Source organism: Melanerpes formicivorus, unplaced genomic scaffold (assembly GCF_026170545.1).
Source record: "Melanerpes formicivorus ecotype bairdi unplaced genomic scaffold, bMelFor1.0.p_v2 SCAF_18, whole genome shotgun sequence".
NCBI classification, from domain to species: domain Eukaryota; kingdom Metazoa; phylum Chordata; class Aves; order Piciformes; family Picidae; genus Melanerpes; species Melanerpes formicivorus.
This window is the reverse complement of record NW_027142370.1, coordinates 10,128,591-10,270,374: the sequence shown is the minus strand read 5'-3', so window position 1 is coordinate 10,270,374 and position 141,784 is coordinate 10,128,591. Positions and strand designations below refer to the sequence as shown.

Genomic DNA, 141,784 nt, shown 5'->3' with positions numbered 1-141,784 from the left:
TTGGAACTGGCTGCCCAGGGAGGTGGTGGAGTCACTCTCCCTGGAGGTGTTCAAAAGATGTATGGACATGGCAATTCAGGACACAGTTTGCTGGGCATGCTGGTGCCAGGTCAACTGTTCCACTTGATCTTGGGGATCTTTTCCAACTGAAATAATTTGGAATGATTAAAAATTATGGGGGGAAAAAAAAAACCTCCAAACATTCAGGCTTTTCAGTGTAGTGACTGTGAGGCCCAAACAGGATCCTTGTCAGCCAGACAGGTTCTACCATCTGCACCTGGCTCGCTCTCCCAAAAGAACAGGGTGTGAACTTTGCTATTTCCACGCTGCATGGCAAGAAATAACGTGTCTGGAGGAGTCCTAATCCTGGGCATTACCTCTCCTGCAGCCCTCAGAGATGTTCTGATATACACACCCTGCCTTCCCTCGCCTGGGTGGGTAAGGAGGAAGAAACAGTCCTGCTGCCTGTGTGTTGGTACACGTCCTTCTGAGCAATCCCACTTTGCAGAGGGATCGTGTGTGGCTGAAGTGCAGCTGCTGTGAGGTGACCCATGAGCTTTGCAGTGCCTCCTGCCCCTAAAAAGCCCCAGGGAGGTGGTCTCAGTGCCTCCTCATTCTGCAGAAGAGCACTACAGGAAAGCTTCAGAGCCCCGGGCAGGAAGCAATAATCTGTCTGATTTTTTTTATCCTAGAGGAAGTGTTGGGTTTGATGGTTTGGATTTGGTGATCTTTGAGGTCATTTCCAATGTTACTGGTTGTATGAGACGCAGAAAACTGGACCAGGCTGATGTCAGGGTAGTGGAAGAAATGGTAGCTTCTGGTGATAACCAGAACAAGAGGACACAGTCTCAAGCTGTGCCAGGGGAAGTTTAGGCTGGAGGTGAGGAGAAAGTTCTTCCCAGAGAGAGTTGTTAGCCATTGGAATGTGCTGTCCAGGGAGGTGGTGGAGTCACCATCAGTGGAGGTGTTCAAGAAGGGATTGGACATGGCCCTTAGTGCCATGGTTTAGTAGTCGGGAGGCATTGGGTGACAGGTTGGACTTGATGATCTCTGACACTTGATGATCAGGGACACCTCCAGCCAGCCCAGCTTGCTCCTCACCCAGCCTGGCCACGAGCACATCCAGGGAGGGGGCATCCATTAGTTCCCTGGGCAGTCTGTTCCAGTGTCTCACCACCCTCACTGGAAAGAGTTTGTTCCTGATCTCCAGTGTAAATCTGCCCTCTTCCAGCTATTACTCTGGCTGAGTATTTCCTTGAAGCAGGGCCTGATGGATGTCCTCTTTCTTAGACGAACCTGATGGAATCCCAGATCGCTGCACACAGCCAGGTGCTGCAAACAGCACCAGTGCTCAGCAGGAACACAAACAGCTTGCAAATGCAATGTGACTGAGAGGAGATCTTCTCAATACTGAGCAAGAGCTAAAGGGTGCAAGTCATGAGCATAGATCCAGGCTCTTTTTCAGTGGTGCCCAATGAGAGGGGCAATGGGCACAGACTGGAACCCAGCAGGTTTCATTTGAACTCAAGGAGAAAATTCTCCCCATTGAGGGTGCTGGAGCTCGGGACCAGGCTGCTCAGAGAGGTCATGGAGTCTCTTTCTCTGGGGACTGTCAAAATTCACCTGCATGTGATCCAGGAGAACCTGTGTTAGCAGCAGGGTCAGACTGGATGATCTTGAAGATCCCTTCCTACCCCCACTATGGTTCTAGGATGCAATTAACTGTGATAGCTACTTGAGGGGAGCTAAAGTACCACCCCCTCCCCAGATAGCTCATGAGGGTGCAGGGGAGATGCTGAAACCACCTCAAGCCAAGCTGGCTTGGAAAGCAGACAGAGGAGTCCACATGAACCTGCTCCCATGTGTGTAGACATGCCCTGAGCCAGGCTGGGTGAAGTGTAGAAGCTCAATTAAAAGCGATGTTAATGAATTCCATAGGCCAACCTTTTGCTCGCTGTTGGCACGGACGTGTGTTGGACATGAAGGATGTTTTCCCCACTTCCTCAACAGACAAAATAACACAGCCTGTATCTTTGAAGTTGGAGATGACAAAATCCTCTCAGATTGCTTCTATTTCAAACCACTTTTCCTTGTGTTTTCAGCTCCTGCTGGGTGCTCGTCTGGTTCCCATCCCCACAGTGCTGGGCACCCTGTGGTCTTTGGTGCACAGCTCTGACAGCAGCCCTGAGAGAAGGGAAGGTGGTGTTTGAATCCCTGGGTGGGTGGGGGATGGAGGCCCCAGAGAAAAAAGGGAGCTTTCCCTCATCTCTCTGCTTCCTCATGCAGTGGCAGCCTGAACCAGTTCCTCCAATGAGTCACAAAGTGTCTCAAGCCTGCCTCAGAACTTCCTTTTGGGTCTTCTGCATGCAGAAAATTTGGTGCCTTTGCTTTTCTAACTCTGTAACGAGCCCTGCACTGAGCTGGCAGCACGAGGTCAGTGTGGACAGGTTCCTCTGCTGCAGGGCTGCTAGCAGCTGTGCATTGGCCAAGGCATGGTCCCGTGCCCTGGTCTGTGACTCTCTACACATCTTTGGTGTTACCAAGTGCCTCGGCACAGATCTGACCTGCATTAACTCAGTGTTACCCAAGCTGATGTCCTGGCACCATCCAGGGGATGTGAGCATGGGGCTGTTCCCAAAACCTTCTGCTCTTGGCATGGGGAGGGCATGCAGTCAGCCAGGCTCTCCTGTGTGCCCAAGGCTGGGGAGCAGCCCCTCACCCCATTTTGTTTGGCCTTTTAGGCATCATGTGGCTTCATCTGCAAAATATGCCCAGGGACTTCCTGGGGAGATGGGGACACTGCTTGACCTCATGCTCAGATGGGACAGGATGGGGGGAGGAACACCACACAGTGGGAAAACATCTGAATTAGGAGCCCCTTTGGGGGTGAGTGACTTCATCCTGGTGACCTGCGAGCAGCAGAGCAGGCTGAATTAGTGCAGTGAAGCATCAAGTAAGCAGATTGTCCTAACGCTGCAGAAATCTTCCTGTGCTGTTTCTCTGCCCTGGCTGCTGGGGATGCTGAGTTATCCTGCATCCTGGGCAGGACTGTGCCTCTGCTCCTCTGATTATGGGGCTTTGACTTGGGCAATGCCTTGGAGCTGGCACAGCTTTTGGGGCAGCAGGAAGAGCTGCTGATGTGGGACAGTAGAGGCTCAGACATGTGAGGACCATGCAGTAGAACACAGCTGTCCATCTCGTTCCAGGCAACGGGAACAGGTCACCAGGGCTTTGCAGGTGCAGAGGGGAGGTGTATTTTCAGGGCACTTCTGGATTCCCAAGCTAGGCACTTTGAAGCAGCTGAGGTTTCTGAGCTGTTCTCATGGCTCCTCCACTTGCCTAAGGACAGGGAACGGGGCCGGGCTTCCAACGATGAGTTGAATCCTGCCCTCTTTGTAGTCACTGGCAGAGACTCCTAGTGCCAGCTATGAGCTCTGTGTGTCTGAAGGAGCTACAGCAGAGCAGAGCACCTTGTCTCTGGCTGGCCAGGCTGAAGAGCCTGGGATTGCTTGGTTTGGGTAGTTCTATGGGGCACACCAGCTATGCTGGTCAGGCTGAGGTGCAGAGGGCTTCACAGACCTGTGCCCAGAGGCTCCTTAAGGCACCCTGTTAGTATTTACTCTAACTGTTGTGGTTTGGATGCAACCTGGACACCAACCCATCTCCTCCCTCCCTTGAGAGCCCATATGTAACTGATGTCAGCTGCCATGAGTCCCAAGGTGTAGGGCACAGTTTCAAGCTCCTGACCTCCAGGCAGGCTTTGCAGTGACAGGCTCACAGGATGTTAGGGGTTGGAAGGGACCTCTGGAGGTCACCCAGTCAGATTCCCCTGCTAGAGCAGGATCACATAACCATAGAATCTAGTGAAGGTCACACAGGAATGCATCCAGATGGCTCTTGGAAGTCTCCAGAGAAGAAGACACCACAAGCTCTCTGGGCAGCCTGCTCCAGGGCTCTGTGACCCTTACAGTAAAGAACCTCCTCATGTTGAGGTGGAACCTCCTGTGCTGTAGCTTACATCCATTGCCCCTTGTCCTATCACAGGGCACAGCTGAGAAGAGCCTAATCTTTATTAGGTCCCTTCCAACCCAAAGCATTCCAGGATTCTATGAATCATCTGCTCCCAGGACTGCTGTTGCTCTCTGTACTCTACTCCTCCCCTTTCCAGGACACATTTGCTGCCATCAAAATCCTGCAGCTGACGTGGTTCCTACCACCCCTTCGTTGCAGTCTGTCCCTTGTAAGCAACCAGTGAACCCCCTCTGGGGTTAGGAATTGTTGTGCTCACTTCCTGCTTGCTTTTGGTTTTTTTTTGGGATCTTTTATTGCATGGCAAGAAAGATTTAGTGGTCAGCAGACATTTACTATGCTTGCTCTCCAGGTTCCTGGGCTAGGGTCAAACACTCCAGCTGAAGCCTGTTGATGTTGGATGATTGCTGGAACTTTATGGTGTGGTTAGTGCTCTCATCTGGCCAAAGTCATGGGTCATGGTGTGAACAATCTTTGTGCAGGGCAACAGCATCCACAGGGTGCACTGGGCACTCTACAGATGGGATTCATGAACTTCAGGAAGGGGGAAGGCTGAGGAAACACTGCCTGGTGCCCGGATTGCCCATGTCTGGTTGGTTGGAGCTTGTCTTTAAGGTCCCTTCCAACCCAAACTATTCTGTGGTTCATCTCACCTTATTTCAGCAGCAGAGAAGGTTCCCTGCCTTAGCACTCTGTTGTCCAGGAATCTTTCTTCCCTCAGTGAGAAGAGAAAGACCTCTCTGGAGAGACCTTTGCACCTTCAGTGGCTGTGTTTGCCTTCTGGGGATGCCCATCTCTGGTCACTGACCACAAGAGAAGCTTGATGGGACCTGTGTCACCCTCCCCACTTCAGAGAAGTGTCTGCTTCTGCCTATGGATGTTGCTTCTGCATGGAGTCACTGTCCCTGGAGGTGTTCAAGAGGGGATTGGATGTGGGACTTGGTGCCATGGTTTAGTAGTCATGAGGTGTTGGGTGACAGGTTGGACTTGATGGTCTCTGAGGTCTCTTCCAACCTTACTGATTCTATGACTCAAGGTGTCTGCTCTGACTGCAAGCTCAAAGCTTGGACAGGGTCTGGTGCCCAAGAGGGGTTAATCACTTCTGTCAGATGAAGAACTGGGGAAAGCAGGAATGCTGAGCTTCCCTGCCTCCTCCCCATGCCCAGGCCAGTAATTAAAGTATTCATCTGGGATATGGGAGAGTCCCAGGAGTGATTTTTCCTCTGCTTGATGGGACTTGAACTTACTTTCCCCAAAGAAATGTCCAAACACAGCTCTCAAAGCCTCTCCCAGGCTCCAACGCTTTTCAAGATGTTCCTATTTGTATAAAACAAATTAAATTTGCCACTGGAACCATCCAGATCCCTCCTCTTCACAGCTGAAGGCCCTAATAGCAGAGTGTAATGACTCAGGAAACCTGCCCACACAATTTGTGGCTTCTGTTTGAAGGTCTGAGATCTCAAAGCCTGCCTCCATCAAGAAACCCTCTCTGGCTGGCTTTAGCAACCCCACTGAGGTCTTTCAGGTGTGTGTGAAGTGGAGGTGGTCCTCCTCAAATGTAAGCCTTGTGGACAGTAGGTTATATCCTAGAGAGAGGTCTTTATTTCCAAGGTAGTTATCTTGGCAGTGGGACCACCAGACAGCTCTCTGTAGTGGACAGCATCTGTGTCAGGAGAAAGCCTTATAAGCAAGGGCTGATGTGGTGGGAAGGCTTCTCCTCAGCTCAAGCTAAGGGAAAAATTACCTGCCTCAGGGGGCTCTGGAGGTCAAAAGGACCCCACTAGGGAGGTAGAGATCTGTTCAGTTTTGATTCCATTTGGATTTTCAATTGAGGTTGGGTATGAGGAAAACTTTCTTTGCTGCAAGAGTGGTCAGGGATTGGAAGAGGCTGCCCAGGGAGGTGGTGGAGTCCCCATCCCCAGAGGGGTGCAAGAAATGTGTGGCCATGGCACCTGGGGGTTTAATGGCCATGGTGGTGTTGGGTTGATGGTTGGACTGGATGATCTTAGAGACCATCTCCAACCCAAACAATTCTATGAGTGTGACTTTTCAGTGATTCTCAAGCTTGCATTTAGCATGGGTGTGAGTTTTCCAGACCTCCTTCACCACAGGCTGGCTGCTAAGGACCACTTGGTTGGCCATGAAGCTGTTGACTCTTCTGCAAGTCCAGTACTTCATCCTAATGAGACTCCCCTGTCAGCAGAGAGATACAGAACCAGGCCCAGGAGTTTTGGTGCTGTCAGGCCCTTTGAGCAGGGGTTCATTCAAAGGGCTGCTTTGGTCTGACCGCATTTTCCTAAGCATGAGATCAAAACTGCCCTCACTTTGCACTGAAAAGATTTTATTGCCTGGCTAGGGGGGAGGGAGCTCCATTCTAAACACACACAGTCTGCATGGCCTCAGACAGTGGACCCTTTTTTATTACATTCTTTCTCCTTTCCCCCTTCTTTTCCCTTTCTTCTTTCTCCTTTCCCCCTTCTTTTCCCTTTCTTCTTTCTCCTTTCCCCCCTCTTTTCCTTTCTCCCTTTCTCCTTTCCCCCCTCTTTTCCTTTCTTCTTTCTCCTTTCCCCCCTCTTTTCCTTTCTTCCTTTCTCCTTTCCCCCCCCTTTTCCTTTCTTCCTTTCTCCTTCCCCCCCTCTTTTCCTTTCTTCTTTCTCCTTCCCCCCCTCTTTTCCTTTCTCCCTTTCTCCTTTCCCCCCTCTTTTCCTTTCTCCCTTTCTCCTTTCCCCCCTCTTTTCCTTTCTCCCTTTCTCCTTTCCCCCCTCTTTTCCTTTCTCCCTTTCTCCTTTCCCCCCCTCTTTTCCTTTCTCCCTTTCTCCTTTCCCCCCTTCTTTTCCTTTCTCCCTTTCTCCTTTCCCCCCTTCTTTTCCTTTCTCCCTTTCTCCTTTCCCCCCTTCTTTTCCTTTCTCCCTTTCTCCTTTCCCCCCTTCTTTTCCTTTCTCCCTTTCTCCTTTCCCCCCTTCTTTTCCTTTCTCCCTTTCTCCTTTCCCCCCTTCTTTTCCTTTCTCCCTTTCTCCTTTCCCCCCTTCTTTTCCTTTCTCCCTTTCTCCTTTCCCCCCTTCTTTTCCTTTCTCCCTTTCTCCTTTCCCCCCTTCTTTTCCTTTCTCCCTTTCTCCTTCCCCCCTTCTTTTCCTTTCTCCCTTTCTCCTTTCCCCCCTTCTTTTCCTTTCTCCCTTTCTCCTTTCCCCCCTTCTTTTCCTTTCTCCCTTTCTCCTTTCCTTCTCTTCCTTCCCCCCCATTTTTCCTATTTTCCACACACACACTACATGAGCTTGTACTTTATTTTTCATTGCTTTAAATGTCTTATTTATTTACCTTTACACCCCCCTTGTGTGTGTGTGTGTGTGTGTTTCTATGTTTCCCTCTTTTCCAGGCACACAGATTGATCTCCTTTTGTGTTTCAAGCACCCCTTGTGTGTCAGTTTCTGTGCCTCTCTGCACAGATGTCCATGCACACACATGCAGGGCTCTGTGTGTCTCTGTTATGTTTGGCCTTTCTCCACAGCTGCCCTGAGCTTAGGAGCTAAGCAGCTGCAGGCTGGGCTGGTACTGGGCTTGCAGGACCACCTGGGAACGGGGGTGCTGGCTGGTACCAGCCAAGGAGTCCGTGGTTAAACACGTGGTGAAGCTCTAGACCACAAAAATTGCATGAGTGGAAAGACTTTGTTTGGCACCATTGTTGCTGTTGAGCTGGTGGATGGGATAGAATATGTATATTAAAAAGAAAGAGCCCTCCTCCTCAGCTCTGGGGTGTGGTGCTTTAGATGTCTGAGGAGCAGAGCCTCCCTACCCTGCGGAGCTTACACTCCAAGACCTTGAACCTGAAAAAAAAAACACCAAACAAATCTGCTTAATAGTCCACATGTGAGAACTTGCAGAGCTCTGTGCAGATCTGGAGCCCAGTGAGGAGCTCTGTGGAGGGAGCCAGGAGCAAAGCCCACGCTGGGCATCAGAGGAAGGCTTCAGTGTGGGCTGGTGTCACCTTGGGCTGTCCCCACTGTGTTTTGCTTTTCTGGCTTGAGTGTGGTGATGATATCAACAGGTTGCCCAGGGGGATGGTGGAGGCCCTGTCCCTGGAGACATTCAGGTCAGGTTTGATGCATCCCTGAGCAACCTGGTCTAGTTGGGGATGTCTCTGCTTACCGCAGGGGATTTGGACTAATGAGCTTTAAAGGTCTTTCCCAACCCAACAAATTCTGTGATTCTATATCACCTGTGGGGAGGAAAGAGATGGCCTTGGAGCTCCTCTTCTTGTAAGGACTGAAGCTGCTTTTATTCTTCTATGCTTGTGTCTAAAGAGCAGCTGTCAGCTGCTGTCTTGCCCCCTCGCAGGCACCAGGGCAGAAAGGGTGAGAGCATCATCCCAGGAGGTTTGGCAGAGGTTCAGGGGAAGGGATTTGCTTTGCTTTACATCACTCCTGGAGCTCCTTTTCTTGTCCTTCCCTAAGGACAGAGGTGTGCACACACTTAAAGAAGTCCAGAGGACTTCTGCCACTGGTTTAGCAGTAGTGACTCAGCACTAGTGGTGGGATTGTGAGCTCAAGGTGAGTGGTTGGATGAGATCATCTCAAAGGACTCTTCCAACCTCAACAGTTCTGTGATTCTATTTTATGACTACAATGGTTGTGGGACAACCTGTGAAGGTGTTTGTCCAGACCAGGCTTTGGGATGCTGCTCAGCACCCTGTCACTTTTGTGGTCTCTAGGGGGACTGTTTTTTTGGGATGCTTGGTGGAGCCAGGATGCATCTGCTGTATCCTTGGCAAAATCTTTTGCTCAGCCTGCTGCCCGCGCTCTGACAGTGGTGGTTTCATGCTGTAGAGCTCACAGCCAGTTATTTGTAGCTGGATGTGGAGCAGGGGCTGTCCCTGGTGCTGTGTCTGGTGGGGTTCCACCCCCAGTGCCTTGCCTACAAAGGCCCCCGGACAAAAGCAGAGATATGAATAAGGGCCAAGGATCATTACCTTGGGCAACAAAAGCCATCCCAGAGAACAAAAATAGCACAGAAAGAGCTCACAAAAGGCAGAAAATCCTTCCTTCCTGCCGGCTCCTCTCCAGGCCTTGCCTCCAGCGCAGGGGAGTGCAAGGGCAGGCGCTACCCTGGGCCGAGGAGCCGCAACAAAGAGCCATCAGCACATCCCCAGCCCCTGGGCTACCTTCGCAGCCCCACCGTGCCCTTCCCTGAAAGCCAGCCCTTTGTGCGGGGACACAATGGCGGAGAACCCCACGGTGACACTGAATGAGTTACAAAGCCAACATCTGTGTGACACTTTCTTTGCCGGCTGATGGAGAAGAGGCAATAAATCGCTGATAGGTTGACTCGGGGGAGCAGTCACCCATGGCAGGGCCGGGGCAGGCGGGGCCGGAGTCGCCTATTTACGGCTGCCGCATGTGTCCCCAGCTCCCCGCCCGCGCCTGGAAACGGGGTGTGCGAGGGGGTCAAACGCCCCAGCCCCCCTCTGACCAGGAGCTGCTGGAAGTCAGCAGAGAATTAGGGACAGGCAGCAGCCACCGAGCCCTTTAGATCATCTTCTTGTTGCTGCCTGCCCTTTGTCGAGCTCGACGTGATGTGACCCGGTGATTGTTGGGCTGTCTCAGCCCCGCAGCCACAGCCTCGATGCCTCCTTTTGGAGTCTTGGATTTTCCTTTCTTCTTTCTTTTTTGTTTTTCTTCTGTAGATGTTTTTTATTTCTCTCTCTCCCTCCCCCCCCCCTCCCCCCCCTTTTTTTTTCTTTTTCACCTTTTTCCTCCTTTTTTTCCCTTCAAAAAGTTGGTCTAGTGGAGGATACCCCTGCCCATGGCAGGGGGTTGGAACTAGGTAATCACAGAATCATTCTAGGATTCTGTGCTTCTGTGACTATAACTGGCCAGAGCAGATGTTTGAGCACCCCTCTGCTTGCTCCCTTGGACACAGAGCAATAGGGAATGGATCTTTTCTGCTTAAAAGCCAGCTGCTTGTGGCCTTACAACTGGCAATTTCTGCTCTTAGTGCAGCCTTGCCCTTTTTCTAATGCAGGCTGTGTGGTGTCACCCGGTGACTCCTGCAGCAAGGATGTCCAATCATCAACCCAGCGCCATCATGGCCATTAAACCATGTCCCACACTGCCATGTCCACAGGTTTCTTGCACCTCTCCAGGGATGGTGACTCCACCACCTCCCTGAGCAGCCTGTTCCAATCCTGACCACTCTTGCAGGAAAGAAATTTGTCCTAATCTCCAACCTCCCCTGGCACAGCTTCAGGCCATTTCCTCTTCTTATATCACTTGATACAAGGGAGAAGAAACCAACCCCCACCTCACTGCAACCTCCTCTCAGGGAGTTGTAGAGAGCAATGAGGTTTCCCCTCAGCCTCCTTTTCTCCAGACTAAACCACCCCAATTCCCTCAGCTGCTCCTCACCAGCCCTGTTCTCCAGATCCTTCCCCAGCCTCATTGCTGCGCTCTGGATACACTCCAGCAGTTTGTCTTTGGGCTTGGGTTGTGTTTTCTTTCCTCACCTAGCATCCGTCTACTCATTATCAAAGATGAGCTTCCTCCTATAGATAATTCCTGGCATTTCCCTTTAGCAGTTTCCTGAGGATCTCTTAAGAACACAGAAGTGCTGATTAACGATCTTGTCACTGATTAATCACCAGAGCTCTAAGAGGCCACCTCGGCAGCACGATCCTGGGTACGCTTGAACATTCCTCCTGCTGCCTTCTGCATCATCCTCTTGGGACTGCTTCCCATCTGACCTGGGAAGAGTTACAACCCTCAGCTCTTGTTTTCACCAAAGACCAAGCTCCCACTTAATGGCTCAACCTGTATAAACTTGTGGGTGAGCTGGAGCGAGCTCCCCCTCTGGATTCAAACGTCAGGGTTTAGTGATGTGCAAAATGGGTTTTGGCAAAGCCCCTCTCCAGTCAACAGGCTGTCTCAAGTTAATTATTATAATTTGACCTAAAACTCTTCCATGTTCTGCAAACTCTGGAAGATTGAAGGGAAATCCTTTGAGTTCTTAATCCCTTAGCATGCCATTGAAAAGCAACTGAAAGCTGAGGCATTGATCTGCCTTTTGATCTTTTTGCTTGGAGACTGCAGTAAACCTGCTGATCCATGATGCCCTCAGTTTGTCAGCAACAACACAGGGGTGTTTGTTTGTTGTTGCATGGATCCTCAGCTCAGGAGGAGGCTCTGGGCAGACCTTAGAGCAGCCTTCCAGTGCCTGAAGGAGGCTACAGGAGAGCTGGAGAAGGACCTTATACACGGGCTTGGAGTGACAGCATGAGGGGCAATGGATTGAAGGCTGGAGAGGACAGGTTTAAAATGGAGATCAGGAAGAAATTCTTTCCAGTGAGGGTGGTGAGACACTGGAGCAGGTTGCCCAGGGAGGTTATGGATGCTCCCTCCCTGGAGGTGTTCAAGGCCAGTTTGGATGAGGCCTTGAGCAAGCATGGCACTTAGGCTGGAGCTGGATGATCTTGAAGGTCCCTTCCAACCCAAACGATTCTATGACATTTAGGTTGAAAGTTGCTGCTTCCAGAGTTGTTTTGAATTGCTTTGATTGGAAAAGATCTCTAAGATCATTGACTCCCACCCAACACCACCGTGCCTGCTAAACCATGGCCCAAAGTGCCATGTCCACACATTGCCTGAACACCTCTAGGGATGGGGACTCCATCACCTCCCTGGGCAGCCTGTTCCAGTTCTTGACCACTCTTGCAGCGAAGCCATTTTCCAAACACCTGACCTAAACCTCTCCTGGTGCAACTTGAGGCCATTTCCTCTTGTCCTGTTGCTTGATACCCAGCTGAGGCTGTCTTGTGTTTCCCAGAGGGCTGGTTTTTAAGTTGTTCTGGTCTCCCCTCTCTAAAGGGCTGGGGGCTGCAGCCAGGAAGCTAAAGGAAGCTATTCCTCCTCTGCTTTCACTTTTGGCTTTCACTTAGCACTCACTGACTGCAGAGAGGTCTTGACTCCTGTGCTGGAGGCTTCTCCTTTAGGGTTTTCCTCTGGATGATGGTTCAGGTAGGCTCATGGGAGCAATGTTTTCAAGTCCCCTCAGCCTAAGGAAGGAACTGAATCCAAGCTTGCAGTTTCTTGGCCAGGTTCCATGGCTGCCATGGTGTTGAGAGCTTCCACCTTCCCCTGGGGATGTGTATTCGGTGAAGGTGCCAGTGGCTGCTGTGTGTGATGCCAGCATGCTGTGTTCAGTTGGCCCTGACATTACCTGATGGTGGAAGTTCCTCTTCAGGGGACTTGTGTATCCCAAGTGGATTTGGGCAGGAAATTGGTTGTTCTTGTTTTCTCCAAGGAAGAAGTAGCTCTGGCCGCGCACTGCAGCAGAACTTTGATCATCCGCTGAAATCTGATGAAAATGGAGTTGATTTCAGCAAAGAGGAGATTAAAAAGGTGATGGACCTTCAGAGCTGTTAATCCAATATTGTGGCAACACAATTACAGCTGCCCCAGCACGGGGTTGGCACAGTGGGATCCGGATACCCATGGCACAGAGCAGTGAGGGGAGGTTCAGGAGACCTGGCAGGGCAGGGAGGGCTGCAAGGCTTTCACTTGGGGACCCATGAGCTAATGTGCAGACCTGGAGGAACAGAGTGGAGTGACAGCTGTGGTGATGGTAATTAGTGCTGATGGTAATAGTTAGAGGACCATCAAGATTAATATTCTCATGGAACTGTAGAATTGTTTTGGCTGGAAAAGACCTTTAAGATCCAGTCCAACCACTCTCTAACAAGCCTGGTGCTAAACCATGTCCCTCAGCACCACCTCTCTGTCTCTTTGAAACCCCTCCAGGGATGGTGATTCCCCCCCTCCCCATCTTCCATGAAGATTCCTAGGGTGTGTGTTTTCCTGTGTGTGCAGGACCCAGAATGCCAGCTCAGATGCCAAGGCAGCAGGGGTTGGCACAAGAGAAGAGCTTGAGTTGCTGGGAGGTGCCCCTTTCCTCTCTGGCTCAGTCCATGTGGCCCTGGCTCCTGTAGCAGTCCCACTGCTGCTGAGCACAGTTTAGCTCCCACAGTAACAGCAGTCTCAGGAATCCTGATGCAGAAGAGGCTCCATGTGGCCTCCAGCAGGGTCCTCAGGCTTTGCTTGGAGCAGGAGGGAAATGCTGGCAGTTGCAGAGTGCTTTTCTGAGCCCTTGGCTTTCAACCCTTCCCCTCAGAGGACAGTTGCATTCTCTCCCTCACCCAAAGTCCTGCAGCACTCAGCTGCCCCAGAGCAGGCTCCAAGCCCTTCTCCTCACTCGTTCAGCTGCTCTCCTGCAGGGCTTGTCCGGACTTGGCGCGGAGGTGCTGCCACGCTCGCACTGACACATTTCCACATGAGAGATGACATATTTTCAGCTGAGCAGCTTTCTCTTTGCCCTGCTAGCACCTGCTGAAAGGCAGCTCCTTCTGCCCACACTGGGATCTCAGATCCTGCTCCTTCCAACCTTTCAGCTGAGGTGCTTCAGACAGGCTCTTTCTGCTGCCCATCGAGAGAGGCAGGGCACAGGGCTGTCTGCCTCCCCACCTGTGAACGTGGGGCTGGTGACAGAGCCTGGCTGGTTTGGATGGTGCAGGAGCAGGACCAGAATGTCCTTTTTGCTTTCACTCAGCACTCAGGCTGGACTGGGAGGGGAAAGCTTCACACACCAGGCTGTTAGCCACCAACTCCAACCTCCTGCAGCTCAACTCCTCAGCTGAGCTTCCAAATGAGAACAGTTTTGTCCCAACAGCTACCATTCCTCTTCCACCCTTTTCTGATGATGTCTTCAGCTCTGACTCATTTCTCCTTGCCCATCTAAGAGTATCAAAACTTAATCAGAAATATGATTAATTCCTTATTTTCAAAGGATCTGGCATCAGGTATCTCTGGCAAGAGGAGCTGCCTCCCAAGCCAGGTGGATTGAGCTTCTTCCTCCCCCTTCGTGAGTCAGGTCAGGTCAGGATTACCTGAGGTCTCATCCCCAAAATCCTCCAACCTCATCCACACGTGGAACTGCTTGTGTAAGTCAGGGCAGAGCTGTGGGAGTGGTGATTGCTGGGCTGGGCTTGCAGGTTTCAAGCATCTTTGTTGTTTTTTTTCAGTAGTTACTCTTCACTGCTGGCTCTTCACTGGGAGTGAAGCAGCAGAATGGTTCTGCCAATGAAAGCGACAAATGGAGGGCAGGGACTTGCTGGAGAGGGTACAGCAAAGGGTTACAGGGATGAGGGGACTGCAGTATCTCTGTGATGAAGAAAGGCTGAGAGAATTGGGGCTTTTTAGTCTGCAGATGAGCAGCCTAAGGGGGATCTCATCAGTGCTGATCAGTAGTGAAAAGGGTGTGTGCCAGGAGGATGGGACCAGGCTGCTTTCCGTGGTGCCCAGTGACAGGGCACAAACTTGAACATAAAGGAGTTCCATCTAAACATGAGGAGGAACTTCTCTAATTGAAGGGTGAGAGAGCAGTGGAGCAGGCTGCCCAGAGAGGTGGTGGAGTCTCCATCTCTGGAGACATTCCAAATGCTCCTGGTTGTGTTCATGCTTGACCTTCGCTTGGTAGCGCTGCCTGGGCAGGGGGATTGGACTCGATGGTCTCCTGAGCTCCCTTCCAACCCTTACCATGCTGTGACAGTGTGGTTGAGGATGGTGAGCTGTATCTCCTCCAGCTGCTGCATTTGGCTGCTTGGTCACAGAAGTGTCTTTGCCTGGTCTCACCTCATTTCAGATGTGGGTATAACTGGTAGTTTTTGAGGTGAAGCAGAGAAGCAATCACACTGCTTGGAAGCAAAAGGCTCTGCTTGTTTGCCCTTCACAGAGGGATTCCTGTTTTGCAGCTCTGATGTGTGTATTTCATGGTGCTGTAGACAGCTTCTGTCAATTAACCTGACTTATGGCTCCAGCAGCATTCATCTACCACAAACCTGCTGCACATTAACTCCTGGGCCTCAGCCCCTGCCAGGGGCAAAGTCATTGCAAAGCAAATAGAAATGGTTTTGAAACTTGGAGCTGGAAAGACATTGCTCTTGTGGGGCTGCTGCTTCTGCTGCTGGGGGGGGATGTCTTGGTACAGCTCATGACTATGTTGAGGACACTTTGCATATCAGATTGAGGCTGCAGGCTCCTCCTGGGCCTGTGGGGCTTCTTGCCTCCTGTTCTGTTCCCAGCTAGAGAGGCAAAACCCTTGCCCCTGGCACAGCCATAGTGGCACAAGATGGCAAACCTGGTTTATCCATTCATATGGAGAGCAGCTGAAGGGCAAGGAGAGTCCCTCCTACCACAACCTAGGGCTCCCTCCTAGGAGAAGCCAAAAGACTATCTAAGAACAGCCCAGGAGCTCACCTGGGATAACCCCCCTAGCTCACTTCTTCCTCCCACCTCTAGCCCAGGCTATGTGGTCTCACAGCCCCATCCCTGAGCTGCTCACTCCTAGCTCAGCACTGAGCTGCCCTTTCTTTAAGAGGTAGAAGAGTCTGGTGGTCAAGAGTGTTGAATTGTCTCATGGGAGACTGACAGGGAACAGAGCAAGAGTGTGTGCCCAGGAGATGGGGTGGGGGCTGGGTGTGATGCCCCAGGGTTTCACAGATCATGAGTCAAACTGGCTTTGTCTCCTGGCTTTGCAACCTGGGAACTCAGCTTTCTTGAGAACTCTGTGCAGACCTCTGAGTAACGTTTGTTATGGGGGAAAAGACTTGCAGGTGTAAACAAGAGTTAATCTTGGAGAGCAAAGGGAAGTGATTGCCTGCAGGGGCTGTATCCATGCAGATAACCAACCAAGTCTTGTCCTTTGATGGAAGGAATGCAGGGTTTGCTGATTTTTTCTAGGCAGAGAGAGTTCACAGAGGTTTGTTGAGGACTTTCTTTCCTTTTGGGCCCACAGGTGGGATCCTGGTCTGCAGCAGCACATCCTGTGTGTAGGCGCAACCAGCACCAGAACAAGAGGACACAGTCTCAAGCTGTGCCAGGGGAAGTTTAGGCTCCAGGTGAGGAGAAAGTTCTTCCCAGAGAGAGTTGTTAGCCATTGGAATGTGCTGCCCAGGGAGGTGGTGGAGTCACCATCCCTGGAGGTGTTCAAGAGGGGATTGGATGTGGCACTTGGTGCCATGGTTTAGTCATGAGGTCTGTGGTGACAGGTTGGACTTGATGATCTTTGAGGTCTCTTCCAGCCTTGGTGATTCTGTGTTTAGGCAGTGTGCTCAAACACTGCAGTGCACAGCATGGATTCAGGATGGGGGTCCTGAAAGAGAGCTCAGCTGAACCCCCAGCTCCACTCTTCCACAGGCTCTTTTAGAATCTTTGGTCCTTTATAATCACAAAATGGATTTGGTTGGAGAAGACCTTTTAAGATCATCAAGTCCAACTATTCTCTAACTCCAGCAAGGCTGGTGCTAAACCATGGCCCTCAGCACCACAGCTCTGCCTCTTTGAAACACCTCCAGGGTTGGGGTTCAGCCACCTCCCTGGGCAGCCTGTTCCAGCCTTTGAGAAACCTTCCAGTGAATAAGTTTTTTTCCTAATAAACAGCCTGCCCTGGTGCAATCTGAACCCATTTCTTCTCATCCTAAATAGCTTTATGCTATCCAGTGGAGCCCATGTTTTAATCAGCTGCCTTTACAATGAAGGCAGCAGAGAGCAGTAACCCAGATGTAGCTATGCAGTGTGCAGATCTTCTGCTGAGGGGCCCCAGAGGAGCACCTGGGCTGGCAGATAAGGTTGAAATGCTGGTTAGAAGCCACTCCTGACCATGAGGGGAAAGGTAACCTCTGTTATACAGGCTTCACATGAAGTCTGTTGGCCCAGGCTCTTTGCACTACCAGCTCCCTTGGCTTTTGCTCAAGCCAGGGCAAAACTTTCTGACATGTTGCCTTTCATGTCTGCTCCCATGGTAGAGTTCTCCTAGGCAGCTGGGTGGGAGTCAGGCACCTGGAGTAGAACTGCAGAATGGTGGGGGTTGGAAGGCATGCCTGGAGACCAGGGCAGCACTGAAAAGCAGCCCTGCCAGCTGCTCTGTTCCACCATGGCAAGGCAAAGCAAACCAGAAAAACTGGCTGAGCTGCTGCACAAAGAGTTCCCATGGGCTCAGGAAGCCTCTGGTGGGACAGAGGCAGTGCAGGACAGTTCCAGCTGCCCTCCCCTGCACTGGATTCCAGCTGGAGAATGTGCCAGTGGTGCCCATATCCTGAGGCACAATAACTGAGCTTGTGTAGATGTAGTTCAGATGGTGCCAGCAGCTTTCAGAGAGCCCTGATGCTGGCCTGTGTGTTGGCAGAGTTGGCTTTGCAGCTCTGCAGGTGCTCTGCAGCTTGCTGGGTGAAGCCCAATTGCTTGTGATGTTCAGCAGCTAAGGAGCACAGGCATCAGCTCCAGATCATGGAATTGTAGAATCAGTAAGGTTGGAAAAGACCTCAGAGATCCAGCATCCAGCACTCTGCTGCTGCTGCTGCGTTGCCAGCTTGTGCTGGTCACAGCTGAAGAACAGTTTCATGCAATAACGCTCTGCTGTGAGCTTTTAAGCCTCTCTGTATGTCCCCTATGGCTTGGATGTTGAGCTGGAGCATCTGCACCTTATCAGTGACCTGCTTGCACAGAGTGTCTGTGATCCTCCACAGGAGGGAGGAGGGCTGCAAGTCAGAATAGTTTTTACAGGAGTAATGTAAGACAGCATTTGGAACTGGAACCTCCATGATTTCAGCCTTGAGAAAGCAGGAGCAGAGTGGGAGGAGAGCAGTTTGATGGAAACTGGGGTTGGACTCAATGATCTTTGGAGGTCCCTTCCTAACATCCTGTGAAACGGGGCTGCCTCCAGGTCTGGAGAGGTCCACAGAGAAGAGATCTGTGCTTGTGAGTGTGGCTGTGGTGAAAGCTGCTGGAGCCCTGGAGCAGGCTGCCCAGAGAGGTTGTGGAGTCTCCTCTGGAGACTTTCAAGACCCCTCTGGATGTGTTCCTGTATGACCTGCCTGAGGTGACCCTGCTCTGGCAGGGGGCTTGGACTGCATGACATCCTGAGGTCCCTTCCAACCCCTACCACTCTGTGATTCTACAAAGTGCATGGACACTGACTGCTCTGGTGACCAAAAGGCCTTTTGTAGCAGAAATCCCTTTCTAGTTAGCTGGGAGCTTGGTGTGTTCTGCGTGGCCCACAGTCTCAAGCTGCACCAGGGGAAGTTTAGGCTGGAAGTGAGGAGAAAGTTCTTCCCAGAGAGAGTTGTTAGCCACTGGAATGTGCTGCCCAGGGAGGTGGTGGAGTCACTATCCCTGGAAGTGATCAAGAGGGGATTGGACGTGGCACTTGGTGCCATGGTTTAGTAGCCATGAGGTGCTGGGTGACAGGTTGGACTTGGTGATCTTTGAGGTCTTTTCCAACCTTATTGATTCTATGATTCTATGAAACCAACCCTATAGAGCCCTCCAGACAGGCTCAAGCTCCCAGCAATGCCCAATGCCGTATTTCAAACTGTACTGGGAGCATGCAGACCTCCTGTTGCTGCCAGTGGCATGATGCTGTAGACAGGGTTCATGTCAGATGCCGTTATGTAGCAAGGCCCTTGCTGCAAGAAGCTCCTACATGGGTGGGTGCTGACCCACCCCCATACATGCAGCCTCAGAAAGGCTTTGATTTCTTCAGTGGCCACCAAACCTGGCTGCTTTGCTATGGCTTGTCTGTTGTGGGAGAGTGCCTGGTGTTGGGAAGCTCATTATCTGGCATGCCTTAACTAGCACCAGGCTCAGCCTTGCTCTGCCCAGCTGTCCTGGCTGCTGCCAAAAGCACAGCAAGATTGAATGTGGTGGTGGTGGTGTTGATCTAATCAGGCTAACGAATACATTTGCTAAGGTGAACTTTTCCACCAGAGGCTTCATCTGCAGCTCCAGACAAGTAAAATGTACACAACTGATTCATCTGGAGAAGAGGAGGCTCAGGGGAGACCTTATTGCTCTCTACAACTACCTGAAGGGAGGTTGTAGACAGGAGGGGGTTGGTCTCTTCTCCCAGGCAACCAGCGCCAGAACAAGAGGACACAGTCTCAAGCTGCACCAGGGGAAGTTTAGGCTGGAGGTGAGGAGAAAGTTCTTCACTGAGAGAGTTGTTAGCCATTGGAATGTGCTGCCCAGGGAGGTGGTGGAGTCACCATCCCTGGAGGTGCTCAAGAGAGGATTGGACGTGGCACTTGGTGCCATGGTTTAGTTAGTCATGAGGTGTTGGGTGACAGGTTGGACTTGAAGATCTTTGAGGTCTTTTCCAACCTTACTGATTCTATGATTCTGAGCTGGTGTCTGTGCTCCTTAGAGCTGCAGTTGTCAGCCTTTCTCACTGAGAAAGGAGGGCATTCACCCATTTAGCGCAACAGCCTCAGCAGTGGGAGCAGCAGAGGAACTGAGGCAACAACTTGCTGCTCCCTCAGTTCTTCCCCCAACATTAGGGCAGGTAGGATGCAGGCTATAAAAATGATGAGGGGGTTGGAGCACCTCTGCTACAAGGACAGGCTGAGGGAGCTGGGGGTATTCAGCCTGGAGAGAAGGAGGCTCCAGGGAGACCTTAGAGCAGCCTTCCAGTATCTGAATGGGGCTACAGTTGCCATGGTTTAGTTGATTAGGTGGTGTTGGATTGGTTGATGGGTTGGATGCAATGATCTTGAAGGTCTCTTCCAACCTGGTTTATTCTATGTGTGTAATTCTATGTATTCTACAGGAAGGATGGAGAGAAACTGTTTGCAAAGGCCTGCAGGGACAGGACAAGGGGCAATGGCTTCAAACTACAGAAGAGCAGATTTAGATGGGATGTGAGGAACAGCTTCTTCACTGTGAGGTTGATGGAACACTGGGACAGGTTGCCCAGGGAGGTGGTTGAGGCCCCTTCCTTGGAGATATTCAAGGTCAGGCTTGACAAGGCTCTGAGCAACCTGATCTAGTGGAGGATGTCCCTGCTGAGTGCAGGGGGGTTGGACTGGGTGACCTTTGGGGGTCCCTTCCAGTCTGGATCATTCTATGATTCTATGATGGTTAAGATGATGAAGGCCATCTTCACCACACAGTGATCACCCAAAGACCCCCACCCAAAGACCTCCCCATCTTCGGGCATAAAGTGAGGTGCTGAGAAGTGTGTGCTCAGCCTCTCATTCCTTGCTTCTGCTGGCCTAACCTAGTGCAGTGCAGACACCTCTAAGGGACTTGATAAATCTTCCAGCTCGAGTCAGGAGAGTGGGATTTGACCATTGTTTTGCCAAACTCTTTCTCTAACCAAGGCAAACATGGTTGGACTTGATGATCTCAAAGGTCTTTTCCAGCCTAAGCAATGCTGTGATTCTTCAGACACAAGCATCCCCACATGCATCTTCAGTCTGTATTGGGGCAGAAGTTATCATCTGGTCATTCTAGCTCATGATTGAAATTCCAGCATTACCACTCTGGTACCAGGGAAGCCAGAGAGCATCCTGCATGACACAGAGTCATTCAGGTTGGAAAAGACCTCCAGGATCATTGAGTCCAACCATCAACCTAAGGCTACCATGGCCATTAAACCACGTCCTGAAGTGCCATGTCCACAGGTTTCTTGAACCCCTCCATGGATGGTGACTCCACCACCTCCCTGGGCAGCCTGTTCCAACGCCTGACCACTCAGGAGGGAAATTTGTCCTCATCTCCAACTGAAACCTCCAAACCGTTTTGTGTCACAGATGAGTGAAGTGATTGATGAAGGTTATTAAACGTGGCAGAGACAGAGCTGGAATTGGGTTCAAACAGCTTGGTAACAGTTGTTCAGACTTAACTTTCTCCTGCAAGCCACAATCAGCACATCACTTCCTATGGGAACCACTTCTGAGGGTCCCTGGAGAAGAGCGTGGCTGATAAGACACGTGGCTCTGAGGGTGGTTTCATTTCCTACATCTGGAGCTGTTTCAGGGCAGTCCTGGTGGCCCCAAAAGCTTTTCATGAGATGGTCTGGAATCTGAGGGAGAAAAGTCCTTTCTCAGCTTCTGGCAGCCACCCAGAGCATTTTAGGAGCTGAAGATGACGAAATAGTGAGTGAAGCAGTCCAGCAAGATCTGAGGTACCAACAGCACTTATGCATGGATGTGCTAATTGGTAGGAGACTGGAGGCCAGCCTCACTACAGATGCACTGCACAATTACCAGAGATTAAATCAAGGTGGCTCAAATGAAGCTGCAGCAGTGAAAGGCAGAAGCATGCTGCTGCAGCTTGAGCAGGGTCTGAAGAAACTTTGCCCAGCAAACCTGCCTGGCCACTCAGCATCCAACTCTTGAATACCCACCTGGCTTGAAGGTGGCTCCTACAAATGGCCCCTTTGGCTTAGCACTTGGAGCAGCTGCAAAGGACTAAGTTTGCAGAGCTGTATGCAGGGGAGCCTGAAGTTCAGAGATGAGCTTTCTGGGTCCATGCTCTTTGCTTGATGTTCTTTGGTGCTGTCTACAGCCTGGTTTTCCATCCCAGCTCCTGCCAGAGCAGCTGGTTGGAGGACAGGGCTTGGGTGCCATGTATTTGTGCACTGCACAGTGCCACAAGTTCTGAGTGTGGTGACACTTAAGTACAATAGTCAAAATAAACCCAAGAAGCTCAGGAAAGACCTTCTGCCCACTGCTGATCTGGCAGAGACTGCTGTTTGCTTGCTGATGAGAAAAGCACACAGAGACTGCCCACTCGAAATGGAGCTCCAAAGAAGTGTGCAGGGTCACCTGAGAGAGGTTCTAGCAACAAATCCAGGACAACTAGCCATCAAATATTACAATACTACTCACATGCTTTCATCTTTTAGGACAGGAGGAAACAGCCACAGGTTCCACCAGGGGAGATTTAGGTTGGACATTAGAAGAAAGCTCTTCCCTGAAAGGGTTCTCAAAGGCTGGAGCAGGCTGCCCAGGGAGGTGGTTGAATCCCCATCCCTGGAGGTGTTTCAAAGAGGCAGAGCTGTGGTGCTGAGGGCCATGGTTTAGCACCAGCCCTGGCAGAATTAGAGAATGGTTGGACTGGGTGGTCTTAAAGGGCTTTTCCAATCGAAATGGTTCTGTGAGTCTATGATTCTCTGAGTCTGGATGGCTGAAGATCAAGTGTGAAGTTGGACAGAGCCTCGAGCAAGTCGGTCTAGTGGAAGGTGTCCTTGCCCGTGGCAGGGGCGTTTCAAATCGATCTTGAAGGTCCCTCCCTACCCAACCCAACCCATTCTAGGATATTAAAGGGTGTTTAGATTTTTACAGCGGAGAAGAAAAGCTGTAAACGGCCCTCAGAAAGTCCTCTCCGAATTAAACACTAAGCCATTAACAAGAAAAGGTTGCCTGCAGCAGAGGGGAGGGGGTGGCTGGTTTGCTCCTCTTCATCCTGCAGTCAGAGCCATTTCTGAGGCACCCATTCGCCCTCCCGTTAGAGAGGGTTTTTAGCATGTCAAGCATGCAGATTGCTGCTGGCAAAAAGCAGCCAGGGCTGCAGAAAGAGACATTTCTGAGGAATGTGTGGGGTGCTTGGGCGGAGCACAAAGGAGCAGATGTTCCCACAGAACAACAGCGTTTATGGGCACGCCGCAGAGGTAAAGCCCTGGCTCCAGGGCAGCTGGATGCGTTTGGTGCACTCCAGCCTAAGAGTCGCAGATGAAGTAGAACTGCAGGGAGAGAGGGAAAAAAAAAAACCCAACCAAAAGCACCACTACCAACTTCTGGGACGTGCCCAGACCTTTGAAATGCTGCTTCTGGGGGGGGTGGGGGGTTCCTGCCTGAGGGAGCCGATTGGGATGGTCGGATGTGGGGTCGTTGGGGTAGGCTGTGTCCAGTTTGTATCCGAACCAGCAGTGGGTGGCTTCCCGAAGCAAACACCGAGCCATGGGAGCTCGAATGGCAGGCAGAGAAATGCCTGCAAGAAAACAAAAGGCAAGAAGCATCAAACTTGGGCCAGCTAAATCCACCTTTAGTTGGCTGTACTAAAATACCCTTTTTTGGGGGGCTTGTAATTCTGATAGGTTTTGAGGGAGTGGTAAAAAAAAAGAGGAGGGAAATACCTCTGCCACCTCACCCAGGTAAGGTTGAGAAGCCTAGAAGCTAATCTTCCATTCCATAATGCCAGTGTGGTCTCCATGCCCGGGCTCCTAGGGCTCCTGCTGCATGCCCCATCAGATAGTTAACGTAGTTATTGCTCTAATTTGCACCACACTGGGAGCCTCTCAGCCCCTCCTGGACATGCTCACCTCAGCTCCAGTGTCTGTGAGCTGTGGTGATGAGCTGTAGAAACTCAGCCCTGAAGTTTGGCAGCTTTGGCACCATCCTTAACGATGGCACAGGGATCTGACAGCCTCCTCTTGTCACTGGACCCTGTTTACCCCTGTGGAGTTGGGAGATGTGACTCCAACTCACCCTCTCCCTTCACCTTCTATTGCTTCTTCTCTACTACATCTGCAAAGGTCTTCTGTGCTTCAGCACCTTTAAGATATGAAAATAGGGTGATGGTTTGTGATTTATTTCATAGGATCACAGCATGGGGGTTGGAACAGGCCTCTGGAGATCATCTAGTCCACCCCCCCTGCTAACACAGGTTCTCCTGGATGAGGTTGCACAGGAACACAGCCAGGTGGGTTTTGAAAGTCATAGAATCTCTGAATTGTTTTGGTTTGAAAAGACCTCTTAAGATCACTGAGTCCAACCATCAACCTAAGACCATCATGGAATGAAGCTGGAGGTGGGGAGATTCAGGCTGGAGGTGAGCAGGAAGTTCTTCCCCATGAGAGTGGTGAAGCCCTGGAATGGGTTGTCCAGGGAGGTGGTTGAGGCCCTGTCCCTGGAGGTGTTTAAGCCCAGGCTGGATGAGGCTCTGGGCAGCCTGCTCTAGTGTGGGGTGTCCCTGCCCATGGCAGGGGGGTTGGAACTAGATGATCCTTGTGGTCCCTTCCAACCCTGACTGATTCTATGATACTATGATCATGGCCACTACAGTATGTCCCAAAGTGCCATGGCCACACATTTCTTCAACCCCTCCAGGAATGGTAACTCCACCACCTCCCTGGGCATCCTATTGCAATGCTTCCAGAGAAGGAGGCCAAAGTCTCAAGAGAAGGAGAATGGAATGGAATGGAATGGAATTAACCAGGTCGGAAAAGACCTTTGAGATCAAGTCCAACCTATCACCCAACACCATCTAATCAACTAAACCATGGCACCAAGCACTCCATCCAGTCTCTTCCTAAACACCTCCAGTGATGGTGACTCCACCACCTCCCTGGGCAGCACATTCCAAGGGCCAATCTCTCTTTCTGGGAAGAACTTCTTCCTAACATCCAGCCTGAACCTTTCCTGGCACACTTTAAGACTGTGTCCTCTGAGGGATGCTTCACAGCCTCTCTGGGCAGCCTGTTCCAGTGCTCCAGTGTTCTCAAAGAGTTCTGCTCTTCTCACTCTCTGCACATGAGTTGTTCCACTTGAAATCTACTTCACTGGTGCCTTAGCTTCAAGTGAGATGCACGGTATAGGTTACACTCCTTGAGTGTTAGTGAGAGCTTGGTGGTATCTGGTTTCCTCTGTCCTGATTGCATCCTGCTCATACATGCACTCTGCAGAGGAACCTGCCAGAGGTACAGCCAGGCTGAGCTGAGATGTTTCACCCCATCTGATACTTCATGGGAGCCAATGGCTCCTCCAAGGCTGGGGTGAAGTGTTAGGTTTCAGTCCCTGTAATTAGCAGCTGTTTGGAATGAGATTTCCACCCCTTTTTGGGAGCCAAAAGAGACACTCAGACATCCAGGAAAGAAAAACAAACACAGGTCAGGTCAGCATTGGATTGGAATTGTAGGGAAAGTTCAAAAGGCACAGAGATCTGCCCCTTTGCAGCCACAGCCTCTCATTTCTCAAAGGGAGGAAAAAGCTCCACCAGAAGCTCCACAGGGCTGTGCTTATCTTGGCACAGCTGAGTCCTGAGGGATGATGTGGGTTTTATCTGCAGCCTCATTTTCAGGTGCTCCTGAGCTTGCAGGAAGGGGCAGTTGGCTTGATGTGTCACCTCTGAGGTGCATCCTAGATCAAGAGCCACAGAACAGCTGATTACTGAGTAATCAAAAACAAGGTACTGCAGTGCAGTACCCCCTAGGAGACGATGAGCAGTATCCCCCCTAGGAGATGGTGAGCAGGAAAGGCTGGTCCTGTGATAGTCCCTCTGTAGGGTTGCAGAGGCAGTGAGAGGCACTCAGCTCCATGGTGCCCATCTGCAGAGCTGGCAGGAGATGACATCATCAGAGACAGTTGGAGACCTAGTTGAATGCTGGCATCTAGTACATGAAGTGGGCTAGAGGAAGCAGGAGAGGGAGTTTTTACAAGGGCTTGCAGTGGCAGGACAAGAGGGAATGGATTGAAGCTGGAAGAGAGGAGATTTAGATTGGAGATGAAGAAGAAATTCTTTCCAGTGAGGGTGGGCAGACACTGGAACAGGTTACCCAGGGAGATCATGGATGACCTGGAGGTGTTCAAGGCCAGGCTGGGTGAAGCCTTAAGCAGCCTGGGCTAGTGGGAGGAGTCTCTGCCCATGGTAGGAGAGTTGGAACTAGATCTCTAAGTTCCCTCCCAACCCAAACCATTCAATTGATCCAGATTGAACCCTTCTGTTGTCGGCTAAGTGACAGTCTTATCTTAGGCATAGCTCTGCTGCTGAGGGTGTGGAATGAGCCCTGCACCCAGGCACAGCTCATGCAGACCTGGCTATCAAGGGCAAAGCATGGGGCCATAGGGGTGGTGAGGTCCCAGAGGAAAGTGCTGCTTTTGGGTTTTCCCTTTGCAGGATCACCACGGGTTGACTCATCCCTCAACAACTCCAGCTGTGGTATATCTTACAGATGGGCAAACTCACCATTGCTGACACTTCACAGAATCCTGGAGTTGTTTTGATTGGAAAAGACCTTTCAGATCAAGTGCAACCCTTTTCTAGCTCTACCTCTACCAAGGCTGGGGCTAAACCATGGCCCTCAGCACCACATCTGTGGCTCTTGAAACACCTCCAGGGATGGGGATTCAACCACCTCCCTGGGCAGCCTGTTCCAGTCTTTGAGAACCCTTTCAGGGAAGAAGATTCTTCTAATATCCAACCCAAACCTGCCCTGGTGCAACTCAATGCTGGGAGGTAACATCAAAGCTGAGCAATCAGCCCTAACACTGCACTGCTTGACTGCTTCATGTCTCAATGTTAATGTTGCATAAACAGCTACTTTTCTGCCCTCTTCTACCTGCTCACACATGCACAGACTCCTTCCTTCTCCAGCCCCTCCCACACAAGCAAACCTCCCCTGGCTTTGGTGGAGCTGTTGCCCAGCAATTAACATGATGGCCTGTTGCATGCTTGCTTGAGAGTGACTTCCGTGATGAAGATTCAGAGAATGCTTTGGGTTGGAAGAGACCTTCAAGATCATCCAGTTCCAACCCCCTGCCATGGGCAGGGACATCCTCCTCTGGACCAGGCTGCTCAAGCTCTCATGCAACCTGGCTGTGAACGCTTCCAGGGAAGGGACATCCACACCACCTCCCTGGGCAACCTGTTCCAGTGTCTCACCAGCCTCCCTGGAAAGAATTTCTTCCTGCTCTCCAGTTTGAATCTGCCCTCTTTCAGCTCAAAGCCATTGCTCCTTGTCCTGTCACTACAAGCCCATGTAAAAAGTTCCTCACCATCTTTCTTGTAACCCCCTTCAGGTACTGGAAGGCTGTTCTATGGTCTCCCTGGAACCTTCTCTTCCCCAGGCTGAAGATCCCCAACTCTTTCAGCCTGTCCCCACAGGGCAGGTTCTCCAGCCTGATCACCTTTGTGGCCTCCTCTGGACCCACTGCAGCAGCTCCATGTCTGTTTTGTGCTGGGGGCACCTTTTGGAGAGCTGCCCACTTCCTTTGGGCTCTTATGTTCTTCCCAGTTCATAACATCTCCATGATGCACCAGTGTGGGCAAGGCAAGAAGGAGCTGGTAGCACCTAGGTGAGGATTGTGGTGCCTTCAGAAAAATTAACAACCTTTCAGTCAGGCAACCAGCATTAGTTTGGATCCTGTCACCTCAGAACCACCCCTTCTCCCAGTAACTCCTTGCCCTTTCCCTACCTTGTAAAAATGTCTTCAGTCCTGTGTTTAAGGCCAAGACTGATGGAGAAGTCATGACTCTCTCTGCACCACACAGCCTTGTAAAGCTGTGATGAGCACAGTGCTCACCTTTCTGGTCTCTGAACACCCAGTGACTGCCTGGCTTCTGCAAACCTAATTCCTGAGGATGTCACCAGAATCACTCTTGGAGCGAAAGCTGAGTGTGGGGATCCGGAGGACTGGGCTTTGGCCCCCAAAGGCTCCTGCTGGCTCAAGCTTCTTACAGAATCACAGGATGTTAGGAGTTGGAAGGGACCTCTGGAGATGGTTGAGTCCAACCCCCTTGCCAAGGCAGGGTCACCTAGAGAAAGTCACACAGGAACACTCCAAGGTGGGTTTGGAATCACTCCAGAGGTGGGGACTCCACAGCCTGTCTGAGGGTGGTGATGCAGCCCCAGAGGTGAGTGTGCTGGCATGTAGCTAAATGCTCTCTACTCTCTACAACTACCTGAAGGGAGGCTGTAGACAGGCAGAGGTTGGTCTCTTCTCCCAGGCAGCCAGTACTAGAACAAGAGGACACAGTCTCAGGCTGTGCCAGGGGAGGTTTAGGTTGGATGTTAGGAGGAAGTTCTATACAGAGAGAGTGATTGCCCATTGGAATGGGCTGCCCGGGGAGGTGGTGGAGTCACCATCACTGGAGGTGTTCAGGAGGAGACTTGATGGGGTGCTTGGTGCCATGGGTTAGTTGATTAGGTGGGTTGGATTGGTTGATGAGTTGGATGTGATGATCTTGAAGGTCTCTTCCAACCTGGTTTACTCTATGTATTCTATGCCACTCATAACAGCAGGGCAGGGGTGTTACCAGCTTTGGGGCTGAGTGGTGGTCATCTGTGGTGTCGTCTTGTTCTGCCCAGTGGTGCTTTTAGATTGGCTTTGGTTTTCTACTTTGTTCTGGTTTTCTGGCTGGATCCATAGGCAGTGCACCCCAGTGCCATGGGGATACCTAGGGCTGCTGCTGCTAAACTTCTGGCTTTCATGGCTCAAGTTGCATGTCCAATGCCTACCTGAAGGGAGGTTGTAGCCAGGAGGGGGTTGGTCTCTTCTCCCAGGCAATCAGCATCAGAACAAGAGGACACAGTCTCAAGCTGCACCAGGGGAAGTTTAAGCTCCAGGTGAGGAGAAAGTTCTTCCCAGAGAGAGTTGTTAGCCATTGGAATGTGCTGCCCAGGGAGGTGGTGGAGTCACCATCCCTGGAGGTGTTCAAGAGGGGATTGGATGTGGCACTTGGTGCCGTGGTTCAGTTAGTCATGAAGTGCTGGGTGACAGGTTGGACTTGATGATCTTTGAGGTCTTTCCCAACCTTGTTGATTCTATGATTCCATCTGTATGCAGCCCTTGGTTGCAAGAGGCTCCTGACCTGCCCCCTTCTCTCTGCTCTCCCTTTCTATCTGGGATCCTTTTTCCTTGATGGCAAAGACACTTCTGCCTGCACTGGTGAGGAACCTGGAGCAAGCCACAGCTGGTGGGTGAGGCATGTAGAGTTTGGGCTTTATGGATTAATTCCTGAGCCAATCCCACTTGCAGGTTTGCTAAGATCTCTTTCTTCTGCTTTCCTTCCCTGTCCCCTGCTCCTGCATGTTGCCAGACCCTCCCCAAAAGGGCCTGGGACAGGTGCAGTGGTTGTGGTCTGGTCTTTGGTGGGCACCAGCCAGGAGGGCTGGTCACTCAGGGGTGCGTGTGGGCACAGGTGTCCCTGCAGGGCAGAGTGCTGATTCTATCACCATGCACTAGGACTCTGATTTCTTTCCTGGGTTTAGATAATGATCTTGCTGGGGCAGGGCACGATGCTGCTTCTGCTCGACACGATGTCTACACCCGAGATGCTGCTCGTGAAAAACAATGTGGTGGTGATGCAACTAAATCAGAGGCATGAGAAAGTGAAACCATGCTTAGAGCTAGCATGGCTGAGAAGTTGGAGGAAGAAGAGGGGACAGGCAGGAGTGGCAAATCCCTTCCCTGTCTCTTGGTGAGCCCATGGGCCTGGGCTGTGAAGCCCTGGAAAGCACTTCATGGAACAGGCTGCCCAAGGAGGTGGTGGAGTCACTGTCCCTAGAGGTGTTCAAAAAAAAGTGTGGCCATGGCACTTTGGGACAGGGTTTAGTGGCCATGGTGGTGTTGGGTTGATGGTTGGATTGATGATCTTAGAGTTTGTTTCCAGCCCAAACAATTCTATGTGTCTATGATTCCTGGTGTCTTCTCTGGCCATTCCCTCATGTCCTCCCATTGCTGGTATCTCTCTGGTGTTGAGCAGATCCATCACTCACCTTTTATATTCCTTTTTCAAGTCAACATGACCCATCTCTCCTTATTCCCTTTTTGCAGTAGCCTCTGGGAGGGATGAATTGGCTTGGAGGACTCCAGCAGCAGGAGCCATCTCCTTCCAGAGTTTTAGGTGGCACCGGCTGCCAGGAAACTTTGCTGGTTTAGTTGTAGCTGCCATCCCTTACTGACACCTGCAGGGCTTCAGACTTGTCTTCCTTCAGCCAAATCCTCCCTGTCTCACCACGCAGCCATGACCAATGGGAACACATGGAGCAAAATAAATCAGCAGCTTCAATAATTTGTTTGAAGGTTGCCAGGGAACAGGTCACGGGGGCCAGCGCGAGGTCCTGTTTGTGTAGTCACCCACAGAGGAAAAAGGACATTTGTTCTGCTTTGAGAAATAACTCTTTCATCTGGAAAGGGCACAGGGGGTGGGTGGAAGGCTGTGGCTACCAAAGGGGGGGAAGATCAGCGGTGGGATGTTTGCTCAGGGGTGCAACCCAACTCAGGAGCTTCCTCGAGGTGGTTTTGTGCATTGTTCGCTGAGCATCGCAGGATGCAGCCAGAGCTTCATCCTCAGCTGAGAGCTGGCTGCATGGCAGGCCAATTCCAGCCAAACATCATCCCCTCCTCCCCAGGCCACAGGCAAACACTGCTGCGGGTGAAGGTCAGCAGGGGAAGAACGACATCATGAAACCCAAGAGGGAAAGCAAACATCACAGCAGCTCCATGCATGGGTCAGCCATTGCAGGAGAGTCTTGCCTCTTTGAGACTTTGACTCCTGTGATCTCTGATCTCTCTGTGCTTGGAGAGTTTTATTTTGGGCAGCTATAAAGCATGAGTGTGCTACACCCTGCAGAAGGACCCCTCCTGCTGATGCTTCCCAAGTCCTCATGGGAAATGGTGCACAACATCCTCAGCACCCTGCCATAGGATTATGGAATCACGAAATTGCTTTGGTTGGAAAGGACCTTTCAGATCATCCAGTGCCACCACCCTCTAACTCTGCCAAGGCTGGTGCTAAACTGCAGCCCTCAGCACCACATTGCTGCCTCTTTGAAACACCTCCAGGGAGGGACATTCATCTCCCTGGGCAGCCTGTTCCAGTCTTTGAGAACCATTTCAGTCAAGAAGTTTCTTCTAATGTCCAACCTAAACCTCCCCTGGTGCAACTTGAGGCCATTTCCTCTTCTCCTAGCACTCGTTACTAGGGAGAAGAGACCTACCTCACTCCAACCTTCTTTCAGGGAGTTGTAGAAGCAACAAGTTCTCCCCTCAACCTCCTTCTCTGGAGGTTGAGCAACACCAGCTCCCTCAGCTCCCTTGTTCAACCCCCCCAAAGACAAAGCCAGACTTAGTCTCCCCATGTTCCTTTAGAGTCAGGCAGAATGAGGTCACACACCCCTCTCACCAAGCGTGGGGTGTCCTCTGGCTGCCCTCTATTTTCCCCTTCCTAGTGATGGGCTCCTTTGATAGACCTTGCAACTCCACCAGCATCCAGAGGGAGTCATGACAATGTCATGGGCATCAACCACCACCAGGATGGTGGTCTGGAAGGAATCCCTAACATAGGTTCAATGAGCAAGGTTTAATCAGCATAAGGACACCAAACTGCTGGAGCATGTCCAGAAGCAATGAAGTTGATCTGAAGGCTGGAGCACCTGTGGGGACAGGCTGAGAGAATTGGGGCTGTTGAGCCTGGAGAAGAGGTGGCTTCAGGGAGACCTTAGAGCAGCCTTCCAGTACCTGAAGGGAGCTACAGGAGAGCTGGGGAGGGACATTCTACAAGGGCTTGGAGTGTTAGGACAAGGGGGAATGGCTTTGAGCTGGAAGAAGTGATTTAGAGTAGAGATTAGGAAGAAATTCTTTACAGCGTGGCTGTTGAGACATTGGAACAGGTTGCCCAGCATGGTTGTGGCTGCCCCCTCCCTGCAGATGTTCAAAGCCAGGTTGGATGAGGCCTTGAGCAAGCTGGTCCAATGGAAATGCCCCTGATGGAGGGGGGGTGGAACTGGGTGATATTGAAGGTCCTTTCCAACCCAAACCATCCTAGGATTGTATGGTTCCAATTCCTGCTCCTGTGCTCTGGCGCTTACTTGTGCGTGAGGGCAGGGGAGTTCAGTACCTCCAGAGCTGCATGGCCACAAGAGCTTGTGTGGATATAAGTATCCCCACCAGCAAAGAAATGACAATACTGCCTTTAAACCAAAGTTGTTATAAATTTATTACATGTATAAAACCTGTGCTGGCCAGGACTTGCAAAGCAGGACCGTAAACGAGGAGTAAACCCTCCTGGCACCACACACCCCAGAGCCTCCTCCAAGACTTGGCTTTGCAAAGGATCCCCCTGTTCACAAGTGGGCAGAACCACCCCCCTCCCCCCCAAAAAAAAAATGTAACAGTTTGTTTGTTTCTGATTCTTTTCCCTCCTGTAAAGCAGAACAGATTTCTTTAGCCTTCATCACACCTTTAACAGCTGCAGGCCGTACAGGATTCAAATAAAGCAACCAAGACAACCCCTCCCCCCAAAAAAATCACACTTTGCAAACCTGTGGGGTGGACCAGTATAAAATGTACCAAAATTGGCATTTTTAATAATTTTTGTTGGGTTGTTTTTTCTTTCCTTTTGTGTTTTTTAAGCTTTTAAAGATAAGAGTCCAGGCTATAAAACTATATAAGCATTGCATAAGAAATGTTAGAAGTCAACAAGTCTACACCAGATACAGCTTGTAAAAACTCAATAAATTATATATATATATATATATATATTTATAATATCTAGGAACATTTGAAATCATGCCCAGGGGTTTGGGGTTGTTTTTTTTGGACATTTCATTTTTTGCCTCTTCTCAGCACAGGCAAAGCTCAAGGCTTTGAGTACTTGGAATGGACACAATTAGCAGACACCTTGTAAGAAAATACCCTTCCCTCCCCCCAAATTAATTCATTCTTTCTTTATAATTCCAGCAACAACTAAACATCTATAGAAATCTACCTCTTCAAGACTTTCATTGGAGTAATCTCAAAGCTATAAATTACTTCTTTGTTTAAGATAAGGATTTTGGTGCCTCTAAGAGAAAGGAATGAAACAAAAATCTGGGAATGAGATGCTGTCATCCTGTTCCTCTAGAAAGGTTATAGAATATGCAGCAAGAAAGGGGGAAAAAAAACCCAAGTCAACCAACTAACAATCAAAAATATCTGTAGAGAAGGGGAAGGAAGATATTCAGGATGCAGTTTGCCTTTCTTCTTCGTGGTAATAGGTATAAAAAAGTTTGGGAAAAAAAGGACAAACAAAAAAGGAAATCCAAACAAACAAATGACAGCACCAAAAAAGAGAGGAGAAAGGCTAAAAACAGCAGCAAAACCCCCCAAACAGTGAAACTAAACTCCAAATAACCCCCCCAAAAATCCAAATGAACAAAAAGTGAACAAAAAACTCAGAGGAAACAAAAACCAGTAAAGGAAAATAAAAGGGGGAGGGGGAAGGGAAAAAAGGAGGGGAAAAAAGGAAAAAGGGGGGAAAAAAGGAAAAAGGGGGGGAAAAGGGAAAAAAAGGGGGGAAAAAGGAAAAAAATTTAAAAAAGGGGGAAAAGCAAAAATAAAAGGAAAAATAGGGAAAAAGGGAGAAAGAAAAAGGGGAAAAAATCAAAAAAAGGGAAAAAAGGGGGAAGAAAAAGGGAAAAGAGGGGGAAAGAAAAGGAAAAGAGGGGGAAAGGAAAAGGGAAAAATAAGGGGAAAGAAAAAGGGAAAAAAATAAGGGGAAAGAAAAAGGGGGAAAGAAAAAGGGGAAAAAGGAGGGAAAGAAATAGGGGAAAAAGGGGGGAAGAAAAAGGGGGGAAAGAAAAAGGGGGAAAGAAAAAGGGGAAAAAGGGGGAAAGAAAAAGGGGAAAAAGGAGGGAAAGAAATAGGGGAAAAAGGGGGAAAGAAAAAGGGGGAAAGAAAAAGGGGGAAAGAAAAAGGGGAAAAAGGGGGAAAGAAAAAGGGGGAAAAATAAGGGGAAAGAAGGGGAAAAAAAGGGGGGGAAATAAAAAGGAAAAAAGAGGGAAAGAAAAAGGGGAAAAAAATGGGGGGTGGGGGGCAAGAAAAGGAGGGGAGGAGGGGGGAAAAAAAAGGGGAAAAAAAAGGGGGAAAAACCCACCCCCAAAATCCAAGCCCAGCCCACATCTCCCCCTTGGACCCTGTTAAAATTCCCTATTTCCCTCCTGTGCTTTTCAAGAGCTACCTGGCACAGAGGAAAACAAAGCAGCATCACAAACACAGAAGATCCACCACCAGCAGCATGTCCCAACCTTAGATGCAACAGAAACCTGTGGTCACTGCACCCACTCTACAAACACTGCCACCCCCCTCTTTGCTGTTTGGCTCACGTGGCGTTGCTGAAGGCCAAAAATCCCAGAGGAATGGCAAAAAGGAATGAAGGGAAAAAAAAGGTGGGGGGGTGGGGAAGGAGGAGGGAAAATAATAAACTGAAATCACCCCCACCTCATCCAAAGCCAACCCTTGGCTTTGCTGCATGCCTTGTTATGAACCTGACCACAAAGACGACCTTCATTTGAAAACAGCAGAAAATAAACACCCCAGCAAAAACTAAACACCCCCACCTCCCCCACCCCTCCACTCCCCCTTCTTTAATGCACAGTGGTTAAACTGGGGGGAAGAATTCTTGGCCCAGGTTGATCTAAAATAGATGGAAAAATAAGAAGAGGTTAAACTGGGGGGGAAGAATTCTTGGCCCTGGTTGATCTAAAATAGATGGAAAAATAAGAAGAGGTTAAACTGGGGGGGAAGAATTCTTGGCCCAGGTTGATCTAAAATAGATGGAAAAATAAGAAGAGGTTAAACTGGGGGGGAAGAATTCTTGGCCCAGGTTGATCTAAAATAGATGGAAAAATAAGAAGAGGTTAAACTGGGGGGGGGAGGGGGGAAGAATTCTTGGCCCTGGCTGATCTAAACTGTATGGAAAACCAAGAAAATCAATCTTTTGGTATTTTTTTGGGGTTGGTTTAACCACTGGTGATGTAAGTGAAAGAAAAACAACCACCCCAACCCCCTTCCCATCCTCCCCACCCCCAAAAATAAACCTACCTATGCTGATTGCAATCCAGGATAAACTAATATTTTCTTTAATGAATACATATATATATATATATTTATAACATTAGATGTGATTTGTTAAAAGCCCTGTACAACCTATACATTCTCTCAATATTTCCCAGCGATGCAACAACAACAACAACAACAAAACAACCCCTTGATTAATAGATATATTTTTTTTTTGCCTCCATTTTAATAAGTTAAAGGAAAAAAAAAAAACCCAACAAACAACCACCCCTCCCCCCCCAAAAAAAAAACAACCCCAAACAACCCCAAAACCAAACTCCAATAACAACAAAAATCAACCAAACCCAACCCACCCCCTCCCACCTTAAAAAACAACCAACCCCCAACTCGGTGAGATCTGAAGTTTACAGTAAAGTCTACTCTCGAGCCGCCATCCAAGGAGATGTGTTAAAAAGGGTCTATAAATAACTTTACAAATATACAGGTTAAAAGGTGTACAATTTTTAAAACAAAACTGTCAAAAGTTAAAGGAAACAGAAAGAAAAAAAAAAAAACAAACCAATAAAAGATAGAAAATAAAAAGCAAAAGGAACCAAACCAACTCTTCTCTGTCGCCCAGATCAGTATATCCTAGATCGCGATGCTCCTGTGGTTGAGACTCTTTCTCTCTCGGCTTTAGTTTGCATTACTATGATACATTCTTTTTTTTTTTTCTCCTGCTCTTTTTTTTCCTCCTGTTTTTAATAGATTTATTTATATATATATATATATATACACAGGATATATTTATAGATATGTACACAGAATCTCTCTGGAATAAACCTTTTTGATATAAGTTAAAGGCTCTTGCCTACAGGTACCCGTAACGTCTCCCCGCCGAGTCACTCCGCGCGTTAAGGTGGGAGCCAAACCTCTGGGGTTTGAGGGGTGGGCTGGAGTGGGGGTTGGCTCCTCTCCTGCTCACCCTTTGGGCAAATAAAAACATCCTGACTCCCCAAAAAAGGTGAGATTTTTTTTGGGGGGAGTGGTGTGTGTGTTTAATCCCCAAAAGTGAGTTTATGGGGGGAGTGGGGGCGTCTGTTAGTCCCCAAAAGTGAGATTTTGGAGAGTTTAAGCCCCAAAAGTAAGACTTTGGGGGGGTGTTGTGTTTAATCTCTAAAAGTAAGATTTTTGGGGGGTTTAATCCCTAAAAGTAAGATTTTTGGGGGATTTTAATCCCTAAAAGCTTTTGGGGGGTTTTAATCCCTAAAAGTAAAACTTTTGGGGATTTTAATCCCTAAAAGCTTTTGGGGTTTTTTCATCCCTAAAAGTAAGCTTTTGGGGGGTTTTAATCCCTAAATGTAAGCTTTTGGGAGGGTTTTCATCCCTGAAAGTAAGCTTTTGGGGGGTTTTAATCCCTAAAAGTAAGATGTTGGGGGTTTTCCTCCCCAAAAGTGAGATGTAGGTTTTTTTTAACCCCTAAAAGGTAAGATTTTGGGGTTTCCTCCCGCCAGAAGTGAGATTTTAGGTTTCTTTCTTCCCCCAAAGTGAGATTTTTCAGGTGTTTTTCTCCCCCCCCCCCAAAAAAGCAAGATTCAGGGTTCCTTTTACCACCCCCACCCTGCCCCCGAGATGACTCTTCCCAAAAGTCAGGATGTGGTTTGCGTGGGCAGCCAGGAGCCAAGTCCCCCGCTGCTCTCAGGTGGGTAATGTTCTCCTCTCCAGGGCAGGATGCAGGTCCCCAGGGTCTGGTCCCACGTTGGCATAGCCCCATCACACCCAGCCCAGGGCGAGGGGCTGGTGGCCACCTAGCCTGGCCAAAACCGCTGCGATCTCAGGTGACTGAACTGTCTCTTCTTGTTATATATATATATATATTTATTTCTTCCTTTCTCCATGCCAATTTGCCTTTGACTTAATGATTTCTCTTCTTCTTTTCCTTCTTCCAAAAAAAAAAAAAGGATTCCTTCTCTGCAGCTGGGTAGCAGGATCCTGAAGCTATAAAAACGACGACGACAACAAAAATATAGAGATTTCTTCTTTATAAATATATGAATCCCTGCAGGCAACGTGGCTTTTCAGCTCCACCAAAAAGGTTCATGTACAGATTGCATAAGCAAAGAATTTCCACATTCTTTACACTTTTCTTTTCTTCTTCTTGTTTTTTTTTTGTGTGTGTGTGTGTTTTTTTTGTTTGTTTGTTTTCTTTCTCTTCTTCCTATGGCAGGCACAGAACGGTGACTCTGGCACTCGAAACGCAAAGAGCGGAGGGCTGGGAAGGGTCAACCCCTTCCCAGGTTCAACATTCTGCTTAGTTACAAACAAAACAAAAGCCCTCAAATAATAATAATAAAAAGAATCTTCCCCCCCCCCCCCCAGTTAAAAAAATACCCTGAAAAATAAACAGGAGCAAAAAAAAAAAACCAACAACCAACAAGAAAAAAACACCCCCAAAAAATTAGACTCCTCTATGATAAATCATCTTGGCAAGAGATTAGTTCCTTCAGGCCAAAACAGTGCTTCTTGACTCCTCATACAGCAAAACGACAGGAAAAAGAAAACCCAAAACAAGAGGGGAGGGGGGGACCCAAAGAAAAAGGCAAAAATGGCAAAAGTCAACCCCCAAAAAGTTCATTATTCTTGTCTGTTTGTTTGTTTTCTTGTTTCTGTTGTGTGTTTCTAACCCTGAACAGCTCGACAACAGCACAAATCTCTGGGCGCACCGCGCAGTTCAACCGGAAGATCCTTCGCTAGGGCTTCACCCCCCGGGGCGCCTCGCGTCCGCGCCTCGGTGGGCAGGCTGCCCGCCCGCCCGCCCCTCCGTCCGTCCGTCTGTCCGTCTGTCTGTCCAGGGGAGGTCCTCACGTCCGGATGACGCCGTTGCAAGGTGGGTGCTTGGGCAGGCAGGGCTCGTCGGGCAGCAGGTCGTGTGCGAAGACCGAGTCGTCCCCCGAGGAGCAGGTGCTGTGGGTGTCCTGGCCGGCTGGGGAGTACTGCTCGAAGGGCACCGAGAGGTCCAGGTACTCCTGCCAGGGCAACAGAGACATCAGTGTTTGGGTGCCACTGTGGGAGTGTGAGGCTATGCCGTTAAATTTCTTCCCCCCACCTCCAGATCTTGAGCAGAAAATTAGTAAAATCTAAATAGCTCACTCCTGGGTGTGAAAAGGGAAAGCAAAGACCATGCTAAATGATCCCATTGGAGAGACATCTACCACAAGATTGGTTGTACCTATGAGGAGAGGATGAGGGAGCTGGGGTTGCTTAGCCTGGAGAAGGCTCAGAGGAGACCTTATTGCTGTATACAACTATTTGAAGGGAGGTTGTAGCCAGGTGGGGGCTGGTGTCTTCTCCCAGGCAACCAGCATCAGAACAAGAGGACACATTCTCAAGCTGCACCAGGGGAGGTTTAGGCTGGAGGTGAGGAGAAAGTTCTTCACAGAAAAAGTGATTGGCCATTGGAATGTGCTGCCCAGCGAGGAGGTGGAGTCACCATCCCTGGAGGTGTTTAAAAATGGATTGGATGGGGCACTTGGTGCCACGGTTTAGTAGTCATGAGGCGTTGAGTGAGAGGTTGGACTTGATGATCTCTGAGGTCTTTTCCAACCTTATTGATTCTAAGAAAACAGTTTGCTCTTCTCTTAGAATCGTAGAAGTGTTAGGGTTGGAAGGGACCTCAAGGATCATCTAATTCCAACCCCCCTGCCATGGGCAGAGGCACCTTACACTAGATGAGGTTGCTCAGAGCCACATCCAGCCTGGCCTTAAAAACCTGCAGGGATGGGGCTTCTACCTTCTTTTTGCTTCCTCTTTGGGGGAGAGATACTAACTTCCTTCTGCTTGACCTTGGCTGCATTGTATTAACCTCCCTCTGCTTCTGTCTTTTCCCCCATTTGTACAGTGGGGTAAAAGGAGGCAGGGAAGCAGAAGCAAGTAGCTTCCCCTGGTCTTTGGATCGGGGGGAGGGTCCTTGTGCTGTTTATTACACCTGTAAATATTGTAAATCCTGTACACTTTGTACAGATTCACTGCGTTCCGTTGTAGAGCATAGTTTTGCCTGTAAATACAGCTTCCATTTGCTTCCAGCTGGGCTGGGCTGGCAAAGTTAAAGCTGGGGGGGAAATTTCAACCCACCACAGCCCCCCCTCAGGGACTGAGCAACCCTCTCCTCCCTGCACCCATCCCAGCCCATACTCACGTCGGTGGATGTCACGGTGAGCACCCTGTCCAGGTCCTCTACCAGCTGCTTGAAGGTGGGGCGCTGCGAGGGGACGGCGTGCCAGCACTCCCGCATGATCATGTACCTGCATGAGGGGGCACCGTCAGACGGGGCTGGGGCTCATCACTGCCCACCCACCCCCAAACCACCCAGGAGAAGAGCCAGGCTGGCCTTGATGCGTGGCCAGCTGTGTGGAGGAGGAAGAGGAGGGGTTTGCAGGGGGTTTTGAGGAGCCCATGCTCCTCATACTGGTCATACTCTCCTATGAGGAGAGGCTGAGGGAGCTGGGGCTGCTTAGCCTGGAGAAGAGGAGACTCAGGGGAGACCTTATTGCTCTCTACAACTACCTGAAGGGGGGTTGTAGATGGGCAGAGGTTGGTCTCTTTTCCCAGGCAGCCAGCACCAGAACAAGAGGACACAGTCTCAGGCTGCGCCAGGGGAGGTTCTGGCTGGAGGTCAGGAGGAAGTTTCACACAGAGAGAGTGATTGCCCATTGGAATGGACTGCCCGGGGAGGTGGTGGAATCGCCATCACTGGAGGTGTTCAGGAGGAGACTTGACAGGGTGCTTGTTTGCATGGTTTAGTTGATTAGGTGGTGTTGGATGACAGGTTGGATGCAATGATCTTGAAGGTCTCTTCCAACCTGGTTTATTCTATTCTATTCTATCTCATTCATGCCTGTGTTCCCAAAGCAGGAGGAGAACCAGTCCCAAAGGTGACCCACCGGCGCTACACCTCCAGCCACCAAATGACAGCAGGCACCTTCTGGCACTCAGCAGTCATGGGCTGAGTTGAAATGAGTTCACAGAATCACAGAACTTCAGGGGCTGGAAGGGACCATGAAAGCTCATTCAGCCCAACACCCCTCTGCCAGAGCAGGATCACCTACACCAGATCACACAGGAGCGCATCCAGGTAGGTTTTGAATGTCTCCAGAGAAGGAGACTCCACAACCCCCCTGGGCAGCCTGTTCCAGTGCTCCATCACCCTCACAGTGGAAAAATTGGGGTGGGCGAATCCACCTGGTGTTGGCTTCCTAGCAGGCATGCCCCAACAACCCAAACCATGGCTTGGGGGTGGTATTTGGCCAGAGAGGAAAGTGGGGAGCAGGCTGAGGAGCTGACCCCCACCACACACTCACAGATCATGGGTGCAGTTCGCAGGTTTGTCCATCCGATGGCCTTCCTTCAAGAGCTTGAAGAGTTCCTCAACGGGAATTCCCGGGTATGGAGACCCTCCCAAAGTGAAGATCTCCCAGAGTAGCACTCCAAAAGACCAGCTGGAAACCAAAGAAAAGATCTTTAAAATTCAATGAGGTTTGGTTTGGGTTTTGTACCTTTTTTTCCCTTTCCAAGTCCCCCCCCCACCCCCATATCCCCTTGGACCCTGGCTTGGCTTTCTTTCTGTGCAGCCATGCATAGCTAACAAAGTCATCAATAGCATGACTAATTGCCTAGGCCATTTTTACTAGTTACTTGGAGATCTCTGCTGATCCAACTCAATAGCAAAGAAATCCCAGGCACCAAGTCTGAAATTGAAATGAGCATTTAATCAGATAGGTGACAGCCCATCTATCACCCCCAGCTCTTTGTTAGGTCTATCCACCAGCTCCACTGAATGGAACAAATCAAATTATTCATGCACAGCTTCACTGAATTGCAGGCTTGGAACCACAGGCCACTAATTGTGCAAGCTGATACCAAAACTTGCTTGTTACAACACTCATCTCACTGGCCAAGCTGGGAGGAGGGGGGGAAAAAAAAAGGACCCCAACAACAACAATAACAAAAAGCAGCAGTGGAGCACTAATGTTACAGGCTCCAGCCCCGCAGCTGTGCTCTGCTTAAAAGTCCTCTTCTTCAAAAATATCTTTTTGCCCTCTTTTTTTTTTCTGTTTGAAAACAGGGATTATCTGTCTCTGCTCCTCTTCCATGCATGCCTGCTCTTCCCTCTTCCAGCTCTCACTCTCCCTTCTAGCTCCGGGTTCTCCCTCATGCCCGCTGCAGCAATACTTAAGCGTGGAAATGATGATTTCAGAGCGGTGAAAGCCAAAGCATGCCACCAAAAATACAGAAATAGACAAAATTCCTTTGCCCAACTGGCAAGCTGTGAGGAGCAGGCTGCTGAGCTGCTTTCAAAATGCCATTATCAACCCCAAAAAAACGAAAGAAAAATAAAAGGCAGGGTTTATGCTGAGCTACTGAGATGGGATGCGGCCTGACTCTGCTCTGCTCTCTGTTTACCACACAGAGGCACCAGAATGGACAGGACTAAGAAAAAGCAAAGCAAATAAATGAAGTGGCAAAATCAATCTGAGAAAATATTTGTGGGATATTCTCTGATCAACTCAACTAACACATAGAATCAGAGAATCAATAAGCTTGGAAAAGACCTCAAAGATCTTCAAGTCCAACCTATCACCCAACACCTCATGACTAATAAACCATGGCACCAAGTGCCACGTTCAATCCCCTCTTGAACACCTCCAGGGATGGGGACTCCACCTCCTCCCTGGGCAGCACATTCCAAGGGCTAACAACTCTCTCTGGGAAGAACTTTCTCCTCACCTCCAGCCTAAACTTCCTCTGGTGCAGCTTGAGACTGTGGGCCACACAGAACATGCCAAGCTCCTACCCAGCTGAGGTGTAACTGTCTGGGGCAGAGTGTGGAGGAAGCTGAGGGTCATTTATCTCTATTCTTTTTTTTTGCATGGTGGTTTTTGGTGGGGTTTTTTTGGGTGGGACACTGCAGGATGAAATCACCTCCTCTATCAACTGGACAAGAAATCAGATTCCAAAAATTTTTCACTAGCCCACTAGAAATCCAGGCAAGTTGTGGATGCCCTCTCCCTACAAGTGTTAAAAGCCAAGCTGGATGGGGCCTTGAGCAACCTGGTCAGTAGGAGGTGTGGCTGCCCATTGGCAGGGGAGTTGGAGCTAGATGATCTTGAAGGTTCCTTCCAACCCAAGCCATCCCAGGAGTCTATGATTTTGTGGTGTTTGGATGAAAGCAATGAGATAACGGCAAAACAAAGCCACGTGTGCAAAGCTGCAGCTTGGAACTGGTGAACTAAATGATCTTGAAGGTCCCTTCCAACCCAGCCCACTCTAGGATTCTATGATCCTCAGATGAAAGCAAGAAGATAACAGTAAAACAAAAACCAGATGTGCTAAGCTGCAGCTTGGAACCGATTCCTTTGCCTTTGCAACCCCAGGAGCTCCAGATGTTTTGTCTTTGGGATGCTACAACAGGCATGGATTTGACTCTCATTTTATTGCTGTTCAAAGAGTGGGTATTGGGATTTGCTTACACATCGCTCTGGTGAGTGTAGACCCGGTCAAACAAGGCTTCTGGAGCCATCCATTTCACAGGCAGCCGACCCTGTAATTAGGAAGACAATGGGAACATCCCATCAGCATATTCCCCCAGCCACCACGGCACCATCTGAATCTTCTTTTCTAATCCAGTTTTCATTACCAACCACATCTGCCTTCCCGGTCACTGCCCAAAGCAGCAGTGGCCACACATAAACAGATTAGAGGATTTGATCCCTGGATCTTCACTGACAGGCCTGGAGTGAAGGCTTCTCTGCAGAGGGTTCTGTTTCATTGCCAAGGCAGCTTTAACCTCTCAGAGCATCTAAATCTCTGCATGGGAACAGCATCCCCTGCTCAGAAATGCAGCAAACAACACTTCCCAGCTCTTAGGTTGGAAGAAGAAGTTTGATTCCTAGATCCAAACCTGGTTTAGATTTGAAGGGACAGATTTGTTGTGGTAGGGTGGGAGGGAACGAATTGAAGCTGGAAGAGAGGAGATTTAGACTGGAGATCAAGAAGAAATTTACAGTGAGAGTGGTGAGACATTGGAGCACACCTCACAACCAACTGTGAGCAGCCACAGTATCCCTCAGGAAGACAAGGGGTAGTGGGTGGACTTCTGGGACCAGCCTGTCTCCAGTGCCTCATGAGGTGAGACCACCAGATTTCTTCCTCCTAAGCCCTTCTAGAAAGGGAGCTGTGGCACAGGGGCCACTTGCTGCAGGGATGACTGAGTTCCCTGGCAGGAGGAGACCTGCAGCCCTTGGCAGCTCCATACTCACATTGGTGGTTTTCTTGTAGTAGTCGATGTTGTGAACGTCCCTGGCGAGGCCAAAATCAGCGATTTTCATCACGTTGTCCTCAGTGACCAGCACGTTCCTGGCTGCCAAGTCACGGTGGATGCACTGTGGAAGGTGAGGAAGGCAAGAAACAAGAGCTGGTTAGCTGCTCACGCCCAGGACGAGCAGAACTGGGTGGTTTATGAGCTGCCCTTGCACTGACTCCCAAGCTCATAAAGCTCCTCACGTTCTGTGTCACTGCCCCATCACGCGGGCAGCACCCCATCCCTGACACAGCCACAGGTTCTTTTCTCCCCTAGAGGGATGGCACAGATCAGAAAGCCAACCCTCCTCTTCTGTCAGTGCCTGCTGGGTGTGAAGCTGTCTCTCTGCCCTGTTTCTCCAAGAAGAGGAGTGTGGGATGATGATCAGAAGATGACGATCAGAGGGCTGGAGCATGTCCCCTATGGGGACAGGCTGAGAGAGCTGGGGCTGTTCAGTCTGGAGACTTTTGAGCAGCCTTCCAGTGCCTGAAGGGGGCTGCAGGAGAGCTGGACTTTTTACAAAGGCTTACAGTGATAGGATGAGAGGGAATGGATTGAAGCCTGAGGAGAGGAGATTTAGACTGGAATTGGAAGACATTCTTTCCAGTGTGGGTGGGGAGACACTGGTACTGCTGGTGTTGGGTTGATGGTTGGACTTGATGATCTTAAAGGTCTTCTCCAACCAAAACAATTTTGTGATTCTTTAACTTCTTCATGTAGCTGAAGCCTCCTGCAAAGAACCCAGGATACTTTGCACTGAAAACTCTGCTCTCCAGAAAGCTTCTGCCTGAAACACTTTGCTTGAAGTTGCCCTGCACACACCCAGCACTTCAACGCCTTGGCACACAGGGGGCTAATCATTCTACCAGATGAGCTTTCTCAACTCACTTTCTGAGATGCCAGGTACTCCATGCCACGGGCCACCTGGTAGGCACAGGAAACCAGGTCTTTAAATGTCAGCTGCTCCTCGGGCAGCTTGCAGGTGTCAAAGGAGTAGTCCATGCCAGGTGGGCGACGTGCCCTGAGGTATTCCCGCAAGTTCCCCTTGGATGCGTATTCCACCAACACGTAGAGCGGTCCTGCAAGGAAGAGAACATCAGCATCCAGTGGGGGAACAGCTGCCCACTCAAATCTCACCTGTGAGACCTTCTGGGCAGCCAGTGAGCCGAGCCCACAGAAGGACCAGTCAAACCTGCACCTCCCAAAGCTCTGGGAGCACCAGGCTGCTTTGCTACCTACCGTCCTGCGTGCAGGCACCGAGCAGGTTGATGATGTTTTTATGCTTCCCAATCATTTTCATCATCTCCATCTCAGAGACCAGGTCAGAAAGGTCCTTGTCTGTGGCATCATCTGCAGAAAGGAAGAAAGGAAAGCAAAAAACCCAGTGTCAGGAAGAAAATGAAGTGTTTGGCTGCGTAGCCATGTGGGGCTTTGATGGGGAAACTGCTCAAAATCTGGCAGGATTTTGGAGTTTATTCTACTTTGGGAAGAAGAATCAAAATAAACCCAAGCCTATTACCACCAAAGAACACAAAAACCCCCAAAACTGAACACATTAAATAAATGGAGAGAAATATTCATATTGGAAACCAAGAAACCTTTTCATCTTCTCTTTCACCCTGAAGTATGAATTAAAGAAAGTCAGCTTTGACACCAGGGATCATTTGGGTTTTCTGACTGTTTCCCTCCCTTGTCCCCAGGGTCAAAGACTTAAGGAGTTAAGGCCAGAGCTGGAGAGGGGCTACAGGAAGGAATCCATTTGTTTTGCATGGAAAGCTACAATTTTTCTACAAAACTAGAACTATTTTTTCTCCCAAAGTAGAAAAAAATTGAGGGAAAACCTCCCCAGATGAATGCTTTGGTTTGGAGAGATGGAAACGGTCCTGCTTCCAAAACCAACTTCACAGTGGGCTGAAGGAAAAGGAACTGAAGTGAATCCTTTGCTGATAAGAAATGTCAGTTTTCTTTTTTAAAGGTGTCACCCCCCCCCCCCAGGTAACCTAACCCCAGGCTGCTCAAGGCTGCAGCATCTGCCCTGCTTGCTCCAGCTGAACTCCCCGGGGGGATTTTTGTCTGTGGAAGGATGAGAAATGAAGACTCATCCAGAGGTGCCCGTTGCTGGCCTCCCTTTAATGTCTCAGGAGTTTGGGATCAAGTTTCTTCAATGAAGAAACTCCTCGAGAAGGTGCCTGGGAACTGAGTTTCTTCAGGAGTGAGCAGATATGGGAGTGAGGAGATTTGGGAGGAGTAAGGAGTGAGCAGATTTGGGAGGAGTAAGGAGTGAGCTGATTCACGGAGCTGGCTCAAAGTGAAGGGGGTTCCCCTTCTTCTCAGGGATGTTATTACTCCTTGGCAGGGAACCTGGTTAATTCCCAGGCCCTCTTCCTGCTGGGATCTGCACTTTCAGGTGCTCTCCAAGGAGCCAGCCCTCAGCCCCAGGCTCTGTGTGCCAAGGGGCAGGAAGGCTGCTCTCGCTTTCTTCTTTTCTGTTTGTCTGAAAGACTTTCAAGAGAGGGAGGTGGAGGACACCCCAGAGCAGTACCTTGTTCTGCCTTCCCTGCACTACTCATACCTTTTAACATCTTGACAGCCACCGTGATGGCCTTGTTTGGCTTGTCCTTATCAATCCCAATGGCTTCTGCCATCACCACTTGGCCAAAACAGCCCTCGCCGAGCGGCTTCCCCAGGGTCAGGCTGGAGGGAGGGAAGAAGGAGGTGTGTTAGTGGGCACCGGGGGTAGCAACAGCACCAGCGGGCAGGGGGACCCTAAGCCGTTGGCTGACTGACCGAGAGCGTGCCAGTTCCCACTTGGGGTCTGGGGGTAGCTCCAGCTCGGAGACGTTGGCCAGCATGGGCCCATCGCTGGAGGAGAGCCTGGTGATCCGCACCAGGGGCGTGTTGGAATTCATGGAAGAGTTGGACTCCAGCGACACCTGCTTGGGTAGAGCAAACGGAGTGTTATTGCCAACTGTATTCCTCAGGAAGGTGGTGCCTGAGGTGGAGCACTGCAAGGGTTTGGACTATTCTGTGCCTGCTGACAACCTTCTGGCAATTTCTGCATGGGAAATCACGGAATCCCAGAATGGTTTGGGTTGGGAGGGACCTTGAAGATCATCCAGTTCCAACCCCCTTGCTGTGAGCAGGGACACCTCGCACTAGACCAGGCTGCTTAAGGCCTCATCCAACCTGGCCTTGAACACCTCCAGGGAGGGGGCATCCACAACCTCCCTGCACAACCTGTTCCAGTGTCTCCCCACCCTCACTGTCAAGAAATTATTTCTAACGCCTCGTCTAAATCCCTCTTCACCCTCCACCTCTCCCTCCATCCTTGCAAAACTGCGCTCATCTAGGCTCATAGCGGGTTTTTAGCTGGTGGAAAAGTGGGACAGGTCAGGCAGTGCCCTCCAGCTGGCAGGAGGTGCAATCTGTTCATTCACTCTGTGTGCATCTCCACACAATGTACAGGATATGGGGTGACTTCTTGTGCCCTGGCACTGCAAATGCTTCCCATCAGCTTGCACCAAAGCCATGAAAGCTGTCACTACATGGTTCTACACGGTGCCTTTTGATCTCTGCAATTACCCACAGCAGAGCTTCTCCAACTGCATGGAGAAAAAGGACCCTCTCCCATCTCTGTGAGAGCTGGTTTGGGGGTTCACCAGTGACCACTGTGAAAGCAGGAACAAGCATAACTAAACGTGCTCCTGCTTCCCAAAGAAATCCCTGCTCCACCAGGGAGCCTGGACTAATCTGTCCCTCTGCAAGATGTGCTTGCTGTGGCACCCACAGCTGCACTGCCAGCCCCTCTTGGACAAGGGTGACAGAAACATGGCTGCTTGGGAGCTGCTCATGAACCAGACTCAGCTGCCACCAGCTACTGCTCCACTTGAATAGCAGTGAACAAAAGAGGTTAAACTCTCAGGCTGCAGCCAGCTTCTGTCCCTCTTGGACAATGCTTTTTCTGGTAGAGCTTCTCACCTGGAGAGAAAATTTCAAGGAAGGGGCAAAAAAACCCAACCCCCAACCAACCAAAGGGATGCCCATAGAGGGGAGTAGGAATCTTGTATCTACTTTCTGTTACCTGTCTCTTGAGTGGGAATTTGGAGACTTTCTGTACAGTGGGGGTGTTGATGGCTTTTTTGTTTGGTGTTTTCATCCTGCAGACAAACACAGCAGCCACCACCATGACGAAGAGAACAAAGCCAGTGCCATAGCTGAGGACGCCAGCGTACACTGAGCCCGAGTCATCCATCTCCAGGAGCTCCTCTGCTGCAAGGTGACAAGAGGGAGCAGTCAGGGCAGGGTGGGCAGCTGCCCACACACAGCTACACAAATGCAGCACAAAGAATTTGGGGAGGACTTGCTCTTCTACACCACCTTCAGTGAGGGGACTCTCCTAGGCTAGTGGTTTTCCACCTGTGGTTGTAGCTCTAATACTTGGCTTGCCTTTGGTGGGCTAACTTTACTGCCCCTGGTTGAACCATGGGGTTTCTAACAGCCTTCAGCCCACAGGTTGAAAACCACTGCTCCAGGCTGAAGGAATCTTCACCTGTCTGTGATGTTCCTCTGACCCAGATCTTGCTTTCCATGCACATCCCCACTACCTAGGTGGATGTCTCAGATGTGCAAAGGCTGCAGGACTGGGGTTTGCTGCACTTGGCTGATTTGGCTTCTCCAGCAAAGAATTCCACCAGACCAGTGCCTGCCTTGAGGGACCAAGGGGCTTGAAGGGCACCCAGGAGTAAGACATCAGTCAGAGGAAAAGCCTCATGAGAACAATTTGTGTAATTATGGTTTATGAAAAGCTAGTTTTGCTGGGAAGGGGCTGGAAGGTCTGGCCCAGAGAGGTGGCTGAGCCAGAAGGGTGATGGCATGAGACCATCAGCAGTGGCTACCTGCTAGCCAGATGCCTTGGGAACCAGCTGTGTTTCTCCCCTTGTTCCTTTCAGGACAGGCACATAGACCTGAGGAAGGAGCCATGGTGGGACTGGTTTTCTGTCCCCCAGAGGTGTGCTGGCATCAGAGGAACAGTCATCAGTGGGCAACTTTATAGTGAAGTCATGCTGGTGTGGTGACTCACAGATGGCTCATGTCCATCACTGCTGCCTCAAAGCAGCACCTCCAGCCAGCAGCAGGAGCTTTCCCCTGGCAGCAGCAGGCTCCACATCGGGTCTTTAGTGACTCTTTCCAGAGGGACATGGGGCAAGGGTGACACTGGAGGGCTCCCAATCTCCTCCTGTGAGGAGGGGTTACCAGATCTCCCAGGACCAAGCACTATGGCTGGTGGCACAGCTCTGCTGCTTTGGCTCACACCGTCCTGCCCTCTGCTCCATGTCTCTCCTCCCGGGGTGTGGGCAGGGCTCTACAAGCAGAGGTTCCCCAGGTGTGCTGTGTCCTCTCTGTGGGGAGGGCTTGAGGACCTGCTGCTGCACAGATGGTTGTCCTTCACTGCATCTGACTTCAAGATAAAGTTTCACTTCAGGGTTTTTTTTGGTGGGTTTTCTCCTGCTTTTCCCTTGTTTGAGTAAGAGGAGAAGAGTTCATACATTGTGAAAACAAGACTCAGGTGAGACAGCATCAGGAGACTCTCAAAACAACACAAATGCTCATCTTCTAACCAAAGCCAACCATTTCTCATCCAGTGGATGGCAGAAGCAGGAACAGAGTCAGATCAGCTATTACAGAGCTGGCAAATGAACAGAGAAAAGACCAGCAGATCCCACCAGCAGCAGGGTCAGGCATGGAGAAGACCTTCTAGAGCCCCAGTAGAAGCAATTACACCCATATCACCCCCACAGAGAAAGTCAGGATTAGAAATGCCGAAGTTTCCAGTTCCTGAACACATCCTGAGATAGATGTGTTGTGAGATGGACCCAAATGGGGCCTGGGACTGAGTGATCCCAAGTGGAGTGGGTAAGATTTTGGGTGCCCTTTCAGTGAGGGTCTACTGAACGTACTCCAGCTGTGTTCCTGCACCCTCTGCAAGGCACAGCACCCAGGAGGTTTAATGTGAACATTGCTGGTGCTTTGCCCCACAGCTGGAGATAGATCCTGCAGGTGAAGGGCCAGCACAGCCTCATTGTCCTCTTTTGGAAAGCAGACCCCTCTGTTGCATATTCTGAGCTGACTCCATTGTCAGTGAGAGCTTTGAATGTCAAATAACCACAAAATTGAGGTCACTCTGGCCTCTGCTTTCAAGCCCACTGCAGCTTTCAGAGATTCCAGCTGGAGCAGGCAGCATGCAATGCCCCTGGGAGCCAGAGCTCTTGGGCTCTCTCTACAGATGACTCTCCTCGACCTTCTGTTGGAGATGGCTATCTTGACCTGTTCATGCATGAAGTGGAAATAATGCTCCAGGCAGGGAGGGGTGTGCTCACATCAACCACTTCTGCATCTAATTTTAGGTTAAGACATGAGGCTAGACAGAAAAGTTCCTCCATAAGATGATCTACAGTCCATGGCCAATTTAGATGCCCTGAAGCATCTGGTGGGGAGGTTTCATAGAATCTTAGAATGGCTTGAGTTGGAAGGGACCTTAAAGATCATTCAGTTCCAACCCCTGCCATAGGCAGGGACACCTCCCACTAGACCAGCTTGCTCACAGCCTCATCCAGCCTGGTCTTACACAATTCCAGGGCTGAGACTTCTACAACTTCTTGGGGCCAACCTGTGCCAGTGCTTCATCACCCTCATAGTAAAGAACTGTTTCCTACTGTCCAATCTAAATCTACCCTGCTCTACTTTAAAAACATTGCCCCTGATGCTTTTTCCTTCTCCCTCTGGCTGTTTAAGAAGAAAAAGTCCTAATCTTGTCACTCAGTCTCCCAACAAAGAGGCTGTGAACACCTCCTTGTTATCTAGATCACAGAATGTTAGGGGTTGGATGGGACCACTGTAGATCATCGAGTCCAACCCCCCTGCCAAGGCAGGTTCACCTAGAGAAGGTCGCACAGGAATGCATCCAGATGGGTTTGGAATGTCTCCAGAGATGGAGACTCCACAACCTCTCTGGGCAGCCTGCTTCAGGGCTCTGTCACCCTTCAGTTAAAGAAGTTCCTCCTCATGTTAATATGGAACCTTTTATGTTCAAGTTTATGCCCACTACCCCTTGCCCTGTCACTGGGTACCACTGAACAAAACCTGGTTCCATCCTCCTGCCACCCATCCTTTAATTATTGATCACCATTGATGAGATCCCCCTGGAGTCTGCTATTCTCCAGGCTAAAAAGCCCCAATTCTCTCAGCCTTTCCTACATCACAAAGATGTTCCAGTCCCCTCAGCCTCCTTGTAGCCCTTAGCTGTACCTTCTCCAGCAAGTCCCTGTCCTTCTTGCACTGAGGAGCTCAGGCCTGGACACAACACTCGAGATGTGGGTAGAGTGGAGGAGGGAGGAGAACATCCCTTGACCTGCTTGCTGCAAAATGACACCGGGCATTTAAAGATGCTGGGCATTTAAAGACACCAGGCATCTAAAGATGCTGGGCACTTAAAGATGCCAGGCATTTAAAGACACTAGGCATTTAAAGATGCTGGGCATTTAAAGACACCAGGCATCTAAAGATGCTGGGCACTTAAAGATGCCAGGCATTTAAAGACACTAGGCATTTAAAGATGCCGAGCATTTAAAGACACCAGGCATTTAAACCAGGAGCTGCAGTGCAAAAAGTCTCAGCTGTGAATATGCACCAGAGGTCTTCTGCTGGGTGGCTTTCCCAGCAGCACAGCAAACTTCTCCTCGGAGAACGGGCTGCCTTCCAAAACCAAGGGGTGGTCTGCAGGAACTTGGCATTTCTAAAGCAAAACGTGGAGAAAAACCCTGGAGGAGGAGAGAAGGGCAGGCAGGAAGGCAGGAAGGAAGAGGCCAGCAGAGGAGGAAATACCTGGTAGCACCGTCAGCCAAGCAGAGTGATGGGAGAACCCAATAGAATTCCCTGCGAGACAAGTATACTCCCCAGCATCCTCAAAAGTTACATTGCGCAAGTACAGAATCTCTAGCTCCTTATCCGTGGTGTTAACACCTGCCGTCTAGGGGGAGAAAAAAACACATACAGAAAGAGGGGAAAAACAGAGAGTAAGCCACATTCCCAGCAAGGGTGAAGACACCACAGGCAAATTTTCTCAAAGAGCAGATTAAGGAAAAAAAAAAAAAACAACACAAGAAAGGTGGTTTGGTTTGGTTTGGTTTGGTTTGGTTTGGATTGGTTTCCAATGGCCCAGCGTCCACACTGATTTATGCATTTCCCCTCTGCAACCTGTAGTCAAAAGCACACAAAAATAAAAGAGGTAACAAAAAAAAAAAAAGTATAAAATAAAATAGGGTCCCTTCACCAGGTTCTTACTCTGTCCCACTAGAGAAGCATGCAAGGCAAAGCATCCAGCTGAAAAATTGCCCCCACAATATGACTGACTTGGGGTTAGTAGGGTGAGTAGGAGGGGGTGGGGGAAAGAAGGAAGGAAAGGGAAGGCAGGGAGAGAGGAGAAAGGAAGGGGGGATGTAGTGGGGAAGGAGTCAAGTGCTGATCAGAGGAATGGATACAAACATTTTGGTTCATTAATTCTTCAAATAAACAGAGAATCTGAGATTTTTAATGTGTTATTTTTTTGCCCCCCCTCCAGTGCACCACATATTGATACAGAGGCTGGGAACAAGAAGGTAACCAGAGGGAACCTTCCTGCAGCGGCATCGAGCAGCCAAGTCCTCCACGCTGGGGTCAAACCCCAGGAGATTGCTGTTGCTCTTTGACACTTTTGCAACGCTGATGGTTATTTCTCCATCACTGCCCCACAGGACAGGTATCTAATGCACTGATCACATCACTTTTTTTTTGGGGGGGGGATGGGTGGGTAAAAACACTGAACCAGTTTGGTTGAAGGTCAGCAGGTCCGTTCTCAGCACTCAATCGTCAGGGAAGGGAAAGGAAGGAAAGCAGGAAGAGTTGGGAGCAAAACGTTGCCCAGTCATTTTATTGTGGGAATTTTTCCATGGCAATTGCTGTAAAGGCATTTTACATTCTTGTGGAAGGAATAATAATAATTAAGACCAAAAAAAAGAGAAGTATTATAAATTAATAATAAGAGTTTAAAAAAAATCATGAAATCAGCAAGGAAATAGAATAAAGCCATTCAGCCATGTCAGTTGACAGCGTAGAATACAAAATGAAGAGTCATGTTTAATCACTAAGCTGCTTAAAAAATGTTATGATATAGCTCATTCTTGCAGTTGCCAGGGCCTTGGGACAGAGTCTGTGGTTTACCTGGTTTTGGTTTGCGAATGTGGAGCCAAAATGGTTTTTCGGCTATGCCTACGAAATTGTTGGCTCTACACAGATATTCTCCTTCATCTTGTTCTGTCACATTGAACAGATTTAGGTTAGCATCGGCTTCAGCGTTTTTACTGATCCAAGACTGCAGGAATAGACAGAAACCTGAACTTCAGTAAACCAAGCAATACCTCCGTGCACCTACATCCCCTAGGACTGGCCGCTCAGGGCTCTGTGGCTTTTGGGCTGTGGCAACATCCCCCAGCTCACCCTGTGGTGAGACCTGACCCAGGAGCTGGCTGGAGAAGAGAAGTTGCATTCGGCCCCCAAGCCACGTGGCAGGTGAACACCCTTCCCCTCACACACACACCATTTGTCCTTTAAAAATAGACCCATCTTCTTCATCTTCCCACTTAGCTGTGGGCATCTGCCCCACTTCAAAACCTTTTATGTTACTCATACAGAAGCACAGAATCATAGAATTGTTTTGGTTGGAAGAGGCCTTACAGATTATGGAGCACAACCTTCAACCTTAAGACCACCATGGCCATTAAACCATGTCCCCAAGCGCCACATCCACATGTTTCTTGAACCCCTCCAAGGCCTCAACCAACCTGGCCTTGAACACCCCCAGGGAGGAGGCATCCACAACCTCCCTGGGCAACCTGTTCCAATGTCTCAGCACCCTCACTGGAAAGAATTTCTTCCTAATCTCCAGTCCAAATCTCCCCTCTCCCAGCTCAAAGCCATTCCCCCTCACCCTATCACTACAAGCCCGTCCTGTTTCTCCATCTGACAGCAGGCGCAGGCTCTACAGCTTCTTCAGGGCTCTGCAGACAGGAGCAGCAGGGAAAGGGCTGGAGCAGGGATTTGTGTTTGCAGCCCTGCTCAGCAAATGCTGTTTCAATTATCAGATTCCAAAATAGAATTTGGAAACAAAATACAAGCAGTGGCGGTTTGAGACTCGCTGCTGACTTTGCCTTTCAGAAATTAGCTGTAATTTTTTCCACTGCTTATAGGAGCCTCTTCTTTACTAAATAAAGTGGTGCACACAAATCACACAAACTTCAGGCTCTTAAGCAAGGGATTTTGTATCTCCCATTCCACAACAACACATCAGTTGGGTCCCTAAACAGTTGGTTTTATTTGGGTTGAAAACACTCGACTCTTTTGGGTGGCCTCAGGAGTAGCCTAGGGAAAGGCTAGGTAAAAAAAAAAACCCTCACCCAAACCAACAGTTTCAGTTCTGGAAATAAAATTGCTCTTCTCATTTTTGGTCTTACCCCCCCTCTCCCCCCCCAGCTCAGTCTGGATGCCTTTGATTTCAAGGTCTGATCCTGCCAACGTGACTTGTGGCCCATTAAACCATCAGGGCTGACAGATATGATGGGTTATCAGGAACCGAACTTGGCGGGGGGGGGGGCATCAGAAAGGAGCCCCAGTGTCCATGGCTGATGACAAACACCACTGGTTTTGACCTGATCTCATCTCTAAAGCTTACATCCTGGCAAGTTTGCCTGCTCTGGCTAGCAGGGAACGTGCCTGCCTGCTATTGCTGCCTTGTTTATAACGAAACTGGGCACGTTTCAATGCAGAAAGCACAATTTAGGCTTTGACAAAGCTTGGGCACAGTGTTGCCAGCCCCCCCCCAACCCCCAACTGGAATGCATTTAGTGCTCTTCTGCAAAGAAAAAAAGAGGTCTCCTTTGATCACAAATTAGCCCAGGCTTTCAGGAACTGATGCAGGTGATGGCTTGGTTTTGTTAGGCTGGTGGAAAAATGGGTTGAAAGTAGAGCATTCAATTCATCCATCTGGTCTGGGGTGGGGTTTGCCCCCCGCATTTAGATAGGAGGGGGGAGGTCCATGTGCTGGGCACCTCTCTGTCCCTCTTTCTATGAGGGAGACTGGGATAATACTCCTCCTAGATAAATCTCCCCATGGCAGGTCCTACACTCCACAGAATCTCCTGGAAGCAGGAGGGGAAGGATGGGCTGATAAAAAAGTCTTATCTCCCTGCAGGCACCAGAGCACTGGGCAGGAGATAGCCATTGCTGAAGCAGCTGTGGGCAGCAAGGGCTGTGAGCAGCCCTACCAGCACGGCCAGGATGCTGGCTCAAAGCAACAGCATAGAATCAGGGAATCCTTAAGGTTGTAAAAAAACCCTCTGAAGGTCTTCATATCCAAACACTGACCCAACACCACCATGGCCTTTAAACCATATCCTGAAGTGCCGTGTCTACGTGCTTTTTGAACACCCCCAGGGATGGTGACTCCACCACTTCCCTAGGCATCCTGTGGCATGAAGGGAACAAGTCCAACAAGTCCATGAAGCCCACTGACTGGCACCAAGATCACAGAACAACAGAATCAAAGAATCACAGACTCACAGAATCATGTTGGTTGGAAAAGACCTTTAAGATCCTCAAGTCCAACCATCAACCCAACCCCACCAGGGCCAGACAGTGAGATCATTTTATCAGATCTCCATGTTTAAAAACTAAAGCACAGGAATAAATCATAGAAACATAGAATAGTTTGGGTTAGAAGGGACCTTTAAAGGTCATCTAGCCCAATCCCCCTGCAGGGACATCTTTAACTGCATGAGGTTGCTCAGAGCCCCATCCACCCTGATCTTGAATTTTCCTCCAGGCAACCTTCCCCACCCTCATGATGAAAATTTTCTTTCTTCTATTGTGGTAGTTTTAGGCTATGCCTTTAAAATTTAGCTGCAGATTTTGAGCAGAAAAGTAGAAAAATAGAGATAAATCGCTATTGGGTGTGGAAAGGAAAACAAAGGATTATTCTAAACAAATTCATTGGATAAATGGCTGGGATAAGAGAAGCTGTGTCATCACAATTCTTCACATTTCACTTCCATTCCCATTCCTTTTTCTCCTCCTCTGATCTTGGCTATTCTGCTTTGCCTGGGAGAAGATAACACTTCTGGCTGACCTTGAGATGAGACTAACACTGCTTTCTCCCAGCTTCTCTCTCTCTCTCTTGGTGCAGGGGTGTCTGGGAGGTTTTTGGAGGGGGGTAGGGAGGTAGTGGAGCAGCTCCCCTGGTTGTTTTGACCAGGGGGATTTTGTGTTGTTTGCTAATTGTAAATATTTATATAATATTGTAAATCCTGTATAGAATAGAATAGAATTAGCCAGGTTGGAAAAGACCTCTGAGATCAACGAGCCCAACCTATCATCCAACACCATGTCATTAACTAAACCATGGCACCAAGCACCCCATCCAGTCTCTTCCTAAACACCTCCAGTGATGGTGACTCCACCACCTCCCTGGGCAGCACATTCCAATGGTCAATCTCTCTTTCTATGAAGAACTTCTTCCTAACATCCAGCCAAAAGCTCCCCTGGCATAGCTTGAGACTGTGTCCTCTTGTTCTGGTGCTGGTTGCCTGGGAGAAGAGACCAACCCCCACCTGGCTACAACCTCCCTTCAGGTTGTTGTAGACAGCAATACAGTCTCCTCTGAGCCTCCTCTTCTCCAGGCTAAGCAACCCCAGCTCCCTCAGCCTCTCCTCATAGGGCTGTGTCCAAATCCCTCCCCAGCTTGGTTGCATTGTAGAGTGCAGTTTTTGCTTGTAAATGCAGCTTCATATGCTTCTAACCGAGTTAGTCAGGCTAAAAGTTAATGCTGGGGGAAACTTCAACCCACCACATCTATTTAGTCTAAATCTCCCCTCTTTCAGTTTAAAACCATTTAAAAAATGACATTAAAAATGACATTAAACCACCCCCCAAACCAACACCAACAATCCCTGCAAAGCTGGACCTGACGCAGCTCCACAGAGAGCCGGTCCTGGAGCACAAAAGATGCATCCCCAGATGGAAAGGGCTGGGTGCCCCAGCCCTGATGCTGGTGTTACCATGATTCAAAGGCACTCCTGCTTAAGCAGCAGCAGTAAATAGACGTGTGCTGCTCCTATTCATCCCCCCCCAAAATAATCACACCAAACAAAACTTGGGCTTTCAAGCGCCTGCCCGCGCTCCCCTTCGAGGAATGCGGAGCTTTTTGCCGTCCACAGAAGAGAAGGTATTTGGCAATTCTAATGACCCAGCCACCCCAGTGCTGCTCCAACTTCATTTTCAAACCACTATTTATAGGGACTATTTATATGTTCTTTGCCACAGCAAAATGGGAGCTTGTGCTTTGGACACAAGGCGCTGCTCGCAGCGGCTCCCCGAGCTTCCCAAAAGGTAGCACTTTATCCCACGGGGACCACACACGGAGCTGGGAGACTCTACTGGATGGCATGTGACACAGCTAGCTATTCAGAGCTTGGTGCTGGGCTGTGAAACCAGGGGAGGGGATGGGGAATTCAAATATGCATAATTCAGACACGTTTTGGAGAGGCTGGGAGAAAACAGGGAGTTTTATCAAGTCGCCAGGAGCGCGTGTTGCCAATCCTGAGGAACTGGCTCCAACCATTTCTTCCAACCAATCTGTTATTTCAATCTGTGTTAATTATTTCCAGGGTCTCTGGCTTTTATTATCATGTATCTGGCTGGCTTACAGTTTTGTAGATGCTGTCTGGTAAGTGGGGTTTTGTTGGGTTTTGTTTAAGGCTTCGTACAAAGAGCAGGAGGCTGTGTGTGCAGCAGGATGTGCATGGGGACTGTCCACGCACAGGACAACCTGCAGGGCCAAAATCTGCTTGCAGTTTTAATTGCAGAGCCAGAAAAAAAAGACCAAAAAATAATAATAATCCCATTTGGCCCTATTTATTTTAATAATCACCAACACAGGATGCCTTTAATTAGTGAAAAAAAAAAACCCAACCACCAAAAAACCCCCCAAAAACACTCAGGAATGTTAAAAGTCCAATGTGTTTCTCACTCTCTGTTCTCCAGTATTTATATTCATAGATTCATAGAATGGTTTAGGTTGGAAGGGACCTTCAAGATCATCTAGTTCCAACCCCCCTGCCATGGGCAGAGACACCTCCCATTGGACCACCTTGCTCAAGGCCTCATCCAACCTGACCCTGAACACCTCCAGGGAGGGGGGCATCCACAACCTCCCTGGGCAACCTGTTCCAGTGTCTCACCACCCTCACTGTAAACCTATCTACACAGGTCGAGGGGAAACCACATCTACTGGCTTTGTTCAAGCTGGAAGTTCCCTTTGAAGAGGCATTTTAGCAAAGTAAAATCTTACTAAGTGGGTTTTTAGCTTGATATAGGGGGTAAAAAAAAAACAAATCAGACCAACCCAGGCTTTTCTGAGCCTGGAGAACAGCAATGTTCAGAAATGTTAACAGCTACAACAAGACCAACTTGGCTCTCAGGTGCTGGGAGCTCAGTGTTACTTGGTAGGTGCAGGTTGCAATGTGTTTACTTGGAAAAAGGAATGAATGTTGGTTGAGTTGGGAGCCTTTTGTTTTAATTAGCCCTGAAAATACCTCTATTGAAGCTGTAAAAACATATATATAGTAAAAAAAAGAATAGAATTTAAGAGGTTCTTCTAACCATCTTTGGGGGGTCAGATGCAATCTGACAGCTTCTCTTTCCTTGTGGCAGTGTTGTCAGAGGTGCCTCAACTCTTACAATGACTTTGCTTATCGCTGCCACTGCAGTAGATGTGTTATCTCTGGCAAACAGCAGAGTCTGGAACACCAACCTTGGGACATTTTTGCTGCACCCAGTCCAAAAAAGCAGGGTATTCCACTGTGCTTCAAGGAAAGAACAAACCCAACAGCTGCCCTTGCCTTAGCCTCGTGGTGGCTTATTTCTCTTTCTCCTTACAGATGCAAAGCAATGACACAAAACAAGACCTTGAGTTCTCCCCAAAATCACAGAATGCCAGGTTGGAAGAGACCCCAAGAATCACCTGGTCCAACTTTTATCTGGTTTAAATCATTAATAGTCTTGTAAGGGATGTGACATTGAACATCTTCTGTTGGGAGTTCCTGGCTCACAGGGCACTGCTAACCTAGGGCTTACTCCTAAACATGAAAATGATGTTTATGACCTCCAATGGCAACACCTTCATTCAGTCCTGATCTCCCCTGCCACGAGTAGGGCAGCGGGTTGGGTTTCTCTTGAGGAGCATCCCCACAGTGGAGTTGCCCACCAAGACCAAGGCACAGAAAGGATTGCCCTGAGGATGAGAAGAAGAAGTAAGTACCAACCTTCAGCACCGTGACATAGGGAGTCCCATCGGGTCCGTATTTGCTGCCGTTGACTTCCACGTGTTTCAGCCACTGGATGTGAGGCTGGGCATCGCTGTAGACCTTGCAGTGAAACTCCACATTGCTCCCTACCACCACGGTCTGGTTGGCAGGAAGCCCTGCCTGCAGGATTGGTCGGTGGGGTGACCTTTCTGAAAAGCAAGAGAGAGGGAAATCCTAATTGACCTGTCCCCCCTCCAGCAAGGATTCTCCCCTCAGCCCTTCATCTCCTGCAGCAGCAGCAGCAGAAAGGGTGCAGACTGGGATTGCTTTTGCTCAGGTGTCCTGGCCACTGCTCTTACCCAGTGCTTCTCAAAGCAGACAAGAACTATCTGGGAATGTAAGAGACATCTCAGCTCTGTCATTCCTTCTCTGGCCCCTTTGTAGGCCAAACCCAATACATTTATTGCAGATCCATGTGAGGCTGAATTGCTGGCCAAAAGGAAGCTTGTTGTTGGCTTTAGAAGAGCCATGACCCAGCACACAGGGAAAGAAACCAAGCTCCTGCTCTTCATAGCCCATTCCGTGCCTCTTTGGCATCACCACCTATCATCTGCTGAGGGAAAACAGTGAAACCTCACCTAAGACATCAAGCTGGTAGGTGTGTCTGATGTTGCCATACTTGTTCTCTACCACACAGGTGTAATTGCCTCGGTCCGATGGCACCACACTCTCCATCACCAAGCTCCACTGCTGGTGTCGCAACTAGAAGAAGAAATCAAACCATCAAGCTCGTGATCAAATACCATCACCACCAGCCCATTCACATCACTGAACAGTCAGCGAGCTTCTACACACTTGGCCAGCACGACTGGACCCCAGAGTAGGCCTGAACAGCACAAGGAGTCATTTCAAGGGTCATTTCAAAGGCTTAATGTGAGAAGGACTCCAGCACAATGGAGGAGCAGCACAGCACAAAGCAACACACTGAGGGTCTGACAGGGGCTGGTAGATGCTTCCACACTGACAGAAACAATGAACCCAGCTGACAGCTCAATGTGCCACCTCTCATTAGAACACCAGCTTCAGAAGGTGTCAGCTAATTCTGATCTGCTGGTCCCCTCTGCCACACCACTCTGGTCCAGAGGCTCTGTCAGCTGAAAAATGTTGTCTTCTCATCTGTAAACCTTCACCAACTGCTACTTCTAACACCTAAGATCATAGAATCAATAAGGTTGGAAAAGACCTCAAAGATCATCAAGTCCAACCTCTCACCCAACACCTCATGACTACTAAACCACGGCTTCAGGTGCCACATCCAAACCCCTCTTGAACACCTCCAGGGATGGTGACTCCACCACCTCCCTGGGCAGCACATTCCAATGGCTAACAACTCTCTCTGGGAAGAACTTTCTGCTCACCTCCAGCCTAAACCTCCCCTGGCACAGCTTGAGACTGTGTCCTCTTGTTCTGGTGCTGGTTGCCTGGGAGAAGAGACCAAACCCCTCCTGGCTACAACCTCCCTTCAGGTAGTTGTAGAGAGCAGTAAGGTCTCCCCTAAGCCTCCTCTTCTCCAGGCTAAACAACCCCAGCTCCCTCAGCCTCTCCAAACGATAAGCTTCTACTTCTTAGCCCAGCTATAGCATATTTTGAAGATGTGTGCTATGGAGGCAACAGGCCATGGCATCTGTTTGAACAGAAATGGGTGTCTACCACTGAGTCAGTCCCCGTAATTCCCTGTCAAAAACAGGAGAAAACATGCCCAGCCTCAAAGCTGGTCCCCAGGATCAGCCCTTCTCTTTTGGAACCAAATTTTATAGTAGTTGGTTTTCTAGATGTGGCTCATGTCCAGAGCAGCAGAAGGGAAAGCACAACCCATGTTTCCACCCCGACCTGCTGCCCTCTGAGCCCAGCTACAAGGTTTGCCTCACAGAGTCACAGAATGGGGGGGGTTGGTAGGGACCTCTGGGGATCACTGAGTCCAGCCCCACTGCGAGGGCAGGTTCTCTTAGATCAGGTCACACAGGAACACATCCAGCTGGGTTTTGAAAGTCTCCAGAGAAGGAGTCTCCACAACCTCTCCTGGCAGCCTGCTCCTGGGCTCCAGCAGCCTCACAGCAAAGAAGTTTTCCCTTAAATTCAAGTGAAACTTCCTGTGTTCCAGTTTGCTTCTAATGAGCACAAAGGGAATAATGGACATGGAAAGCCAATCTTGAGTTAACAGAGGAAGCAAATGGTATCAAAGATGCCTTCAGGACACATGGTGTATGACAGCTCTCCAATTTTGTTTTTGCATATTAATTTGATGCCTTCTGCTGCCCAGAGCAGAACATTTCAACTTTGTTAAACACTTTGAAGGTGACTCCAAGGACACAGAAGCAGGAGATGGCAATAACACTGTACTACAGAATGTTAAGAGCTGATGGAGGAGTCCAGGGTGTAACTGCTCCTGAGGTTTCTTGCTGCAGCAGGGGAACTCAGATGTGAAAGTCAGTTAACCTCTTTTGCTAGACTGCAAAACTGCATCCACATGCTTCCCTTTAAAGGGCCATGCTGCAATTAAAGCCAGAATTTTGCAGAGAGAAGGCTTCAAGTCACAGAAGCAGACAAATCAGCTGCAAGATGGGTAAGAAAAGTATCTTCAAGCTCTGAAGGTCTCTGCAGCCCTGAGAACGGCACTGCTGAGCACCCCCCTTTTCAGGCACCACTGAATACATTCCAGGGGCTGGATCATGGGAGGCTAAGCAAGTCTGAACTGCAATTTTGGTTGCTGCTGCTGGCAGGCCAGGTATGACAGCACCTTCACCCCACCCAGATGGTCCTCCATGCAGAAGCAGCATTGCACCTTTTGTAGAGCAACATCCTGCTTGGAGCATCCCTGAAACCATGCAGCAATTGTAGGGTCTGAGGAGCTCTGAGAACAGAAAGCTTGGACCTGGAGGCCACAGCTGAACATACCAGACTCTCAAGGAAGTTTCAATGCAAATGTGTGGCTGCTCAGGGGTTCATTTCCATACAGGTTTGTCTGAAGACTTCTTTTAATCCACTTTTCAGCATTGCAAAGCATTTGTGTCTGGAACCCTTAGGATCTGCTACAAGGAAATGGGGCTCCAGACACATAGATGAGTCCCTAGTTTGAGCTGCATTACAAAACCAGGTCCAAATTAGGTATTTTACTCAGAAGGCACATTCAAAGACACTTTTATGGCACTGCCAAAGAACTTCCCTTGGGCAGATTTGTGATGGAGACTTTGGACTCAGAACGGAGAGGAGAACCTGGGGGGCACAGACCCCTGAGGCTGAACTCCTTTGGAAACTCTTCTAGAAGCAATCAGATTATGGTTTAGCTTTTCATTTTTTTAGCTTGAGACTGACATCTAGATTTAAAGCAGAGTAAGAAGGGCTGCTCCTGAGTGAAGATAGCTACCACACTCCATAAAGCATTGGAAACATGAAGTGACTTAGTGCAGGCATTAATCAAGGGGCTGAGATACTGGAAATCCCTCTGGTTTATTTGGTGTTGTCATTCTTGGCTCCTTGTGAAACAAACATTTGCAGACACTCTTGGAAGCTCAGTCCCTGCTTGCCAGACTGGTATGCAAGTCAGTGCAATGGTCTGGGGAAGGGATAATCCTCTCCCTCCCCTCCCCCTCTCCATCTTCCCTTCTAGGGTCATTTAACACACAGAGGCTTACACTATTAGAGATTCCAACAGGGATTTAACCATTAATGCTCTTTGGGAAATTTCATATGAGAAGTCATATGAATTTCTTTTCTTTGCTAGTTAAGGATGAACTGTAACAAAACTAGGTTAGCCTGCACCCTTCTCTCTTGCACTCATCCTTCTCTTCTCACCGTGCAATCACATGCAATCTCCACGCCACTTCCAAGAGGCAGAAGTGGAAGAGTGGTCATTTTTCATCTGCTGGCCACAGACCTTTCACAATCAACACTGAAACTCTGCCATGCACTGAAAACAAATGAGAACATTCCCAGCTCAAGGATTTTTGGGTTAAGACCAGATCTCGGGATGAAGTAAGCCGGCCAGGCTCTGCCAGATCTTGGGTCTTGCCCATTCTTTTCAAGCTGCCTTAATCCTGTTATGAAGTTAAGTTGTAACAGGGAATTTAAATCTTAAATACATGAGATACCAAGCAGGTTTTCAAGCTCCTTTTCTGGTTCAAATCTCAGCTGATAGCTATGAATGTATTCATACTGCAGGAGACTGCCATTAGACTCCCTGCCTCCAGCCATGACCCATCAGCAAAAGCAAGCAACAAGGCAAGAAGAAGAGCAGAGAGGGAAAGATGTCTTTATATCAAGGAAGGGACAAAGAACCACACCTAGACAGATAGAGAGCTTAACCCAATCTTGCTGTAATTGGCCTGACATTGCCTTCAATAGCTCTTTTGAGCATTGGCTTGTTGCTGGAAGGTACCCCTGGAGAAACAAAGCAGAGCGGTGCCAAAGACTCGCTGCCGTGTTGCAGAGGATGAAACGTGTCAGTTTAAACTCAAGGAGAGATTAAAACCACTGGGAAGTGAGCTGGGGAATTGCTTTCAGCTTCAGATTGGCTTCTGCAAGCATAATTTAGTGCAGCTGATGGCACACAGCTTTGTGGAAAGCAACCCCAACAGTGTATGTGAGCCTGGAAACGCTTTGTGATGATCTGCAGTCAAAGATGCTGGGTGAACATTATCTGTCAAAAGGCTCTTTGCCCACAGGAGCTGCTTCCACATTTCTTTTCCATCCTTATTTCCTCTTTTCATGGAATGGCTTTGATTGGAAAAGACCTCTAAGACCATCAAGTCTGACTGTCAACACAACACCACCATGGCCATTAAACCATGTCCCCTGGTGCTGTGTCCACATGTTTCTTGAACACCTCCAGGGATGGGGATTTGTGGCACTGCCAGATTGCTCACACTACTCGTCACTGGCATTGCTACAGGGATTCAACCACCTTCCTGAGCAGCCTGTTTCAGCCTTTGAGAACCCTTTCAGTCAAGAAGTTTCTTCTAATGTCCAACCTAAACCTGCCCTGGTGCAACTTCAGGTAATGCCCTCTCCTTCTATCACCTGATAGTAGTGAGAAGAGACCAACCCCCACTGCACTGCAACCTCCTTTCAGGGAGCTGTAGAGAGCAAGGAGGTCTCCCCTCAGCCTACTTCCCTTAACTTTTCAGAAGATCCAAACCTGAGAATTTCCTCAGCCTCATCCAGGCTGGAGCAGGGACAGGACTGAGGGAGCTTCAAAGGCTTCACTGAAGCAATCACAAAAGGCTCTTTCAGGACCAGGTCTGAGCTAACAGGAAAGAAACAGCCCAGAAACTGCAGGGAGGGCAGACTTTTTTTGAATCCTTTTCTGGTTTCTGGAGCACAGCGTGCTTTGCATGCCCTTTGAGAACACTCCCAATGTGGTAGGCACCAGCACACAGCTTATTCAGTACTGATGAGGCTGCCTTCCTCAAAATCACCTTCTCTCCTGAGCAGCAGCCCAGGGCTATGCCAGGGCCGGCAGAGCACAGACCACTGCTCAGAAGTGCCCCCTGCCACACTGATTCTGTTATAAGCAGCCTCTGCCAACTTTATTCTCCCCAAATAAAATCCAAAAAGAGCCTGGCTGTGACCTCAAGGGGACAAAGTAAGAAGAAAACCAACAACATCAGAGAAGAGCTGATTTTCCTGCTGAAGCCCTGCCATAATTCGTCACAGACAGTAGCGCAGAAACTTCTGGCTAATTAAATCATCTGAGTGCAGTAGGGATTTTGGGTCCCTCAGCTCCATCCATAAACACAAGCCAGAGCATTTTCCAGAACACCTCATGGCAGAAAGCAAAGAGGGAGAAGAAAGCAGCCAAGAAGCAGATGCTATGACTCTGGCTACAAGGGAATCCAACACTTGACCAAGGGTCAGTGATTTATACCACAAGAATGTTAATGGACACCAGCACCACGGTCCAGCTCTCTGGTGAGGCCCTTCCCACACCTTCAAAGGATGCTGAGTCAGTTTTCCTTGAACCCTGGGAGCAGCTACAGCTCACTCTAACACATCTCAACACACTGGGCTGATCTCCAAAAATGAGGACACAAGTTTCTGCTCCTGCTTTCTCATCACCATCCATAAGACAACCATAAAGCCAGTCTCGTTTTCACCTGAAGACCTCTGCAGGCAAACCCAGAGGGCACTAGCCCTCAATCCAAAGGGACAGCAGCAATTTTAAACACTTTTGGTGTTGATAATTGCTAAGGCTGCAAGAAACACCCACACTGCAGGTTGAAGGAGGTTTTCCTCCCCCCTCTACTCTGCCCTGGTGAGGCCACAGCTGAAGTATTGTGTCCAGTTCTGAGGTCTCCAGTTCAGAACTACTGGAGAGAGTCCAATGGAGGCTGCAAACATGCTGAGAGGCCTGGAGCATCTCTGTGAGGAGGAAAGGCTGAGAGCCCTTGGGCTGTTTAGCCTTGAGAAGAGCAGCCTGAGAGGGGATCTGATCAATGATCAGCAAGAGCTGAAAGGTGGTGGTGGGGGGGAGACAAGAGGATGGAGCCAGGCTCTTTTCATTAGTGGTTAGAGTTAAGACAAGGGGAAATGGGCACAAAGTGGAACCCAGGAAGTTTCACTTAAATGCAAAGAAAAAACTTCTTAACTTTGAAGCTGCAGGAGCAGGCTGCCCAGAGAGATTGTGGAGTCTCCTTCTCTGGAGAGTTTCAAAGCCTGCTGGGATGTGTCCCTGTGCAATCTGACACAGTAGAACTTTTGCTAGCAGCAGGGTTGGACCAGACCTCCAGATGTTCCTTTCCAACCCCCCCCTGTTCTCTGCCTGATTGCCAGGCAGTCAGGACTGTGCCGTTACACGTCCCCATGGCAGTCACCACCAAACGCAACTTTGTACGGTCAGTAGCAAACCCCTGGTGAAAACAGAGCTCCAAAGCCAAGCCTTACCTTGATGCCCCCAATCCTGTGCTCCCCCTTGAACTCCTTGCCGTTTTTCAGCCAGTAGATGGAAGGAGTTGGGTTCCCACCTGCCGGGCAGCGGAAGCGCACGGTGTTGGCAGCAGGAACTGCCAGCAGCTTCTTCTCCATCTTATCTGGCCGGGTCCAGAAGGGGACACCTGGGAAAGAAAAGGCCAAGCTGATCAGACCCGTTCCTGGCATGGAGCACTGTGAGTCCTGTGTCTAGTTCTGGGCCCCTCAGTTTAGGAAAGATGTCGACTTGCTGGAAGGTGTCCAGAGAAGGGCAACAAAGCTGGGGAGGGGTTTGGAGCACAGCCCTGTGAAGAGAGGCTGAGGGAGCTGGGGTTGCTTAGCCTGGAGAAGAGGAGGCTCAGGGCAGACCTTAGTGCTGTCTACAAGTACCTGAAGGGAGGTTGTAGCCAGGTGGGGGTTGGTCTCTTCTCCCAGGCAACCAGCACCAGAACAAGAGGACACAGTCTCAAGCTGTGCCAGGGGAGGTTTAGGCTGGATGTTAGGAAGAAGTTCTTCCCAGAAAGAGAGATTGGCCATTGGAATGTGCTGCCCAGGCAGGTGGTGGAGTCACCATCACTGGAGGTGTTTAGGAAGAGAATGGATGAGGCACTTGGTGCCATGGTTTACTTGATTAGATGGTGTTGGGTGATAGATTGGACTTGATGATCTCAGAGGTCTTTTCCAACCTGGTTAATTCTATTCTATCCTATAAATGGAGGATATCAGCTGGTGAGCAGATACTTTTGAGGAGGCTCTGGTGTGTATGTAGAGTGACAGTTAAACTGCTACCTGCTGCACTGCACATCAACGACACAGAAATGCTTCCCAGCTACATGGCTCTCGGGGCTGTAGAGAGGGTGTTTGCATTTGGGGTTTCTGATGAAAGGTTCATGACCAGGTTCATGTCTTAGTAATGCCGGTATGAATACACAGTAGCTGCTTAGAAGTATCAGGGAGAGTTATCCTAGCATGGTTTGGGTTGGAAGGGACTTTTTACAAGGGCTTCTAGTGGTAGGATGAGGGGCAATGGATCTGAGCTTGAGGAGACTGAGACTGGAGATTAGGAAGAAATTCTTTCCAGTGAGGGTGGTGAGACACTGGAACAGGTTGCCCAGGGAGGCTCGGGATGTTCCCTCCCTGGAGGTGTTCAAGGCCAGGCTGGATGAGGCTTTGAGCAATCTGGGCTACTGCCCAGCTGTCCCTGCCCATGGCAGGGGGATGGAACTAGATGATCTTGAAGGCTCCTTCCGACCCAAACCATAGATTCTATGAATCTATTGTAGTTTCAACCCTCATGCCATGGGCAGGGACACCTTCCACTAGACCACCTTGCTCAAGGTTTCATCCAGCCTGGCCTCGAACACCTCCAGAGAGGGTTCATCCACAACCTCCCTGGGCAAACTGCTCCAGTGCCTCTCTCTCCACCCTCACAGTAAAGAACTTCTTCCTAATTCTTCACTGTAAAGAATTTCTTCCAGATCTGGCTGAGAATCTGGCCTCAGCCTGTGAGAAGACACAGATGTACCTTTGCAATAAGAGCAGCCAAGAAGCATCAACAGCAGAAAGATGTTGGAACTGCAAAAAAAACACATATTGATGGGCCAGCAAGGGAGCAAAGAAAAAGTGTGAGCTGGGAGTGCGCTGGGAGGCTTCCTTCTTGGTGAGCACAAACATAGTGTGGCCTCCTTAAGGGAAAGGAATCAGGGGAAAAAAAAAAAAGCCAACCCCCAGTGCCAAACTGGTTTATCATGTTTATGTTCTTTAAGTACAAGTGATTTTAGTTTGAAAGATTCATGTTGCCTTTGAACAGGCCTAAGTTTGAAAACACCAGTGCTAGCATGAGATAGTTTTTTTCTCCTCTGCCTGGAGGACAGCGAAGCCTCTTGGCTGCCTGACAACCATTACAGATTAACTCCAAATTAAGGCAGCAGCAGCAGCAAACTCATTATGCTGGGAAGAAAGGAAGAGAAAGTTGAAGAAGGGAAAAAAAATAAAAAGGCTCCTCAGCTTTCATTTTCTGCTTAAGGAAACTGCAGAGCTGCACATGGAGCGTTTCTCCTGCCGTGCCAGGGATCGCATCCAGCCCCACCGGCTCCACGCTCCAAAGCAGCATTGAGGCACAAAGCATTTGGGCTGCAAACTAGCCAAGAAGACCAAGGAGTGTAACCAGCATCTCCTCCAGGTGGGAAGGAAGCAGCCACAGAGTACCCATACCCACCCATCACAGAGACCTGTGGGCTTCTGGTCAAGACAAACTTAAGGTGCTGCTCCTGCAAGAACCGCCTTGGAGAACATGAAATTCTTTTCAGTGGTGTTCTATGATAGGACAAGGGGCAGTGGACACAAACGGGAACCCAGGAGGTTCTACCTCAACATGAGGAAACAGTTTTTATGTTGTGTGGGTGTTAGAGCCCTGGAGAAGGCTGCCCAGAGAGGTTCACAGTATTGCTAAGGCTGGAAGAGACCTCAAGGATCATCGAGTCCAACCTGTCACCACAGACCTCATGACTAGACCATGGCACCAAGTGCCACATCCAGTCCCCTCTTGAACACCTCCAGGGATGGTGACTCCACCACCTCCCTGGGCAGCACATTCCAATGGCTAACAACTCTCTCAGTGAAGAACTTTCTCCTCACCTCCAGCCTAAACTTCCCCTGGTGCAGCTTGACACTGTGTCCCCTGTGGGTTGCGGAGTCTCCTTCCAAACCCACCTGGACATTGTGATCCTGGGCAAGCCGCTATGGGTGCCCCTCCTTTAGCAGGGGTGTTGGACTGACTGATCTCCAGAGGTCCCTTCCAACCCCCAGCATGCTGAGATTCTGTGAGACAAGAGAGCAGTGTGCCCAGTGGGACCATCCCCAGCAAATGAAGAGCCTCTGAGATGTAGCTGCTGATATGCAGTTCCTCATGGCCAGGTAGGCTTTACAAGTTCTTCCTTAAGTTCATGTGAAACCTCCTGTTCTACTTTGTGCCCATTGCCCCTTGTCCTGGCACTGGGCACCACTGAGAAGAGTTTGACCCCATGTTCTTCCCCCCATACTTTAGCTTTTGCTGAGCACTCATCAATCCCCTCTGGGGCTGCTCTTCTCCAGGCTCAACAGCCTCAGGGCTCTCAGCTTTTCCTCCTCACAGAGATGCTCCAGGCCCCTCAGCATCTTTGTGGCCCTCAGCTGCCCTCACACTTCTGCAGCCAGATGGTTGGATGTAGCTGCCTCAGTGATGCCATCCCAGGGAGGGAAATCCAGTACTGAGAGGACTTTCATCTGCCCTCGAGCTGCCTTGCACAAGGTGCTGTGATGCCTATCAGAGTTAGCTCCACCTCTCTGAGGGATCTGGTGCTCACCCATGAACCTCACCTTTCACACAACAAAACTGCTGAAGGGCTTTTACTTGCCAGGATGGCACCAGGAGCAAGGCTGGCACAAACAAAAGCAGCAGGAGGAATCCCTGCAACTCCCCTGCTCTTGCAAAATCCTGGCTACAAAACTCTGCTGTAAACTCAGGGCTCATCCAGGGAGAGGCCTCAAATACTACATGAAAATCAGTGGTTTAGGTTGGAAGGGACCTTCAAGATCACCCAGTTCCAACCCCCTGCTATGGGCAGGGACACCTCCTGCTAGACCAGTTTGCTCAAAAGGCTAAATGTGGGCAGAACCAGGGTAACCATCTACCTTCTAACAGCTGAGCTCAGAAAACTGCTAGATCTACACTAAAAAGGGGACTGGTTTAGGAGTGGCTGTGACCCTTCAAGGAAAATGAGGTCTTCATGGTCAATACAGGTGCTGCTATCATGTGTCGATGGTTGGGCTCCATGATCTCAGAGACCTTTTCCAACCAAAACAATTCTGTGATTCTCTGTGTTGGGAAGGCAGAAGCCAAGCAAAGGCTGGGCAGGGAGCAGCAGGAGGGTGAGTTTGGGGTAGTGTAGGGAAGGCCTTAGAGGAGGGAGCTGCAGAGATCATGTTGGGAGACATCTGGTCCTTGGTTTCGGCAGCATGGGGATATTTCCTGGCTGAACATTTCCTTTTGGCAATGCACTCTGATTTCCCAGGGACTGTCCAGGAGGTTAACAGGGCTGCAGGGGAGAGTTCAGGGAAAGGGCAGACAGGAATGGAGGAGTCCCCTTCACTGCTGCTAAGAAGGGCAGAATAACCTGTGTTTGTGTTTGATTAACAGATCTCCCTACAATAGATCTCATCTCATTGCCTGCAAAGATTCACAGAACAGCTGTAGTTGGAAAGGACTTTAAAGAACACCTAGTTCTAAAGAACACCTAGTTCCAACCCCTCTGCCATGGGCAGGGACAGCTTTCACTAGACCAGGTTGCTCAAGACCTCATTCAACCTGGTCTTAAAGACTTCAGACATCAGAGAGGAGCAAGATGGGGCTCAGGAGAGTTTCCTGCAGGGAATATTCTTGGTATGGAGCAAAGGTTTCACAGAATCACAGAACTGTTGAGACTGGAAGAGACCTTTGAGATCAAGTCCAACCACTCACCTTAAGCTCCCAATCCCGCCACTGCCACTAAACCATGTCCCTTGGTGCCACATCCACGCATCTTTTAAACACCTCCAGGGATGGTGACACCACCACCTCCCTGGGCAGCCTGTTCCAGGGCCTGAGAACCCTTTCTGCAAAGCATTTTTTCCTAATACCCAACCTAAACCTCTCCTGGCACAACGTGAGGCCATTTCCTCTCATCCTGTCTCTTGTTGCCTGTGAGAAGAGTCCAACCCCCACCTGGCTCCAAACTCCATTCAGGGAGTTGTAGAGAGCAATGAGGTCTCCCCTCAGCCTCCTATTCTCCAGACTAAGCAACCCCAGGTCTTTCAGCTAGTTCATAAGACTTGTGTCAAGGCCCTTCACCAGCTTTGTTGCTTTTCTCTGGACCAGCTCCAGCATTTCAATGTCCTTCTTGTCGTGAGGCGCCCAAAACTGAACTCTATTCCTACCTCCTGCACGCAGGTAGGATCCACTCCTCCCACCTTCAATTAGAAATAGCTTCATCCTCAAGTGCCCTCCCTCATTTTGGGTGGGTCTCTTCCAGCAGATTTAGGGCCCACCAGCACTAGGCACCTCTGGATTAGCATGCCAAGATTCAGTCAAACTGGAACTGGAAGAAAGTGTCTCCACATTGCAAACGGTGCCTCTGTTCCCACTCTCAGCAGCAGTGAACAACCTCCCCCCTGCTTTTGGGCTGCTGTGCCCCCCAGAGCCCTTCCATTCCCTCTTTTTAAGAGTTGGGGGGAACACCTTGCTGACTTTGTTAACACCTTGCTGACTTTGTTTCAAGCATAGCTCCAGAGAGTTTCAGGAACAAGATAGGAAGAAGGCAGAAAAGAGGAACAATTTCTGGAGCTCCTCTCTCTAAATGAATTCTGAGCCCTGGTTTTGCATTTGCAAGTGTGGAAAAAAAGCCCACAAACAACAAACCAAGGGACCCAGGACCATTATCACCCACCCTTTCCCATCAGCAAGCACTAAACCTATCACCCACTCTTTCCCACCAGCAAACACTTAACCCAGCAGCTCATTTTGCTCCTCAAAGACACCGGCCACCCATCCAACTGGAAGGGCCAATTAAAACCCAAAGGAGGGGGTGAGACTTGGAATAATTAATACAGCCAGGCACTCATTTGGCAATTAGGAGCTGCCCCCAAATTCTGCAGCAGACAGAATCAACCCTAATTGTGTCATTTCCCCAGCTGACACCTCCCAGCACAGAGCCAGCTTTAATTGGAGATTACAGGGGCTCTTTGAAGGGGCTGGGGCTGCCCGGCGGGGGCTCCAAACAAACACATCTCCAGGGGTGGGGAGTGCTGGGGCAGAAGAGCCCTGTGTGAAGAAAAGGGAGCTTGGGGTTTGTTTCAGGGCCAGGAAAACCAGCTGTGGGGAGCAGAGGGACTGGAAAGCCTCTTTCTGCAAAGGAGGATCATGGTTTGTGACAAGGGCAACGATCCGAGGGGCCTCTAGCTCCTCTTTCATCTTTTCTGCTGCCCTTGGGAGAGAATCATTGAATCATTAAGGTTCGAAAAGCCCTTTAAGATCACCAGGTCCAACCACCAACCCTGCACCACCACGTCCCCAGGTGCCACATCCACATGATTTTTTAACACCTCCAGGCTGCTCAAAAGGGTTGTGGAGTCTCAAGGCATTCAAAAACCTGCCTGGAAGTTTTACTCTAGGTGACCCTGCTCTAGCAAGGGGGTTGGACTAGATCATAGTATCATGGAACTGTCGAGGCTGGAAGAGACCTTTGACACCATCAAACCCAACTGCTCCCTTGGGCTCACAATTCCACCACTGCTGCTAAAACTCTGCCTCTAAACCATGTCCCTAAGCACCACATTCACAAGTCTTTTAAATCCCTCCAGTGAGGGTGACAATGATCTTCAGAGGTCCCTTCCAACCCATGCCATTCTGTGATTCTTTTTTGCCACAGGAGATGGAGGACACAGCTCTTCAGGCTCTCCATAGGACTGGCCACACCTGTGTGTCCACCTGCCCAGGGTGGTCCTGCAGCCCCTATCCCTGGTGGAATGTCCCAGCTGTGGTGGTGCTGGAGTTAACAACACAGCTCCTCAGACTCAAGAGAAGGTGAAGTGGAGGGTTTGGCATCAAACAAAGCAACATAAGGCACACCCATGTCACACCACACCATGAGGTTCCACGTGAAGCTAATCAACCACTTTAAAGCAGGAGCTTTAAAGCTTTTTCTAGGGAGACCTTTCAGCAAAGCCACTCATTACCTCCAGGGCTAAAAAAAGAGGCAGCCTTGAAGTCAAGAAGACTCAGAGTGCAGGCTATAAATAAATACACTCAGTGAAACCTCTGTTTGCCTTTTCAGTGAAGGAAAACGTGTCCTGCCCCACAACCCAGCTGATGTTTTGTGATACCTGTTGCTAAGAGATGGAGTTTACTACAAACCACACTACAAAGAAAAATACAGAATCATGTTAACAGTGCTCATCAGAAGCTGCACTGCAGCAGGAACAAATCCTGGCCAAACCTGACCTTACTCAGGCCTCAGCAAGCATCAAGGAGCCCTCAGCACCTCTGCAAAGGTCCTTGCCATTTCACAGCATCTGGCCCTTAATTCACAGAACCACAGAATGGCTTGGCTTGGAAAGGACCTTCAAGATCATCCAGTTCCAACCCCTGCCATGGGAAGGGACACCTAGACCAGGTTGCTCAAGGTCTCACCCAACCTGGCCTTGAACACATTCAGGGAGGGGGTAACCAAAACCTCCCTGGGCAACCTGTTCCAGTGTCTCACCACCCTCACTGGGAAAGAATTTATTCCTAATCTCCAGTCTAAATCTGTCCTCCTCAAGCTTCAATCCATTCCCCCTCACCCTATCCCTGCAAGCCCTTGCAAAAAATCCTTCCCCAGTTTTCCTGTAGTCTCCCTTCAGGTGCTGGAATTAGAAGCCATTAGAAAACCACCAACTGCTGCTGTTGGATCTCCTGGCACTGTGACTGACCATTCCTGTCCACACACTGCACAGCACAGCTGCATGAACTTACTACAGTGGCAGACCTTGTTTAAAGAGTCCTGCATGTTCGATGCTATGGGCAGGAGACATTTTCCAGCCACGCTGAACTGGTGCCAAGGTGCAGAGCTGAGTGACTGGGAGCTCAAATGCAAGCTGTTTATTTATTAAAGGCACCTAGGCACAGGCAGCTTGCTTTGCAGAGAGAGGACAATAAAAGCCAACACTGCTGCCTCCAAAGCACATCATGATCTTGATCAGCACTACTGCACTTAAGAGGAGGCTCAGGGGAGACCTTACTGCTCCCTACAACTACCTGAAGGGAGGTTGTAGGCAGGAGGGGGTTGGTCTCTTCTCCCAGGCAACCAGCACCAGAACAAGAGGACACAGTCTCAAGCTGCACCAGGGGAAGTTTAGGCTGGAGGTGAGGAGAAAGTTCTTCACTGAGAGAGTTGTTAGCCATTGGAATGTGCTGCCCAGGGAGGTGGTGGAGTCACCATCCCTGGAGGTGTTCAAGAGAGGACTGGATGCGGCACTTTGTGCCATGGTTTAGTAGTCATGAGGTGTTGGGTGACAGGTTGGACTTGATGATCTCTGAGGTCTTTTCCAACCTTGTTGATTCTATGATTCCAAGGAAACAAGGACTGGGATTGAAAGAGGTTCAGAGTAAAAGCACCCAGAAGGTCTGTCCTGGGGCTCCCATCCCCACATGAGCAAATGAAAAAAGCAAAGCCAAAGAGGTTAGACTCATAGAATTGGTTTGGTTGGAAAAGACCTCTAGGGTCATCAAATCCAGCCATAAACCTAAGACCACCACTGGCTGCTGCTGCTTATGGCATCAGTAAGTTTGGCCATTAATGAATGTAAATGTTATGCTCTGACTCCAGCTGAGATAAGGACCAGAATCAGACCAGCTGGAAATAAAGCAGGCCAAGGTTTGCAGTGGTGGAAAGCTGGTGTGGCATCAGTGCAGTCAAAACCAGATGGAATAGCATCAGTGCAGTCACAAAAACCCCCAATATGGTGAGTTGGGCTGGAGTTAAGTGCAAGAGAATTTCTAACCCTAACTCCTCAAGCCAGATCTGCAGAATGAAGTCTCCACAAGGGAAAATTCCACTTCTGTTCCTGTAGGAGCAAGACCACTCTGGCAGCTATTTCTAAGTTAGATCAGCACCATCACAGGACCATCCTAAGGTCACCAACTTCAACACAGAGAAAGAGCTGCTGTCTGATCAGGTGAGCATCTGGATTCACAGAGTGCATCAGGTTGGAAGGGACCCTCCAAGGCCATCTTGTCCAACCCCCCCGCAGCCAGCAGAGACACCTCCAACTAGATCAGGCTGCCCAGGGCAAAATCAAGTCTGACCTGGAATGTCTCCAAGAATGGGGCCATAACCACATCCCTGGGCAACCTGTTCCAGTGCTCCACCGCTCTCATAGTAAAGAATTTCCTCCTAACGTCCAACCTAAACCTACCCTGCTCCAGTTTCAAACCATTGCCCCTCATCCTAACAATGAGCTGCTCCACTTGGGAGCCACATCTCTTTGAAAGAAAATTCCCCTGTATCCCCAAAAAGCAAATTACCTGTATCTTCTGACTCATCATCATCATCTTCATCATCACCTGATGAAGGCGAATCTAGGAGAAGGAGGAGAAAGATTAGGAAAGGGAGAGGATGGCACATGAGTTTACCAGGCTGGACAAGGCTGGTGGGCACCATGGTATGAAGATGTGTCAGTGAGGGAGGATGTGCAGCTCCACCAGCCCAACCCTCCCATGCTGCTGTGTCAAGGACAATGGCCCAGGAGCTTTCTGAACTGAGTGGGAGGTGTCATGAGTTTGGCAGTGCTCTGCCACCAGAACGTGGGCCCCAGCACCAAATGATTCTCCCTGTGTGAAGTGCTCTTCTCATAAACACAATAGAATTCCCCAAGGGAAGGGTCTCTTTGCAGAACAAGCTCACCTCTGATTATTTTTTCTCCTCTAGCATTCCCTCTGAAGACTTTTTCCTTCACCAAGCCCCAGGACAGCTCAGCTTTTCTAACTCACTTCCCTCTGTTTTCCTTTAACTCCACACATCCCCCAGCCCCATCTGTCCCCAGGAACTCCTTGCTCAACCACCCAGACCAATGCTTTCAAACTCCTCCTTGCAATCAGACCATCAACATAGCTGCTCCATGAACCAATTCCCCCCTTTACATCCCTCCTCCAGAGGCACCTCCAGGCTGTCACTGAATACAGGCTCCAGGTGTGCATGTTCCATCTGTATCTCCCCAAAACAGCTCCACTGTTTCTCTTTGCATGGGGGAAGAAGGCAAAGGCACAGAAAGACAAGGAGAAGGAAAAGGGAGAGGAACAACAAACAGAACTCCGCAGAACCTGGAAGGACTTTCCACCATCTGCAGGAATAAGGAACAAAGGAACCTTCTCCCTGCTTTCCAGCACAGTGGCATATTGTGCTTTGCACCTTCTCTTTGGCACAGTCTCAAGTAAGACTCCAAGCCATGTATCTAACTGCAAATCCACAGCTGAGGTCCTGCTGGCAGCAGAGCTAGGGAAATGCCATGGGGCTTGCTCCAAGTGAGTGGGGTGTTTAGGTGTTTTGGCTGAACCAGCAAGTTCACTCAAGTCCTGGCAAAGGCAGAACCTGAGCCAAATGCCCACCAGCATCAATGGAGAAGCCAACACATTCTCAGCCCTGCATGCTCAGGTTTGGTTACCCATATATTAACATCTGATTAGAGTTTACTTTGGGTTTCTAACAAACTAATCACAACCAGAAAGGCAGAATCCATTTTAAAACCAATTCAAAACCAGCTCCACAAGACTGAGGGAAGAGTCTTTGCCCTTGTGCTTGCGTTTCAGGCAAGAGACGCAGCTTCAGTTTTATGAGTCGTGGAATCATAGTCATTAAGGTTGGAAAAGACCTCTAAGATCAAGCCCAACACCTCCATGACCACTAGACCATGCCACATCTGCTGGTTTCTTGAACACCTCCAGGGATGGTGACTCCCTGGGCAGCCTCTTCCAATCCCTGACCACTCTTGCAGCAAAGAAATTCTTCCTCATATCCACCCTAAACCTCCCCTGGTGCAGTTTGAGGCTATCTCCTCTTGTCCTGTCAGTAGTTTCTTGGGAGAACAGACCAACACCAGCCTCACTTCAACCTCCTGTCCCTGTTTACTGCAGGGGGATTGGACTAGGTGACCTTTAAAAGTCCCTTGCAAGCCAATGCGTTGTCTGATTCTCTGGCTCTAACCGTAGTGCTCCCTTTAAGATGTGGGAACACAAACCCCCAACCTCTGACAGCGATCTCACCTTGGCAGTGCCATGCCCAGTGATCAGGACTCACCACAAAGAGCTATCTGAGCACCCCATCTTGCCACCTAAAGCAGGGCTTCAAAGCTGGAAAACAAGTGCTGCTGACAGCTAAAACGGAGCCTCCCCCATTACCAGCACTCTGGGCTAATAGAATCAAAGCCTCATAATGCTGTCAGAAAGCAGGTTCAGGTTACTCGCTGGTTCCTAAGCTGTTATTAGCTATTATTAGTGCAGGAGAAGAAAAACACAGGGGCTTGAACTTTTCAAAAGTGGGGGATTATCAGCCCTTTCCACCATTAAAAACAATTTCTCACTTTCCAAACTTTTGGGGGCTGGCAGCTGTTTCATTTGAGCGTGTCACCAGCTGCCCTCTTCTGCTTCCCTGCTGCCCCTTGAACTCAAAAGCATTTTAATGTCACTTAAAAAAAAAGAAAAAGGAGAGGAAAAAAATAAAGAGGGGGAGAGAGAAAGGTTCCTAACAATCTTAGATAGCTCCAATCATCCTACCTAGTTAAAGAAAGTTTTTCAAGGGCCAAATACTCCTTTAACCATTTAATTGCTCTGACCTTGAAGCATTCACAGCAATCTCCAGTACTGCTGAATGAAAAGCAGATGTTGGTGAGCTCCCTGAAACGAGCTTTTATTCTCAGGATGGCTTGATTCTCTCACTCACACAAAATCCTATCCCACAGAATCACAGAAGCACTCAGGTTGGAAAAGACCCCCAGCATCACCAAGTCCAACCCAGAACCCTACTCTGCAAGGTTCACCCCTAAACCGTATCCCCAAGCACCACATCCAAACCATCTTTAAGCACTTCCAGGGTTGGTGAGCCCAGCACCTCCCTGGGCAGCACACCCCAATGCCTGACCACTCTTGCTGTGAAAAATGTTTCCTACTGTCCAGCTTAAACCTGGCTTGAGGCCATTCCCTCTTGTTCTAGCTCTAATTACCTGTAAGATGAGACCAGCACCAGCCTCTCCACAATGTCCTTTCAGGTAGCTGTAGAGAGCAATGAGGTCTCCCCTCAGCCTCCTCTTTTTCACACTAACCATCCCCAGCTCTTTTGGTTGCTCTTCATGACATTTATTCTCCAGGCCCTTCAAAGCTTCATTGTCCTCCTCTGCACTGGCTCCAGCACCTCTCTTGTATTGAGGTGCCCAAAACTGGACACAATACTCAAGGTGTGACCTCACCAGAGCCTCCAATACAGTCAGTTCTTGAGATCTCCCCCTACTCAAATTTGGATCTGATGCCCATGTACTAGGAGCAGAGAACTGCTCATGGTGGACTTGTACAGTCCTCCTGCTGGAAGAATTCTCTCTCCTCTACTTTTCTTTGCAACTCCTGCACTTGTGCCTGAGAATAAAAAGTCCATCTTGCGCTCATAGTCTTCGTACTCACACTGGAGAGACCACAGGGCTCATTGTGGCATGGACTGGTTCTGTTTAGCTGTAGGAGAGTTCAGCTCTGCCAGCTAAACCCATTGGCTCCTCTTCAGCCCAGGAGGGTCCTGGCTTCACACAGCCTGCTGTCAGCAGCAAGCCCCCTCCCCCCACACAGATGGGCAGGACAACAACCCCAAAAGAAAAACCTCTGGGTTGAGATCAAGAGTTCACTGAGATGATAGCTATACAATTACCTCAGCAGAAGCTGTGGGGGCTTTTATTTGTTTATGGAGCTTAATATTGGCCTGTCAAAATCATGTTTGGCTTTGTCAATAAATTGTTTAATACCCAAGAGTAGTGGAGCATCCTGAAAGTGGCCATGTCAAGCATCTAGCCATCACTAGAAGTCAACAATTCATGTGTGAATACTATCTCAATCTCCATTCTTTCTCAAGAACACTGCTCTCACCCTCTGCCTCTTTTCCACCCCATTTTCCCCTCATATCCCAGAGCACCTGGGCTCTATTGTGGTCTCCTCCCATCCCAGGTGTGGCCACTTGGCCCTCCCCACCCACTCCCCTTTTTATTCCTGCCAGGAAAGGCAGAAGCCCTAAGCTGAGCCCATCTGGGCTGGAGGATCCTCCTCTCATCTCTGGTGAGTGCCCCTGGTGCACACTGGGTGATGGTGGTGGTGACAACAAAGGCCGGGGGGCCTGGTGGCCCCCCGGTTGTTAGGGCCAAAATTGATGACTACTCCAATCTCCCCCACGGGTGCTGGCTGGGTTTCCTTACTGGGGCTGAGCTCCTCTGGGTGGTATCTTGGCTAGTTGAGGGTCTTGTCCCCAGCTCTGGGATGGGTGCAAAAGTGGTGGTTTGGAGCAGGAGCTGTTTATGGAATTATTGCTTCTTTTGCTTTAAACAAGCAGCAGCACTTCCATTTCTCTAGTGCTGAGTAAGGCACATGGGGGCTTGTTCCCAGAAGTCCCACGGGCCCTGGGGCAAAGTATTTCTGGTAACTTAAGCAGGAGCTCTTACAAAGTCACACCTACCTAACAGAATTATTCCTCCTACTTATTACAGATTCATGGTCTATGACTCAAAGCATTTGGACTCCTGTGCACATAGTCTGGGGCCTTTCCAACCCCCTCCACCACAGCCACTCTCTCATGCTTAAGGCTTATTATGTTTGCACTTAGAGTGACCCAAGAAAACAGCAGGTGGGAGAAAACAACTCTGTCCTATGCTTCTGAGTGTGAACTTCCTAGCTATCCCAAAACAGGTAGGGAGCTCATTTCTAGCACCAGAAAGCCCTTTAAAGGGTGGATGTGATTTACAATCACCAACATCTCTGAGCTTGGTTTTCAGGCAGAACCCTTTACTTTTTTGAGGGAACTCAACTTCTGGAAGCAAGAACCTGCTGTTTGGGGATGCTTGAAGAGTAGATTTAGATTAAATGTTAGAGACAAGTTTTTTTTAACCATGAGAGTAGTGGAACACCAGAACAAGTTGCTCAGGGAGGTTGTGGATGTGCCTTCCCTGGAGGTGCTCAAGGTCAGGTTGGATGAAGCCTTGAATAACCTGGGCTAGTGGGAGGTGTCCCTGCCCATGGCAGAGGAACTGGATGATCTTTCAGGTCCCTTCCAACCCAAACCATTCTAGGATTTGAAGAAACAAACTTGTGATAAGCAGAGCAAAGGGAAGAGATTCATCAGCCACAAGAAGGAAACACTTCTCAGGATCCTCTAGGTTTTCCTTGCAGTTCTGCCACTGGTTCATCACAAAGTGGCAAAAAGTCATTTAACCTCCCTGAGCCACAGGGACAAAGACACCAGAGGCACATGTAATTTGAGTGGAAAGGGATATCTGGGGCTGAATCTGACCAACACCATTTCTGAGTCTCTCTCAGTACTTGCATCAAGCTTCACCAGTTGTGTGGAGACACAAGAGCTCTTCCTCGGTTAGCCTAACAACTGCCAGGAGTTAGCAGGCAGGTGAAGACCTACCAAGCAGAGATGACCAACACAGAGCACCAGCTGTGCTGAACATGTGATGAAGCAAAAAACAAACCCAGCACCATGATGTCACCCACCTGTGACTCTGACTGTGAAGTTTCCCAGGACCTCGTTGGAATGCCTTGGCTTGCAACTGTACAGCCCCGAGTCATCGTATGACACATTGATTATCCTCAACAGTTTTTGTCCAATGTGAGTTCTGTTGGTAGGTGCAATCCCAATACCATCTTTAAACCAGAAAACTGACACAGAAGAGCCTTGGGTGTTGCAGGAAAGTTCAATGGTATCTCCACTTCCAAACACCATCTCTTCCAGAAAGGCGGTCTCGCTCCTCAAGTATTCTGCAAAGGGAGGAAAGAAAGGGCAATGAGTAAATAAGAACACTTCAAAAGGAAATGTCTTACAGTTGCTCTACTGAGGCTTCCATGTGCCCAGAGTTCAGCCTTGCCTGACCCAGGCACAGGCAGTAAAGCAGGAAGACAGCTGCACACACTGCAGCCAAGTCTCTGGCTGATCTACAAGGATGGCTTCAACCCTACAGAGACCAAAACATGACCACCCCACCAGGTGGATCACCACAAACAGCACAGACTTCTATGCAGGGTCATTGCAACACCCAGTGCTGTGTTGAGGGGGTGATCTGGCAGAAATAAGCATGTGCTGAGGAGTTCAGTTTAGTCTCTGGACCTAGACTGGATAGTAGGAAAAGCTTCATCCCTGAAAGAGTGGTCAAGCATTAGAGGAGGCTGCCCAGGGAGGTGGTGTTTCTGTTGCCAGTCAGGCTCCAAAGGACCCCTGCTCCCAAAGGAAACTCTCAGATAGGATCCAACTGATATCAGCACCTTCAAATCCACAGCAGACACAGGTCTAAATTACTGGGGACTTAACTCCTGATAGGGTTATAGCAGCCCACTCCATCACCTGCAGAGCTGGGATCAATGTGCCTCAGCTTTGATGGGCTCTGAAGAGAGGAGGAGGCAATCTAGGTGGTGAACTCAACCATTTGTTAGTTGAGTCAAAGCAGTAATGAGCCAAGAATCACCAAGAGACACTTCTGATGGAGATCAACACTTGCAGCACCATCACTGCTGCTCATAGCAAACACTCCAGGGAGAGAGACAATTTCTGAGCTGTTCAGAGGAGCGAAAAAAGCAGCAACTAGCTGGGAAGCACCTTCCACAACAAGGAGCAGCTGGCCCAGCAATGCCAAAATGCTTTTGTATGCATTCACTTATAAGGATAAGATACTTCATCTCCAGAGCTGCTTGGCTCATCCCAGCAATAACTCACTTTCTGGGTGGTTCACAGCTCCAAGAGCTGAACTGTGTCACTATTTCCATCAGATGTCTGCTCCTCTTGCACATCAACTCTGCTTTCTGGCTGAGCCTGGAAATGTTTTATTTTGGGTTTGATGCAGGCAGCCCTCAAGAACTGCAGGAGGACATGCAGTTATGGAATCATTGCCCTGCTCTGCACCCACTCCAGCACCTCAGTGTCTTCTTGGTAGCAAGGGGCACAAAACTGAACCCACTACTCAAGGTGTGGCCTCATCAGTGCCCAGTACAGGGAGACGATCCCTGCTTTTCTGGCCACACCAGGGTAGGATGCTGTTGGCCTTAGCTACCTGGGCACACACACTGACTCATCTTCACCTGGCTGTCAACCACCACCCCCAGGTCCTTCTGTGTTGGACAGTTTCCAGCCACTCTGCCCCAAGCCTGAAGCATTCATGGGGTGGCTGTGGCCCACGTGCAGCACCCAGCTCTTGGCTTTGTTAAAGCTCATACATTCAGTGGGGGTTGGTTTAGGAGGAGCAAACTTGTTTTTCCTAGAGAATTATCAGAACAATCACAAGGTTCAGTTCTGTCAGATGAAGCTTTCTTCATAAACAAGAGATCATGGAAAGGGGGGGGGGGGGGGAATCTCCAGTGTTTAGCTTGGCTCTCCCCAGCAGTGTGACTTTGGAAGAGCCTCTGGAATGGAAAAGCAGATGTTGCAAATCTGCCTTATCTAGGGAGCAACTGTTGACTCTGTTGTGCAAATCCTAATTTACATCTGCATGAAAGGTTTCAGAGATTAAATGGCATTCAAGGAGGAATATTAGCTTTTCTCCCTCCCTCCAGCCCTCCTTTGAATGGATTTACTACTGGCAATTAGCTTTCTGTTCCACCGGCCAAGTAGAAAACAGGATTCATCAGGGCTCTACAGTATCCTCCTTTTAATGGACTCTCTTTCTCAGATCACCCAATTCAGCTGCTGAGAGTTAGGAGAAATAAATTGTCATAAAGCTCAAATAGCTACAAACCCCCACCCCCACTTTGGCCAGGAGGATTTCCCTGTAGCACTTGGAAAGCTCTGACTAGAAGGGAGGAAAAAAAGATAACAAATCCAAGGGGTGTCCTGGCTACACCTAAAAAAACTGGGAATGTAAACCCCAAGAGACACAAAGCTCTGGTTGCTGCTGAGAGCCCAGAACTTGTCCCAAGGACAGCATTCAGCTGGGGCTTTGCTGGTTGAAAAGAACAGACAATGATGGGAGGTGGTGGTGGGGTGTCCTTAAAATCTGGCCAGATCATGCCATTATAACACCTTCCCTGGCTCTCCCCAGCTCAAAACACCCAAGAGGGAAGCAACCACCACCCATACCTGACCATCTCACACTTCTGCACTCTGTTTTTTTCAAGCAGAAACACAAGACTGATATGAAAGGTCTTCTACTTCATCAGTGGTCCCTAGAGACAGGGAGCAGTGGAATGGAGGCCTGACAGCAGTAGAAGATGTTTAGATGAGGAGCTTAGGGACACAATCTAACAGTTGTGGACCAGGAGTTACTAGGTTATGGTTGGACTTGATGATCTTTGAGGTCTCTTCCAACCTTGGTGATTCTGTGGTTGGAAATAGACCTTAGGATCATCAAGTCCAACTTGTCACCCAAGACCTCATAACTACTAAACCATGGCACCAAGTGCCATGTCCAATCCCCTCTTGAACACCTCCAGGGATGGTGACTCCACCTCTGGGAGATTCTATGATTCTCCATCTCCTCTGAGAGCTCCTGGCTCCTGCTGAAGCACCTCTAGGATGCCCATACCAATGGTTGCTGCTCTCTCAGACACAGAAACCTTTACTCAAGAGGAGGGCAGCAATAAGCTGTATCAGATCTCAGCAGCCTACACTCAAGCTGGGGATGATACCAGTGCCAGGCTGCCACATGGGTGAGTGCAGCCCTGCAGCTGCTTTGCCCACCTCACCTCATTGTGATGGCCAAATGTGGTCAACCCAGACTGCTCCCCACTCACGGCAGAGTGATGGGACACCCATGGGGCTGATCTGAGGTGAAACACAAGGCACTGCTGATGTGTCATCCTCTTGGTGTCTGCCTCTTGTTGCCTCTGAAGAACAGTGGCCAGCTTGGCCCCAGCTTTTGCACAGCACAGCAGGGGCATCCCAGCTTCATCTCAACAGCCAGATCCCACCACAAAACAGCTGAGGTTTCACCTCTCTGCTCCTCAGGCCTGAGGAAGTCCAAAGTGCCTCACCACCCTCGTGGGGAAGAATTGCTTCCCAAGGTCTCATCTAAAGGAAGGCATCAGCCCTCATCCTGTGGGCTTTGAGATCACATGGCACCAGAAAAGATTTGCCATGGAGCTTCAGCCTTTCCCCTTGGGTTCACAGCTATGCAGCTCCCAAATCCGAGCTCCTGTGCATTTCCCTTGCACTTTTGGTGTGCGCTCCTCTAATCTTCACTTAATGCAGGCAGCTGGCTGCAAATACCCCTGAACAATGACTTTAATCCTAAGTATCCTGAATTCCACCCCCCACCTTCCTCCCCCCACCACCAAGAAAAAAAAGTGAGGAAAACAACTGAAAAGCACAGCCTCATGACAGCTCGCTGGAGCAATCCAAGCCATCCACTGGGCCAAAGGAGCAGAAAGACACAATGAGCTAAATTTTGCCTGCTTTGCTAATTAAAAACGGAAGCTCCCCCAGTCTGGAGCCAGGGTGGGGAGGTTGGGGAGGGTAAGGAGGGGGAGAACTTCCATTCTATTCAACAAAAAACCCCCAAACCAACGACCCAGCTTCCAACTGGGACCATATTCACTCCCCGTTAATTGTCATTCCAACTACGAGTGTCCTAGTTTCCAAATGAAAACTCCTCTCCAGTGCAGCCAGTGAAAACCAACACCAGTTTCCAGGCATTAAACAAAATTTATTGATTGCATTTTCCCACCCACTAAAACTTTAATAAGCATTAAACCTCCAGCTCCCAGCCCTGTTTCCTCCCTCCACCCTCTCGCCCCATAAAAAGGGGGTCAGGGCTCCTCTGGATGGAGATTAGGACCTAATGTTTGGTATTTGTTTATGAGCCTATCAATTGCTTCTATTTTAGGAAGGGGGTGGGGGGAAAAAAACATCTAAAAAGGAGGAAAAAAACACCCCACCCAAACCTCTTGTACATGGATTAAGAAAGGGCAAAGGTTTAGGGTAGTTTGGGTGGGTGGGTGGGGTTTCTCCCATCTGATTGTGGGGTTTAGAGAGATGAGGGATCACGTTCATGTGAAGGCAAACAAGTAAATAATCCCCTGTTTGAAAGTTCCCCTGGAGTTATACAAAATGGCATTTTTTTTCCTCAGTAATAAAGAGACAGAAGCTCGGCTCTTCCCTGCCAGCTGTTCTCAGATGGGTAAGAGGAACAAAAAGCTAAGATCAAGCAGTGATTGAGGGGCCGCTCTGTCTGCAGGCTTAGGGGAGAAAACAAAGGTCAAGCGTTTGAAATCCAATCAGTGAATCACAGAATTGTTTTGGTTGGAAGACACCTCTAAGATCACCCAGCCCAACCATCAACCCACCACCACCATGGCCATTAAACCAGGTCACAAAGTGCCATGGCCACAGGTTTCTTGAACATCTCCAGGGATGGGGACTCCACCACCTCCCTGAGCAACCTGTTCCAATCCCTGACCACTCTTGCAGCAAAGAAATTTTTCCTTATCTCCAACCCAAACCTCCTCTGACACAATCTCAGGCCATTTCCTCTCATTCTATCACCTGGATACTATCACAGTATCACCAAGGTTGGAAGAGACCTCGAGGATCATCGAGGCCAACCTACTATGGGGAAGAGACCAATCCTCACCTCACTTCAACCTCCTTTCAGGGAGTTGTAGAAGGCCAGAAGGTCTCTCCTCAGCCTCCTCTTCTCCAGAATAAACAACCCCAGTTCTCTCAGCTTCTCCTCACCACCCCAGCTTCTCCAAACCCTTCCCCAGCTTCTCCACACCCTTCCCCAGCTTCTCCACACCCTTCCCCAGCTTCTCCACACCCTTCCCCAGCTTCTCCACACCCTTCCCCAGCTTCACTGTCCTCCTCTGTACCCACTCCAGCACCTCAACATCCTTTTTGGAGTGAGGAGCCCAAAAGGGAACCCAGTATTTGAGATGCAGCCTTGAAATGCAAAGGTCAGTGCCAGGGAAGCTTTAGGTTGGAGAATAGGAAAAATGTCTTTGCTGCAAGAGTGGTCAGGGATGGGAAGAGGCTGCCCAGGGAGGTGGTGGAGTCACCATCCCTAGAGGTGTTGAAGAAATGTGTGGCCATGGCACTTTGGGGCACAGCTTAATGACCATGGTGATGTTAGATTGATGGTTGGACAATGGTCTTAGAGGGCTTTTCCAGCCAAAACAATTCCATAATTAAGGCTAGAAATCCATATCTGGGCACCAAAATGCACATAGCCAGATTCTGAGAGTGCTTAAGTGATTCCAAAGCACAGCCCAAGCTGGCTCCACATCTTTCAAAAGAGAGGCTGCAATTTCAGTGCCTCCAGCCAGATCTGTGTGCCAGGTACCCAAGCAAGAGAAGTTTAACAGTAATCTCCTTTGGGAAGGCTGATCTGCTTTAATCTCACGTTGGGAATGACAAATGGAGATCTTGTTCTGCAGAAAGCAGCTCTAACTAAAGCTGCAACATCCTGCCCTCGTGCTAAGCTCACCTCTTAGCCTTCAGCATGACCAGAGCTGGGAGAGATGGCAAAAGAAAAGGGAGATGTCAAAAATTCTTCCATTTCTCCTCTTTCAAGGAGGCTGCTAAAGGGATTAGACAGCTTTGAGTTCACTGCTCTGGTTCAATCAACCTCACAATATTTTTTCAGCTTGTTTGACTTGCTGCTTCTCCCTGGGTTTGTGTTTTCACCTTTCTGCATTCAGCTCCCACGCTCAGCGCTGGGTCCTGTGCTCCTCACAGGAAACTTGGGCCATTCTTTATTTGGATTAGGTCTACAGAGTGATAGGAAACAGACTGGGAAAACAAGCTCTAAATGAGCAGGACTTACTGGCTTCCATGCACACACACACACACACCGAGGGCATCACACCACCCGACCCAAACGGGGTGGGTTATCATTTCCAGCAGCAACAGCAGGGCATCAGGTTCACCACAGCAGACCTTTTAATGGTCTCCTCAACCATATCTATTACAGCAGGTTTGGGACTGCATGTCACAAATTAAGGGAGAGTTCAGGGAAGTCATGCGTGTCTTGGTTCCCACTCCCTCCAAGCAGTTTTAGTGCTCCCAGAATCATCATCTTCTACCAACTCTGTTAGGCTCCGGTAGAAGCAGGTTGGACACCTCTCCACACAGGTATTTTAACGCTGCCAGAAGGAAATGCAGACCCTCTACAGAGGGGTGGTCCTACCTACAAGCCAAGGAACTTCCACAGCGCTTTTGGACACCTACCTCATCCCCTAAAAACTGATTTTCCCAGCTTTTCCTTTCCTTCCCCCACCACGAACACTTCTAAAGCCTCCTTCTGTCTGTGAACAAGCATCCAAGTGAGGTGGACATGGTTGCAACTGCAGGGATGGTCATGGTGACAGGCACGCCAAGGGAGAAGGAAAACAGCCACTTCTCTTCAGCAGATGGAAAATGAGGATGATACAAATTCAGGCCAGCAGCCACCCATGGGCTGGGCTTGTCTGAAAGTCAGGCACTGAGGTTAATGTCAGGTTATGGTTGGACTCCATGATCTTAATGTCTTTTCCAAGCAGACAACTGTATCTTCTAAAGGCGCTGATGTCAAAGGGCCCCCTCTGAGACAAGCCAGGCTGAAGGGTGAGGATGTGACACATAGTATCTACACTGCATTTACTACAGCTCTAGAGAGTATGGACTGCATTTACACTGTATCCCAGCTGGGATGGGAGCTGGCTGCGCAGGAAGGTGGCTTGACCCAGAATCTCCGAGGCTAACACCGGCATGCCACAACAGCACCATGCGCTCTTGTCCCGAAGCCAAGAGCCCAGCAGCCTGGACAGCCTGAAACACGTTTTTCTGCCTAATTAGAGATTTGAAGTGCCTGACACCAGGACCTCCCTCATTCTGCTCTCAACACTGATGCCTTTGGCCTGAGCTGGAATAAATGCTTTGCTCTTGCTCATCACTCACTAGGCTCATGAGTCTTTAACTCAGAAGGAGCTGGATGATGGATTTGTAGCAACTTTGGGCAGGGATGCAGAGAGGCCACCATCTGCTGCTTCAAACTTTCCTCCCCACCCTCTGCCCTGTAGTTAATCAGTTCTCAAAGTGGGAGGCAGAGTTTCCTTGAATCATAGAATCAGAGAAAGGTAGGGGATGGAAGGGACCACTGAAGATCATCAAGTCCACCCCCCTGCCAGAGCAGGATCACACAGGAGCACATCCAGGTGGGCCCTGAAGTCTCCAGAGATGGAGACTCCACAACCTCTCTGGCAAGCCTGCTTCAAGGCTCTGCCACCCTTAGATATTTGCAAACATTAATGAGACCACCCCTTCAGCCTCCTCCTCTGCAGGCTAAACAGCCCCAGACCTCTCAGCCTTTCCCCATAGGAGAGATGTTCCAGTCCCACCTTCATGGCTCTGTGCTGGACTCTCTTCAGTACTCAGTCCTTCTTGTGCTGGGGCACCCAGAACTGCACCCAGCACTCCTTGAATTTCCTTGAGTCATAGAATTGTTTTGGTTGGAGAAGGCCTCCAAGATCGTTGAGTCAAACTTGCAGCCACCTTTTCCCATCACCCCTGTGAAGGCTGAGGATGCAGCAGGGTGGCTGCAAAGGCTAAGTGCTGCCTGCAGGGCATGTAGCACCATTAGGGCTGGTCAGTGGCTGTACTGTGCTCCCAGTCCTGAGACTTATCCTGCCCTTGGGACTCAACCCACCTCACAATGCAAGGAGGAGGCTTTCTGAGCTTTCTCTAGAACAACAAAATCATAGACTCATTCATGAAGGATGGAGAAGCCCTCTGAGATCAATCAATCCAACCATCAACACACCACCACCACTAACCCACGTCCTGAAGTGCCATGGCCACAGATTTCTTGAACACCTCCAGGGATGGGGACTCCATCACCTCCCTGGGCAGCCTGTTCCAATGCCTGTCCAAATAATCCCAGTGCCTTCACAGAAAGCTGTGAAATCATGCATAACACACCAGCTCTACAAACCACTCCAGCATTTGTTTTAGCTGCTTCTCCAGCTGCATTCCCTCACAGTTCCCCTTCTCAGTGCACCAAATCCCATAATTTATGCACCTCCCTTTAGCAGCACCCCTTCCCCCCCCCCAACTTCTCCATCAATCCCCAGCTTATTAACATAACTATTTAAACTGGACATGTTTTCTTAAACATTCTCCTGCTTTCATAAGCTGCCAAGTGACAGTTGTTTACTGTCAACAAGGCTGGGTACTCTGAGACAAGGAGAAATATGCCCTTTCAAAAGGCAGACACATTGGCTACCAAAAGCAGATTAAAATCTGGGGGGGGGGTTCCTCCTCTCCCACCCCAGAAATGCTTTACTTGCAGATGATACAGATTGGGAGAGATGCTACTATGCCTAATTCCAATCATTCTTTCAATTAAAGGCAGGCTCACAGAGGATTTATCTCTGGTTGCACATGCACCTAACCCCCTAATCTTCCCATTGCAACTGCTTCTTCCTCTTCACTTGCAGCTCTGATACCCCCATCTCCCAAAGCACACCTTGGGCAATCAGTATGGTCATCTGGCCGTGACCACCAGCATGGTCATCTGGCACAGATCCTGCCACCAGCTAGAGACACACACACACAAAACCAAACCCATAAAGAAAACCCCACAGCCACCACTTGCCCAGGAGGCATGGCCTAGAGAAGTTAAAGCATTTTAAAACAAAATGAAATCACCAGTTAGCTCAAGACCTAGGGTCTTAAGACAGGCCACTGAAATACTTTGCTGGGAGGGAATTTTTTTGTGCCTGCTGAAATATTTGGCTGGGAGGGAATTTGTTAGAGTCTTGCACATGAAAGAGAGAGAGATGGAGGGGAAAAAAACCCAACATCCCAATCCTCTAAGCAAACTCTTCTCCTGCTCTGCCTGCCCATGTAGTGCTGGGAAAGCTCTTCTGTGGGATCTTGGCCCCACAGAAGTGAACCTGGATCTTGGTGGCCCCAGCTTCCCTGTGGCCTGAGCCCCAGCCTGCCTGTTGACCCCCTATAAAGAGAAGTTAAACAGTTCTGAGTCCAAATCAAACCACCAGTTAGTTCCAGACCTAGGGTCTCTGAACTGGCCACTGCAATGTTTTGCTGGGAGGGAATTTCTCCCACAGGATCCACACAGGACTCACGTCAGAGTCCCTGTGACTTCTGGCTGTGAGGCTGCTGCCTGCTTGTATCAAAGCTGGAGATATGAAAGCCAAGATGGGAAGCAAAGAGAGGTTATGGAGTCTCCTTCTCTGGAGACTTTCAAATCCTGCCTGGATGCATTCCTGTGCAATCTCACCCAGATCCAGGAGAACCTACTCTAGCAAGGGGATTGGAGCAGATGATCTCCAGAGGTCCTGTCCAACCTCCACAATGCTGGGATTCCATGAAGGTGAAGGTCTGTGTAACAGCAGACTGAGAGGACCAGGAGACCACAGAGAGTATAAAACCCAAGATGGGAAGCAAAAGGTCCGTGTTACAGCAGGGTGAGAGGACCAGAAGACCACAGAGAGTATAAAACCCAAGATGGGAAGCAAAAGGTCCATGTTACAGCAGTGTGAGAGGACCAGGAGACCACAGAGTATAAAAACCAAGATGGGAAGTGAAGGTCTCTGTGTTAGAGCAGGTTGAAAGGAACAGAAGACCACAGAGAGCCAGCTCCAGGGATCTCCCCCATGAAGCAGCACTGGCCATCTCCCCATCCCCCCCCAAACCAGGGAGCCCCTTTTACTCGCTGGAGTTTCCTCTGCTTGTTAAAATGTTTGGGTCATTAGAGAACCTCCCAAACAATCCCTGCTTATGCTAAATAGCTGCTCCCACCACGATCTGTGAAGGGCTTCAGCCTGCTCCCTTGGAAATCAATGGGGGCTTTTTAGCTTGGGATTCAATAGGCACAAGATCAGGACCTCATTATTATTTTTACAGGACCACAAGCAGCAGAGACAGCAAAACCCCCCAGACAAAGAGCAACAACCCTCCAGCCCGGGAGCCAAACTCGCCACGAAGGATCTTTACAAGCTCTGCCAAGCATCCAAGGAAAATCAAAACTCCAATCCTTGGGAGCTTTTCAGCTTTTTGACAGGGAAAGTGTGAAGCTGATAAAGGCTGGTCTTGTCATTTTGCATCCAGGAACATCCCCCACGGCTTCCTTGTCCTCAAAATCAAAACCTTCCCACATGAGTATTTTGCCTTCTCCAGGGGGAGTGGATAAGGGAGGAGGAGTTGTCAGCCCAGGGATACCCCATGGAGCACAGAGCAGAAACAGCTTCAGGGCTTCACATAATCTCCTCTGCCCCACAGCATGATGAGTGCCTCCAAAGTAAGTCCCTCAGTCACCACTAGCAGCACAGGAGACCAGGCAGCTTCTGGGACTGGGGTCCTGCTGTGGGGACCATGTCTGCATCCACCTCCACCGAGGCCAGGGGCCACCTGCTTTTTATGGCAAGGGCCTCTGGATGCTCTCATCCTTAAGACCTTTCTATGAGAGTCAAGTTCTCAGCTTCTTGCCTATTACTTTGCATTGCTCCTCTCTCTTGGCACCAGTGAGAGCTCACCTACACGCCACAGAACCACCACCATTTGCCCCCTAAGCATTACCCAGCTATTTTACTGACTCCCCAGGTGAACTGCAAACTCCTTCCACTCCATTACTTCTGGGTACTAGCCCAGTCCTTAGAGCCTAGAAGTGATTTGGTCTCCAAAACCTTACTGATTTAACTCCATCAGCTGAAACACACCAGGAGATTCCTTCTGAGCAGCAGCACTAGGTAGTTCAGAGCAATAAAAGCAGAACTACAAAACACTCCAAGGCAAAAGCCTCAAACCAAGGTAAGCTGACCAGGGCTGTCACCCTGGCAGGTCTCTGCCATTCCATCGTGCACCATGATGGGTGAAGGGTCTGCAGAACAGATCTGAGGTTGTTCAACCTGGAGGAAAGGAGGTTGAGGGGAGACTGTATTTATTTCTACAACTCCCTGAAAGGAGTTTGGAGCCATGTGAGCCTCTTCTCCCTAGTATCAAGTGATAGAATGAGAGGAAATGGCCTGAAATTGTGTCAGGGGAGGTTTAGGTTGGAGGTTAGGGAAAAAACTTCTTTCCTGACAGAGTGGTCAGGGATTGGGACAGGCTACCAAGGGAGGTGGTAGAGTCCCCATCCCTGGAGGTGTTGAAGAAATGTGTGGACATGGCATTTTGGGACATGGTTTCATGGCAGGGGTGGTGTTGGGTTGAAGGGCTCGACAATCTTTGAAGTATTTTCCAACCAAACCAATTCCATGATCATCTGTTGCTTCCTTTCCCTAACAACCTTATACTCAAACTAAGGGATGCAGTGATGGCTTGGCTCCTTGGGTGAAAAGAGGGAGGGAAGAAAACAACCCAGACAACAGGCTACCAAGGGTCCAGTAGCTGCACATCTGCAGGTAGCTGCACATCTGGAGGGCAACAAAGCTGGGGAGAGGTTTGGAGCACAGCCCTGTGAGGAGAGGCTGAGGGAGCTGGGGTTGCTTAGCCTGGAGAAGAGGAGGCTCAGGGGAGACCTTCTTGCTCTCTACAACTATCTGACGAGAGGTTGTAGCCAGGTGGGGGTTGGTCTCTTCTCCCAGGCAACCAGCACCAGAACAAGAGGACACAGTCTCAAGCTATGCCAGGGGAGGTTTAGGCTGGATGCTAGGAAGAAATTCTTCACAGAAAGAGAGATTGGCCATTGGAATGTGCTGCCCAGGGAGGTGGTGGAGTCACCATCACTGGAGGTGTTTAGGAAGAGACTGGATGGGGTGCTTGGTGCTATGGTTTAGTCGATTAGATGGTGTTGGATGATAGGTTGGACTCGATGATCTTAAGGGTCTCTTCCAACCTGGTCTGGTCTGTTCTATTCTATTCTATCTGCAGGTAGCTGCACATCTGCAGGTAGCTGCCCTGCTCACAGTTGCAGTCCCTGGGTGCCAGCTTTGCTTGCTGGCAGAGCGCAGCTCTAGACTGCGTCGTCCTTTCCTCACCCGAAAGCTTGGAAGCCTCTCTGGCTTCTGAGTCATTCAAGACGTTTAACCCCTCGCAACCCGCAGAGATGGCACAGCCCCAGACTCTCACAGATGCTGAACGTGTGAGCACATGGGGATTGTTTTGCATACAGTTCCCTGAGATAAGGAAGCCTCCTTCCAAGTTTTAACCTAACCTTTTTTTGCTGTTGTTTGCTTTGTTTAACCAACTCTTTCTCCTCCCCTGCTCGCTGGATTTGGGAGCGCCAGGCCAGCACACAAGCTCTACCCCCCACTCCACCAGAAATACCACACCTTTTTTAGATGAATCCATCTGAAACCCAAGCAGTTGCTGGAGAAATGTTTTCTTACTGGACTGGGCTGCTGTTGTTCCGAGAATAAAGCTTTGCTCTGCCGTGTAACCTGACTGCCAGAGCAAAAAGGAAACCCACAACTCATTTCACAACCTAGCTAGTCCCTGCTGACCTGAAGGAGGCAACACCCCCACCCCCCCCCACCAGATAGTCTATCAGAATAATAGGGCAGGTTTACATCTGATTACCTTTCACATTTTAACTACTAAGTTTACCCAAGGTTTTACTCAGCTCATATCTCACAGGTTTTGTTTGCTTTTGATATTACAGAAACTTCCTGGTCAGGCAAGCCAAGGAGCAAGACACTGGAGGAGTAAGCACACCAGGGATTCCTGCCTTCACTGCAGGAGTAAAGCTCTTCCTCACATATCCAGGGCTTTACATCATGCCCAGGGCACTTGGCAACCCAAGCTGGGAGCTGTGGAAAGGGGGCAGTGGGCAGCCAGCTCCACTTCACAGAAAAGGCTGCTTTTTCTCTTTTAGTAAGATCACCAGCTAAATGGCCACATAAAGGGGCAAACCAGTGCATTGGGAAGTGTAGGAAGCCAGGGGAAATAAAGGCAGGGCTCAACAAGGTATTTTAAGGCATTTTCAGCATTGTAGGTGTCTTCAGACAGAATCATAGAATCATTAAGGTTAGAAAAGACCTCTAAGAGCGAGTGGAACTGCCACTCTAACACCACCATGGCCACTAAACCATGCCCCCAGGGGCTATGTCCATACATTTTTTGAACACCTCCAGGGATGGTGACTCCACCACCTCCCTGGGCAGCCTGTTCCAATGCTTGATTTAGTAGACTGCACTCATAACTACTGGACAGTGGGGGCTAGCAGCTGAAAACAGTGGCTGAGAGTGTTTAAAAATCACAGAAGTGCTTTCATTCAAAGAGACCTTTTAAGATCATTGAGTCAAACTGTCAAGGTCACTACTGAAATGGCCAAAAAAAGGGGCAAAACATTAAAATGATAAATGCAGGAAGCCAAGGGGGAAAAAAAAAGTCAGGGTACAACAAGGTATTTTAAGGCACTTTCAGCACTGTATGTGTCTTTAGACATGGGTTTAAGCCCAAGTTTGCATAGGTGCTGCTATCAGATTTACTCCTCCCAGCCAGAAGTGGCTGCTTTCATACCATGGATGGCTTTGCTCAACCACAGGCCCATCTGCTGAAGAAAAAAACCAAACCAGCACAGCCCAGAAGCTGTAAAGCAAACCTTTACCAAGCCATCATCCAGCCTGGCATCCAGCCTGCTACGTGGAGGAGAATAAAAAGTTTATTAACTAACCAGGATGAAAAGAGATGAAATGGCACCCACTGAAACAGCTCCATCAAACCACACTGTTGGATGGCTCGGAGGGGGCTGAGTCAGCAGGAAATTTTGAGCTGGTTTGGGGTTTTTTGGGGGTATTTTGGGGTGGTTTTTTTTTAAGGGTCAGGGAGGAGGCAAAAAAAAAAAGAAAGAAAAAAAAAATGGGTATGCAGAGCCAGGCAAACTCCCAAGACACAGAAATTATAAGGATTACATTGAGGGTGGAGAGACACTGGAACAGGTTGCCTGGGGAGGTTATGGATGGTCCCTCCCTGGAGGTATTTAATGACAGGTGGCATGCCTTGAGCAAGCTGGGCTAGTAGGAGGTGTCCCTGCCCATGGCAGTGGGGTTGGTACTAGATCATCTTAAAAGTCCCTTCCAACCCAAAGCATTCAATGTAGCACACTAGGAGAAAGAGATGAGTCTAATTTCATTCCATTTCCTGGTTTGAATAAAGTTGGTTTGATTGGTTGTGTCCATCAGGCACAGCCTCGCTGGGTAAAAGTCACCCAGCTGGGGAGGGAATTTCACCTTCATTTTTAGTAGAAATGACCCAAATCTGTGACATTCCTGTGCAGTTTTACTCCACATCCACTGAGAACTGGGGGGAAAAAACCAACCCTAAACTGTGAGAGGAACACAGGCACCTCTCCAACTATTCAGAAGCCTCAGGGCTCTTGCCTAGGACCCCACACACCTCAATGACCAGCCAAAAAAAGCCCTGCACGCCCTAACCTCAGCTGAAATTGAGGTTCAGCTAAGGCTCTGTGTGCCAGCTGACAGAGCAAGCACATCTTGGTCAACCACTTTCATGCACTGGAGATTTTAGTAAGCACTCAGAAAATGAGCTGATTCTCCATCTTTTAGGGTCTCTAAGTGATGCAGCAGATGCCTGCACCAAGTTTTCAGGGAAGACAGCTTTCTAAGCATTTCGTTGGATATCCAAGTTTGCTTTTATTGACTGTATTTTAAGAGGAAAAATTCGGTTTCCCAGCCTTATAAAGAAGAAGGGGAAAAAAAGTCCTGTTCCAGCTTCACGTGAAATGTCACAGAACCAGAGAGTGCCAGGTTGGAAGGGACCTCAAGGATCACCTGGTCCAACCCTTCTCGGTGATGGTGTAGTTGAAATGAGCTGGCCCAGCACCCTGGCAAGCTGAGTCTTCAAACTGTCCCATTCAGAGGAATCCACTGCTTCCCTTGGGAGATGGTTCCAATGTCTGACTCCTCTCATGGGGAAAAATTTCCATCTTTGAAGAAAACAATTCATCCTTGTCCAGACAGCAGCCTGGGCTCCGCTGGATGGATACTGAATACTGAATACTGAAATGGTCCTGATGCAGCGGGGATGCAGCAATCAAGGCTTCTTTAGTAAGTGACTTGGAAAGCCAGGCTTAGGCAGGTCCTGGGACAGGTAGACTTTTCCCAACCAGCTCTGAAGATTTGCTGGAAGCAGTCATAAACGTTACCATGCTGGTCAGAGTGGCTTAATTTAACTGCCTGATTTAATTAGCAGATCAACACTTGGCCGCACGGTTTTGAGATTTACTTTCATCACGTTCCCTACTCAGTGGTTGTTAATAAAGTCTTAATTAAAGGAAAAGGCAAGGAACAAAAAAAAAAAACCCTGCAAAACCCCCTCAGATTTAATTGGAGTGACCCTTGTCAATATGCCTAGAAGACATGATGCCACACAGCTAGCATCAAATCCATTAATGAGTCCATCTCTGCACTGCAACAGACTTTGGAGTTTGCTATTTGCCAGCTAAGTAACTAAGAAATAAGATGTAAAAAAAGGAAAAGAAGCCACATTTCATCATCCTACACATGTGCCCTCTTCTTTTATTGCTCAGTAAAAGACACTAGTCTCAATATTAAAGTCTGATTTAGCTTTTTTTGGGGGGGTGTTTGGGGTTTTTTTTTTAGCTGCTTGCTGTTAATGAGAACAAACGGATCAGCTTCGAAGCTCAAAACTTTCAAACTGAATCTCAAGCACAAAGTAGGAAGCAACCATCACAATCTGAGAGAATCTTTTGAGAGGGCTTTAAGGGGTAAACCCTGAGGTCAGCTCCAGGGATGGTTGGTGTCATTTGACACTCACTTCAATACCCTTCTAATTTATCATAGAATCATAGAATTTCAGGGTGAACCTTGAAACGCTCAGACACACAAAGCAAAGCGACGCAGACCGCCCTGCCCTGCACCTTGGACCCCTCACTGGGGCATGCTGAAAGATTCTCAGAGCCCAGCTGCCACCAGCTACACAGAATCACAGAATTGTTTCATCTGGAATATAGCTCCAAGATCACCAAGTCCAACCATTAACCCAACACCACCATGGCCATTAAACCATGTCCCCACATCCATAGGTTTCTCAAACACCTCCAGGGATGGGGACTCCACCACCTCCCTGGGTAGCCTGTTCCAATCCCTGACCTCTCTTGCAGCAAAGAAGTTTTTCCCAATCTCCAAGCTAAACCTCCCTGGCACAATTTCAGGCCATTGCCTCTTGCTCTGTCACTACTAAGGAGAAGAGATCAATCTCCACCTCACTCCAACCTCCTTTCAGGTATGAAGAAAAACATCTCAGCCAGCTTATCACCAGTTCCCTCACAGCATTTGGGGTATGGCCTCTCATATAACTTAAGAAAATTCCTGACACGGCCCCTTTTCCATCCTTTTGGCTGGAAAACTGCTTGTGCAACAACTCTGGGTGACAATTGGACTGCAGTGTCACAGCAGGCAACTTTGGTTGCCTGCTCCTGACAGACTGGGGGAGCTCTCCCCTTCCCACACAAACCTGCTCAAACCTTAATAGCTGTCTTGGGGCACCAGCTGGAACCCAGGAGGTTCCATCTGACCCATCTTGATAGGACAAGATGAAATGGCCTCAAGTTGTGCAAAGGAAGATTCAAGCTGGGTATTTGGAAGAGTTTCTTCGCAGGAAGGATTCTCTGGCAGTGGAACAGGCTGCCCAGGGAGGTGTTGGAGTCACCATCCCTGGAGGTATTTAAAAGATGCGTGGCTATGGCGCTGAGGGACATGGTTTAGTAGAAGTGGTGAGATTGTGAGCTCAAAGTGAGCTGTTGGACTTGATGATGTCAACCTCAACAGTTCTCTGATTCTATACAACTCCTTCAACACACAGAGACAGCTTCAGCAGCCAACCAGCGCCAACAGCGACCCTAGGAAGCTCTGCAATTCCCCTTTCTCACGTACGCCGGGAGCGGCCAGACACAGGGAGAGCAGCCACAGGAGGAGTCAGGCTGGTTATCAGGAGTTTTGAAAAGCAAAATGCTGGTGTTTCAGTCAGTCTGCTCTCTAAGAAAACAGGCAGTGTTACTTGACATTCACCAATCGTACCAAGTAATATCTTTATCTGCATACTAATGCAAATTGGACGGGCTTTCTTATATCGCTGTCTATTCTGTGCCTGCTGAATAGAGTGACCGCATGCTCAGGGCTGCAAAGGAGTTCACTGACCTCCCTAATCATCTCTGTCATAGCCCCTGAATGACAAACACATTCAATCCTGCCTCGCCTCTCTACTTTCATTCATTCATAAAAAAAAAAATAAAAAGGAGGAGGGGGGGGGAAAAAGAAGAAGGGTAGAGGGGGAGGAAGGAAAGAAATTTGACATTGTTCTTCCTACAGCGGCCCTGAGAAAGGGAGAGGAGCGAAACTCAGCCCAGATGAGGCCCCTGGTGTTTTGAGTTTTAGCTTCTATTCAGCACCAGCCCCACCATCTGCCTCCTTCCTGCCAACAGCCCAACACCTCCCTGCGGAGATGTTAAAACCTGCATCTCCCCCCGCCCCCCCCCCCCCAAACCTCTGCTAATAGCGAGTATTGATATTAGCAAACACACACATACCTCCAGCACGCCTGCCCTCAATGTGTGTTTTATGTAGCTGAGCACAGGCACAAAGCAGTAGCTGTTACAGCCTTCACAGCCCCGTGTGGAGAATTAGATCACTGGGGAAAAATCCTTCCAAGCCCCTTTATGGAAAATAAGACCTTGGACTGTAAACGCAAAGCCCAGCGAACAACAACCCTCAGTAATGAGCCAATACCCCATGGTCCATTTGATGAGGAGAAAGAATTTGCTTTTGACCCTTCCATTCCAAAAAAGACTGAAAGAGTAAAAATGTGTTTAACTCGTCTCCAAAGGTTTAGATTCTTTACTGTTTCTTTTGCACCACCTTTTTTCCCCCCCTCCCCTCTCCCAGGTTGGATGGGTGTCCTCGTGCTGCTGGGGCTCCTGGCTTTGGTGTGGAGCTGGGCGAGCAGCATTGGCTTCATGCTTCCCCACACACGTGGCTGGTGGTGGGAGAGCCACTGGCATCACAAAGCTCCCTGTCCTCACAGCCCCCTGCCCACAGGAGCCTCCAGCAGCTCACTGTGATGAGGCAACCCCAGGAGACATCCCTGGGCACCGGGTTTAAGCGCAGCTCTCCACTTGGGGCTGAATTGTGCTCCCAGGGAGTACCAAGGAGGTTTGACAGTGACAGCTTTGCTTTGGAGCAAGCTGATCAAGCAGCAGAAGAACCTGTCCTGAGGATTCTCTTGGACAAACTGGATGCCCATGAGCTGGACAGGCACACTTAAACCTGAAGGTGTTTAAAAGCAGCTTGGATGAGGAGCTCAGGGACATGGTCTAACAGCTGTGTACAGGAAGATGTTAGGTTATGGTTAATTCTATTCTATTCATCCATACTGGGTTGGACTCAATCTCAAGGTCTTTTGCAACCAGGTGATTCTATGACTCTGATTCTATGATTTCCACCAGAGCCCCTTGAAATTCCAGCCCAACGCTCAGCTCACAGATTTGCTTTGCAGGGAGCTGACAGAGCAGCAGGAGAACCTGGTCTTGAGGATCTCCACTGAAGCCCCTGGAAATCCCAACCCCATGCTCAGCTCAGGGACGTCACCCCTTCCCTCAGTGTGACCTCTAAGGATGCCACTTGTTACAGTGCAAACAGCATCCTTAAGCCTGCACTTGTAAAGGTGTCTTGGAGCACCCAAAACGCCACTTGACCACACCACCAACCCCAAGCTCCAGGCTTGAAGGGGTGGGTGGAAACGCGGAGGACTGCCGAGGGCAGCCACCAAGGTTGCTCACAACCCCCGAGGTTGCTCACAACCCCCGAGGTTGCTCACCACCACCGACTGAGTGACAGCACCAAAACATAATCCAGGCTGAGGCTGCAACTGGGAGATCTGGGGACACTTTGCTTCTGCCACTTCCCACCCCTGAGCCCAGCACGGGCTGCTCGCTTCCTCCCGCACACCGACCTCATCTGCTCTGACCAAGTCGCCGAGATGTTGGCCCCATAAATCAATTCTTTTGGCTGTGAAAAATGAGCCAAACGAGCTACACTGAGAATCTGGTGTTTTATTAGGACTTTCTTGAAAACAAACCCAAGCCCCGGAGTGATTTATAGCTTTAACCAAAAGGGGTATGAAAGTAATGCCCCCCCTGCTCCCCCCGCCGCCTCCTTACCCCCAGCCTCCACCAAGCCCATTTATTCCCCTGTCACTTTTTTTTTGGCAAACAGGCTTCAAACCCTTTCCTGAACAATGGAAACTTTCTGCTGGGTGCATGGCAAACCTAAAAGACTGAAAGTTGAGTGTGTGTAGCGGGTGGGGTGGTGGTGTGGGGGGAGTCGTCCCTTCCATTAAAGAGCTTTGCAAAATAAACAGGGACTCAGGTAGCAGCTGAGGCGTGTCAGGGGGGGCCAGGGGGACACCAAGTTCCAAACCCACTGGGTGTGATATAAAAAAATACCAAGAAAACTCCAGAGCCAGCAGCTTTTGTCTGACCTATTCACTTTTTTCGCCCCTCACTTCTTACTGGAGTGCTGCCACTCTTCGCTGCCTCACCCCAAAAGCTGCACATGGGAAGGGTTAGGCTGGACATTAGAAAACTTGCTCCCTGAGGTGGTGGTTCCTCAGGGTTCAGCACTGGGGGTAGTTGTCTTTAATATCTTTCTCAGTGATCTGGGTGAGGGGGTTGAGGGCACTGTCCATAAGTTTGTAGAGGAGACTAAATTGGGTGAGAGCGTTGACCTGCTGGAGGGTAGGAAAGCTCTGGAGAGGGATCTGGGCAGGCTGGAGCAAAGGGCTGAAGCAGAGAGGAATGGCCCAAAAGTGCACCAGGGGAGGTTTAGGATGGATATTAAGGAAAAAAAAAGTGCTGCAAGAGTGATCAGGGATTGGAACAGGCTGCCCAGGGAGTCATCATCCCTGGAGGTGTTCAAGAAAGGGGTGGACATGACACTTGGGGACCTGGTTTAATGGCCACGGTAGTCTTAGGTTGATGGTTGGACTTGATGATCTTAGAGGTCTCTTCCAACCAAAATATTTTTATCATTCTATAAAAGGGTCCTCAAAGACTGGCACAGGCTGCTCAGGGAGCTGGTTGAATCCCCATCCCTGGGGGTGTTTCAAAGAGGCAGAGATGTGGTGCTGAGGGACATGTTCAGCACCAGGCTCGTTAGACTTGATCTGAAAGGTCTTTTCCAGCCCAAACCCACCCTGTGACCAGACCAAACGCTGATGCTCCTGCACAGCCGCGGTTCCTGAGCCCCGATCCATCCTGTGCCTATCCCGAGCTGTAGCAACTCCAGCTCTGCTCCCAAAGTGCGGCTGTCAGCGACCTTTCTGACTTTTCCCAGCCCAACACACACACGCGGAGCCCTCAGCCCTGCGCTGGAGATGCGGCTGCTGCCCCAGGCAGCTCCAAAGGCGGCTGCAGGCGTTCGGAGACACCGCTCCTGCTCCCAGACCGAGAGGCAGCCACGGCTCAACCCCGGGAGCTGCCTGTTCGGCCCCGGCGGGGAGAGAGCTACAGGAGCCCGGGAGCCCTTAAACCCCTTTTTGTCTCCTGTAAGACTGGGATCTCCTTAAAACCTTCTTTTCCTCCGGGGAAACCGAGATCCCCTTAAAACCCTTTTTTTTCTTCCCTCTTGGGAAACCTAGATCACTTTAAATTCTTCTGATTTTTTTTTGCCTCCTGGGAGGGCAAGATCACCTTAAACCCCCCCCCCCCCCTTTTTTTTTTCCCTCCCCTGGGAAACCAGCAACTCCTTCAAACCCCTTTTTCACTCCTCTCCTGCCAGATCGAAACCACCTTAAAACTTCTTTTTCCCTCCTGAGAGACCGCGATCCTTAAAAACCCTTTTTGCCTTCTGGGAGATAGGGATCACTTTTAAACTCCTTTTTTTTCCTCCCCCCCTGCTGGGTGCCTCAGCGCCTCGCCCCAGCCGCAGGGACGCCGCATCCCCCCAGTCCCGGAGCAACCTTCCCGGTGCCGCGTTTGTATCTCCCGCCCCGCGGACGATTCCAGCAGCCTCCATCCTCCCCCTTTCAACCCTCCGAGAGGGTCTGGGCGTGAGGGTTCGTACCGTTCCCCACCAACCTCTCTAACCGAACCGCCGTCACGACCCGCGGAGCACCATGTGCGCGGTCGCTCAGCCCTTACCTGCCGGCTGTCCGCCGCTCCTCTCCGCCGTCCCGCCGCCCCGTCGCCCCGCCGGCAGCCCGCCGACGGCCGCCGCCAGCCATAGGCACCACCAAACGGAGCCCCAGGCCGCCCGCATAATTCCTCCGGTACGGCACCGGGGCAGCCCGGCTGCCGCCGCCGCACCGCCCGCCTCAGACATCCCTCGGCCGCATCCTGCCGCCGATCTCCGCTCACCGCTCCGGCTCCGCTCCGCCGCGCTGCTGCCGGGAGAGGGAGAGAGGAGCTCAGTCTGGGGGGGTGGGGGGGAAAATGTGTGGAGGGGGGAACCCTCCCTCCCCTCAGCCCTGGGCGCCGAGATGGGGCAGGGGGAAGGAAAAATAGCAATCAAAATAAGGGTACAAAATAAAAGTAAAAATAAGAATGAAAACAAGAAGATCAAAAATAAGAATGAAAATAAGAGTAAAAATAAAAGAATTTTTAAAAAGTCAAAATAAGACTAAAAATGAGAATAAAAAAAAGAAGGGGAAAAAATTAAAAAGAGGAATAAAAATAAAGCCTGAAGGTAAAATGCTAAAAAAAAAAAACCTATTAAAATACTAAAATCCGAAAAAGAAAAAATGAAGCAATAACAATACTGAAAAGGGGGAGGAAAGTAGCAAAAAGGGGGGGAAAAAAGTGCTGCGGGGAGTCAGAAAGCAGCCGGAGGGTAGGCAGCACGGCGGCGGTGCCCGTACCTGCGCAAGCCCCGCGGCCGGGCGCGCACCGCGCATGGAGGGAGGCAGCGAGAGCGCCCGCGGAGCCGCCGCCGTTCGTTCTTCCAGCCGCCGCGTCCGCCGCTTGTCCTGCGTCTGCTCGGCACGGCCCCGGGAGCAGAACGGGGCGGCCGCGCTAAGCCCGCCCCGCCGCGCTGTCCCCTCCCCGCTGCCTCTGCTGCCACCGCCCCCGCGGCTGCTCCGCGCCCGGCCCCCGGGGTTAGGGGGATGGGGAAGGGTGGGAGTTGGGAGTGAAGGGGCTCGGCTGGGAGATGGGGGGGAGGAGAGGTTGGGGGGAGGAGAGGCGGGGCTGCGGCTGGGCGCTGCCGGAGTGTCCCGGGGGGAGGCGGGCACCGTTCCCTCGGAGAGAATCAGAGAAGCGTGGAACGGCGTGGAAGAGCCCTCCAAGATCAGCGAGTCCAACCATGCTCTAATTCTACCAAGGCTGGTGCTAAACCACGTCCCTCAGCACCACATCTCTGTCTCTTTCCAACAGCTCCAGGCGTGGGGATTCAACCACCTCCCTGGGCAGCCTCTTCCAGTGGTTGGGAACCCTTTCAGGGAAGATTCTTCTCATGTCCAGCCTGAACCTCCCCTGGTGCAGCTTTACACAGCTTTCTCTGGTCCTGTCCTTTCCTCTGGTCCTGTCCTTTCCTCTGGTCCTGTCCTTTCCTCTGGTCATATCCTTTCTTGCTAAGAAGAGAACACCAACCCCACCCTGGCTCCAGCTTCCTCCTGGGGAGTGGTAGACGGGGTTTAGGTTGGACACTAAGGAAAATTTCTTTGCTGCAAGAGTGGTCAGGGATTGGAAGAGGCTGCCCAGGGAGGTGGTGGAGTCGCCATCCCTGGAGGTGATCAAGGAAGGTGTGGACATAGCACTTGGGGCCATCATTTAATGGCCACAGTAGCGTTGTGCTTGCTATTTGGACCCAATGATCTTAGAGGTCTTTTCAAATCAAAACAATTCTGTGATCCTGTGAGATGAGGAGAAACATGGAAGAAGCCAGCACGGGGGGTTAGCTCCCAGCGAGGGTGTATGGAGGGGATCGCTCCTGGCTGGCGCAGAGGGCTCGGAGCCGACGCTCTTGTGGCTGTGACCAGGATCTGCCTTGACACCTTCATCAGGCACAGAGCCTCTGACATCTCAATAGTGTGGCATTGTGTGGGGAAGCATTGAGACAGGGCTGCGGGCAGGAAATCCTGCATGTCAGCCGAGCCCCTCGCCTGTGACACCGCCGGTGCCGGCGACAACAATGAGGGGGGCAAGCAGGCAGAGAAATAAAGTGTGGTTGTGTCACCATCACCAAGATGACTTGCCTGGTGTTTGCTCCCACAGCTGCTGCGCTGGAGGTGCCAGAAAATCAATTAAAATAAAAACAACAGCAGCACAGGCAGCACAATTATAACACCATGTGAACTGCTGGCGTCATCATTTTGAAGACGTCTTCTTGCAACAGCAGGGCCAAATCCTGAGCGTTTCTGCAGCCCAAACAACCACAATGAGCTCATCTGAGAGGGAACTGAAATATTGGATAGGAGATCAGAGTCAGGGTGTGTGAGGTGGAAGCCCAAGTTGCCCACCCTTAGTATCCAGGGGTTCAAACAGCATCAAAATCATAGGATCACGGAATGGTTTGAGTTGGAAAGGACCTTGAAGCTCAGATAGTTCCAATCCCCCTGCCATAGGCAGTGACACCCCCCACCAGATCATGTTGCTCAATGCCTCATCCCACCTGGCCTTGAACGCCTCCAGGAAGGGGGCATCCACCACCTCCCTGGGCAACCCGTTCCAGTGCCTCCCCACCCTTGCTGTAAAGAATTTCTTCCTAATCTCCAGTCTGAAGCTCCCCTCTTCCAGCTTCAATCCATTCCCTCTCATCCTATCAGTACAAGCCCTTGGAAAAAGTCCCTCTGCAGCTCTCCCTTAGCATCCTTTGAGTCCTGGAAGTCTGCTCTAAGGTCTCCTCAGAGCCCTTCCATGTCACTATCCATTTATATCTATGAAGCACGCTGGGATGGCTAACACATTTTTTTCAGAGCTAGCCAGCCCAAAGGGTGATAATTCTGGGTAGCCTTATTGAATTTGACCCAAAAGCCCTCCTGCCAAGATGAAGGCTCCAGATGCTTGTCAGAGCAAACACCACAAGAGGTTAAGCGACCCTGTGAAGGCTCTCCCAGTGCCTACAGCTTCTTGGAGCTGGTTGTGACACACCTCATCCCAAAGGATGTTTCCCAGTGAGAGGAGGAACAGAAGGCTCTGCAGGATTTGTTTGATCTGAGGTGAAATAAAGAGAAATAAGTGAGCTGGAGGGACACACTAAGTGTCTTCTGCTGGAGCTGTGTACAGGGAGATGCTGGCAGAGGTGAAATAAACTGGCAGCCTGAAGAGCAAGGCAAATGACTGGAGAAAGCAGGGGGGTTGGGGGGGAGGGAAATGGAGGGACTCTGAGGAGGCTGTGAGAAGCAAGGGTTTAACATCAGACCTTGAAATAAAGCTGGCTCAGCTCAGCAGCTGTGTGCACAGCCAGAGGGGTCATGGCTGGCTCTCGGAGGTGTCATTGACCGTCAGTGCAGTCCCGGGGTTCCCCAGGCTTGGAGTAAACTAAGACAATGCTCTGGCGCCTGGAGAGGAGACAGAGGTCACTTCTGACTGCCAGACCTACACATGCTGTCAGCATGTAGCACATTCACCATGTAGGACATTCTCCATGTAGGATGTTCACCACATAGGACATTCTTCATGTAGGACATCTGCCAAGTAGGACATCTGCCAAGTAGGACATCCACCACATAGGACATAAGAGAAGTGCAACGAGGCTGGGGAGAGGCCTCAAGCACAAGCCCTATGAGGACAGGCTGAGGGAGCTGGGGTTGCTTAGCCTGGAGAAGAGGAGGCTCAGGGGAGACCTTATCACTGTCTACAACTACCTGAAGGGAGGTTGTAGCCAGGAGGGGGTTGGTCTCTTCTCCCAGGCAGCCAGCACCAGAACAAGACAGTATCACAGTATCACCAAGGTTGGAAGAGACCTCAAAGATCATCGAGTCCAAAGACAACACAGTCTCAAGCTGTGCCAGGGGAGGTTTAGGCTGGATGTGAGGAGAAAGCTCTTCCCAGAGAGAGTTGTTAGCCATTGGAATGTGCTGCCCAGGGAGGTGGTGGAGTCACCACCCCTGGAGGTGTTCAAAAGGGGATTGGACATGGCACTTGGTGTCATGATTTAGTAGTCTTGAGGTGTTGGATGACAGGTTGGACTCAATGATCTTTGAGGTCTCTTCCAACCTTATTGATTCTATGATTCTATGATTTGCCAAGCAGGACATTTTCCACATAGGACATTCACCATGTAGGACATTCTCCACCTAGAAGCTTTCTCGTAGAGGACATTCACCATGCAGGACATTCACTATGGAGATCGTTAAGTATTACTATCCCCACGATACAATTGGTCACTCCAAACCCCAGAAGGTTTGCCTTCCCAACTGCCAGCTCCTGGTCTGCAGCTTGGCTTGTGGGACCAGCACTGTCACGCTGAAGTGATAACCACCTGAGGAATCTTGGGCTTTTTCAGAAAAGTGATTCCCCTCCTGCAGCCTGCTGGATGTCCAGATCAAACATCACAAAGAATGCAACCCGTGGTCAGGGAGATTTGGCTGGCCTCCATCAGCCCTGAGAGTTCTCAGTGTAGTAATTGTGGTGTAAATCATTTCACCCATCATTAAGAGAAAAAAGGTTTGTGGTGTGGAGAGCAAGAGTTGCATAAGGAGCTGGATGGGAGGCAGGTAGATGCTGACTGTGAGACGTTGCATGGAGCCAAAGCCTTTAATCAACAAGGGAAATGTTTGAATGTTAATGGAGCTAACGATGAAACCAGAGTCATGTTTTGACAAGCACTTCCAAACATTCCAGGAACACTGTGATGCTCCAGCAGCCTCCTTCCCAGGAAGGAGATTGATCATTCCAGTTACAGCACAGTTCGTAATGTCCCAGCAGCCTTGCTGGTGCCTGGCAAACCGGGATGCTGTGGTGGGCAGGGGTGGGAGGTGGTCCTGGCAGCACTGGTGGTGATGGGCAAAGGAGTGTCTTGGATAAACAAGAGTGCTTTCTTCCTAAACTGGGCAACACAGAAACCTTGAATGGTTTTGGTTGGAAGGGACCTTCAAGGTCATCTAGTTCCAACTGTCCTGCCATGGGCAGGGACACCTCTTACCAGACCAGCTTGCTCAAGGCCCCATCCAACCTGCCTTTGAACACTGCCAGGCTTGGAGCCTCCACAGCTTCTCTGGACAACCTGTTCCAGTGCCTCACCACTCTCACGGGGAAGAATTTCTTCCTCATGTCTCACCTAAATCAAGCTGCTTCTGGTTTGAAGCCACCACCTCTCAGTCCTGTCACTCCATGCCTTTGTCAAAAGTCCCTCTCCAGCTTTCCTGTAGCCTCCTTCAAATCCTGGAAGGCTGCTTTAAGTTCTCCTTAGAGACTTCTCCCACAAGCTTCTTAGAAGAGAAGTCATTTCAATGCTGGGAGCTCTTCCTGGGACAGAAGTTGTCTTCTTCATTATCCTTCTATGTGAAGAAATTGCTCACAAAGCATTTTCCCAGGGCTTGATGATGTCTGCCCTCCCCTCTGCTGCATTTCAGCACAGAGGGTTTTTTGGATATACTTTTAACCCAGGTCAGCTTTATCTGTTCTGAAAAGAATCCCTGAGTCGTCCAAAATGTGACCAGAAACGTGCTGGGGGATGGATGCATTGTTGAGGGTCAGCTCTGCAGTTCCTGCATGGCTTTGCCATTCTTTTCACAGCTAATTTTGCTCTAGGTCAACAGATCAGATGAATCATTAATAAGCATTTGGAAACTCTGGATGCCAGGTACTGCTGGTTTGGAGCACCTTGTAAAAGATTCACCCACTGGTCAAAGGTTTTGATTTATGGAGAGGACCCAAGGTTTACCCCCAGATTTGCCATTAACTGTGTGATTCCAGAAACTCCCCACCCTCCCTGAGCATCTCCTGCCTCTGCAGTGCTTTGTCACCCATGTCTGTTTAGGTTGAAAGCCTGCATAACTTCAAGTGAAGTTAGGGAAGCACCTGAGTGAGGAACCTGAGGGACCTGGGCTGTGCCTGTGGTCAACAAAGAGAGAGTTAGATGCCTCCAAAATGGGAACTTTTGACCTTAAATTGCTTCTGATGGTACCTGTCTCTCATCACCCCTGTCTGTTTAGGTTGAAAAGCTTACATAACTTCCAGGGAAGTTAGGGAAGCACCTGAGTGAGGAGTCTGATGGACCTGGGCTGTATTTGTGGTCAACAAAGAGAGAGTCAGATGCCTCCAAAATTGGACCTTTTGACCTTAAATTGCTCCTGATGGTGCCTGTCTCTCATCACCCATATCTGTTTAGGTTGAAAAGCTTACATAACTTCAAGGGAAGTTAGGGAATCACCTGAGAGAGGAGCCTGATGGATCTGGGCTGTACTGGTGGTCAATGGAGAGGGAGCTAGATGCCTACAGCCCTTGCTTCTGATGGTGCCTGTCACTCTGTAAGAAGCTGGGTGCTTCAGAAACAACAAGAAGGAGGCAGCTGCAGTATCCAGTCTGGCTCACTTCATTGTGACAGCAAATTTGTGTCCTTCTCCAGACTTGAGGCGTAGTATTCATCGTACGCCGTGGGGAGACAAAAGGCTCGCCTGTTGCCAGGAATCTATTAGCTCCTCTTTCAATTGAGAACACAAGTAGGAACTTGGTTGAAAAGGGCATATTTTTCTCTGTGGCTGTTGATGCCTCAAACCATAGAAATATGAAAATATTTGTAGTAGTTTGTATCTTACTACAGGGTGGAAAGGGGATAATCCACTGTCAGGCTGGGTGCTCCGCAGGCAGCTGAGCAGCTAGGCAGCAAGGAGTAGCTGTAGGTGTGAAAAATAGCCCCAGATCAAAGGGTTTCAGTCTGAAGAGCTGCTCCTTTCTGCAGGTGACAGCCCTGGGATCCTGCAACCAAGGGAAAAACTGCAACCCAAGGGAAACCTGCAACCCAAGGGAAAGTCAAACCCACTATGTGCTCCCAGCTCTGACTGGCCTGGGTCCCTCAGTTTAGGAAGGATGTTGACTTGCTGGAAGGTGTCCAGAGAAGGGCAACAAAGCTGGGGAGGGCTTGGGAGCACAAGCCCTATGAGGAGAGGCTGAGGGAGCTGGGGCTGCTTAGCCTGGAGAAGAGGAGGTTCAGGGGAGACCTTATTCCTCTCTACAAATACCTGAAGAGAGGTTGTAGCCAGGTGGGGCTTGGTCTCTTCTCCCAGGCAACCAGCATCAGAACAAGAGGACATAGTCTCAAGCTGTGCCAGGGGAGGTTTAGGCTGGATGCTAGGAAGAAGTTCTTCCCAGAAAGAGAGATTGGCCATTGGAATGTGCTGCCCAGGGAGGTGGTGGAGTCACCATCACTGGAGGTGTTTAGGAAGAGACTGGATGGGGTGCTTGGTGCCATGGTTTAGTTGATTAGATGGTGTTGGGTGATAGGTTGGACTTGATGATCTCAAAGGTCTCTTCCAACCTGGTTAATTCTATTCTATTCTATTCTATTCTATTCTATTCTATTCTATTCTATTCTATTCTATTCTATTCTATTCTATTCTATTCTATTCTATTCTATTCTATTCTATTCTATTCCATTCCATTCCATTCCATTCCATTCCATTCCATTCCATTCCATTCCATTCCATTCCATTCCATTCCATTCCATTCCATTGTGAGGGTGAGGAGAAAGAAAAGGAGGCTACAGAAATTTAACTTTCCTTTCATTTATTTCTTTCCCTTTCTTGAAGGCTGTGTGACAAATTCCCAGCCACTTCTTTTGCCAGAATAGTTGCATAAATACTGGAGACACTTGATTTTATCCAGCTGAATTCATTGAAATGCTGGAGCGTGTTCTCACAGGTAGCCCCACTTAATCTGTGTAATCTTCAAATGGCTTCCAGCTTTCTGAAGTTTACATTAAGTAAAGATTATCCAATTATAGTTTTCTTTAAAGATAAGAAAGATAAGGGCTGGTGGAGTGACATGCTGAATGACTCAGGTATGCTACTTCTATTTCATGCATTTCTCTTCTTTTTTTAATTATTTTTGGTGGCATGCTGTGAGATGATTCTGAAATGAAAGCACAGGACTGTGTCACATGACTGCAGTTGTGGCACAGACACAAGTGATGACTGTCGGTGGTCCTCAATATTGCTGCTATCTAGAAATAGAAATAGAAATAGAAATAGAAATAGAAATAGAAATAGAAATAGAAATAGAAATAGAAATAGAAATAGAAATAGAAATAGAATGGAATAGAATATGGAATGGAATGGAATGGAATGGAATGGAATGGAATGGAATGGAATGGAATGGAATAGAATAGAATAGAATAGAATAGAATAGAATAGAATAGAATAGAATAGAATAGAATAGAATAGAATAGAATAGAATAGAATAAGCCAGGTTGGAAAACACCTTCGAGATCATCAACTCCAACCTGTCACCCAACACCATCTAATCAACTAAACCACGGAGCCAAGCACCCCATCCACCCTCCTCTTGAACACCTTCAGTGATGGTGACTCCACCACCTGCCTGGGCAGCACATTCCAATGTCCAATCTCTCTTTCTGTGAAGAACTTCTTCCTAACATCCAGCCTAAACCTCCCCTGGCACAGCTTGAGACTGTGTCCTCTTGTTCTGGTGCTGGTTGCCTGGGAGAAGAGACCAACCCCCACCTGGCTACAGCCTCCCTTCAGGAATAGAATCATAGAATCAACAAGGTTGGAAAAGACCTCAAAGATCATCAAGTCCAACTTGTCACCCAAAACCTCATGTCTACTAGACCATGGTACCAAGTGCCATATCCAGTCCCTTCGTGAACACCTCCAGGGACAGCAACTCCATCACCTCCCTGGGCAGAACATTCCAATGGCTAGTTAGAGTTGTACACAGCAATAAGGTCTCCTCAAACCACATCAGGGCAGTATGGATTTCATGCAGCATTAGAACAGAATCCTATAATCATAGAACTGTTGAGGCTGGAAGAAACCTTTGAGATAATCAAGTCATGGAGCTCACAATCCCACTGCCGCTAAGCCACTGTCACTAAACCATGTCCTTCACCACCACATCCACACATCTTTTAGACACCTCCAGGTATGGTGACTCAGACACCTCCAGGAATGGTGGCTCCACCACCTTCTTGGGCAGCCTGTTCCAGTGCCTGAGAATCCTTCCTGTGAATAAAGTTTTCCTGATATCCAACCTGAACCTCCCCTGGCACAACTTGAGGCTGTTTCCTCTTGTCCTGTCACTTTTTCCATGTGAGGCCAAACCCCACTGGCTCCAACCTCCATTCAGGGAGTTGTAGAGGATGATCTCCTTTCAGCCTCCTCTTACTGAAGGCTAAACAACCTCAGTTCCCTCAGTTGTTCCTCATAAGCCATGTTATCCACTGAGCTTCCAAAATGCCTCACTTGGTGGTGTGATTGCAGCCAATAAATTACCTGTGGCTTGACTCAGCCACTTGCAAAACATTTTTTGACTTTTCAGGAACTGGTGAGCATAACTGGAAGGTCTGAAGTCAGACAAATGGTTGGCTATGGATCATTTTGCAGGAGGAATATTGTGTTTGGAGAGAAGACAGAGCATCTGTGGGTTAGGTGTTACAGAGCGTCTGTGGGTTTGGTGTTAGCAAATGTGTTCCTTACTGTAAGGATGAAGGAGCCCTGGAGCAGGCTGCCCAGAGAGGTTGTGGTGTCTCCTTCTGTGGAGACTTTCAGGGCCCATCTGGATACATTTCTGCGTGGCCTGCTCTAGGTGTTCCTGCTTGGGCAGGGAGGTTGATCTTCAGAGGTCCCTTCCAACCCCTAACATTCTGTGATTCTGTGCAATGGCCTCATGCTAACTCCAAATTTGAGTCCTCTCAGTCTCTTCCAGTGTATGAAATATCTTTAGTTCTTCATCCTGCAGCTCTGAAAAAAATACTTCTTTGGTAAGACACTCTTGGACAGGTTTAAGAAATACTAAGTTAATAGCAGTTTGAATTGTATCAGTGAAGTGTTCCACGGAGTGGTTTGGGATGTAAATATCAGGGCAACGTGTCAAATTGGTAACAAAGACAACTTAAACAAAAGTGGTGGGGCTTATCACAATGAACTGCTCAGCTGAGAGCAGAAGAGAAGCCTCTCTGCAACTCAACACACAGGCTATACCCACAGAGAATCATGTTTCACCCAGGGATGCTGAAATCCTGGAGCATCATCTCCACCTGTGGGGGTTTGTCCCTGCGTGTGGGTGCATCTGGAAGCTGGCTGCTGGCCTGAGGCCACCCTGCTCTGAGAACTGAGACTGTGTGGGCAGCTGCTGTAATTGTATGAAGTACATCCTCATGAAGTGCATCCTCATACCTTTCAGCTGTTGGTCAGCACTGAGAAGATCCCATCTCAATCTGCTGTTTTCCAGTCCAAAGAGACCCAGGTCTCTCAGCCTTTCCTCACAAATGATGCTCCAATCATAGAATCATAGAATCATAGAATCAATAAGGTTGGAAGAGACCTCAAAGATCTTCAAGTCCAACCTGTCACCCAATACCTCATGACTACTAAACCATGGCTTCAAGAGACATGTCCAGCTCCCTCTTGAACACTTCCAGGGATGGTGACTCCACCACCTCCCTGGGCAGCACATTCCAATGGCTAACAACTCTCTCTGTGAAGAACTTTCTCCTCCCCTCCAGCCTAAACCTTCCCTGGCACAGCTAGAGACTGTGTCCTCTTGTTCTGGTGCTGGTCACCTGGGAGAAGAGACCAATCCCCTCCTGGCTACAACCTCCCTTCAGGTAGTTGTAGAAAGCAATAAGGTCTCCCCTGAGCCAATGGAGGGGAGGCTCCAAACCTCTCATTCTCTATCCCCCTGCTACGACTTCCTTGGGATGCTCTGAGTCTATTAAGCGAGGAGAAGGTTTGGTCCTCCTTCATTGCAGCTATTTTTCTGTGCAGCCCTTCTCAGGATTTTGTTAGCATTGCAAATTCACATTTCACAATCAGCATTCTTCCAGCAAAGGCAGACAAAGGCGTTCGAAGCAAGCTGCATTTATCACTAGGGCTGGAGCTGGATGAAGGACAGGGCTGGATGCTCCGCGGGAGGGTTGCGCCATAGCTCCATCCACCCCCGGGGATCTGGGCTGATTTACCACAGCTGAGGATCTGCTTGCTGGAATTTAATCTGGCGAGGTCTTGGTGATGCTCAGATCAAAGGCAGCCTCTGAGGAAGCCAGATTCAAACTGCTGAAGGATGGAAGCACCAAGCTCTTGGGCCACGCTCTGCTCTTCTTTAGGAGATGGCTGGAGAGTCCTGGCTCAGCCTGTTGCACAGCAATGCTGTTGCAGATAACAACCATCTGCATACTTGGCAGTCTGTCTCCAGTTGCATGTCCACCCCTGAGGCAATCGTTGTCCCTTGGATGGCCTGTTAGACCAGGTTTAGGCAGTCCTGATAAGATTAAAGAGGTGAAGAGAAAAGATAGGGCATTTGCCCTTGAAAGCAGTTTGCTCAAGCCACATGGTGCTGGGGAAGCCCTTTGCTCCCAATTCTGCCCCTGGGCTGCTGTGTCTACCTTCAAGGTTGTGGTGAGCAGGACCAGGAAGGTTGGTGGAGCAGCTGGGAGCATGGCTGCACCCATGCAGACATGTCCTTGGGTAGTCCAGTAGGTTTTAAACTCTTAGAAAGTTGGCTGAGGCATCAGACTAGTTGTAACTGAGCAGCTGGTGGTGGCATTTCCAGAAAGCAGGCTGGGGTTTTGGGTTGGTTTGTGTTTGCCCAGCCAAGCTGAAGTCACTTAGTTGCAGCTCTGAAGGCACTGAAGGAAGCAAACTGAAAAATGAATTATTTCCTTTTGTCTTCAGCACTTCTGCTCTCCCACATACAAGAGTTTGAAGAAGCTGAATTTGGATCTTTCCCTCCCCAGCAGGAACTTAAAGCAACTGCTTGGTCATCCCTGTCTAGCTTGAGCTGCTTTTTGCATCTCCTCTGCGTTTCTCAAAGCCCATGAATGTCTCCTCCCAGATTTCCTTGCTGAGTGGCTTGTAGCCATCCCCTTCTGTGTTTTCTCCCAGCTGTCTGGTGGCAGAACAGCCTCTGCAGATGCTCTGCTTTCATTTTTAGCACATATCTGCTGTGTGCCTCTCCCTTGGTGATGGTGCTGGAGACTCAGACCTGATGAACTTCCGGAGTCCCCTCTTCCATCACAGAGCAGATGGATCCAAGTGCTGTATTTTTAGGAGCAGGTGGGAGTTCAACACAGTGGCAAAATCCACCCAAAGAAGAGGGTACATAGTGAGTAGTTACTCCAGGGTGCTGCTGGGTTGTACTGCTGCTGATGCAACATTGAAAGATGCTTCACAGAATCATAGGATCCTAAAATGGTTTGGGTTGAAAGGGACCTTGAAGATCATCTAGTTCCAAACCCCTGTTGTGGGCAGGGACACCTTCCACTAGAGCAGATTGCTCAAGGCATCATCTCACCTAGCCTTCAACACCTCCATGGAAGAGGCATCCCTGACCTTCCTGGGCAACCTGTTCCAGTGTCTCCCCACTCTCACTGTCAAGAATTTCTTCCTAATCTCCAGTCTAACTCTCCCCTTCTCAAGCTCAAAGCCACCACCCCTTGTCCCATCACTACAAGCCCTTTTACAAAGTTCCTCCCCATCTTTCTTGTAGGCCTCCTTCAAACACTGCAAGTCAGCTCTAAGGTCTCCCTGGAGCCTTCTCTCCTCCAGACTGAACAGCTCCAACTGTCTCAGGCTGTCCCCACAGGGAAGGTGCTCCAGCCCTCTGATCATCTTTGTGACCTTCTCTGGACCTGCTCCAACAGCTCAAAGTATGTCAGCAGGTTCTCTCCACCACAGAGGAGCCTTGGACCAAGTTCTGCACTGTCTGCAGCAAATTCATTTAATCTGCTGCATTATTCTTCCCAAGGAGTTTGCATCCAAGGCTGTTTGGCTGGCTCACTGGACCTTCAGAAGGTTTTTCTGGTTTTCTACCCATTTGTTAACATGGAATAATAAATGAGCTGGAGCCAGAGTGGTGGGACTTGAAGCTGTGGATTTCTGGGGCTCAGCTGTTGGTTAGCACTGCTGTGCTGACTGTGGATGCGATTTCCTTCCAGACATTCCTACTGAGCTGCATTTGCTGCCAAGATATGTAAATTGCCTCACTCAGATTCCTTTGCTTTCTAGTATCACATCAGGTCAGGTACCTGGCTGCTTCTTAAGTTTGCTTTAAGTTTTTTCCCTTTTTTAATATAATTATTTATCCTCCTTTATTTTTTCCCCCCCCTTCCTACTTCCTGATCTGGACAACATTTTCAGCTCTGCTTCAATGTCAGGACAGCTTTCATCTAGAAAACTGCACTGCCAGTAAAAGCTCAGGGATGCAGGGCACTGCTGCTGAGCCACATCAGGTCTGGCTTGTCTCTCCATCTGCTTTTTCTCTTGCTGAAGTCCTGGGCAGTGCCAAGGAGGAGAGGTGAAAGAAAACATCCTCGTGTGACGTCAGTGACTGTGTGAAGGCATTTAACTAGGAGCTCTGCACCTTGCTGTAAAACATTAGTGGTGCTCATTCATTGTGCTGGCATGGAGAAGCAGAGTGAATCACCACTGTGACATGAGCTGAGACAAATAAAGAGCATTTAACGAGGCCCTCAATGCCAGTGACCTCTGTAGATGTGCCACAGTCTTCTGACAGGTCATGTTTTACTAGCATCATGCACACAGAGAAGTGTCTCTTTCCTTAAATAGACCTTAAATTGGGGAAAGATGCTGCAAGACTAAAGCCAAGGTGATGCTTTGAAGGCTTTAAGCTGCAAGGGGGGAGATGCAGACTGGAGATTAGGAAGAAATTCTTTCCAGGGAGGGTGGGGAGACATTGGAACAGGTTGCTCTGGGAGGTTGTGGATGTCCCCTCCCTGAAGGTGTTCAAGACCAAGTTGGATGAGGCCTTGAGCAACCTGGGCTGGTGGAAGGTGTCCCTGCCCATAACAGCAGGTTGAAACTAGATGATCTTCAAGGTCCCATCCAACCCAACCCATTCCAGGACTCTGTGATTCTGTGAATCCCTCTCCCATGGAAGCACCTGAATTAAGCACCTCAAAGCTCAGTTCACAGGGTCACAGAATGGGAGAGGTTGGAGGGGCCTCTGGAGACCATCTAGCTCAACCCTCCTGCTAGTTCAGGATCGCCTGGAGTAAATCACTCGGGAACTTGTCCAGCTGGGTTTGCAATGCCTCCAGAGAAGGAAGCTTCCCAACCTCTCCAGTGCTGGCACCCTCAAAGTGAACAATTTTTTCTTCATGCTTGTGTGGAGCCTCCTGTGTTCCAGTTTGTGCCCAGTGCCCCTTGTGCTGTCACTGGACACCACTGAGAAGAGTCTGTCTCCATCCTTCTGACACTCATCCTTTGGATGCTGATGGCCATTAATGAGACACACCCCCCCAGCCTGCTCATCTCCAGGCTAAGATGTGCAGGTCTCTCAGTTTATGCCTCTGTGTCTCTGAGCATGTCAGCTGTGGCTTCTAACATTTGGTGGAACCTATCTTGCTTATTTTTAATAACTACAAGTTTATCTTCTAGTAATCACTTTATAGGGGTCCAAAGGGAGCAGGAGTGGTGTCCCCATGGGGTGAGCTGCAGAACCTCCTGGGATCTGGAGAAGGGGATTTTCAGATTCCTTGGATACATTCAGGGAATGTCCTTGAGTAAAAACATTGCTGGCTTTAAGTCAAAAAGTTGCTTCAGCAGAAGTCTAAACTTCTGTCCTTCTGGTGTTTAGGAAACATCCTGATTTACTTAATTTAAACAAAGGCAGAGATCCGGTGAAACCCCCTGGAGCTGCAGCCAAGAAGGGCCTGGTTGCAGCACCATGCTTGCAGCCATGGCTGCCTGACCTGACAACAATGACCAAACCAACCTGCCTTTGAACACTGCCAGGCTTGCAGCCTCCACAGCCTCTCTGGACACCTTCTTCCAGTGCCTCACTCCCCTCATGAGGAAGAATTTCTTCCTAATGTCTCATTTAAATCCAGCTTCTTCCAGTTTGAAGCCATCACCCCTGTTCCTGTCACTCCATGCCTTTGCACAAAGTCCCTTCCCAGCTCTCGTGTAGCCTCCTTCAAATCCTGAGAGGATGCTCTAAGGTGTCCCTGGAGCCTTCTCTTTTCCAGCAACCTGAGCTCTCTCAGTCTATCTTCACAGCAGTGCTGCTCCAGCCCTGTGACCATCTTTATAGCCTCCTCTAGCTCTGACAATCCCATGTCCTTGCTGTACTGAGGGCCCCAGAGCTGGACACAGAACTCCAGGTGAGGTCTCCTGCGGTGGAGCTGGTGCTTTGTCACAGCCTCACTGAGAGATGCTGGTGCTTCAGAAGCTCTTACATCTTTAGGCTGGCCCTTTGGATGAAAACCACTTCAGACCATGCCTCGCTTTAGCCTGATGTTAACAGAGAGAACATCCACATGGGACAAGTTTCTTCCTGCTCCCAGAAGTGAAACCAGTTGTGTAGTGGGGTAGGTGAAGAAGGGTGGTTTCTTGGTTTACCTTCTGTCTCTTTCTGGTGGTGGTGGGGATTTCCTGAGATACTTTCCCACTTAGGCCATCACCAGTTATAAAGGAGTGTGACTGCAGCCCAGGCAGCACCTTTGTTGCTGCTGTTGCTAGGACTGAGGAGATCCTCAGAATGAATGGGTCTGGAGAGATGGTAGGAGCAGACTCGGTGTGCCTTGCTTGGGTGCTTTGCAGTGACTCTAGCACTGCTAGACTTGAGTCATGTTCTGTGCTTTGCTTTGGGGTAATCATAGTTGGTGGAGTCATCCAGACTCTGAGGTTAGACTCATCTGGTATGAAAGAAGGCGAGTTCAGAACAGGCCACCCTCAGACTCTGAACGAGAATGCTGTCGCTGGAGTTATGAATTCAAGATGTCAGCTTTTACATCCCCAGATCTATTTTCTACCATGGTTTCTATTCAAGAAGGGCTGTGCCTGTGTAATGAGTAGCAGCTGAGGAGGTCTTGCAGCCCAGCATTACGCAACTGACACCAACAGCTTGTGTGCGGCAGCCCCAGGCATGGCACAGTGAGGAGGACAACCTGGGGCCAGTCCCATTGCTGGGGCCTTTGCATCATGGAATCATAGAATCACAGAATGGCTTGACTGGAAGGGACCTTAAAGATCACCCAGTTCCAGCCCCCACTGTTGCTGCCTGACCTCTCTCATGGGTATGGACAAAGGTGGTGGTTGCTGCTTTTTGTCCCAAACAGAGCCAAACCACGACACCTAACCCTCCTGATTTTATTCCCCAATCCCCTAAATCCTATCAGTCCAGATGCTATAGTGGCTTTTGGGACAGAGCTGTGCTTTGTTCAGGACAAAAGCACTGATCAAGCCTCATCTTCCAGGCAAGGTAGGTCTTAAGGAGACAGAGGTTGGAAGCAGATGATCTCTAAGGTCCCTTCCAACCCAAACCATTCCAGGATTCTATGATTTCATTAGAACTTTCTTTTTGGTCTAATAAAAGTTCTCACTCCCATCTGATTGATGTTGTGAGGGTGCTGGTGGGTACCACAGCACCCCAGCACCCTGCCTGGGATTAAAAAAGCCTGGACCCCACAGCAACCCTCCTGGAAGCCAAACCTGATGTGGTCTCTCTTAATCCCCTTGATCTTCCTAATTCCCCCCACAAAAGGGTGCCAGGGAGCTGATGAGTTGATCTAGGTAAACAATGACTTTTCCAGCTCTGAGAAGCGTAAATAAATTGCTTCAGGTCAAACCAAAACGAAGTATTTGCATTTTCTTGGCAAAAAAAGAAGTGGGGGGAGGATAAGCAAAAAAAGGAAAGGATTCCTGTAGGATTATTTTTTTCCCCCCAGTCCAAACCCAAACCAGTTTCTTTCATTTATTAACCTTTTCATTTGATTTTGTTTTCTTTTCATTTACATTTGTTTGTTACACACACCCCCCCCCCCCCCCCAAAAAGAGGCTGTTTGGAGGCACAAATGTGAAAATGTTGAAATGGAACATTTTGGTCTTTAAAGGGAAAAAAAACCCACCCCAAACTAAACAATCCAAACCCCCAAACCCAACCCATTTTATTTAGATGATGTTGAAACAATGTGTTTCAACATGTTCTTCAGAATTGCCCTCCCACTCTTTGCTCTTTCTTGTCCTTTTTTTCCCTCCTTCCCCCCCCCCTCCCCCCCCCTTCCTCCCCTCTGGCTGCAGTGATTAGCTCAGATCACCCTGAATTTGCAGCTTCCAGAATCTTTGATTTCTGCAGTGGTTGCTGTTAGTCAATAAAACCCCAAATAAAAAGTGCCCTGTGGTACTGTGAGAACCAGTTCTGGATGCTGCTGTGGTGTGGATGAAGGAGGGAACAGCAGCTGGGTAGCGCTGAGATGGACCTGCTGGTGGCTCACCACAACCCCAGGAAGGCTCCAGGCTTGTGGCAGAGTGGCTGGCAACTGCCCAGCAGAAAATTGCCCGGGGGTGTTGTTTGACAGCAGCTGAATAGGAGCTAGCAGAGTGCCCAGGTGGCCAAGAAGGCCACCAGCATCCTGGCTGTGGATCAGCAGAAGTGTGGCCAGCAGGACCAGGGAAGGGATTGTCCCCCTGGAGTCAGTGCTGGTCAGACTACACCTTGAGTACTGGGTTCAGTTTTGGGTCACTCACTCCAAGAAGGACATTGATGTGTTGGAGCAGGTCCAGAGGCTGCACCTCAAATACTGCGTTCCCTTTCACTCCAAAAAGGACATTGAGGTGCTGGAGCAGGTCCAGAGGCTGCACCTCAAATACTGCGTTCCCTTTCACTCCAAAAAGGACATTGAGGTGCTGGAGTGGGTACAGAGAAGGACAATGAAGCTGGTGAAGGGTGTGGAGAACAGGGCTGGTGAGGAGCAGCTGAGGGAACTGGGGTTGTTGAGTGTGGAGAAGAGGAGGGTGAGGAGAGACCTTCTGGCCCTCTACAACTCTCTGAAAGGATGTTGGAGTGAGGTGGGGGTTGGTCTCTTCTGCCTATGCTCAGGTGATAGAATGAGAGGCAATGGCCTGAAATTGTGCCAGGGTAGGTTTAACTTGGAGATGAGGAAAAACTTCTTCAATGAAAGGGTGTTGTGCAGTCACAGAATCACAGAATTGTTTTGCTTGGAAAAGTCCTCTAAGATCATTGAGTCCAGCTGTCAGCCTTTGCCATGAAACCATGTCCCAAAGTGCCATATCCACGTCTGTCAGACACCTCCAGAGATGGTGACCCCACCATGTCCCTGGGCAGTCTTTGAGAACCCTTTCAGGGAAGAAGATTCTTCTAATATCCAACCTAAATCTGCCCTGGTGCAACTTGGACCATTTCATCTCATTCCATCACTTGCTGCTAGGGAGAAGAGACCAACCCTCACCTCACTCCAACCTCCTCTCAGGGAGCTGGAGAGAGTTGGAGACTGAGGGGAGGACACAAGGAGGAAATTCAGTTTCAGTAGCATTTTACACCCACTTTGCAGCACTTGGCATGGCTGCCTGAGGTCCAGAGCAGTGGAGAAATGGGCTCCCTTCCCATGGGACTATTCTATTTCATATGCCATAAAGCAAGCCCTTCCCTTGGCTCATTAAAGCAGGCCTGCTTGTTTGGGGGGGGGCAGCTCAGCTGAGCAGCGTTTCTTCTCTTTGTGGCTTTAGCTATAAAACCCAAAGAAAACTTTTCTTATGTTTAATTTGCCTTTTAATGGCTGGTAGTGGAGTCCCTCTGACTGCAGACCAGTGCTGTAATTACTCCACCACATTCCTCCCCCCTGTACCTCTTTTATAGGGTAGGAGCAGGCTTGGCCTCCCCTGCATCTAGAATCTTTGTTGAGATGAAGCTGTGGAAATGTAGCCCACAAATTGAGGCTGTCAGCTCTCCTGCTTGTGTGATTGTTGTTCCTCTTGCCAAGTTGAAAGCAGCTTTTTGCTTCCTTCCTTTCTTGTTATTATTTTTTCCCCCTCCAGAAATAAAATAAAAATTGGGGGGAAAAAAGCCCAAATCAAACCAAAGTTAAGTGACAGGACAAGAGGAAAAGCCTCAGGTTGTATGCCAGGGGAGCTTCAGGTGGGATATTAAGGACAATCTCTTCACAGAAAGGGTTCTGAGGCTTTGGAACAGTCTTCCCAGGGAGGTGGTTGGGCCTCATGCCTGGAGATGTTCAAGGTGAGGCTGGAGAAGGCTGTGAGCAACCTGCTCCAGTGGAAGATGTCCCTGCTGAGTGCAGGGGGTTGGACTGGATGAGCTCTGGAGGTCCCTTCCAGCTAAAACCAGGCTATGAGGAGAGGCTGAGGGAGCTGGGGTTGCTTAGCCTGGAGAAGAGGAGGCTCAGGGGAGACCTTCTTGCTCTCTACAACTACCTGAAAGGTGGTTGTAGCCAGAAAGGGGTTGGTCTCTTCTCCCAGGCAACCAGCACCAGAACAAGAGGACACAGTCTCAAGCTGTGCCAGGGGAGGTTTAGGCTGGAGGTGAGGAGAAAGTTCTTCCCAGAGAGAGTAATTCATCATTGGAATGTGCTGCCCAGGGAGGTGGTGGAGTCGCTGTCCCTGGAGGTGTTCAAGGGGGCATTAGATGTGGCACTTGGTGCCATGGTCTAGTCATGAGGTGTGTGGTGACAGGTTGGACTCGATGATCTTTGAGGTCTCTTCCAACTTTAGTCATACTGTGAGACTGTGAGACTGTGGTGGAGTCACCATCCATGGAGGTGTTTAAGAGAAGCATGGATGTGGTGCTGAGGGATGGAGCAGTAGTTAGTGGAGCAGTAGTGGTGGGATTGTGAGCTCTGGACAAGCAATTGGACTTGATGATCTCAAAGGTCTCTTCCAACCTCAACAGTTCTGTCATTCTATGATGGTTAGAGAGGCTGGACTCAGGTAGCAGTGAGAAGATTGGGACTACAAAGCAGTGGGATGGGAATCCTACCATGATCAGCAAGTTGCTGTGTGGCCCACGACTCATCACAGCAAGCAAAGCTTCACACTCAGAGAATCATAGAATCACAGTATCACAGTATCACTTAGGTTGGAAAGGACCTCGAGGATCATCGAGTCCAACCTATCAACGCAGACCCCATGACTAGACCATGGCACCAAGTACCACATCCAATCTCCCCTTGAACACCTCCAGAGACGATGACTCAACCACCTCCCTGGGCAGCACATTCCAATGACGAATGACTCGCTCGGTGAAGAACTTCCTCCTCACCTCGAGTCTAAACCTCCCCTGGCGCAGCTTGAGACTGTGTCCTCTTGTTCTGGTGCTGGCTGCCTGGGAGAATCCTCTTGTCCAGAGAAGGGCAACAAGGCTGGTGAGAGGCCTTGAACACAAGCCATATGAGGAGAAGCTGAGGGAGCTGGGGCTGCTTAGCCTGGAGAAGATGAGGCTCAGTGGTGACCTCATTGCTCTCTACAACTACCTGAAAGGTGCTTGTAGCCAGGAAGGGGTTGGTCTCTTCTCCCAGGCAACCAGCACCAGAACAAGGGGACACAGTCTCAAGCTGCGCCAGGGGAGCTTTAGGCTGGAGGTGAGGAGGAAGTTCTTCACCGAGCGAGTCGTTTGTCATTGGAATGTGCTGCCCAGGGAGGTGGTGGAGTCACCGTCCCTGGAGGTGTTCAAGAGGAGATTGGACGTGGCACTTGGTGCCATGGTCTAGTCATGGGGTCTGTGTTGATAGGTTGGACTCGATGATCCTCGAGGTCTCTTCCAACCTTAGTTACACTGTGATACTGTGATACTCTTGGTTGCAAGAGTGCTTTAACGTCATCAGGTCCAACCACCAACCCAACCCCACCATGCCCATTAAACTGTGTCCCAAAGTGCCATGTCTACACTTTCCTTGGGCACTTCCAGGGATGGTGACTCCACCACCTCCCTGGGCAGCCTGTTGCAACACCATGGAGAGGATTTGAGTCCTTTAGGTCTGCAACAACAGGCGAGATTTCCATCTTTCCCCTTGCCTGACTGCATGGCTGGGCTGGGCTGTAGATCTCCAGCCTCTTTGCTTTCACCATATGGCTCTGAGCTTGCAACAGCTTGGTTGGTGCTCCAAGGTAAGGCTTATTTACTGGCAGTAGGTTCAGTAGTTGCTGGGGTAGGCAAGTTCTTCACAGGGCTCCTATTTCCTAATGGCCTTAAAATGCAGCCCACTGTTGACAGTTTGTTTGAAAAGTGACTTTTCATACATAAACATCTCCCAGGCAGTTAGAATTTGCTTTTCTAACTCCCCCTTATCAATAGAATTTATTGTTAACACCCTTTCCCCTCTTCATCAGAAAATGTTGTTCTGGGAGTATTTGTGTGTCTGCAAATGATAAATATTGAGATTTCTGTCCCTCCCCCCCCCCTTGTGTTGGTGTTTTTTTTCTCTTTATTTAATATATATTTGTGAAAGGGCAATTCATTTATTCAAGTGCTCAACTTTTGACCCCATCTTTGGAGTAGTCACTTCTGCGGGTTGAATTATTCATCGTGAATAAATTATCCCATGAATTTATCCCCCTCCTGCCTTTTTTTCCAGCCTTCCTCCCCCCCCCAACCCCCCTGTTTGTGAAGCATATGCTGAGTGATCCTGAGTTCTGAGAACACAGCCCTGGTTTGCCAGAATTGGCTGCATAGTTGCATACCTGATGCTTTCTGTGGTTTGGTCACCTCCTTCCCCAGCTGTTTTCCCGGAGACAGCCACGTGTCTCCGTAGAACAGCAATGAAAGGAGAAGATTCAATCCAAGACCGTCTCTCTGAGCACTCTACCTGCACATGTCTGGTTGAAGGAGCTGAGATTGCCTTGCATCCCACCATCATCTCCTTTGTCTGCAGATGGTCTACCTCTTTAGGACAGGAAGTCCTCAGGTTCGCACCAGGGCAGGTTTAGGTTGGACATTAGGAGAAACTTCTTCACTGAAAGGGTTCTCAAAGACTGGAGCAGGCTGCTCAGGGAAGTGGTTGGATCCACATCCCTTGAGGTGTTTCAAAGAAACTGAGGGCTATGGTTCAGCACCAGGCTTGGTAGAGTTAGAGAGTGATTGGACTGGATGACTTTCAAGGTCTTTTCCGACTGGAATGTTTCTATTCTGTGATTCTTTGCTGGTTATTTCCATGCACTCCTTCAGAGCTCATCTTGTAAGCTCAGATAAACTGGGTGTGCAGAGTTGGACTGTTGGAGTCACCATCCCTGGAGGTGTTTCAAAGAGGCAGAGCTGAGGTGCTGAGGGCCATGGTTTAGCCCCAGCCTTGGTAGGGATAGATGGTGGTTGGCCTGGATGATCTTAAAGGTCTTTTCCAACCACATGATTCCATGATTCTGTGATTCTAGGATTCCATGAATCCATGATTCTTGTGATTCTTGTTTCCTGTGACTCTTTCACTTGGCCCAATGTGGATAAAATTATTTGAGTTGTAGAGATGGGGAATAAAACAGCAAAAGAGCAGAAAGCCCAGATGTAAAATCCCTTCTGCAGAGAGCCATGCTTCCAAGCGAGGTCCGAAGGAATGTTTTCTGTCACTCCCAGTGAAACTCTAGGACTTTCATCTCTAAAGGCTTGCAGAGCTGCAGATGAAAGGCTCCTGACTGGAAGCACTTGAAGCTCAGCTTTTGATCTCCGTGTTGGCTGCATGCTTGGCCAAGGAGCTCTGCTGCAGCCCTGCAGCCCTCTTCCGAAAGTCAACAAGTGTTTTCTTCCCCTCTGCCTCCCTTAATGTTATCCCAGTTTACCCAAGGGATGGACATGCCTATTTTCTGAGGGTCAAATATTATGAAAGCTTTGGATATCAATGTTCTCACAGTACCTCTGGCAGTTGTCTTCCAAAATAACTTCACTGCTCCTTTTTTTAAGGATGAAGCTTCCTTGGGCAGTTCAGCTTTGATTCTCCCTGGGTTTGGGGAGGGGTTTTCTCCAAGGGCTGGGGGGCAGGAGCTGTATTTATTTATTCAGAGGAAAACTCTGGCTGTTGCAAGAAGGCTCTTCAATGAAGCAGGGAGTGTTGCCAATGCCTGTGGGAGCCAAACGGCCTGGGAGATGCAGAGCTGTCACTGGTGGTAATGTGAGGGCTGAGGATGAAAAAGAAGTGGAGTAGCAAGGATCTGTGTGGAAAAGTGGCAGTGGGGATATGAGGGTCACTGCTGGGAGTGGTCTGGCAAGTGGGGGCTGCCCCCCATCTTAGAGGTCTTGCAGGTAAAATGAAGGAGGAGATGGTTTCCACTTTGGTAGGTGGAATCCTGTACAGCTACAGAAGGTCAGTGTAGAATGCTGCCACACCAGAAAGATGCTCAAGGGGCTGGTGTTGATTTAACAACCCACTTAACACTCAATTTGTGCTGGTAGAAACCTCAAGGGACTCACAAAATCTCCCAGTGTGGTGGGGGTTGGAAGGGACCTCTGGAGGTCATTGAGTCCAACCCCGCTGCCAAAGCAGCATCACCTAGGGCAGGTCACACAGGAACACATCCACATGGGGCTTGAAAGTCAGTGGAAGGCAGTGACAAACCAGCATCATTTTGTGGTAGCCTTGAACCAAGGAATAGTCTAATTAAGAGTAATGACCTGCAACAGCTAGAGGGGTTTGGCCATGCACTTACTCTTCTTCCCCAGTGGAAAGTTATTGCAGAGCAGGAGCAATGGGTGCATCCCTCTGGCACAGTGGTGCTCTCCCACCTCCAACAGTCAAAGGTTCCTGATCCTATGCTCTGCTGTGAATTAAATCCCTTCTTGAAACAGCATCTTGGACCCTCTGGCTGTTTCTTACTCCAAAAATTCTGACTCCAAAGCAATTTGCTGCAGCAAGCTGCTTTAAGTCAGAAGGAAAGGTGCATCTTAGAAACGTTGCATCTAATGCATCCTGAAGGCTCCCCTGGAGAGGACAAGTTCTATTTTTGCACCTGCTGTGTTCAAATCATAGAATCCTGGAGTGGTTTGGGTTGGAACAGATCTTCAAGATCATCTAGTTCCAACCCCCTGCCATGGGAAGAGACACCTCCTGCTAGAGCAGCTTGCTCAAGGCTCCATTCAATCTGGCCTTGAACACTGCCAGGCTTGGAGCCTCCACAACTTCTCTGGGCAACTTCTTCCAGTGCCTCACCACCCTCCCGGGGAAGAAATTCTTCCTCATGTCTCATCTAAGTCCAGCTTCTTCCAGTCTGAAGCCATCACCACTTGTCCTGTAAATCCATGCCTTTGTACAAAGTCCCTCTCCAGCTCTCCTGTAGCCCCCTTCAAATGCTGCAAGACTGCTCTGAGGTCTCCTGGAGCCTTCTCTTCTCCAGGCTGAACAACCCCAACTCTCTCAGCCTGTCTTCATAGCAGAGCTGCTCCAGCCCTCTGATCATCTTTTGATGAACCTAAATTCTGGCTCATGCTCTGTTCCCCCCTTTGCTGTGGGATCCTTGAGCAGGAGTCCTTCCCCCTCTGCTCCATGAGGACAGCAGTGCCATGTCTCCCATGGGGACTGAGAGCTGACCACAGGAGCACTTAGACTGCTGCTGTTATGGCCCCTATGTCCTTCCTTTCACCCTCTGTAGTGATGATCTGGGCTAAAGTTGCAGAGCCCACTGCAGAAATAATTGCACCAAATGATGCTTAAAGTCCCCTTGCAGAATGATAAGCCTGGCAAATACAATTTTTATGGGTTTATTTTCACAGCTTGCTGGCCATCTGCTGATCCTCTATAAATATAGCTGATGGAGGGCTTTGTCTTGAAAAGGCAGAAGACACATCTACACACACAGCCCCTGAGAGCGATGGCAGTGAAAGGTGTTGGGACATATCATGCTTGGCCAGGACCCATGAAGCATGTAGAAGAGTATGATGGCTGCAGGGGGGGCTGTGTGGGATTCACTCTGCCAGGGGCTGAACATGCTGCCAGGACAGCCCCATGTTCATCCTCCACACTGGTGACAGTGCTTAGATGTCTCTCTGAGTGGGATGCAGCACCTCTGGCAGTGATTTCACCCAGCAGGGAGGTGCCAGGTGGCTGGAGGTGTGGGCAAAAAATAAATGGGAAAGAAAGGAAGAAAAGGAAGGGAGGAGGGAAGAGAAAGAACTTGGCTTTCCAGTGTGAGCCAAGCAGAGCCTCCTGCATTTCATGATACACTTGAGCTTGCTGCCCTTCTCTGACCAGCTCAGTAGAGGTAAAAACGGGGGGGGGGGGGGGGGGGAGAAGGAAAGAAAAAAGAGATAAAGGAAAAGACAGAGGAAAAGAAGGGGAGGGAGGGAGGGAGGGAGGGAGGGAGAAGGAAGGAAGGAAGGAAGGAAGGAAGGAAGGAAGGAAGGAAGGAAGGAAGGAAGGAAGGAAGGAAGGAAGGAAGGAAGGAAGGAAGGAAGGAAGGAAGGAAGGAAGGAAGGAAGGAAGGAAGGAAGGAAGGAAGGAAGGAAGGAAGGAAGGAAGGAAGGAAGGGAGGGAGGGAGGGAGGGAGGGAGGAAGGAAGGAAGGAAGGAAGGAAGGAAGGAAGAAAGGAAGGAAGGAAGGAAGGAAGGGAGGGAGGGAGGGAGGGAGGGAGGGAGGAAGAAGGAAGGGAGGAAGGGAGGAAGGGAGGAAGGGAGGAAGGAAGGAAGGAAGGAAGGAAGGAAGGAAGGAAGGAAGGAAGGAAGGAAGGAAGGAAGGGAGGAAGGAAGGGAGGGAGGGAGGGAAGTGATCCATTTTAGACAGAGATGTGTGTTCCTTCCACAGGACTCATGACTAGGAGCTGAATTTGTTGGGTATGAACATCTCCCCCTCTGCTTCTGGCCATTGGAGCTGTGAATGCATTTGCTCTTGTTTAGGTTTATTTTTCAGTCAGTTTTGTTTGGGTTTTTCTTTTTTTGCAATAGAGTTTCTGGCATTTTGGTTCCTCCACCCCATGCCTTGTGAATCAACTTGTTGGCTTCTGGGGAGTCCCTACAGGCAGACACAGGCAGGCACAGGGCACAGCATCTCCCCAGGGCATGAAGAAAGGGCCCTTGGCTGGTTTTGTAGCCTGAGGGAGCCATGGCCAGACTCTGCCAGAGCATGGGAAGGGCAGAACTGGTTTTTCTCCAGGGAGCTGGGGCTGTGAAGGCAGCCTGATGGCACTGGGAGCCTTTTGAGGCACTCCTCTCCCCAGGACTTGCCTGAGCCAAGTGGGCTGAGTGACAGGTTTCTCCTCTGAGACCAGCCAGGGGAAAAAAAATACTCTTCTTTGCTGCAAAGCCTCAGGAGAGCAGCTCCACAGCTGCTCCTCCAGCCAGGACCAGGAGCCTCTGCAGCTCTTTCATGTCTCTGTGTGAAGGTCAACACTGGTGTCCCCGACTAAGGAGAATGTCTCACCCCCGACCTGCCCTCTCCCCTTGCCTGCTCCGTCTGCACAAGCCCTTCAAGTGTGAGAGTGGCCAGGCAGATGTTGGTGGCTCCTACAGAGCTCTGCAGCGTCCCACAAACCCTGCAGGCACCCCTCCTGCGTGCCCATGGAGGGGTGAGACGTGGCCCATTGTGCACTGACAAGGACTGGAAGACAGTAAACAAATAAATCTAAATTAATTGAAATGACACCATGGGAAATAACTGCCCAGAGCTTGCAAGCAGACAACTCCTTCCCAAGGAAAGTTACTGGGGATGCTGCCTTGGAGATGTCAGTGCAACGAAAACAAAACCCAAACCCACCCACCCCAAAGCAGGGAGTGTTTTCCTTTAGCTGAGGGGTCCCTTTTAAGTGTAGGATCTTGGCGTTGGGTTTGAATGGGGGCACCCTAGGAGCCCAAACTTGCCATACATGTATTTCCAACCCTACCACCTTCTGTAGCAACATCAAGGGAATCCATTTGAATGGGAATAAATTCAGCTAACACCCAGTGATGCAAATGGGCAATTTGGAGTGCGTTAAAGAATGTGGCCAGAGAGGCTTCAGCAAACAATCCAGATCATGGTTTAATTAAGGTATTTTCTTTCTTCTTCTTTCTTTCTCTCTCTCTCTCTCTTTTTTTTTTGGTTTTGTTTTGTTTTGCTTCTTTCTTCCTTTTTTTCCACCCCCCTCCTCTCCATTTGTGGACACAATAGCCCAAAATCCTCCCAGCCCCTAAGAAGACAAAAATGACACCTAAAACTCGAGGCGGCCTGAAAACATGTGCTTTGATAAACATACATGGACATGAGTTTAATTGTTCCCGTGCAGTTTTCCCTCTGCAAAGGTGACAGCTGAGCCAATCAGCCAACTAATTAACATACACTGCAAACGAGATTCCTCTTTTCTCAGGCCCAGGACAGATGGCCTGTGCCACTCAGCCAGCTTCCTGCGCCTAATCCCTGCTCCTATTTGCTCTGGTGGCTGCAGATATTTGCATTCACCCAACAATAACCCATTGAAACCAATCACTCCCTCTTCTCTTTAGTTTTTTTTCCTTCCTTGCCACCTCCAAGAAAGCACTACCCACCCCTGCCAATGTGGAAACCTTGCCACAAAGGAGCCAATTATTATTATTTACAGGAAAAATGACAGGGAAAAAAAAACCAACCAAACCAGTGTTGCTCCTAAAAATAGAACAAAACTTGGGGAAAAAGAAAAAAGGAGGGGAAAAGTAAAAAGAAGAACAAAAAGGGAAAATAGAAAGAAAAAGAAAAAATATAAAGAAAAAAAATAAAAAAATAAAGAAAAAGGAAGAAAAAGAAAAAGATAAAGGAAGAAAAAATAAAAATAAAAAGAAAAAGAAAAAGAAAAAGAAAAAGAAAAAGAAAAAGAAAAAGAAAAAGAAAAAGAAAAAGAAAAAGAAAAAAAAAGAAAGAGAAAGGAAGAAAAAGAAAAATATAAAGGAAGGAAAAAAGAAGAGAAAAATAAAAGGAAAAAGAAAAATAAAAGGAAAAAGAAAAATAAAAAGGAAAGAAAAAGAAAAAGAAAAAAAGAGAAAAAGGAAGAAAAAAGAAAAAGAAAAAGAAAAAGAAAAAGAAAAGGAAAAATAAAAAAAAAGAGAGAGGAAGAAAAAAGAAAAAGAAAGAGAAAGAAAAAGAGAAAAAGGAAAAGAAAAAGGACAATAAAGATAAAAAGGAAATGAAAGTGAGAAAGAAAAAGAAAGAGAAAAAAGAAAAGGAAAAGAAAAAGGAAAATAAAGGGAAAAAAGAAAAGGAAAAGAAAAAGGAAAATAAAGGGTAAAAAGAAAATACAAATGAGAAAGAGAGAAAAAGAAAGAAAAGGGAAAAGAAAAAGGAAAATAAAGGGAAAAAGGGAAATCAAAAAGAGAAAGAAAAATAAAAAGAAAGAAAAAGAAAGAAAAAGGGAAAGAAAAAGGAAAATAAAGGGAAAAAAGGAAATTGAAATGAGAAAGAAAAAGAGAACTAAAAAGAAAGAAAAAGGGAAAGAAAAAGGAAAATAAAGATAAAAAGGAAATGAAAATGAGAAAGAAAAAGGAAAAGAGAAAGGAAAAGGGAAAATAAGTGGAAATGAGAAAGCAAAAGAGAAAGAAAATGGAAAGAAATGAAAAGGAAAGAGAAAAAGAAAGGGAAAGAGAAAAAGAAAAGGAAAGAGAAAAAGAAAGGGAAAAAGAAAGGGAAAGAGAAAAAGAAAGGGAAAAAGAAAGGGAAAAAGAAAGGGAAAGGGAAAAAGAAAGTGAAATAGAAAAAGAAAGGGAAAAAGAAAAAGAAAAAGAAAAAGAAAAAGAAAAAGAAAAAGAAAAAGAAAAAGAAAAAGAAAAAGAAAAAGAAAAAGAAAAGAAAAAGAAAAAGAAAAAAGAAAAAAAAAGAAAGAAAAAGAAAAAAGAAAAAGAAAAAAAAAAGAAAAAAAGATAAAAAGAAAACCAAAATAATAAGAAAAATAAAAAGAAGAAAAGACAAAGAAAGAAAAACAAGAACAGAAAGAGAAAAGCAAAATATACAAATCAAAAAGAAATGAACCAGCATCTCTGCTAAGGGGCTGGTTCCCAAGGGCTGCAGTCTGAGTGCCTGGAGGACTTTCCTATGTTTGCAGCTCCTCCTGTTGCTGCTGAATCTGAGGAAGGCAAATGGCCTCACGCTGCAGGGCAGCTTTAGGTTGGACATTAGAAGAATCATCTTCTCTGAAAGGGCTCTCAAAGACTGCAACAGGCTGCCCAGGGAGGTGGTTGAATCCCCACCCCTGGAGGTGTTTCAAAGAGGCAGAGCTGCGGTGCTGAGGGCCATGGTGTAGCACCAGACTGGGCAGAGCCAGAGAACAGCTGGCCTGGATGATTTTACAGTTTTTTTCCCAACCAAACCGACTCCCTGATTGTGTGATGGTTGTCCTTTAGCTGGTTAGCATGTTTTATGCTTTTATTTTGGACAATGCTTTTCTGCCTTGGCCAGCAGTAGGGGATCAGATTTGTTTTCTGACAGCCCCTTCTCCAGTGGCCCACCCGCTGCCAAGAATCGCCTCTGAAGCAACAATATCTTTTATCTAAGCACACCCCGAGATGCTCCATGGGGAAATCCAGGGTGTGGCCGGGCAGCCTAAGGCTGCATTTTGTATATTGGAAGATGCTGGTGCTGCAACATCCCCAGCTACTTCCCAAGAGCTGTGGCTGTCCCCAAGGGGTGCAGGGTGGGCTCTCAGGGGTGGTTTGTGCAGGATGTACAGCCCTGAGACTGGGGTGGCACAAGTGCCGTCACTCACACTGAATCCCCAGGAAAATAGTGTGCCAGACTGCATCTGTGTTCCAGGCCATGGACTGGCAAGGAAGGTCCCCAGTAGATGATTCCAGATCCATCAAAGAAGTGAAGGCATGAGGGTCTTCTAGCTTGAGAAAGTACATGCACATGCCTTGTGTCCAGACACTCAGGTATGTTGCTGGTGAGAGGATCTGCAGAGATGTCTCACAGATAGGTAGGGCCAGAGGCCAGGATAACCTTGTGGACTTGAAGGTGCACCAGGAGTACATTTGGAACACAAAGCAGAGCTTCCCAGGGCTCCAAACCCTCAGCTGCTTTTGCTGGTTTGCCCAAGATTCAGATTTTTCTATCTGTTGCCAGAGAGAGGCCAAAGTAGAATAGGAGAGACTACTCCATATATCTCCAGCTCAATCAGAGTGATGACAAGCAGCCAACTAACATCTGAGTGAGCTGTGATGAAACTTCCTGCTTGGCTGTGCAGTCTTTCTGCTTTCACATCAACAGCCATGCTAAAGGGTCCTCATTTGACTCACAACTTCACAGCCCCAGTCCGCAAAGGTTGGGCAGCCTAATTAAAACCAACAGAAGAGCAGAATGCACCTTTGCATACTGCATCTCAGCCTGCAAGTTGGTTTGACCACTCCTAATTCCTTCTCCACCTCCACCCAGCACAGCAATGGCTACAGGGATAATGGAGAAAAGGCTCCAGGAAGACCTTAGAGCAGCCTTGTAGTGCCTGAAGGGAGCTGGAGATAGACTTTGTACAAGGGCTTGGAGTGATAGGATGGGATGAGGAGGAGGGGGTGGGGAGTGGGCAAAGACAGAAGAGGGGCGATTCAGCCTGGAGATTAGGAAGAAATTCTTTACAGTGAGGGTGGGGAGACACTGGAACAGCAGGCTGCCCAGGGAGACTGTGGATGTCCTCTCCCTGGAGGTGCTCAAGGCCAGGCTGGATGGGGCCTTGAGCAACTTGGGCTAGTGGAAGATGTCCCTGCCCATGGTGTGGGGTTTGGAACTAGCTGACCTTGAAGGTCCCTTCCAACCCAAACCATTCCAGGATTCTATGATTGCTCAAAAGCCCATTTCAGAGCTGGTGGTCCCACTTGCTTTGCACTCTTATCTTCTCACCAGATCCAGCCCTTTCACAGAGGCAGCAATCCATCCCTGCTATTTTTTTCCCCTCCCCTGGAGCTGTCTCCTCCTGTAGGCATCGAAATGAATATGCAAGGCTGAAAGATTGCAGCTTGGTCAAAAGCTGTCCTCTCCTTTGCATTTCAAGTGACCACTAATCTCTGCAAAAATAACTTCTCAGAGGAGCCCACCCATTCACTGACTGCTTTGCATGCAATTAAAAGAAACCCAACAACAACAACAAAAACAACGGCAGCAACCAAATCCCCTGGATTTTTTTTTCGAGACAAAGTTATTTTTCATAGCGGAGAGGCTTTAAAACGTCCTGATAAATGTAAGATGCCAGCGGTTTCTCATGCAAACAAAAGAGCCTGGGGCTTAGAGAGGAGAGGAAGAGCCGGGGCAGGAATGAGGGAACATTCAAACAGGCTCCTCTCTGACAGCTTTATAGCCCTGATACAATGGGCAGAGCTTCTATACTGGTGAGTCTAATTTAGGCAGCTCCACCACCCTCCTCCCCCCCAGCCCCCCGCCCCTGGTTCTTACTGCCCGTTGGTGTTGTCTCCTTCGATTCTTCTCTCCAGCCCTGACCCAACAAATCTCCGTATCAGTCACAGCGGCCCCCACGCACCAGGGCCCCGCACACCTTTGTGACAATCCCGGCAGCAATAGCTGCTGTTTAGCAAAACAAAAGGAGTCTCCTAATCTACTTATTGTGCCTCGTTAGGATTGCGGGTGCCCTCTCCTAATGGGAAAGTTCTAGGATCAGGCAGCCGCTGCACTTCAAGGTTACCATCGGGGGTAATAAAGACATTTTTGTCCCCGTTCATGTCCAAGCATGACAAGACACAGCAGCTCCGCTCTCAAGAAGCTGCTTGACGTCTTCATTGTTCTACCTTCACGGCTCAAAAGGTTTGTGCAGTGGTTCTTGGGGTGGGCATCGCAAAAGCCAGCGTGGCTTTTCCGAGGGGAGAGGTGTTTGGACGTGGGGTTTATTCCGCAGAAGCAAGCCAGCCTGGGTGGAAATCTCTGCATGTTTTCAGAGGGTCCTGGGCAGATGTTATCAGGGATAGTTTATATTAATCTGAGGCCAGGTTAACTCAGAAAAGATGTCCTTTCTGCAGCAGCTGGCGGCCACACAATGTTATCCTGCTGCTGATATGCAGGCGCTCAGATAACGAGACAGTCCCTGGGTGATTGGCTCCTATCAGGCTTGGGTCCTATCAGCCTTTGGTGGTGAAGCAGATGCAAATTCCCTTTAGAGCTGGAAATGCAGAGCTTCTGGGGGCTGCTTCAAGAAGAAATTGCTCAGATTGTGTTTCTCCCCGAAGCTGCAGTTTCTTATTACCCAAGGAGAGGAGCCAGCTCAGTCGGATATTACAGAAGTTCCTCAACAACATTTGAGGGATAGCTCGAGAATAACCATTACAGCCCAGTTTAAGTAGATTTATGGAACATGAGCACGACACAACTAAAACCTGGTGTGTTTAAGGACGTGTAGTGCCAAAGATCTGTTGAGTTCAGTAAAGGCAGCAGCAGCTGGAGTCGTGCTGCAGAGAACGCTTGGGAATCACTAAGCATCTGACTTCAACTTCATGTCTAATTTAACTCCAAATGGAGCATTTTGTGTCATCAGTTTTGAAGTGAGAGTCCTCGATGAAGTCTTCAGGGAAAGGACTTAGGGAAAAAAAAAAGGCAGTGACGTGGTAAGGACAGAAGGGTTTCAAAGCCCTTCAGCAATGTAGAAAGGTCTCAGCCCCCGAGAACTTTATTTAGGCAAAACAAGGTGGGGGGGTGGGGGGGTGTGTGTTCAGCGTCAGGACTCAAAGCAATCACCCAGGGTTGTTTCAGCTGCCGTTACAAAGCTGATCTCCCTCCCAGGAAGCACATCTCTTATTTTGTTGCTCATAAAAATGTTGCATCTCCATGTCATTTCAGAATCGGCAGCTATCACACGACTGGGGAGGGACTTTCAGGAGGTGTGAGGCCATTCCCTGCTCTGCCAGAGATAAACCTCCCCCTTCCAAACTGCCCTGATCTTGCCCTGATAACCCAGTGCTTACAGAGAAGCACCATGGCCTCTTGTAAGACAATGAATGGGCAACATTTGGAGTACCCCAAGAGAAACTCAAGTTTATAACAGGCTGCCCAGGGAGGTGGTTGAATTCCCATCCCTGGAGGTGTTTCAAAGAGGCAGAGCCGTGATGCTGAGGGCATCATGGTTTAGCACCAGCCTTGGTAGAGTTAGGGAATGGCTAGACTGGATGCTCTTGAAGGGCTTTTCCAACCCAAACAGTTCTATGGTTCTATGATTCCTTGCTCTGAAGAGCAGCTATGTCCATGGTGGTAAAATAAAATATTAGGCCACAACACTACTGCTATTGCCAGTGTGGTAATACTGAGGTGGGTTTCACACTGGGCTTTTCCATCTCTGAAGCACCCCTTGCACGCATGGTCACTGGAATTAGGTATGATAGGGTTTCTGTGAGGAGTTACAGCACCAGGAAGCTTTGCTCTGGGTGATGAAGATCCCAGGTCTCCGAGCTCTGGCAGTCCTGCTGCCAGGTGACACATAACCCAGATCTTTTAACCCCAAATAAAGATCTGCTCTCTATAAAGTCTCATTTCAAACGCATACATGAGTGTGGTGGGGGTTGGTTCTTCCAAGTGTCAACAACAGGAAATAGCCTCAAGTTGGACCAGGGGAGGTTTAGGTTGGATATTGAGAACAATTTCTCTGCTGCAAGAGTGGTCAGGCATTGGAACAGGCTGACCAGGGAGGTGGTGGAGTCATCATTCATGTAAGTGTCCCAAAAAATGTGTGGACATGGCACTGCAGGACATGGCTCAGTGGGCATGATGGTGTTGGGGTGATGGCTGGATTCCATGATCTGAGAGGTCTTTTCCAACCTTAGTGATTTTGTGATTGTATGAAGCCTTAGAGCAAACCACTGTAGCCAGCAGATGTGGCCTTCCCAGGAATGCAAAGAGGAATGAAGTGCAGTCACTGGTTTTTTGGAAGCTTCAGCACAATCTGAAACAGATTAAATTCATTAATCATTGCATTAAATGCGAGACATTACAATAAATATGAGACAACCAAGCTGGGAGTGCAATGCTCTTTAAGGTCCCTTCTAACCCAAGCCATTCTATGATCCAATAGCTGGTGAGGAACTGCCAGGGAGTGCAACCTGGAATGATGCTGCCCTTTGGGACCAAGCAGATGAATTTTGCAGGGCTCCAGGCAATGACAAGCCTTGGAAAGCTGTGGCTAACGTTTCACCCAGTAGCCTGCAAGGAGACCCCGTTTCTTGGAATGAAACCATTTCTCATGGATGTCTCATCAAGAAATCCTTCTGGCTGCCTGCACCGAGCTGTCCCTTTCTAGGAAAGCAAATCTGCAACGAATCTTCACCCAAAATGACGCCAGGCTCCCCTGGCACCGAGAGCAACGCATGGGCTGGACCTGGAGCTGAGCCATTGCCCTTAATCTCTTCGCAGGGAGGTAAAAAACGTCCTGTTTCCCCCGGGGATCAGCAGCTTTGAGGCCCCTTTGTAAGCAGAGCTAGAGTCAAGTGCATCTGCAATGCCTCTTATTGTGGCAGACACCACAGAGAGAGCTTTAGGAGCTCCCTCCTCACCCAGGGAACACAAACCGGGGTGTGTTTATAGCCCAATAATTGCTTGTTTGTGTAAAGTAATGATGTCCCTGTTTGGCTTTTAGGCCAATTAGTAGAATAAAGGTGGTAAAAACACCAACATAATTAGTCTAATGACTATAAACCACTGACACCAAGTGTAAAATCTCTAGCCTTTTCCACGCCCCCGGTTTTATAGTGCAATATAAGGAGGGCAGGAACATTTGGATGTGGAGTTCCTTTGCTTTGGGAGCTGACTTTGAATGCCCCTGAAGGATCAGATGTGCTGGGATCACCCAGGGTGGCTGGCTGGCTGGGTCTCTTTCTAAAAGAAACTTGCCTCTGCTAATTATTTCTTGCACTGCTTTTGCCCTTTGCTAATTAAGAGTGGCAGAGAGATTTGATGATCTTTTTTTCCCCTTGTGGTTACAAAAGAAAAGACAAAAATAAAGCCCAACCCACCCCAGATCCCAAGGGCTTGTAGTGATAGGATGAGGGGGAGTGGATTGAAGCTGGAAGAGTGAAGATTTAGACTGGAGATTAGGAAAAAATTCTTTCCAGTGAGGGTGGGGAGACACTGGAACAGGTTGCCCAGGGAGGCTGTGGATGCCTCCTCCCTGGAGGTGTTCAAGGCCAGGCTGGATGAGGCCTTGAGTAACCTGGGCTAGTGGAAGATGTCCCTGCCCATGGCAGGGGGGTGGAACTGGATGACCCTGAAGGTCCCTTCCAACCCAAACCATTTTCTGAATCTATGATTTCAGCAGTGGCTCATCTCAAACTGGTTTTGAAGCCTGCCCACAGAGGACTCGAAGGGCCAACCTTAAACCCCAGAGTTTGGTTAGTGCATCTGCTGCTGCTTCTGCACCTAGCAAACCTGCCAGTAAGGTTCAGTTGCCTCCTGACCCATCAGGGAATGTGATCTGCAGCTGCCTTTACACAGGAGCAAGCTGTGGTATGCCAGCAGACCATGGATTGCTCACACTGCCTCTTCCCTTTAGCTCACTGGGGTCAGGGTTGTGCTGCCAAGGGCAAGAAGCTGAGGGCAAGAGCAACCCCACTGCTCTGATGAGATGAGCAGGAGAGTCTTTTGTCATGCCCCAGTTCTGTGCTCCCTTAGAAACCACAGAGACAGATCAACAGAGACCTTTCACGGGGCCGATGATGTAGTAATACTTAAAAGGGATTTTTTTTCCCTCCCTAAAGACACAGCTAATAAAAAGGAATTAGAGGTGGTAGCATTTTGACCTTAAGTTTGAACTTCTTCCCAACCCTTGGGACTCCAGGCAGAGCCCTTGCCATTCCCTGAAATCAGCCTGGCTTTGCTGTGGGGTTTTTTGTCTGTTTGCAGCATTGTTTTAAGAGAGTTTCAACAGATGTAAAAAAGCCATCCTGTTAAATAACAAAATGCCAGTGGAGAAGCTTTCTGCTGCCCAGAAAGCTCAGCTCTGGGGTTCTGAAGCATTTATCTTCTAGCAAGAGGTCCCCCTTTCTTCCAGTCTCTGCTGAAGCTCAGCTTTCATGCTCTGGACTGCTCTTTCCATGGGTTATCTGAAAAAGGTTCTGCCTTCCCTCACACTTCTCAGATCAAAGGGGACATTATCTGTTTGCAAAGCATCTCCCTTTTCATCCTGTCTCCCAGAACTTCTGTCTCACTCACTTTTTCCACAGGGGCCAGGGACTGGCACTCACACTGCTAAGCAGCACTGCTGCCCCCAGGACAAGGGTGGCCATAGAAGTCGTCTGCACTGAGCCAGAAAATTGTGCCTAAACTTCCTAGACCCAGGAAAAGGTGCTTAATCTTGGCCACCAAACACATCTGGTTCTGGTACAACACCAGTGAAGAGTAGGGAGTTCCAAAGGGGATGAGTTTGACCCCCTGTCCTTGATTTGCACTGTGGGAAGGAAAGGGATAAAAGGCACACAAAATGGAAGTTAAAGGCAGAGTGTTGCCCTTTGCTTTGAATTTCCTGCCTTTTGTCAGGCTAAGTGCTCACTCCTATTTAAATGCAACTTTTCCACAGGAGAATCCTCCCCCAGCCAGCCTGTCATGGAAAATTTTGCAGTGTCCATCACTTCCCTGGCTGCAGGTTTGGGGACAGCTCATCCCAAATCTCCTACCATCAGGAAACTCACTCCACCTCCAGGCTGCATGATAGTTGGGTGATGCTTTCTTCAGCATTGGAAGAATTTAATCTGGAGAAGAGAAGCCTGAGGGGAGCCCTCATTGTTCTCTACAACTCCCTGAAAGGAGGTTGGAGCCAGGTGGGGGTTGGTCTCTTCAGGTGAAAGAATGAGAGGAAATGGCCTCAAGTTGTGCCAGGGGAGGTTTAGGTTGGACATTAGAATTAACTTTTCAATGAAAGGGTTCTCAAAGACTGGAACAGGCTCCCCAGGGTGGTGAGGTGGCACTTGGTGCCATGGTTCAGTCATGAGGTCTGTGGTGACAGGTTGGACTTGATGATCTTTGAGGTCTCTTCCAACCTTGGTGAGTCTGTGATTCTGTGTGATTCTGTGATGGAGTCACCATCGCTGGAGGTGTTTAGGAGAGGCAGAGATGCGGTGCTGAGGGCCATGGTTTAGCACCAGCCAGGTTTGTGTTGGAGATTAGGAACTATTTCTTTCCTGGAGGAGTGGTCAGGGATTGGAACAGGCTGCCCAGGGGGGTGGTGGAGTCACCATCCCTGGAGGTGTTCAAGAAATGAGTGAGCATGGCACTATGGGCCATGGTTTAATGGCCATGGCTTGATGGTTGGACTGGATGATCTTGGAGGTCTTTTCCAACTAAAACAATTGTATGATTCTGTGCCAGGAGAGGAGAAGCACTTCTGCTTCTACCAAAGATTTTGTCCTACGCTAGTGCCAGCGAACCACCTTCTGCCTCAGCTGACCTATGGATTCCGTGGCTAATCAGTGCTGGTATTGGAGGGACCTCACACATCCATAACATTTCCCAGCGCCTGAATGCTCCCCGTGGGTTGCACTTAGATTGAAACAGCTTCTTTAGAAAGACTCTTTTGCTCATGGTGCATCTTTTCATCTTGCCAAGATGGCCAGATGGCTCTTAGTTAAAAAAAATTATCAGAATCCATGCATTAGTTTTTTCTGTAGCTTGACTCATTCCAGCATGTTGCTGATAAAGCTTTTGCTTCTGAAATGTTTCCTCCCTTGTCTCTACCCTACCCCTGTCCTGGCCCTAAACAGATTCTCAATTAAGCATGGGAACAGATTCTCAATTAGGAATGGGCTTCGTTTTCCCATGTTTAGGTGGTTGGTCAATGTTTATCTGTCTCAGATGATATTTCTGGTTGGTTTTCAATTAAAGAAAAGCATCTGCTCACTGGAGAAAAAAAATGCTTCAGCATAACTGAAGCCATCAAGCCAGTCTTGCTCTTTGGTAGAGATTGGACCAGCCTCTCTTTGGCAACTTCTTTTCTGTTGGTGGTCAAATCTCTGATCTGTGTTCTCCCAGGGGTTATTGAGTCCTCAAATTTCCTGATGATTTAGTAAGGAATGAGATAAGTTTAGGCTGGAGGTGAGGACAAAGTTCTTCACAGAGAGAGTTGTTAGCCATTGGAATGTGCTGCCCAGGGAGGTGGTGGAGTCACCATCCCTGGAGGTGTTCAAAAAGGGATTGGATGTGGCACTTGGTGCCATGGCTTAGTAGTCATGAGGTGTTGGGTGACAGGTTGGACTCAATGATCTCTGAGGTCTTTTCCAACCTTGTTGATTCTATGATTCTGTGGAAGATCTAGGTTTCCAATATTGCATGTGCACACATTCTGCCCCTGTACTCAGCACTGGTTAGGCCACACCTTGAGTCCTGTGTCCAGTTCTGGGCCCCTCAGTTTAGGAAAGATGTTGAGTTGCTGGAAGGTGTCCAGAGATGGGCAACAAAGCTGGGGAGGAGTTTGGAGCACAGCCCTGTGAGGAGAGGCTGAGGGAGATAGGGTTGTTTAACCTGGAGAAGAGGAGGCTCAGAGGAGACCTAATTGCTCTCTACAACTCCCTGAAGGGAGGTTGTAGCCAGGTGGGGGTTGGTCTCTTCTCCCAGGCAACCAGCAGCAGAACAAGAGGACACAGTCTCAAGCTGCACCAGGGGAGATTTAGACTGGATGTTAGGAAGAAGTTTTTCCCAGAAAGAGAGATTGGCCATTGGAATGTGCTGCCCAGGGAGGTGATAGACTCACCATCACTGGAGGTGTTTAGGAAGAGACTGGATGGGGTGCTTGGCTCCATGGTTTAGTTGATTAGATGGTGTTGGGTGATAGGTTGGACTTGATGATCTCAAAGGTCTCTTCCAACCTGGTTAATTTTATTCCATTCCATTCCATTCCATTCCATTCCATTCCATTCCATTCCATTCCATTCCATTCCATTCCATTCCATTCCATTCCATTCCATTCCATTCCATTCCATTCCATTCCATTCCATTCCATTCCATGATGATCCTCTAAAAGCCAAAGAGTTGAAACTAAGTGAGGGGGAAGTCACTCAAGTGTAAGCATGCCTGCTTCTGAATCCTGCACTGAGCAGCTCTACCCTGATGCTCAGCTGTACCACAGTACCCAGTGAACCCCTGGGTGTCTCCTTCAGCTTTTATGCTTTGGTGGAAATCCAGAACAACTCCATCAGACCAACAGAGCTGTATTGAGAGGCCACACAGATAGATGGTTGAAGTACTTGCCTGAGCAAATAGGTGTGAGTTGTGCTGTGACATGGATATAGAGTGGAAATATCAGATGTACTGAAGACCAGAGTATTCCTGAAATATCCCCAAGTGGTCCTGAACACAGTCCAGAGAGGACAGAGCAGGATTAATCCATCTTCAGCATTGCTGACCCCATAGGATCATAGAGTAACAGAACTGTTTTGGTTGGACTAAGATCATCCAGACCAACCATTCTCTAACTCTACCAAGGCTGGTGCTAAACCATGGCTCTCAGCACCACATCTCTGCCTCTCTGACACACCTCCAGGGATGGTGACTCCACCACCTCCCTGGGCAGCCTGTTCCAGTCTTTGAGAACCCTTTCATTGAAAAGTTTCTTCTAATGTCCAACCTAAACCTCCCCTGGTGCAACTTGAGGCCATTTCCTCTCACCCTATCACTTCTTACTTGGGAGAAGAGACCAAACCCCACCTGGCTCCAACCTCCTTTCAGGGAGCTATGGAGAGCAATGAGGTCTCCCCTCAGCTTCCTCTTCTCCACGCTAAACAACTCCAGTTTCCTCAGCTGCTCCTCACCAGCCCTGTTTGCCAGACCCTTCTCCCCAGTTTCATTGCCCTTCTCTGGACTTGCTCCAGCCCCTCAATGTCCTTCCTGGAGTGAGGACCCCAAAACTGAAGCTGGTACTCAAGGTGTGACCTCACCAGGGTCTGTTCTCCAGACCCTTCCCCAGCTTTGTTACCCTTCGTGGACACTCCAGGACAAAGCTGCTTTCTCTGGAAAGAAAAAAAAAACCAAACAACTCCTTTCTTTGCCCAGGTGAGGCAAAATGCTGCTGCATTTTGGGCAGGGAAAGCCACATCAGCCCTGCAGCAGCAGGCAGGAGGGACAGGCTGTGCCTCGGTGCCGAGAGCTGCGGCTGGCTTTAAGCACCGGATTAGCCACAGAAGAGCTAAGCTGCTATAAGGCTTGGGAAAAAAAACATGCTGCCCTTCCATGCTTAGTGGGTTTGCCAGGCTCTCCTGTCACTTGGGATGAATGGGGAGAGAAATCATTATTTAATTATCTGGGAAGCCCTTTAAAAGACTAATCAGCAAGGAATTTCACTCCAGCAGGAACAGCTGGCGCTCGCTCCGGAGTCACAAAGAGGAGATATTAAAAGGCTGTTTTTTCTCTGTTAGTGAACTTATTAACTGTGCTCTCCTCTGCTGTAAAAATCCTGCATTGTTCTCCCACAATGGTCTCCAGCCCTGGAGAAACATGACAGTGTGCTCAAAGGGATGGAGGAGCTGCCACACTGTAAGCTGGGGTTTTACCTCGCCCAGTACCTCATGCTTCAAACTCCACTTCTGCTCTTTTGGGGGTTCAGGTGAGGATCTCCCCTCCAGCTAGGTGGGTCTGAAACAAGGGGTCAAATAGGGGAAGCACTGGGAAGGAGCACAGTGATTTGTGCCATGGCAACCAGGAGGAAGGATGGAAGGCAAATGGGGTTATGGAATCACAGAGTAGTGATCATCTAGTCCAAACCCCACTAACACAAGTAGACCTAAATCTGGCTGGCTCACAGAATCTGAGAACCCCCGCATGGTGAGGGGTTGAAAGGGACCTCTGAAGATTGATCCAACCACCCTCCTAAAACAGAGGCACCCACAGCAGCTTGCCCAGGATCACAATGCCCAGGTGGGTTTGGAATCTCTTCAGAGAAGGAGACTCCACAACCTCTCTGGACAGCCTGGGCCAGGGCTCCATCAGCCATACAGCAAAGAAGAGTTTCTCCTTAAGTTCAGGTGAAACCTCCTAGGCTCCACTTTTTACCCATTGCCCCTTCCCCTATCACTGACCATCACGAGAGGAGTCTGGCCCCATCCTCTTGCCCCCCACCCTTTAGCTCTTGCTGAGCATTGACCAGATCTCCCCTCAGGCTGCTCTTCTCCAGGCTCAACAGCCCCAGGGCTCTCAGCCTTTCCTCTTCACAGTGATGCTCCAGGCCCCTCAGCATCTTCCTGGCCCTCCATTGGACTCTCTCCAGTATTTCCCTGTCCCTTTTGAGCTGGGGAGCC

The 141,784-nt window shown here is 49.3% G+C and overlaps 1 protein-coding gene across 7 annotated transcripts; it reads right to left on the bottom strand.

Annotated features, from left to right (window-relative positions):
• Positions 1–37,148: 37,148 nt before the first annotated feature.
• On the bottom strand, positions 37,149–101,763 carry FGFR3 (fibroblast growth factor receptor 3). Of its 7 annotated transcripts, none has more exons than XM_068149572.1 (18): positions 101,647–101,763; positions 100,931–101,172; positions 79,386–79,649; positions 74,172–74,225; positions 65,069–65,238; positions 58,768–58,891; positions 58,148–58,338; positions 51,996–52,146; positions 46,816–47,009; positions 45,528–45,673; positions 45,313–45,434; positions 43,980–44,090; positions 43,629–43,819; positions 42,700–42,822; positions 41,911–41,981; positions 39,742–39,879; positions 38,580–38,685; positions 37,149–37,410 (listed from the first exon to the last, which is right to left on the bottom strand). In XM_068149572.1, exons 2-18 carry the CDS (start codon positions 101,109–101,111, stop codon positions 37,246–37,248), a joined length of 2,502 nt encoding a protein of 833 aa, XP_068005673.1. In that variant the 5' UTR covers positions 101,112–101,172; positions 101,647–101,763; the 3' UTR covers positions 37,149–37,245. The 7 variants fall into 7 exon arrangements, with proteins under 7 accessions (XP_068005673.1, XP_068005675.1, XP_068005676.1 ...); XM_068149574.1 differs by having other exon boundaries at positions 45,528–45,676; positions 46,822–47,009; XM_068149575.1 differs by having other exon boundaries at positions 46,822–47,009.
• Positions 101,764–141,784: the final 40,021 nt, after the last annotated feature.

Excerpts from the sequence above, each read along its gene's own strand:
- FGFR3 (XM_068149572.1), bottom strand. The coding sequence starts at position 101,111 with ATGTCTGAGGCGGGCGGTGCGGCGGCGGCAGCCGGGCTGCCCCGGTGC. Across the intron at positions 58,892-65,068 it reads ACAGGATTGGGGGCATCAAG|TTGCGACACCAGCAGTGGAG; the intron begins GTAAGGCTTGGC and ends TTCTTCTTCTAG. Across the intron at positions 58,339-58,767 it reads CTACCAGCTTGATGTCTTAG|AAAGGTCACCCCACCGACCA; the intron begins GTGAGGTTTCAC and ends CTTGCTTTTCAG.